This window comes from Callorhinchus milii, unplaced genomic scaffold (genome assembly GCF_018977255.1).
Source record: "Callorhinchus milii isolate IMCB2004 unplaced genomic scaffold, IMCB_Cmil_1.0 Scaffold18, whole genome shotgun sequence".
NCBI classification, from domain to species: Eukaryota; Metazoa; Chordata; class Chondrichthyes; order Chimaeriformes; family Callorhinchidae; genus Callorhinchus; species Callorhinchus milii.
This window is the reverse complement of record NW_024704759.1, coordinates 11,297,131-11,414,846: the sequence shown is the minus strand read 5'-3', so window position 1 is coordinate 11,414,846 and position 117,716 is coordinate 11,297,131. Positions and strand designations below refer to the sequence as shown.

General features: G+C 40.2%; 4 protein-coding genes across 9 annotated transcripts; 3 read left to right on the top strand and 1 right to left on the bottom strand.

Annotated features, from left to right (window-relative positions):
* The first annotated feature begins 6,732 nt into the window (after nt 1-6,732).
* On the top strand, nt 6,733-23,591 carry LOC103190759 (glucocorticoid modulatory element-binding protein 2). 5 transcript variants are annotated; one of them, XM_042341805.1, is made up of 13 exons: nt 6,733-6,830; nt 8,777-8,883; nt 9,395-9,568; nt 11,743-11,834; nt 12,328-12,458; nt 13,183-13,286; nt 14,962-15,119; nt 17,067-17,138; nt 17,722-17,793; nt 18,752-18,889; nt 19,349-19,471; nt 19,825-20,115; nt 22,652-23,591. In XM_042341805.1, the coding sequence occupies exons 3-13, from the start codon at nt 9,438-9,440 to the stop codon at nt 22,693-22,695; spliced, it is 1,356 nt and encodes a 451-aa protein (XP_042197739.1). In that variant the 5' UTR covers nt 6,733-6,830; nt 8,777-8,883; nt 9,395-9,437; the 3' UTR covers nt 22,696-23,591. The 5 variants fall into 5 exon arrangements, with proteins under 5 accessions (XP_042197739.1, XP_042197735.1, XP_042197737.1 ...); XM_042341801.1 differs by lacking the exon at nt 22,652-23,591 and having other exon boundaries at nt 19,825-21,142; XM_042341802.1 differs by lacking the exons at nt 6,733-6,830; nt 22,652-23,591 and adding an exon at nt 8,239-8,534 and having other exon boundaries at nt 19,825-21,142.
* Nucleotides 23,592-25,642: 2,051 nt separating this feature from the next.
* helz2a (helicase with zinc finger 2a) lies at nt 25,643-58,287 on the top strand. Of its 2 annotated transcripts, XM_007911670.2 has the most exons (20): nt 25,643-25,695; nt 32,478-33,593; nt 34,405-34,588; nt 34,981-35,088; nt 36,693-37,201; nt 37,548-38,180; nt 38,508-39,294; nt 40,071-40,146; nt 42,248-45,806; nt 46,284-46,369; nt 46,795-46,935; nt 47,172-47,327; nt 47,860-48,004; nt 48,459-48,575; nt 50,628-50,820; nt 51,468-51,602; nt 51,875-52,096; nt 52,793-52,946; nt 53,116-53,283; nt 54,730-58,287. In XM_007911670.2, exons 2-20 carry the CDS (start codon nt 32,593-32,595, stop codon nt 54,837-54,839), a joined length of 8,484 nt encoding a protein of 2,827 aa, XP_007909861.2. In that variant the 5' UTR covers nt 25,643-25,695; nt 32,478-32,592; the 3' UTR covers nt 54,840-58,287. The 2 variants fall into 2 exon arrangements, with proteins under 2 accessions (XP_007909861.2, XP_007909865.2); XM_007911674.2 differs by lacking the exons at nt 25,643-25,695; nt 32,478-33,593; nt 34,405-34,588; nt 34,981-35,088 and adding an exon at nt 35,118-35,366.
* Nucleotides 58,288-59,010: 723 nt separating this feature from the next.
* On the bottom strand, nt 59,011-62,145 carry pdyn (prodynorphin). Its single transcript, XM_007911718.2, has 3 exons — nt 62,007-62,145; nt 60,399-60,556; nt 59,011-59,904 (listed from the first exon to the last, which is right to left on the bottom strand). The coding sequence occupies exons 2-3, from the start codon at nt 60,519-60,521 to the stop codon at nt 59,245-59,247; spliced, it is 783 nt and encodes a 260-aa protein (XP_007909909.1). The 5' UTR covers nt 60,522-60,556; nt 62,007-62,145; the 3' UTR covers nt 59,011-59,244.
* A 17,975-nt stretch (nt 62,146-80,120) lies between these two features.
* LOC103172818 (serine/threonine-protein kinase 35) lies at nt 80,121-92,281 on the top strand. Its single transcript, XM_042341950.1, has 5 exons — nt 80,121-80,138; nt 81,432-81,542; nt 83,221-83,965; nt 84,014-84,498; nt 88,825-92,281. Exons 1-4 carry the CDS (start codon nt 80,121-80,123, stop codon nt 84,460-84,462), a joined length of 1,323 nt encoding a protein of 440 aa, XP_042197884.1. The 3' UTR covers nt 84,463-84,498; nt 88,825-92,281.
* Nucleotides 92,282-117,716: the final 25,435 nt, after the last annotated feature.

Here is a 117,716-nt window from a genome sequence, read left to right as displayed (position 1 = left end):
AATACAGTTTTAAGCTTGTGTGATGGAATGACATTTTGCCAAATATAGAAACTTTTTTTTTCAAAACACAAAGCAAACAGCATCTTAGAATAGGTTGACAGTGATGTCGATGCAGAAACAAACAAGAGCAGATCTGGTGAGAGAAGATAGGCAACAAAAGAAGCTCATGACGTAGAATCTTATCTGAACCAGTTTGATAAAGCGAGTGATTCTGATGTTCATAAAGCCAACAATTTCCTCCCTGAGATAGATGAGGATTATTGGATGAGAAGCAGTAAAAAAAAGATGAAAAGAAAAGATCTCTGAGCAGTAAAAAAAAGATAAAAGTGTGCCAGACTGTTACAAAGGGAACTTGGCACAAATACACCATGCTCTGGCTATTTAATATTATTATTATCACCTCAGTTTTAAAACAGTAAACATTATTCTAGAATAATTCCAAGCGTCTCACATTAGGTTATGGCAACAACTTGCATTTATATAGCGCCCTTCATGCTGAGGAATATCTCTAATGGCTTTACAGAGATACTGCTGGACACGAAACACTGGAAGGGGACATTGGAGGGAGGAGGTGATGGTAGACAGAGGTAAAAATGTAGGATTTTAGAAAGGCAGCAAGATGGGAGGGAATTTTAGAGGGTTGGAATTTTAGTGGCTGAAAGCTTGGTTCCTCAAAGTGGGTGGATGATTCGCATAAATGTAGAAAAGTAATCTTGGACAGAGACCGGATATGAGGAAAGAGAGCTAAGTGTTTAAGCAAATGCCAAGGTTGCAAATTGGTTCAGGTAGTTGGAGAGAGAGACCAGGAAGGTTGAGGAAGTTGGAGCCAGAAGCAAGGAAGCATTCACAGGAAGGATGGCTTCATCTTGTCCATGTTTAGCTGAAGAAACTAAGGCTCATCTGCGACTTGATGTCTGACAGGTAGGTGGGCAAACAACTACTTTTGAGAAGTTCCAGCAGTTCTCCAAACTAATTGGTTCTGTGTTTCCAATGAAATTGGCATTAATACTCTATGCAATACAATTCAGCATTTGTTTGCTGAGAGTAACAGATTCCACCCCCTCACCCCACCAAGCAGAACACATGATTTATGGAACTGTACATTGCACAGAATTGTACATAACAATGTTGATGTAGATATGTGGCTGTGCTGCAATGACAGGTTTTCAGAAAAACGGGAATTTAATAGTCTATGTGCAACTTTTCAACATTAATGAGATTTCATTGGGATACGAGCCCACCTGCAAAGCGTCATTTTGGATATTTTTCCGTTTTTGCCGTCATGACTTCTTTTCCAGGAGCTGATACAGTGTTCAAGTTTGATGCAGTTTCCCAGATTGGTTGCTTAATGCAAGGAGATTGCAAGGAACCTGAAATCCATGTTTAATGAGGCTATTAATTTGAATTGTTACAGAGAGAGAAAGCTATCCAGAGAAAATTAATCTATTCAGAAATCTTAAATCACATCAACAAAGTTTCCATTTGGCTCCACCTAGCCACACAGCAGATTAACATAAAAGCTAAAGGATTATTATTATTATTATTATTTGCAGTTTAGCAATTAGCAACACAGCCTGAATGAGGTAAGAAAACTAACACTGGTGTGGACACATCATGCTCCGGTTTAGGAAAAGATCTGGCAGATGATGTTTCTGTATTTCACAGTTTCTGGTTGGAGCAGAATGGCTAATTATGTTTCGTTCTTAAGCAAATATTAGCAATATTTCTAGAAGAGGACACATTTCTTTCCTGACAAGGAGAGATATATTTCAGGGAAGTCAGCCTACAAGGCCACAAGTTCCAATTACGGTTCATAAAGTGGAAGTGAAGACAGGAGACAAATTTGTGACATAAAAACAGAAGTCGCTGGGCAACGTGTAGCAGGTCAGGCAACGCCTTTGGAGGGAGCAAAATGTGACAAATAAAATGTGACGTCCTTGGAAGGAAAGGTCCCAACACAAACTGGTACCATTCTGCTGAACAGTTATTTCTGAGAAGACCATATTTTCTCTCCACATATTACACCTTTTAACATTTGAAATGAAACATTTAAAATAACGTTATGGGATATAGTACATAGGGAGTTTGGGACATATGTGCATGTGACCACCAGGAAGGTGGAAGACGAACTAGATGGAGCTTAGTCTTTTTTCGTTCAGCATTTCTTATGTTCTTATGTAAAAGTTCACCAGGAAAAGAGAAATTTGAAATCATTTAGGTTATATCTTATTGTGAGTGTACACATGCCCGTCTTTTCACCATGTATGTAAGAAACTTTATTGAAACGTAATAATCATTTGGATTGGCACTAACTCAGAAACAAAACCAAGTAGAAAACTATGAGATAGAAACCTTTTCAAACACAGAATCTTCAGATTAACAGATTTGGTGCCAGTTAGTTGCTGGTTTCAGCTACTTTAACAGGCAGTGTGAATTGGATATACATTATTTACTGTTGAGCTCCTAAGCAAATACTAGCATCATAGCTCCAATATTAAATTTGAATGTCTCAGTGTTGGCACCGTTGAGCAAAAATATAATATATGAATCATATTTGTCTGTTTCTGTCATCAAGCTAACTGCAATTCAAATATATTTTGCTTCTATAAAGCTAACACTTGAATGAATTTATCGGTTTATGTGAGATAGTGCAGCTCTTATCTGACAAAAGTTGTAGACACTTGTAAACCTAGTCAATGGCAGTTTAATAGCGAGCCCTTCCATCTCTCACTGAAATATATAATTCATTATGAGTTGGTTAAACATTCACCAGAAAGCAAAGATCTGTCATACTGTTAAATATAATAATAGCTCAAAAAATCTTGAATAAATCTGTGAAAAAAATGCTGAAATACTCATAAACTAACCAGGCCAAATGTGCTGTTCTGATACTATGCGATGGGTAGAAAAGTAAATGTTGATATGTGCTTATTTTATTCTATGTGAAGGGCTCTAAATAAATTCAGTCGGGAGTGGTGCTTTGCTTCCTGAGGATGGGAGAGAGTATAACTTCTAAGACATTTTGTCTCCAATTCTCTTTTTAAAATAGCTTTGCTGTGGTATTCCACTGCAAGATAGAATGAAACAAAATCCCCAAACGACTACGGGTTATATTAAATGGTTCAGTTATCTGTATTGGTTAATTCCTGTGTTTCAATGTAACTTTTCTAATTTCTCAATCTGCTTTTCAGTGCTGTTCTCCCATTGATCCCATCTGCAACAAATAAAAACTTACATTTACAAATTGTGTTGTTCTTCAACAAAACCCCACAAAATATTCTCCGCCCTGGCCAGGATTATTTATCAAAACTTGATTATTTATTTACACTTGGCTACAATTTATACCGATCCTGTTCCTTATCATTTGTCCCTTCAATATCCTGGCACTATCCCAATGAACTGTAGATCTCAGTGAAGTTCACTAACACAGAAGCCACTGCCGTACTAAGAAACAAAACAGCAATTTATCCACATCCAACAATTTCCCGTAGATCTTAAACTTCACTCTTTACTTCGGTCATTTCAAGAAATGAACAGGATCAAGAACTCAATATTCTTGAACCAGGACTTTAGTCAAATAATCAACCAGAAACCAACCCAATAATCAACCGAGCTTCCCATCAAGCAACGAGACTCATCTTAAATGAAAATGTAAGATGAAGCACTCCGGGACGTTACCCCATGTGAAGGGCGCTATATAAATGCAAGAGGTGGTTGTTGTTGTTGAAAATATTGTATTCACCCTATGTTCATTATTATACATTCAGTATCAGATATTTGAGACAGAATCAGTTCTCAGAACAATTTAAAATAAAACTGTGCCTAATTGGCCACTTGGGGGAGGTTTGTATGCTCAGTCCAAATCGTTTCCTCAGGAAACCTTTAACTTGTCCATTACATTAGAGCAAACTGGGCAGAATTTACTCCATAAATGTTGTTCTTGTCTCTATTCCCAAGAGCTTGGCTCAGTGAGTAGCAGAGGTTCATCTCAGAAATGTTTAATGTTTGCTTCGTGCAAATTGAATTTGTGCTGTTGCAGCACGTGGGTTTTTACCAATATTGCTAGAACAGTTCTACAATGCCTGTTCCCACGTTTTGTTAAAAATGTGGGTTTCTAAAAATGACAAAGCACTGAAATTTTACGGTTTTTCAAATCAGCTTCAAATCCAAACCGGTCTGAGTCAGCTATGAGTGGGTTAAAGAAATGTGGCTTCGAACACGCTCGGCTGCAAATGTTCCTGTGTGCCTTGTATCAGGGTGTGCTGCGTGATACAAGGCACACAGTAACATTTGTGCGCTGAAATACTGAATGCTGTTGCGGGTTTTTTTTTAAAAGGGCGACAGCAGAAGGTGGAGGGTTGGAAAGCATCAACTTTTCCTGTGTCCATGTCATAACAAGTTTAACAAAACCTGCACACGTACATTTTCTACTTGATTTACTGTTAATTCATCTACTCTACATACATACTGAAGATATCCTTATCGCTCTCTCTCAGTCACCCTTTGTTACATTTTATTTGGTAAATGTTCTGGTTAAGGGAGGCTAGGAACCGCAAATTTGCACCAATGTGACAACTTGAATGTCAACCGTGGGTTGTGGGCCTCAAGTTTTATTGAAAAAAACATGTTTTGGGGTTTCTGCTTTCTCGTCAGTACATCATCAATATTGCACTGGTCGCAGTTATTTCAAGATTGTGCACTGCCAACCTTACGTATCAAAGGAGAGACGCAGCAACTGGTCAAATGGTGACATGTGAGCAGTGTCCACCAGGGACATTTGTAAAGCGCCTTTCACGTCGGGAGGATTCAACCAAATTTCTTTGTACTTTTTTTTGCAATGTAAATCTTAAACTTTGCAACCTATTCTGCAAGGTGACCAGGTTCTTAATAGAAGAATTGGTGCCATTTAAACGTCATGCCTGTGAATTCACCTGCTGCAGGGCTCGAACCAATTTGTAAAGGTCAGACGAGCTTTACAATATATATTTGAAAAGAGCCTGATCAACAAATTTAGTTCAAACTGCTTAGTTTGCAGATAAAGAGGGCGAGGAAGGATAACTCCACAATTTACAAAGGAAACTTCACGACTGGAAGAGTTACCAGAAATGTTAGCATCTGCTGAGGCTCAGTTTCATTCAAAAGGTTTATAAATAATATTATTATTATTATTATAAAGTAAAAGAGACCCAGTTTGAAGCACAGGAAAGCCATGTTTCTTTCTTAGCTGAAACTAAAGTAACTAACAGAGTACTTTGAAACTGTTACAAATACTGCCTCAGCACCCAACTTATCCTTCACATTTGCAGTTGACTTTGGGTGAATTAAAAGTATTTTGAAATTCATGTCCTCATATAAACATTGGCAATCCTATCATCTTTACAGAAAAGTAAAAAGTGTCCAGGGAGCAAAGGAACCATCGGCAGAAGGTACCTGAAGCAAGTTTTCTTTTATAATAAAATTCTGCTGATGAAGCGACAGACAGGCTCTTATCAAAAGATAGTGAAGTCCTGTAGCTCAGTGGTTAGAGCACTCGCTTTGCAAGTGAGAGACCTGAGTTCAATTCCAGGCAGAGGGCGAAACCTTGGGCAAGTTTCCTTACTCCACACAGAGCCTAATAATAATCCCTCCAAACCCAAAAACAATAATAAATTGGTCATTTTCAATCCATGACTGTTTGTGGGACATTGCTGTGCGCAATTGGCTGCCGCGTTCGCCCACAAATATACAGTCAATTCACTTTACAGTGTGTTCTGTGAAGCGCTTTGGGACGTCCTCCCGACGTGAAAAGCGCTCTATCAAATGCAAGGATTATTATTATTATTGTTTGTAGACCTTGGCCCTGAAGACACTTTGCCTCCCAGGAAATATTAGTATGAAATGTATGGGTTCTGCACAATCAAGGTTAGGAACTGGTCTACGTGAAACCATGCCACGAACCCAGAAAATATTATTAGTACTTTTACTTCCGTATGAATGTTATTCAAACTGTTTTTTCTTAAAAAAAAGACAATGCAACTTTGCTTTCGAGACGTCTCGCAGTCGCCACGAGACGCCGCGTCAAACGCGAGGAGTGTTATTATTACTCGCCGCGACGACGACGACGGCGACGGTGGGTGCCGTGAGCTCGCTGCCCCCGCTCCACTGGGAACCGGCCCTACCCCCCCCTCCGCGTCCCGTCCCCCCCGCCCCCACCCCCGAATCCTCCCCTCCGCCATCGCCGGCCGTGCCTTCAGCCGCTTGGCCCCGAAACTCCCTCCCTCAACCCCTTCGCTTCGCCCCCCCCCCCCCCACACACACACACACACCCCCGACCTCGCGCCCCTCCTTCCCCATCTTCAGGTCGCGCCCGAGGGACCTTCCTTGCCGACCGCGCCCTACGGTCACCTTCGCCCCCTCCCCCCCATTCCCCCCTCCCCGCCCTCGGGCCCCGCCTTCGCTAAGCGTTTGAGACGAGAGAAAGAGGGAGCGATAGAGAGAGAGAGAAAGAGAGAGAGAAAGAGAAGGAAGAAGGGTGAGGGAGGGAGGAGGCTCCTCTGGTCTGGTCCTTGGCCATTCCTCAGCACGTTCCAGTGACGCAGTCACGTTGGCTCCCAGCCAGCGGCGCACGTCGCCCGCCGGCCCGACGCGCCCGCGTGCGCACGTCACGTCACGCACGTCACCGGGCCGCCGACGTGCGCCGCGCTGTGTCCCCCCCCCCACCACCACCCCCACCGCGCGCGCCTCTACGAAAGAGTTTACGTCGCCGCCCGTTGACCCGGTTGATGCTCGGGATTCGGGGTTTTTCCTAAAGACGTGGGGGGTGGGGGTCCGGCCTCCCGCCCGGTACCCAGGTAAGGGGAGGGGGCGGTGCGGGGCGGGGGACGGGGCGGACAGAGAGCGAGCGGAGGAGGAGGCCGCCGGTGGCCCGCGGTTTGCAGATCGGTTCAACGTCGGCCATTTGCCGTCGCTTCCCGCCGCCGTAGAGGAAGAGGCAGAGCCCGTGTGAGGGCGGGAGGGCGGGAGGGCGCCGTGCCGTACCGCGCCGCGGCTTTGCCTTGCGGGACGTCAGGACGCCGCCGTGCCACAACTTGGACGGACGGACGGACGGACGGCGGCGGCGGCGTCAGGGCTGCGCTGCGTAGCGTCGCGGCCGCCGCCCCGTCTCCCTCTCGCTCGCTGGGGTTGGGTGGGGATTGGGTTGTGTGTGTGTGTGTGTGTGTCTGTGGGTGGGTGTGTGGGTGGGGGGGGAGGGGGTTGGGTTGTGTGTGGGTGGGGGGGGGGGGGAGGGGTTGGGTTGTGTGTGGGTGTGTGTGTGGGGGTGTGGGTGGGGGGGGTTGACCAGCCTCGCCGGCTCAACCGAACGTGATAGGCGAGCCCGCTCGGTGCCGATTGGCTGCCTGCCCGCACCCGCCTGGGTTTTCCGTGCCGCCCATTGGTCGCGCGCGGTGTCAATCAGTCGCGGTCCCGCCCCCCCCCCCTCTCCCGCCTTTAAAGTTAGGTTGAGGCGGAGTGAGAGGGGGCAGTTGGCGCCTTGTGAGGCGGATGGATTTGCGGGTTAAACCCCCTCCACACCTCCCCCCCCCATACCCCCCCCCACACCCCCCACCGGCCCCGCAGCTCACAGCGGCTTCATAACTCGCACGAAGCGGTTCAAACGCGACCCTCGGGGCTATGTTTTTATATATATATCCTTCAGGGTGGGGGGAGGGAGGGAGGGAGAGAGAGGATGGGGGGGGAGGGTATGGTGGGGGCCGCCCGGCTCTGGGCACACGTGCTGATCACTTTTTATTTATTTTTATTTTCTTTTGCCCCCCCCCCCCCCAAAAAAAATAATTAAGATGGCGCTGACGGGGCTGCGGTGTCTTGAGACCCTTAGGGAGGAACTGGCCTGAACTGGAGACTTTCTAATACAACTCTTCTCCCTCCCTCCCCCTCCCCTTCCCATCCCCCCTCCCCTTCGCATCCCCCCTCCCTCCCTCCCACCCCCACACAAAGAATCCTCCCCCCCACAAAGATTGCCAATCTCACATCTGCTTTCATTTTATTTTATCCGCCCCCCCCCCCCCACACACACACCCACACAGAGACACACACACACAGATGGGTGCCCCACATTTTGCCAAACTTGTGAACTCCTTTTTTTTTACCCACTCACTCTGGTGTGATGTTGGTTTTAGAACCGGATTCACCCGGAAAATTGTCCCGATGGAAGTGACAGTGCCTTTTAAAGAATCTTGTACCCCCCCCCCCCACCGACTCTTATTTTTTTCTCTAGTCGGACATCTATTTCTTTACACACCGACCGCACAGTCTGGGCAGTAAAGGTTTCCTTTTCGGTATGTTTTAAAAGAGCGAGTGTTGGCACGAGCAACTTCCCACTAATTCTGCTTTAAATTAGTTTGGAATTGAAAGCGTTTCCTCCTCGAGGACATTGCCCAATCAGCATCACAAATCAATCGGAAGAGATGTGGGATTTCACAGATTTTTTTTTTAAGCGCATTTGTTGATACAGATTTGCCTAAATGCAGGTGGGGAGACTTCCAAATGTTACAACAGTAAGAAACCTTTTTTTATATAAGTGGATGATTCTGCCTAGTAAACTATTTGGGTTAGAATAGGGAGGAAATAAATTCATACCATCATAAGCTTTGTTTACATTAACTTCTGAAGTTGCAGTGGATGGCATACTTGCCTGAGACAAATAGTAAGATTGGAAATCCACTGAAATAAATAGAATCAACTGTATCTTTCATAGAGACACGATTAAATTAAATGGGCTATGCTTTTTTTTTACCAGAATCAGCAAGTACTACTGAAATCATGGAAGACTTCGACATGGCTTGTAGAAAAATAAACCGTATCGGCTGAGTGCATACCCAAAGACAAAATAAATTGACTCCAGAAGTATGTCTTAATGCTGTTTGATTTTTGTTCTTTTAAAATGGCAGCTTTATTGTGTGCTGTTTAGATGCAAATCCAAGCTCAGCAGAGGCTCTGGCCTTACACTCAACATGTTGCAACAGAATAGTTGAGCAGTTTTTTCACAAATGACTGGAAATCTGCCTCAAGGAGTATAGCGAGAGATTTTGTGCAGCTCAAGCAAATCCAGTTCTGTGTTTCACTCCTTTGCAGCGGTTTTCCAGAAAAAGTGTCTGCTGTGCAGCAGTCTCACTACTGGCTTTAACATGAAAAAATTACAAATTTGATTTTAAACTTGAGCAAGGTGAACAGGAAATCTATTGTTAATTTCTACACGGGGTGTGCAAAACATATTGGCCTCAAATTGAGCAGAGGAGAATAAGAATAGCCTTGTTTTTATGTTTCACCTGAATACAGATATTTTAAAACGTAAGAAATTGTGAACATTTTGAAAGCTTAGAGCTTTTAATTTGTTGAAATTTATGTTTGTCTTTAGCTGGGAAGACCACTGACATCGACTCGCTTTCAAGCCCATAGCCATGGCTACTCCAGACGTCAGTGTTCATGTGGAGGAGGTGGTTGTCGTCACAACACCTGACAACCCGTCAGATGGAAACTCAGTCGAAGAGGTTAAGACAGTTTTAGTAGACTTCAAATCAACACAGCCTAGGTAGGGAGTGGTACTCCAGTATTGTCTCATACGTGATGTGCTTCTGAATTCTGATAATTGATCCAAGTAACTGGGCAAACTGGCAACCGACTTAGTTGATATCATTGGAGTAGTTGAGGAAGGGAGACCCAGAAATAGCAGGCAGGCATGAACTTCCTTCAAATTGTTAACAATTCAGTAAAGATAATAAACGTATTTGGAAATGGGAGGAAATACTTTGTTCCCTTTCTTCTTAACTGAGTTTCTACGAGCTTGAATGTTAAAAATTTGAAACAACTGATGTAAGCTTTCAGGAGTCTACCCCACTAATGACTGGATACAAATATTTTTGAAGTTAGATTCATGTGAGATTTAATTTGCCCTTACCTTATGCTTGATGAGTATCTGATCCTGACGCTATGGTGTCCAAAATAGAAGAATGGTTTCATTTCAGAGTTGGTTTCATTTCATTTTCCCATCAAATATTCACCACAGTAAACAAATTCAAATTGTAACTACCATTTGCAAACTCTGTTCAAACCTTATCAGATCCAAGAAATAAATAATCCTTGCATTTGATTTGAAGTGGCGCTCATCAAGGTTACAATAACTCTCTTTTTATTAAGCTTGATAATTTTAGTAAGGGGTTATTGAAAGATTCCATAATAATCGAGCCCTACATTGAATAGCTTCTGAAATTCACTTTTTTAAAAAAAGTGTGGGCTCTTAAAATCTCATTTGATTTATGATTTTAGTGGAATTCCTTAGAAACTCTTCATGGTTTACGTGGTTACTCAGTAGAACCGTAGAAACTCAGTTAAAGAGAAAGAAAGGGAACAAAGTATTTCCTCCCATTTCCAAATATGTTTATCCTGCAGACCGAATAAACAACGGATGTATCAAGGAATGGAGTTGTGCATTTTCAGGATTCTTTATCTTTTTGTAACCTAATACCAGTTTGATACAGTTTACAGGATGTCTGCTTTTATAATGCTCAGAAGAGTTTGAGAGAAAGGGGGAATTACACCTCGCTGATTATAAAGCCCAACACATTTTGAAAACTTTTAAAGTGGTCTTGTGCACATGACAAACCACGATAAAATTGTGATATCAATAGTTACAATCTTAATTTGTATTTATAGATAATTTCCAAGAAAAAAGGCGATGTTCATGTGATTTATTCAAGTGTGTAAGCTACTTAAATTATGCTTATTGCTGAAACACAACTAACAGCAGTGTGCCAATTCAAAGTGTTGACTGGTATACATAGGTTCCTGCAATTAGGAGTAAATATAATATAAATTGTACTTCCGCAAAAATGTATTAGTGAATACCTGTAATAAAGCATCCTAAATTACTTGATCAGCAATATACTGTATCTAGTCTTTAGCAGCAAGTAATAACAGAATACATTACCTAGTATACAGCTGCTCAACAAGAACCATAACGCTTTTGAAAGAGTTATTTCCATGATGTCTAGGATATTCATGAGAAGGGGAAAAACTCATTATAATCTCAACGCATAAAACGCTGTGGGCCCGTGTATTCATCACATAGAGTTTTTTTTTAAAAAAATCATACATTTATAATAGCTCATTTGACATATTGCATTTGTGCAATTCGGTCAATAATTGTTTTTTTTGTATGGCATGTGAAGGGACTGCAAAGTTTTGTATAAGTTTGAAATGATTTGCCTTACAAAGTTTACGGGCTTCATTATCGTGGCTTAACATTTCTGTTGAAAGTACTGTAAATCTATGGGACACAAGAAGCAAGAGGTAACCAGTGATAATTGGGTGGCAATTAACATTCTTTTGAATACTGTGGCATGGATGCATTTAATTTTCAGGTTTATATTAAGTATTGAACTGAAATAACTGAAAATATTGAATCATCCAGTGCAAAAGAATCCAGAGAAACAATATCACTAATCATACTTATTTTTAATCGTTCGTAAAGCAATATTAATGCCAAAAAAAAACATTTATACAGGGCTACTAAACTACTAAATTTCAATGAAGCGCTTATTAATAAAGACAATTTAACAAACTAGGAATATTTTGTAACAAAGTACTGACATTTGTTTATTATATCATGCAGCTGGAAATGCTGTTCTGTGTTATATCTGATAGTTCTGATAGTGAAATAGATATTTGCATTCAACTTACAAGTTATTTCTCTCCTTGACTAAGCAGTGGAGGATTAAGTGATGATAGTATGGACTCTGTCAATACTCCTGGAACCTTTACATCCTCTTCCACATTGATCCAGAAAGGAGATATTATTGGTAAGGGTCGCAACAACATTCATGTGCTCACGTTTCGTTGTGTTAAATTCAGGAATAGATTTTGTTCTCCAAATTGAACTCAGGTCTCTCACTTGCAAAGCGAGTGCTCTAACCACTGAGCTACAGGACTCCAGTAGTGTTTACAGCTTGCAGTTAAAATGATCCTGTGCATTATGGAGCCTTATGTTGAGTTAAACATCCTTTTGACTGTCACCCCTGGTTAGTCTTGAAACTGTAGCAGAAGTCTCCACTGCTGTGCGCAATTGGCTGCTGCGTTTCATCCACAAAATATACAGTCCATTCACTTTACAGTATAATCTGTAGTGTTTTGAGATGTCTCAGACATGAAAAGCGCCATATCAAATGGAAGGATTATTATTATAATAAGTCCAGTAAAGTGATGCACAATGGAATTTCAAGGACTAAAATCTTCTATTAGATTAGATTTTCTATTATTAAAAGACAGTTTTAATTGTTAGCATTTTCTTTACAGAGGTGAAAATTGGTGATGATGAAGATAACATGGTGGCAGAGATGATCTACCCTATAACTTGTGGAGAAAGTAAAGCTAATCTTGTTTGGAAGAAATTTGTTTGTCCTGGCATCAATGTAAAATGTGTGCAGGTGTGTGGTCTGTATAGTTGCTTATCAGAACTTTTTTTAATCCAGTGAGCAATTATGTAAAGGGGAAAGGGCATCCCTTACTGACCTTGGAATAATGTGAATATGAACCAGGACATCGTGGTTCTTTAAGGCTTCAGAACATCAAATAAATTGAAAATGGAACAAGAACCCACCACACTATTTATTATATATTATTTATTATATATATTTATTTATATTAATCCCACCATTGGCGGGAGAGCCTTCAGCCACTCTGCCTCAATCTCTAGAATTCCATCCTCCAGTCACTCCGCCTCGCCCCCTCCTCAGCCTCCTTCAATTCCCGCCTCAAGACCCTCCTCTTTGACCATGCCATCGGCCACCCCACTTCCCCACCCCCGACCCCAGCTCGGGTCTGAAATGCTGTACTCTGTCCAGCGCCCTCCCGACGTGAAAGGCGCTATACAAATATAATCTTGTTGTTTAGATAATATAATTGTCCGTTACAGCAATCTTGATAACCGAAAATACATAATGTGCGTAATATTCTTTTTACAATGATGACAAATCTTGGATAATAAAATTAATTGACGCTGCTTTTCAAAGAAAAATGCTGTAAATTTTTGGTTAATTGACTAATCTTGCAATATTGCTTTAGAGATAAAACTGATAATGGAAGTGACAACATGTGATGTTTTTGAGTGACTACCTTTGACTATTACATTTGTTTTCATTTTACTTCTAGTTTGACTATCAGCTTATAAGCCCCAAAGAGTTTGTGAATCTAGCTGGAAAATCTACACTGAAGGACTGGAAGAGAGCAATCCGTTTGAATGGAGTCATGCTGAGGTTTGTGTTCTGCAGGCCACATTTTTAAAAAATGTTTTCGTAAAGATATGTGAGTTCCATTTCAGATTGGTGGCCATTTTTGGCTGTGTGAGGCTTTTGAGACTTTGCATTGTGTAGTTAGATGTTGTTGTCAAACAAATGATGTGAACGAATTACCAAAATCTAAAGAGAACAAGGAAGCTTTTAATGAACAGAAATATTATACTATTGTGAACAGCCTCCAGAAGCTAGGAGTACGCGAATCTCTGCTAAGGTCAGTGACAGCTGAACGGAGATGGACTTCTTGGATGCATCACTGAAGTGTTTTTTTCCCCCCCGGATCCCAGCTGTGAGGCTTCACATATAAGCCTCTGCGTGGCTGCTTCTGCACATGGTAAACAGAGAATTTCTGCTCTCAGAAAGGGGAAAGGGCGTTTATCTTTCATTGTAGAACAGTGCTGTAGATTAAAGGCACATCTGCATGGTAATGTTCCCCTTTTAATGTTATCAGCCACTATCGTAGTATAGAATGCAAAATGGTCAAAGCACTGATATTACCTTGTTTAGTTTATAAATGAGAAATCAGAATCGGGCAGGTATTGCTTTGTGAATCTATGCCGATGCTTTGAACTGTTCCTTTAGATAAGGATTAGGTATCAGGCGTTCAGCCAATAAAACATTTGGAGCATTCCTTGCAGACTTTTTGGCAGCTCAGCCTCAGGCACTGGCACTGTGTGCAGGCAGCTATTTGAGCATTTCTGGGGATACAGCATTCTGTCTATGCTGCATTGGTAGAAGATCACACTCTCTTGCCCTTTCTGATTAGTTTTTACAGATACACTCTCATGCAGTTATCACATAATCCATGAGAGGTCATCTGTTTGCTGTGAATACTGAAATGCACGACCCCGATATTGGTTGCTAAATATGTTGAGGCTTCAAAAGTACCTTGCTTTGTGTTCGTAAATCGGCCACCTTGCATCTGTTTCAGCCAATATGGGTAACTGAGTACAGCTCTCTGCCCTGTGATGACTGAAATGAACAGCAAGGGAAGCTACAGACCCAGGTGACGCATCAGTGTGCGTTTTGATTTCAGAGCTCTGGTCATCAATTTCTCTCATGCAAAAACAAAAATTTGCTCACTCAATTCACGACCGACTGTTTGCGGGACACTGCTGTGCACAATTGGCAATTGGCTGCTACGTTTCGCTCACAAAATACGGTCAATCCAATATACAATATATTCTGTGAAGCACTTTGAGACTTCTCAACGACGTGATAAGGTGCTATATCAAATGCAAGGATTATTATGCAATTACAGTCAATACCTTCTAGATCTTGCTGGAGTTCTATGTGAAAAGTAGTTTTGTAAGTTTGGGTCGGAATGATCTGATCATTCGAAAAGAGATTGACCTTTGTATTGGATTTGGAACACTGTACTTTATTGCTGGGACATCAGATCATATCCAGCTCTCATAACAGGCCTTTTCTGCTGGCTGTTAGAACTATAAATAAATTTTACCGGTACAAGCTGCTCTGTCGGTTCATGGTTTACAATTGCCGAAGAACTTCATTGGAATGTGCATGTATGTGTCCTCGGTACTGTCATATAATGATGTTCCGCTCTGCATGGCACGCGGATCTGGGTAATAATCAACTTTATCTGTTCTATTTTATTTATCATGCCCAACTTCAGGAAAATCATGGATTCAGGAGAACTGGATTTCTACCAGCATAGTCTAGTGTGCTCCAATACCTGTCGTAGTACAAAGATCGACCTTTCCAGTGCCAGATCATCTTTGAGCAGCCAACAATCAACAGATTACATCCCAGTGACTCCTGTTACAGCAGATGGTAATATATTTGGTATCTGAATACTGAGTCAAATTTGAGGGAAGAACATTTTTGTTAGAAATAGATACATTTCATAAGACTTAAATGACCCAGTCTCACTACTGGGATTATATATTTTTTATTCATATCTAATTATCTTGATCATTTATATCATACTAAAAATAAATTGGTTTCAATAATAATGCTGTCATTTGAACTTGTAGCCCAAGAATGCTACATATTTAGGCTTGCTGATATCCTTGCATTTGATATTTTGGCGAACCACCTTTCCTGTTGGGAGCACATCTCAAAGCACTTCAAAGGAATTACAGTAAACTCTGTATAACTCATCACTCTAAGGTTATACTCTTATAGCTACGAGATTCTCTCAAAACCACGTTGATAGTTGAGAGCAAAATGTGTTCACCTGTTTTGATGGTAAACATTGGACAACTCCTCAGACTGTAAGACAAAATGGAGAATTGCTAATTGTCCAAGCCCAGATTTGACAAATGTATTATTTTTAAAAAAACTAGCACTGTCTTATTCCTGAGGATCAGTCTCAGAGAGTATCCACAAGGATAGGTTTATCATTGAGCGTCAGAAAGATGACAGAGAGCTTGCATTTATTTACCGGTATTTGTGCTTCCTTGATGTCATCACAGCAAAATAACAGCAGATTTTTATGGTGTAAATGCATCTAAATTAACAACCCTGTTTCAAATTTGGGGGTTGGGGTGGTCAAGAGTATATCCTCCAAAAATAAACCACCTAGAGGAAATTCGTAGGAGACTTTTCATTGTTGGGTTGCTTCAAGCTGCATCCTGTTCTACTTTTAAAAATGTTTTAATTAATTTAAGCAAAATAATTGTTTTTATTTTTTGAATGGTTTAGTATATATATGATATTGTAACCAGCATTTAACAAGTATTGAACTTATTCAGTACTCTGAGACGCAACATTGTGTGAAAGGTGCTATATAAATGCAAGTTGTGATTGTTGAACTGTTCATTTTAACTATATTAAAATTCTTAGTTTTGCACAGAGATTATGTGCATAAGACCACATGCTGTTTTAATTCTAATACAATCCAGAAACATAGTTTACCTACAATTGTTGTTATACTTATACATTTGGGGATTATGTATAAAATATTCAGTGTAAAAAGAAACTTAAAGGGCTAGTAATATATTTACACTGTTAACAGTCAAATCCCTCTGTAGGGAAGACATTAATTACTCTCCTATTTCACTTTGAACACATATTAAATCAGCTTCATAAAAATATTGGTTTCATAAAACTGAAGCATGTTGAACTAGTAGATACTACTTCTATGGAAAAGCCATCTGTTTCCTCTCTTTAGACAGCTATCTTTGTAGTTTTCCTGTTGTATTCATAATTCATTCACATCTTAATTTGATTTGCAAAGCTGCATTTTACTATTTAACTGAAGTCTTTGCCAACTTTAAATATCATATTTATTTAAAATGCCTGGGCTCTCACAAGAAATGCTTATCCTTTGTGAGTAATGTTTAATGCCCTATTAGTCCCGCTGAAAGTGAAATTATACAACTGAAAACAGTAAAGCAATTAGGAACGAGAAATTTGATTTTATAGTTCCTGCTCTTGATCATATCGACCAGGGGCTGAAAAACATTCACATGCAAGCAACATATTTGTAATGTAAAGGAACCAAACATTCAGCTTCTGTGTGTACATGTAAAAGAGTTGAATCCATAAAGCAGTGCGTGTAGTTTCAATTGGAGCAAAATGAAACCTGCAAATACTACAAGCCCTCACCACATCTAAAAATGGAAATCAGAAGTTGTGGGGAGCTGCTGGTGAAATTATGGACATCTCGTAGCCCAACTATTCGGCTTTACCATTACAAAGAAGGAAAAGGATTATCCAGTGATCTGATAAAAAAATTCCTTTATGGTAATTTCTAAGGCTTTCTCCATGTTGTAGTCAGGCAACTGCAGTGGCGTATGTACTGTGCTGATGGGACGAAACATGCCACGCAACTAATGGGGTATCAAGGTACTGTACAAAATATTCCAATCCAAACTCATTGACTGAATTCAGAATTTGGCCCCCCTTCCTGGACGACTGCCAATACTAAATAACTGGAGTAGTAAGATTCCAATACACACAACAGGGCAGAAAGACATCTGGCAAGTCATCCAATTGAAACAGAACCACAAGGACTTTGCAAAAAAAAATAAAGGCTTAAACAATCTACACATCATATCTTTTTGATTATTCCCACCCACGCAAAACAATACATTGTAAAATCTACCAGTGGCTCAGAAGACTATAAGACCTGCTACCAAATCTAATATATTTCAGCGGTGCTGGGCGTGTGGTGTGTATGATGTACCATAATATTGTAACTAAATTGAAATGAAATACTGGATCTAAAAATGTAGTTCAGTTGAAAAGTTAACATTAAAAATAGACGAGCAGCACAGTGGCTTAGTATATTTTCTTTCATTGATGGCAGTTTCTCCTTCCCTCCCTAAAAAAAATTACAGCGAGTTGCTTTGAGCTAAAGAGAAACCTGTCTTGATCATTCCATAACCAAGGGTTTCTTGTTCTAAATTCACAAATGTGTCTTTTTCAGTTAATGGTTCAACAGCCACATCTGCAGCCGAGAATTGTGAGGAAAGCAGTGAATGGATTACTGCAATTGGAGGTAATATGATGTTGTGCTTCTGTACACAGCTTCTTAGAGACGAATGTAAGCCTAATGTAAGCTTGTACACTAAATGCAAACTGGTTTGGTTCATGAGCCAGGTCAGCTTCGCCACTGCTTAAGGGTTTGTGAGATGGAATGAAAATTATTCTTGCAAATTATTTTGCAAACATTTTGGGTCCTTTATAATGTTTGGGTGCAATAGTAAAATGATTTTTCTTTTCTAAGTTTTAATCATGCTTTAATAAAGACCAAATATTAGCTGTTAAATTTTACAATTCGTATGGGCCTTTGTGGAGTCAAAGCCCTCCAGGGTCTTGCTCCCCCCCCACCCACCTCTCCAACCTCCTAACCCCCTACCACCCTGTTTGCTCCCTCCGCTCAGCGGGCTCCAGCCTGCTTCACGTCCCCCGCCTCGCTCACCCCACTATTGGCGGGCAGGCCTTCCGCCACTCTGCACCCACCCTCTGGAACTCCATCCCGCAGTCCCTCCATCTCACCCCCTCCCTCACCACCTTCAAGACCCTCTTTGACCGTGCTTTTGATCTCTGTGCTTTTCCCCACTGCCCTCCACCCTCCCCCACCCCCAGCTCGGGTCCGTAACTCTTGTCTGTCCAGTGCCTTGGGGTGTCCTCCTGATGTGAAAGGCGCTATACAAATGTAATTTTGTTGTTCAAAAAAACCTTAGGGTTTCCCCATTTCTATATATGGGCTGAATACAGTACATCGATTAAATAACCCCTTGTTATTTTTATGAATAGGGGTAAATTTCAAAGGCTGCGGTGATAACATTTTCACTGAAATCCCATATAATCTGACATTGTTTTTGTAGCTAAATACGAATATTAATTCTGTCAATAATATCCGATCTTTGGTCATTTATCTGTATAATTGTGGCAGGAATATTTACAACCTCACGAGTCATTTCTACATCTTGCCATATTTTGTTATACCACAGAGGACGCCTTCTCACTTTGGCGTGGGTTGAAAGAAGCTGGTTTGATGGATGAAATCGTACAGGAGCTTCAACAAGAGTTGCAAAATACCTTGAAAGTTCTTCACCAGAGACTCCAGCAGCCTCCTCTTCAAGTCAGCGGTGAGCACGACATATCCATCCTTTTAAACCTTTTCATTTGAAAACCCGAGGAGCGTGGAAATCGCTCTGCATTTCTGAGATTATTTTTGGTCAGCCATATTTTTCCATGACACATGGAATCCCATCAACACACTTATGGGTATCCAAACCAGACTTAAGCATGCTACCGACATGTGTAAATTTTCCCTGTGTCTGGAATTAAATATCCACATTCTCCCTGGAAAGGTACACCCTGCTTACTCTATTCATGTGTGTTCATTTTTGAGTGACATTGTGAGTTAATGCCAAATTGGAATCCTTTGTTTGTATTGACTACTCACCAATGTTTGTTTTGTGCTCACCGTTGATGCCATCGATTATGTTTAGTAAGATCTAAGATGTCCTATTATTCGCTGATGCTAAACTCTTAAAAAAAAAAAAATCTGGACACATTTTTCTAACCTGTTTTTATTTTTTCAGATGTGGTCATTCTGAACAATATTGTACAAAATTTTGGTCTATTGGACCTTGTTAAAAAGGTTTTGACGGGTCATAAAAGTCAAATGGATCGTTCTCGAGAGCAGTACACACGAGATTTAGCAGGTTAGTACCGCTGCTGCTAATGTAAAACATTTTATTATATTTCACTCTAAACTCAGAGAATCTGAATTCACTTTTGTTATTTGAAAGGAATGTAGAATTGTGCTCTACCAATAACAACAACTTGCATTTATATAGCGCCTCTCACCCCGGGCAGCATCCCAGAGCACTCAGCTCCAGCTCTAACCAAAGTTTGACGTTACGTGATACAAACGTTAGTTAGTGCAAAGTAAATTGTAATGCAGTCAATTTTAGAATGTCTTAGTGTGTTTTATTTCAAATGCAAATATCCGTTTCAAACAGCAAAAAAGCTCGAGGCCCATCTCTTATGCGTTTTGGGTTATGTTTCTTTGTAGCTTTGGAACAACAATGCGATGAGCATCGGAAACGAGCCAAAGAGTTAAAGCACAAATCCCAGCATCTGAACAACGTCCTCATGAACCTGACGCCGATCGCTGCGGCACCTCCTTCCAAACGGCCTCGTCTGACGAGAGCGACGTCGGGACCAGCCACAGTGGCCGCTCACATGGTCACATCGTCACAACCAACCCAGATCACCCTGACCTCTGGAGTACCCGTCTCTCAACTTACCACGATACCTATAGGGAAACTGACAACAGTATCTGCCATTCAAGCCTCCGCATTAGGTAAAGGTTCACACACAACTACATTTACGACTGCAGGCTCACCGTTGATTGGAGGGTACAATGTTCTGGCATCGGCAAGTTCTGGGATCCCAAATACAGTTGAAATGCACCCAGATGCATCCAACCTGGCAGTGCTTAGCAGAGCTGCCATCCAGGATGGTAACACACTGGTGAAAGTAGTCAGCCCAATCCAGCTATATGCTGCAGTTCCTGGGCTCAGCGCTGCTCTCCAAAATGCTACGCAGATGGCATCTCTCGGAAGCACAATTGTGGCTGTGCCATCTAACGTCATGGAAACCACCACATCAGGTGAAGGACATGCCACGATCCAGGTGACATCAGTATGCGAAGAGCATGAACAGAAACCATAGCCTTGAAATATAATGCTTCACGATCTGGTTAGAAATGCCACTGAATGTACCTCGAATAAGAATAGTATGATCACAATGTCAGTCATACTAAGGTTGATTTTTTTTAAAAAAACCTAAACAGTGCCGCCAAGTGGTAGCAATTGGTTACAAAATGGAAACGGGAATCATGTCTCCGCTCTTTTTCAGACTTTGTCTTAATGACATTTATCAGACGTGCTTGGTAGAATTGTTTATAATGCATTTTACAAAGCTTCTTTGCACTGTACTTTGTGTGCTTTATTATACCTAATTACACTCAAACCTGTTATCGTCTCGTGGTTGCTTTAAAAGAGATCTGTAATTGACTGTATTATGGCAGTTTTCCTTTACAATAGGTGCTCTCACTGTTTTCTAACAATTATTTGACTGTATTGTGCTGTTTTGGTAATCACATGATTAATATTGGAGAATTTGTAAATATCAGGCTGTTGTAATTTAGTGACAGCATCAAGAAACCAACTTCTGTTGTACATTTGTTAATGTATTTAGGCTGAAAAAAGCGCAGAGATTTAGGCTTTAGTTATGTATGAAAAGCAAACCAGGCAAATCCAGACAAATGGGTACTATGAGTAAACTCGATTTTTAATAAACAGTTTTAAATACTATGTGCAAGAGAATTGTTGTGTTTTCCATTTTGTGGCAACCACAACACGAGGTACCTTTTTTATACGACAGTGAAAATGTGGCTATATAAAATGTGCAGGCCGTAAAAATAACTGATGCAACAATGTTTTTCTTTGCAAAACTGATTCCATGGGAAGATAAGAAATTTCCGAGGTGTTTTTTTACACTCAAAATGTTTGTTACGAAAATAATTGATAGACTTACAAACAAACGTTGTGCAAACAAGTGGAACAGAAGTTTCTTAAGTTTCTATTTTTTTTCTCCTTTTTACCTTGAAGCGTGCGACTGTCTGCATCTTAGGTTTGAAGGTAGACTGTGCCTAAATTCTCCAGTAAAGTTCACCAAAAATTATTTGTGGATATTTGATCACAATTGAAAGCCATGATTGTGTGTTAAAGTTCTAAACAAAAGTTATTTGTGTTGCATTACACTTGATCGCGTTGGTATGCATATGTTATAACTTGGGTTATATTTAAAATATTCTACAGGCCTAATGTCATGACCCTTAACTTTAAGTTAATTGTACTTTTTGAACACCCAAATTCAAGAGTTTTTTTCCTGATCTGATTTCCTTCATCACTGAAAATAAAGAAGCTTTCAGTTAAGTAATTTAACTACCGTACTGAGAAATAGCAACAACTTGCATTTATTTAGCGCCCTTCACGCCATACGGCGTCTCGGAGCGCATGAAATACAATAGTTTGAGTGAGGAAGGAGGCTATCTGGACCTTTGATTTGAAGGTAAACTAATAAATTCCCTAGTACAATGTGTAAAGGAGACTTTATGCATATTTGATCACGATTGAGAGTTAAACTTTTTTTTGTCTTATTCAAGTCTTCCCAGGGAATGCACCAAGATGGTGAGTGAATGGCCTGCCATCAGGACACCAGTGATATTGCTGATCAGGCTGTTGCAAACGGGGTGGGGGGGGGGGTGGGGGTGGGTAGGTGAGACGAAATGGGGCAACTCAGCCTCATGGATTCTCTCAACCCTCCCCTGTGGGGAAGTGCCTGATCTGCACTCAGCACTCACCATCTTGGTGTTTCTGGCATACTCTGTCAACCATCTTTGAGTTTACTGGTACCTTTGTAGATTACTTTGCGTATCAGAGAAGTTGAAAGTTAATTTCCAGTCTATTGTCTAGGCCAATAAGCAGGAAATACTCCATTAGAAGTCTGATAGAGCTGATTCTACACCCGCGTGTGAGATGGGCCTTGACCTGGTTACATCAGAATACTGTATTTTAAGTCTGGAAACGAGTGATGGGTTGATGTGATGGTCATGGTTTAGAAACCTCACCTGAACTTTGGAATCGGGTTACAGGCTTTCTTTCGTCCATTCCCTGTAGCTATTAGTTAATATATTTTTATATATACGAAGAATATGGGTAAATTTCTAATCCTAGTTAAAGTATAACATTTCTCGTGTGCTTTATCAGGATTCAATTGCACTGCATTTTTACCATTTTGTGAGAGTACCTTTGTTTGTTACTATTTTTCAGGAGTGTTCCAGTTTCTCCTTGCAGTGCCAAGTGACATTCATTAGAGGATATTGAGTTTCTTGATGATGCCATTTATTGCAAGTATACGAGAAAAGACAAAGCAATAGATTACAGTGAAATGCCAGGCATACTTATATTCACAGTATTCTTTCGGCATTTATTTATTGTCTGCTTAGAATATTTCCACTTTTTAAATTGATCACTTTTAAGATGGGATTTAAAAAAAAAAAACACCTAAGACACAGGGCGCAATAAATGTTTTCTTTTGATTATACACTTACAAAAGATGCGGGAAAGGGACACTGCAAGCGAGTGGCAAATTCCATCCAAAGGACAGCATTCTGCAAGGCAATCAAAGGGACGATCGCAGGCACCGCAGCATTGGTTCATTCTGTAGATGTTAGAAAATTCCCATGTAAATGGGAGTGGAAATGGAGTTAAATGTTACTGAATGATATAAATGTAGCAAATGTGAACACACTAGAACTGGATAAATATGTGAAATCACAACGGCATTGGAAGTGTTTCAGATGAAATGTATTGGGAGAGAAAAGCTTTTAAGGTTTTGTAAATAAAAAAAAATCTATAACATTGGGGCTTTTTGCTAAACAACATTGCATTAACAGTGTTTGTTCTATATTTGTGCCTGCCGGTTGATTATTTTTGTGCAGTTGGTGTATTGTAGCATTTTGTCTCTGGCAAAATGCCATTTTTCCCATTTTGTAAAAAAAAGAAACTTACTGGCAAAACATTGGGCATCTTGAAGTGTTGAAATAATAAAAAGTTTAGGCCTTGCTTTGAAAGAAACGATGCCTTTTTTAAAAGAGTGGTTGGGCAAGGGAAGCTGCTTGATATTGATACTTACCTACTCTAAATGTTCCATATACACATCTGTCATTAACAATTAAAATTCCATTAAATACCTATTTTGGTTAATTTTCTTCCCACATGAGGGGACTAATTCTTGTTGGAGTTTGATTCTGTTTGCCTAGCAGTAAGTAGGAACCCGGTTGTTAGTCGATCGGTGGATCGTTTTTCTAGGGGTAATAATTCCTTATATAAAAAAAAATTGGTCACTCAATCCACGACTGTTTGTGGGACGCTGCTGTGCAAAATTGGCTGCCGCGTTTCACCCACAACATACAGTCAATTCACTTTAACAGTACATTCTGTCAAGAACTTTGAGACCTCTAGAAGACGTGATCAAATGCAAGAATTACTATGAGTGCTCGTATCCCACTGGTATTTTGCTTATATGGGCATTCTTAATGTGATACCTTGCAACAACAACCACCACCATCACTTGCATTTGTACAGCACTCTTCACGTGGGGCAGCATCTTGGAGCGCTTAACCTTAGACGAGAGACCGTGATTAACTGCAGGCTATTTCAGGATGGCAGGTATCGGAGGCAAGCCCGATCCTTGACTCACTCAACATCCACACACACTCTCAGCAATGGGTCCATCGGACTGCTATCAGGAGCGATCAGACTTGCTAATTTAATCTTCAACTTCATAGTCGATTTTCTGTAGTTCTTGAAAGAATTTACAGAAAAGAACTTAATTTCAAAATGAAGGCTGTCTTTTTTTAAGAATTTACCAAATTGTGGGAGCTCTACATAAATAAGAATAAATCTAGATCCTGGTGGAATTTCTCTCCGAAATGAGTTTTTCTGTTAAAAAGTATGCCAGAGCTTGCCTTCATTTTGCACATGTGCAAATTTCCCTTGTTTTTGAAGTGTATCCACGAGACACACTAAAAGTGCCAGCAATTTACCGCAAAAAAAACCCCCCAATAAGTATTGAAAACGACTATTCAGCCCAAGATTGTTCATTTATTGACGAGGTGTGGAAAGTAGGCTTTTATCCATACTGCTGATCTCAGTGAATATTACATTTTGTGAGTTTTTAAAAAAAAGCTCACCCTCCAACGGTATTCTTTCGTACAAGTACAAGTTTGTACAAGCAAAAGGGGATTTTGTTTGGTCAGCCGGGCGGGCGTCTGACCGAAGCGGAAATCCATCACCGCGTTTAAAAGAGTATCCAAACTAAACTAAAAAAGGAAACCGATCGTCGTGATGAGCTCGGGCTGGATGCGTTCAGCCACGCTTTTTTTAAATAAGCGCTTTGTTCCGCATCGAGATGGCGTAATTCACCGTCAATTAGCCTGTGGAGTCCTGTAGCTCAGTGGTTAGAGCACTCGCTTCGCAAGTGAGAGACCTGAGTTCAATTCCAGGCAGAGGGCGAAACCTTGGGCAAGTTTCCTTACTCCACACAGAGCCTAATAATAATCCCTCCAAAAAACCCAAAACAATAATAAATTGGTAATTTTCAATCCACGACTGTTTGTGGGACATTGCTGTGCGCAATTGGCTGCCGCGTTCGCCCACAAAAAAAATAATAGTCAATTCACTTTACAGTGTGTTCTGTGAGGACGTCCTCCCGGCGTGAAAAGCGCTGTATCAAACGCAAGGATTATTATTCTTATTATCCACCCAAGTGCGCAGTCAAGTCAAGTCAAGTCAATGCACGGCTGTTAACTTGCTCTGAGGTCAAACGCAACCCTGCATCCAAAGCGAACCAGCCCGTGGGTCTTGTCTTGTGTGGTTTGTCTGGCTCACATGGGTCTTTTGAGGCTGTGATTCTTTTTTTTGTGTGTGTGTGTGTGTGTGTGTGTGTTGCCTTGTGTTTGGGTGTGACGATGAGGTAATTTCCGAGAAAAATTTTTTTTTTTTTTTTAACAATCCAGAATGAGATGAAGGGTTAGTCACAAACTGGGTATGTGAAACTGAAACTGACACACACAGAGCTTTGGAGGTGAGCTGTGACCCTCTGTGTCTCTCTCCCCCCCAGTGTGCAGCAGGGAGACGAATGCACAGCACAAGACTCAGCTGAACGTATTCACAGGGAATAAAACCTACATTTCTTCACCCCCCNACCCACCAAAAAAAAAGCAACCCACAAAAAAAAACACACACACCAGAGTCTCTCCTCCTGGGTCTGATCTTCGATGTGCATTTATTTTGAATCGAAAAAAAATCAGGTAAGAGGCCAGATCGTGTCATTTGCTTCTTAAATATTGCTGTCCTGCCTTGTTTTGCTGTTACTAACAAAAAAAATATTATTTATATAACCACCAACATCGTACAGGAAGTTTGCTGAGCCATTGTGCCACCCAGACATGTCAAGTCCTTTTTTTTTTGCATCTCTTTTTTTTTTGTGTCTCTCTCCTCTCTCTGCACTGCACGTTCGAGCTTTCATTTCATTTCATTGCATTGCATTTTTTTTAACTGTAATAAATATTTCTCCTTTTTTTTTTGGCATTTTTTTTAAAAAAAAAGAAGAGGTATTTTATGTTTTATCTTAAAACGTCCTTTTCTTTCTTTGGAAAGGAGCTGATGGGCACAGACTGAATAAACTGTGGGTTTAGGAAGCGATTGGAAATGGACGCATCAGCTGTGCCAGATTTCTCTGCTGGAAGTTTAAAGGGACATGAGCAAAAATGCAAGTTAAAACAGATCTTTTTTTTGTGTGTGTGTGTGTGTGTTTTTTTCGAACTCCTTTTTCTTTGCAAGCCCCCCAGAAACCCTGTGGGAAATACAGGGTGACCCCCCCCCACACACACAAAAAAAGTCCTGATACCATTACAATCGTTTAATAAGTCTTAAAAGAAATTAATAGCAAATTACATATGCTATCATGCTATTAATAGCATAGTGATCAGGACTCTTTGGTCACTCTGGATGAACCCCTAGGACTCTACCCTGTGGGAGGGGTGCGATATAAATGCAAGTTGTTGTTTGTTGTTGCTGTGAATTTGATTCACTAAAGGCAACAAAGGCGAGTAATTAACATCTGACCAAATATCTGATCAGATCGATCAGATGTATAACAACATTGAAGCATTGTTGCTGTGAATGACTAAATGTTTACCTGGAAAGGATGCCAGGGGAAGAGAGATCTCTGCGTGATGATAATAGTAATAATAATAATAATAATAATCCTCGCATTTGATATAGCGCCTTATCGGGGCGGTGAGATGTCTCAAAACGCTTCGCAGAATATATTGTAAAGCGGATTTTGTGGGCAAAACGTGCGATTGTAGATTTGCCGATTTGGACGGTGGAATGTGCGTTAATATGTGAGTTGTTCTCCATAATAGTTGTGGAATTTACAAACCTTGGTATGAGAGCATAAACTTAGACCACCGGGCTCAGAACAGCAGGAAACTGACTTCAAAGTTGAACCTGTATTCGATAATTTGCCGAATTCTGGGCACTGTGAAATGCTGCATAAAATAGAGTAAATCTAGACCCAGGTGGGAATTTTTATCCAATAACAACAGCAAAAAAAATAAGCATAACCAGATAGTGCGTGTGGACTGACAAATAAGAAAACAGACTCCACAGTGTGTTAAGTAACAGTAGCACTTCAGGGTAAACACAAGAGAGCAGCTTCAGTGACGTGTATTGTATTAACAACAGACCTTACTGCCCTAGAGCACAGTCCAAAGGTTATCCCAAACATACAGTATGTAGAAATGCCTCATTTAAAAAATAAATCGCACCTCACCTTACCCGGTTGTCTACCTGACGCTGCCTTTGCTCAGTTGGCACGGGTCTGCTTCACAATCGGCAGCTGTGCTTTCAACTGCTAATGCCCCAAATCTCTAGAACTCCTCGCCTCAATCCCACCATCTTTCCCCTGCCCTGTCTATCTGTAAATCACGAATAGACTTTCTTCTTCGGTCGTGCTTTCGGTCACCTTTCCTTCCCCCCTACTTTCCAGTTTGGCCTCAAACCACAGAGCTGTTAAGCGCCCCTTGGTGAGGTCCGTGGCACTGTATAAATCCAAGTCGTTGTTGAATCAGTTTCCTTGTTTGGTTCATTTTTTCTGATGGCGAGGAGGGTGGGGGAAGGGAAGTGAGAGAGAGAGATAAACAGAGAGAGTGATATCGTGGCAAATTTTGACAGGCTGCTGATTCCACCCTGTGCAATGTGATAAGATCAGCAGTAATGATACTTGTTCACTACTTTCCGTGCAGGAAACTTCATAACTTCCGCAATTTGAAAACTTCTCTTTCCACTTGAGGGGTTTTGACGTAAAATAGTGTGTCACAGGTCCAATAGCAAGCAGTCGTTTAATCCACTGTTTTGTAGAGTTTACAGATGAGTTTGCATATTGCCTAATCAAGGAGAAAATATCCTGTCACATTTGCATTCTTTCTTTGAATAAGGTCACATTGATGTTGTTCTTCCTTGTGTATGGATAGATTTCAAGTTCCTCTTCCTGGTTGTCATCGGTCTATACCCCTGCTCCCATCTTATCTACGCAGCTATCTCCAACCAGGCAACCTCCCCTTCCCACCCCCACCACACACCTTCTGATCCCCACTCTGTTTGCTGCACCATTAGAGGCTGATTCTTCAACCATCCTGATCTCTGGAAATCTGATCTCTTCTTGAAATAGTGGCAGGTGAACTAATGGGGTAAACAAAATGCAGTTTTACTATTCGAGTACATAGGTCTGAAATGCCGCTTAGTCTCAGCCTGTAAGATTATTTTATCTTAAAGTTTAAGATTGTGGGCAACTGTGTAAAATTCTTAAAGTCACTCGTAACTTTATTGCAGTTCTTAAAAAGAACCAGCTTCCAAATTAAGACTCAATTAAAGAATTTTCTGCAATTCTGTGCAGTCTTATATTTTAAGACAAAATAGTCGTGTTATGCTAATACTGCGTGGAATTTCAAGCTTTATATTGTTTACACAACTATTTAATGTCATTTCTTTATCCACACAAATATTTTGTTTTGGTTTCTTCGTTGCTATGGAATTAAATAATTTCTTTTGTAGTTATTCAGGCCTTGAACTGATATCAATTACAGCTCTAACTCCATTACCTTTGATCTTTAGTCAGCCTGGCGATTGAACACCAGTATAAACACAAGCACAAGTTAGTTGGACTGAATGGTCTGTTTCCATAATGTTCTCCTTAACTTTATGTAAGTAGGCTGCATAATTTAATGTAATCACCTATATTACATGTTGACAGCCAGTTGTTAGAAAAAACTAATATTAGTTCCTGGAAGTGGTTGCTAATTCAGCACAAACCAATATAACAGGAAATGATGCAAAAGCAGTAGTTGCATTAAATATTCTGGTGATCAGATCTTTCGAAATAACAACTGCTGTAACATCGTCGACACAAAGGTGAGTCCGCTTAGAAATATGTGATGCAGCAAAAGAAATGATTTGTCAAGTTGGTACTTGAAATGACCTGCAACTTTACCGCAAAAGAACCAGAACGTTTGCCTCTTAAGAATTTCGGCTGAATCAAAGCACCGTAATATCTTGATTATTTGCCCTATAGAAGTGTCCACGTTATCGCAAATTAGGAAGCTGTGTAATTGAGACGATTCTTTAGATCATCGGTTTAGGTGTTTTATGTGCTTTACCGTGTAATTTCTTATTAATACACTTTGTTCCTATAATCCATTGAGGATTTGTTGTTTCATTTTAAAAAAAAGTTAGCATTCCTGTAGCTGGAGATTGGATTATGTTTTTTTGTTCTTGTTGAATATCCATGTTTTGAAATCAAGTTTGTACTGAGTCTGCCAGTCAATGTCAAATCACTTTAGTGAATTATGTACTGTCCGACCAACACAACCTTTGTACTGTGGCATAACCTCCAATCAACTGGAGGGTTCTGCAAACATTTCCATATTAGAGAACCGCAAGTAATACTTTTTTTTTACAGTATATACAATGAAATTAACTTCATGACCAACATTGTCTGTGAGCAGGAACTTTCTGACTGGGTTATGCAGTTGAATCATAACTTGCAAGTCAAACTTGACATGTCGTCAGACTGACATTTTCGTCCGCTTAATTTTCTATCTACTTTAGAGAAACATTAACTTCCTGTGTAGGGTTACCCGCGCAACACATCAGGGTATGATTGAGATCATAGGCACAGCATTTCCAGAACTCTGGGAGTCTTGCTGTATAACTGGCAACTTGCTAAAGATCTCATAGCGTTATAGTACTCAAAAAAGAGCAAGGGTTTTTCTGGTTTCCTGGCCAATGCTCCTCCCTTGTCTCAAATCACTTAACAATCTCATCCTCCTGATTAATAGACCATTAACGTCTACTTGAACTTGACCTTGCTTTAACGTCTCCGCTAAATCATCCACACAAAAAAGCACTCCCTGCACTTTACAGTGGAACCCGAGGTGTACTTTTGGGATGTCCTTCTGACGTGAAGGGCGTTATACAAAATGAAAGGATTAGTATTAAATGACGCCACTTCAAACCATGCAAGCCCTTCCTTATCATAGCGCTGCAGGCACCGAGACCTTGATTTAACTATGGTAATTTCCCAATGGCTGGTTTCATAATCATTTAATTCAAGCAAACAGAGGGGAACGGGCTGAGCAGGAAACTGAGAGAACTGAGAAAATGTTTCCATAAACAATCTCTTCAAATGTTGCAAAAACAGCCTGTATGGAGAAGTGGTTCTAAAATGTAAGTGACAGAAGAGATTTTTTTTTAATAAAAGTAAAAGACAATGCATTGGCTGCATTTGCATTTATATTAAAACAGCAAAAAAATGTGACAATGCAGTATTTTAGACCCCATTGCTCTATATGCCAATTATTTTTGAAAACTAACTGAAAACAAGCGGGGTCAATATAATCATTTGTTTATAGCCATTTAATAAAAGTAAGAATTGATTCTTAAAAAAATAGCCTGTTATCAGTTTGTGTAACTATTTGTCTGTAAACAAAACATTCTCTGGTAGCCACATTGGCTCAGCTGGTAAAGTTATTGCTGCTTGTGACATTATGACTCAGTAATAACTTAAGCACTGCTTACTCACTTACAACAACAGCTTGTATTTATATAGTACCCGTCGCATGAGGCAGTCTCGGAGTGCTTACATCCATGTAGTTTTACTGCTTGCAGCAGTAGAACTTTCTTTCAAGCTCAGTCTACTCAAAGTTAACAATATTTTTTCATCTTGGAATATACTTGTTGATCTAGTCACCTCTGTGAGTCTCCCTGAATGAAGAATGTCAGAATTATAGCAATAAGTGGTTAGACGAGTTCTTGTAGTGTTCTGGTAGCAACAACAACAAGATTACGTTTGTATAGCGCCTTTCACGTCGGGAGGATGTCCCAAGGCGCTGAAACTATCAACTAGCACATGATGGTTTTGGGTGGAAGTGGGTATATTGTTAGACTGCTTATTCCAGATGGAATACAAAAAGATTCTCTCACCTTCTGGCATGGATTTGTCATGTAACGCCTAGTTTGTTATTCTTAAGTGGCACGAAAGATCGCAGGTGCTCTGGTCAGGCCATCTAGAGTACTGCAAACAATTCTGGTCTCCATGGCTTAAAAGAGCGACTCAGACCCCCAGAGACAATGAAGAAGAGAGCAATGAGGATGATCCCCAGTGTTAGAGGAATGAGTTGTGAGCAACAATTAGACACGCTGGAACTCTTCAGTCTTAAAAGCAGATGCCTCATAGAGGTGGATTAAATTTTAAATGGTATTGAGGAAGTAAACCTCGAACAATACAGCGGATAAAGTGGGCAGTGACTCAGGTTTGTAAAGTGCAGTTTCAGGGCTGACACTATGGAGTGTATTTATTTACTCAGACGATAATTCATGACTGGAACAGGTTGCTAGGCATGGTGTGTAACCGGAATGGTGGATTCCTTTTTTTAAAAAGAAAACAGCATAATTCTGTGACGGAAAAATTGTAGAGTGAAAATTCTGGAAGGATGAGATGGGCCCACAGGGCTTTCTTCATCTAAACCTCGCGTGCTATTAGACAAACTCAGCCTGTTGTGTTGAAAAGCTGCTTTTCCTGTTGCTGATGCTGTGTTTATTTCGCACATTTCACAGCTAAAACACGCAGCCCAAAGAAAGGGCAAAGAAATATGAATCACCCTGGAGGCCGGCTTATGACACTACCTCTTAGGAGCAAAGCAGCTTTGCTTCTGGCAGTAAACACAGCATTAGAGAGGAAACAGCAGGGGTGGGGGGGAGGGGGGGGTGAATATGAGTCAGAGGAAAGATCAAGAAAGGTGCTAAATAAGAAGCTAAAGAGAAAAGCAATTCATTGTGGTTTGCAAGTTCATTCATCAAATGGCACATCGATTATATCACCTTTAATCTAGGAAAGAGTGGTAATCAAGACGAGCATTCAATCTAAAACGTGTTAAAAAATTCAATGTGTTCTTTTAGAATTCATTGTTGATGGCTCACCATCTCTCCAAAACCAGTTAGAAAATGCACAAAATCTAAAAGTTCACTCCACAAAGGAAAACATAAAGTCGTCTGACTCTTACAAAAAAAAGCAGAGAGAAAGATTTACATGCAGTCAACCGAGCAAATAAGAGATCCCCTATTCGTTTCAAATGCCGATTGCTCCATAAGCAGGAAGAAAGGCCTGGCTTGAAGAGACCCCTCTTTGTTGAGTAATTTATTTATCCTTCTTTCCCAACACATCAGCCCATGCAGTCTCACTGATTTACATTTGTCGACATTAAGCAAGCACGCCTTGACTCCCCTCCCGATCTATTCTCTTCCTTCTGTATTATATTTCCTTTTTATGAGCAACACGCCCAGTCTGTGGTGGTAAGCAAACGTGATAGGTTTTCTTCTTGTTCCCTTTTCCAAATCATTACTGTACAGTGCAAAAAGCAGAGGCATTGTACCTTCAGAAATATGCATGTGTAACTAATTCCAAAATAGTATTTTCTCCGTGTGTGAGTATTATAATAATAAATGTGTCTGTGTTCTGTATTGTTTACAGGAGCTGTGAAATGCCTCCATTATAACTCAGGAACGGCAGCACGGTTGCTGGGAACAAGCCAATGGAAACCAAACATTAGAGAAGTCTTTCGTTCACTGAGTCATCCTATCTCAGAATGAAGAAACTGGAGGAACTGTGTAAGATGGTGGACCTGCGGCTCATTTGCCCGCAGTGCTCCAAGAAGTCAAATGAGAGCACTTTTATTCTTAAAGACGTGAAACACAGCTGTCAACACCACCTATTGGTTGCCAGGAAGCAACTGAAGAGAAATGGCAGCTGGAGATTAATTCGGCGACGACCAGAATTAGTGAACCCCTCACATTACGACGTGTGTAGGTATTACCTGGAAGGCTTCGGCTGCAGGAGGCACAAGAACCGTTGCACCTTTGCCTGGAGTGAAGAAGAAGCCTTCGTCTGGACCTATGCAAGAAACCATAACATCCAACAAAATGACCTTAAGTCCGCGGTGGCCAAAGCAACACGTGGCGAGAGATCATTTTCGAGTAAAACCATTGAGAAACAGCAGAGTGCAGAAGAAGGAATCGTCAACGAATTCGAGGGGCAATTTGTGGAGTTGTGTGCAATTTGTTTTTACAGTGTACCTCAGCAGATCGCCTTCAAGAGCGTCAGTGGATTTTGTGCTTCCTCGCACAAACATGGCTGGAGTCCATTGTTGGTGCATATCCTCACAGATGGCAACGGCATGAAACAGTGCAATGAAATTAGACCAGCTAAACCTTCGGTTCACAGGTACTACTGCAAATATGTACTGAAGGGGGTGTTATGCCGCCATGGCTACAATCGCTGCAATTTTGCCCACAGTGCTGTTGAACTGGCAGTATGGGAAGCAGAGAAGTTTAATAGTTTGAATCGTTCCGTTATGTTAGAGGTTTCCCAGCAGCGAAGCCGGAGTGTTCAACCAGAAGCGAAGGTGGTAGCAGAAAGCGGTGTTCAGTTCTATTGCAGGATCTGCCTGGTAACCTTCTTTTCCCAAGATGGGTTTCAAAATCATTGTTCATCAGTGGAACACGCTCAGATGATCTTGGAGGACAGTACAGTTGAGTGGAAGCATCGGAAGCCACCTCTTCAAGCCAAAAAATACGAGCTATGTTCAAGGTAAATATCATTCACGAGCTTGTCAAGATTCAGTGACATAGAGGATGAGTGGACAAGGGACCGTAGTAATGATTATGCAGCGTAAATTATGCAGGGTAAGAAGTCGTACAATTTTTCCTCAATTTGTAAGGATTGTACTGGTAATGTGTTTCTGTACCAAACTCAGCTAGAAACCTAGTCAGTGTGAATCGATTGTTCTTAACTCTTAATCAGTTTTCCATGGATGTTTATTCTGGAATTTTGCCCATGAACCCTGTTTACATTTATCCAGCTTAGAGAGAAAATCAGGAGATTCCTGTGATAGACATTTCCACGACTGACACCCATGAAGTGGAGTGCTTCATTTCCTGAGGCAAGCCATCAACTGGGCTATCTGAGTATCAATGACACACACCTCAACTCTTCAGCTTTCTGTAGGACTCTCCTCAGCACTGTGCCCTGAACACTATGATAAGTAAATGATCTGTTCTCAGACCTCCGCTGAAAGCTCTTTGAAACAAACCCTATGTAGGTGCGATCAGTGCAGCCTGACCAGCCTCCCTTTCCCTTCCTGTGGTGGAAAGGCAACTTTCGTCTAGTCATTGCCTCCTCCTGCTTGTTAGCTGCCCCAAATGCATGTGTACGGCTGTGCACCTTGTTATTGCGGCACTCACTCCAGCATTACGTAGACTCGGAGACAAATTAACGCAGTGAAATTCCACAGAATGAGAAATGATGAATAAAATCCCAAATAAGTTGTCAAACAATACAGGGTTAGGATTTGATGTGTTATTCCAGGTTTGATTGAATATTTTAATGGTTTATTTTAAAGGAGAGATACCTGTGAATTTGGTGACAACTGTGTATCCGCGCATTCTCACGATGAGCTTGAAGAGTGGATAATGCGATTCAAGGCTACCCGGAAGCGGAGGAGAGCAGCAAAGCAACAAGGTCTGATATCCTATCAGGACAAATTGCTGGAGGACTACAAGAACTGCAGGAATGAAGTATTGATTGTAAGCTATTTTAATTGGCTAAGACGTTGTCTTAAATCCCCGTTGAATTTATTGTCTTTCTTCCTCCAAAATATGGGATTTGTGGTGGGATTTAGAATGAGTTGGTTCCTTAACACACCAATGTTGTGGATTGAGAATAATTGCAATTGCCATGTGATAGAACATAATCCTATTCTGATCCACTATTCTTTCCGTGCACTTTCCATTAAAAACTTACCAGATAGTGATTAGGAGCAGGAATTCACCCAATCCCCATCCATTGATGATGAGACTGACTGAGTTGTTTGAATCAATTGATTTACCACCTGGGCCGTACAGAGAGTCTCTGCTTCCCGTTTCCGAGATAAACAAATTCTCATTTACAGATGTTTTAACTGTTGATTCCTTTTCAGATTTCAGAGCAGATTGATGGAGTAGCTATGTCATGTGACAATGATTTAAGAATCCTTCATCTCAGTAGAAGATCTAAGTTAAAGTGGAACTTCCAGATACAATCACAGGTACGCATTTCTTTATTCAAGAAATGTTTTTTTTACAACAACTTACACGTCTCGCAACACTTTACAGGGACCTGGACGGGCGGAGGGGAGGGGAAGGTGGCAGAAGGCGCATTCGAAGAGGGAGGATTTGAGCTGGGACTCAAAGACAGAAAGAGGGACAAGACAGAATGGTAAACGGAGGGAGGGAGTTCCAACATTCCAGGTGTAAGCACTGAAGGCTCAGCCACCAAGAGTGGCACGAAGAGGGCAGAGGACACACACCTGAGTGAGTGGAGGAGGTGAGTGGAAGAGTAGGGTAAGGAGGAGATCAGACAGATAAATAGGTGCCAGGGAGTGGTTGGATTTATAGGTAAATGTTTAGATTTATAGGATTTTTAAGCCTAGGATAGATGATTTATAGGCTCTTAAGACTAGGATTGTAACACAAACCGGTTTGATTGTATATTCCCAGATTTATATTACAGCTAGACTATGAGTATATAATTTGTACTTTGTAGGACATTCAATGTTATATCCTTTCACTAGTATTGTGTGATAAATGATTGAATGCCCTGGTACATGTGTGGAATAACAATTGGTGCAATGCTGAATGATCGTATTCAGTTGGTTTGCAATGATGCTTTACAATTCAGTCAGACAGCCATCTGTCAGATATTTATTTATTCATGCCATGATACTATATTGATTCAGCTATTGTCTGAACGATTCAAAACTAATTGAGCGCAAATGGAGTATACTGCAATGAAGCAATCGTATTGTCATCCTGCTTGATTGCGGGCAACATAAAGCTGCAGTTACCCATTTCTTTAAACTGGCATTTGAATGAACTCAGACGGAACATGGGTTCTGCAAAGCATTGCACTTAAATGGACACTGGAGTCTTATGCTTAAATGTCGCTTTCTTTCTCGCTATTGTTGGTGAGAGGCAAGGCTTCAGGACACCAGAGTGTGAGTTGGGATATGGCAGGAGTTTAACCAACATAAACAGCATAACTTGCCATTGAGAGCATTGTCTTACATGCTTCCCCCTTCTTATACAGTTAGGGCTTTGGCTTGCAAAGTTAATAGAGTGTTATTCATGACCACAGTGAACTTGTTTAAATTTATTGGATCTACTTCACTGAGCACTTAGAAGAAATATTACAGATGGTCTTCAAGCGCTCCAAGACTCTACACTGCGTGAAGGGTGCTATATAAATGCAAGTTGTTGGTAAAGTGAGGGAACATATGCCAAATCAGTCTGAGCTACATTAACTAAGAGCACAGAGCTAAAAGGATGTTAAGCCTCCCGTCCAGTCCCTCTGTCCATTTAAGGCTAGTCACTAATTGTGTTTAATGTAAATGACATTGTTCTATTGAGCAGCAGCTGTAACGTTTTCTGTTCATTCTCTTCAGGTTATCATACAAGTACAATCACCTTTGGAGGGTTAAATCATTTTAGAAACTCAGTCGGGAGATGTGGATCTACATGGATTTTGTATACCTTCTTATGAATGTTTTAAATTCTAAGATACAGTGCTTATCTTGCATCCAATTGAACAACTGTGTGAAACTGCCTTTATTGTTGATAGCGTGATATTCAAGTGAAACTGTTTTGTGCACAGAAACCATTGAAGTGCGTTGCATTGCTGAAGAGAGAGCCTGGGGCGATGTTTTGCCTGGAAGGAGAAGGCTTACCAAAGAATTGTACTTGTGCTGAAGGCACGCATTTCCTGACCGGGGAAACCTCCTATCATGTCGGCCTCTCATTTAAAGCCACAAACTTCGGAATCTACGACCAGTGGGTAGTGTTCGATTTTGGTAGAAGGCCTGTGCTCGTCAGGAAGATTTACATCAGCATAGAGAACATTACCCAAACGCTTCAAAATCCCTGCAGTGAATTCCGGGTCGCCAATCTGGACAAGTGGCACAGCGGCAATCGAAGAATAGTGCCTTGCATGGAGAAATCCGAATATGAGCTCCTGGTGCTACAGAAGTACAAACCGCCTTCGGTGTCACTCGAGTACAAAGTTAAAGATGTGGCAAAGATCCCCATGACCTGCATGAATTACAGGGAACGAATGCACAACTTCCTCTTCCAGGAGGAACAAGCGGAAACCAATATTCTCTCAAGGTACGGTCTCCAACAAGAAAGTTGATCAGAAGGTTTAGCTGGTCTAATCCTATTCTGGTAGGATGTGATGTGCAGGCAAAGAGGAATTTAGGCTTTGGTTGTGGATGAAAACACTCCTATACAATACCTTCTGAATGTGTGTGTGTGTATATATATTTATATTATATATATTTTATATATATATTTCATTTCACGTACGTATTTAGGGATTGCTGGGAACATGTTTCACAGAATGATGAGGGGAATGTGCGAGTTTGGTGGTGGGGGCTATAAAAAAAGAACAATAACACAGAAAGGTCTAGTGCGTTACTATATTGAACATCATTTGTTGATTCCTTTTTGACAGACTCAGTCAACGGGTGATCATTACTGTCACTGAGAAGTTGGAGGACACACGCGAAGGACTGATGATTGCACAAAGTGGGGACCTCTTTGCAGTCGTGCCGCTATCTTTCGCTCTGACCCCTGATACGAACGAAGGCTTCCTTTTCAAGAGAGTAGTTAAGACTGCCCTCCTAGCACTGAACCCTTCCTCAAACAATGTGGTTTATGAAGTTGCCATCATTCACGAGGCAACGACAGAAAATCGCATCGCTCTGAAGCTCTCGTCACGATGCCACACTGATCTCGCTTTCCAGAAAGGAAACAGCCACGCCGTAGAGATTCAGTTCCAATTAGATCGGCTCTTATTCTGCTTCAGGCATCAAGCAGTAGACCTGCTTCCAACCGAGAAGATTGTTTTTCCAGATGTTGTCGCCTGTTTCATTCCTCGTTATACTGGATTCATTCCAATCTGTAACCAAAAGCAACGTGCCGCTATGAGCTACATCGCTGGACAAACCTTTGGAGAGAAACCTGCCGCACCTCTACTAATCTACGGTCCTTTTGGAACTGGTAAAACCTTTACCTTGGCAACGTCAGCCATGGAAATCTTGAAGAAACCAGGCACCAGAGTGTTGCTATGTACAGACACAAACAGGTGGGCAAATGTGTTAATGCATCAATAAATAATAATTCTTGCATTTGAAATAGCGCATTATCATGTTGTTGATCATCTAAGAGCGCTTCACAGGTATTACTGCTTGGATGATCATAGCCTTAGGAGGTGATATTTGACAGCAGTAAATAAAATTAAGCTGGTGTGAAAACACATCATGTTCTGCTATAGTCAGATTAATAACGGTCCTTGCTTTATATTGTGAAATGCCTATTTAAATTATCCAAAGTACTAAAGTAACCAAAATGGTATTCTGAAAGAAATTGAATGTAATTGGGCAATTTATCGTTTCTTACTTTGTCATTTCAGTGCTGCCGACCTGTACGTTAAGGAATATTTTGATCAATATGTGTGTTCAGGGCATCCTGAAGGAAGACCGCTGAGAATTAAATACATCAAGCAAAACCCCAGCCACACTGACCCCAAAACGAAACAGTACTGCTTGATCTCTGACAATGCCTTCTATTACCCTGACCGAAGTCTTCTGGACAAGTACCAGATAGTCATCACAACTTGTACAGAGGCCAAGCTGTTTCAGGAGCTTAAGCTGCCGCTTGGGTATTTCACACACATTCTGATTGACGAAGCAGCTCAGATGTTGGAATGCGATGCACTGATCCCCTTGGCTTTAGCGGACGCCACCACACGCATTGTCTTGGCAGGAGATCACATGCAGGCCACGCCGAAGCTTTTTTCCGTTGAAAGCAGCCAGGTGGCCGACCACACTCTGTTGAATCGCCTCTTCCAATACTACCAGAAGGAGAAGCACGAGAAGGCAACCAAAAGCCGCATCATCTTCAGGGAGAACTACAGATCGGTGAAGGAGATCATCGACTTTGTGTCGAAGCATTTTTACGTGGGGAAGACCGACGCCATTCAGGCAAGCGGAAACGTTGCCAGACACCCGACCTTCTATCCATTGATGTTTTGCCACGTTCACGGGAAATGCACTTTTGACTCCTCTAATAGGTCCTGGTACAATGACATGGAATCACCTCAAGTCGTTGAACAGGTACAGGCTGTACTAAAAGACTGGCCCGTGGAGTGGGGAGTGATGGATCCACAGACAGTGTGCGTACTGTCTGAGGGGACACAGGTAATTGTGTGGTCATTTACATAAATTGTTAGAGCGCAGTAACAGGTCATTCGCCCACCTCGTACGTGCCGATATTTATACACCACGTACTCCCTCCCCTACCCTCCTATTTCCCTTCTCCTTTATGTAGTCATGATTTCTTTTGAAAGGAAAGAGAAGGGATGATTCAGGGTACATTAAGGTCCTTCGACAGCCAAGAAACAGCAGTAGCAATATTAAGCCGCTATGTTTCTGCCGCAAAAATGGTTTGCACTACAGTAAGCAGAATCGTTCTGCATCAGGAGGCACCATCTGCAGTGGTACAAGTGTCCCGCAGGCTTCACTACGATATGTTTTCTGATGAATTTTGTGTCCATGGGGATGATGAGGGAAAAAAATGCTCCTGAATCAGGTGTAGGGCACGTTACATGCTGAGTAAAGCTCCCTCTTCTTTGCCCCAGCAAATGTTCCTTAATCCTAATTTCAGTAGTAGTGTTTGACATGTCTGTTCTGCGCGCCAGACAGATACCCTTTGAGGGGATTTGTCAGTTAAGGGCCAATTTGTGCCAAGTTCTGTGATTTTCATCCCACGAATCTGGATTAGATTCAAACCTGGGTCCCTATGGTGCTATGGAAATGTGCTAACTCACAGCATTATTCAATAGACTACTTTTTTCCGTTTTGACAATCCTCACAGATTCTAATCAGGTGCAAATTCACATCCAGCGTTCAAAAATAAGTAAGACTGCGACTTGCAATCCTGAATTTAATTGTTGTTTTTAATATTTTATTTCCAGGTCCAATTGGTGAGACAGGAACTCCGGAAATGTGGGCTGAGATCAGTTGCTGTAGAGAATGTGTCAAATATTCAAGGTAAGTACATTGATAGCCTGTTGAGCTGCATTGATTTGCATTTAATGTGAGAGTTGCCTCTTACAACCTTTGCTCAGGGGCTGAGAGAAGGATATGATAACAGTGTGGTTCTAAAATGAACTACATGTCATTCACTCCCATATACAATTGAGCTTTCACAAGATCACTGGGTCACAAGATTGGTTTGGATGAAGAAAGTCCTTTGGCTCATCCCTCCAGAACACCCTCCCTACTGTCCCCCATCACGGTATCAAGCTGTTTTTTTTTAAAAAAATCATCTAGCAAGTTTCCCAGGTTACCTTTTCCAATCATTGATTATCCTCAGAGTAAAGAAAAACGTCCTGGTATCTGTCCTGCAATTTCCCTTTACAGCTCTAAACCTATGTCTTCTTGTTCTGCTGCCTTGTTGCATTGATCTGGGTTTACTTTTTCGATCCCCTTTAAAATTGTATGGACCTCTGTGAAGTCCCTTCTCCGTCTCCTATCACAACTGAAGAGCCCTCGCTTGACTAATCATTGCTCGTAGCTCATTCCTCGAATATTGGGGATCATAGCATAACATGTAGGAGCAGGAGTAGGCCATTCAGCCCTTTGAGCCTGTCCCGCCATTCAATCATGGCTAATCTTCTAATCTAACTTCAGCTAATAACCTAACCCTGCTTTATCCTCATATCCCTTAATCCCTTTAGCAATAAGAAATCTATCTATCTCAGTCTTGAATATGTTCAAGGACTGAGCGTCAACAGCCCTTTGGGGTAGCGAGTTCCATGCATTCACCACCCTTTGAGTGAAGAAGTTCTTCCTTAACTCAGTGCGAAAGGGCTGGCCTCTGATTTTAAGGCTGTGGCCCCTGGTTTTAGTTTCTCCAACCAGGGGAAACAATCTCCCACTATCTACTCTATCATGCCCTTTGATGGTCTTATAGGTTTCTATAAGATCCCCTCTAATTCTTCTATATTCTAGAGAATATAGGCCCAAATTGGTCAGCCTATCCTCGTAACTCATCCCCTTCATCCCTGATACTAACCAAGTAAATCTACATCCTTCCTCAAATGAGGAGACCAACACTGCATACAGTATTCCAGGTGTGGTCTCACCAGGGCCCTATACAGTTGCAGCAAGTCTTCCCTACTCTTATACTCTAATCCTTTCATAATGAATGCTAACATACCGTTCGCCTTCCTAAGGATCGTCTTTGTTTACTCTCCTCTGTACCACCTCTAGGATCTGGTCAATCCCTTATATCGTGATGACCTGGCATATATGCAATATTATGCAATAGTCCATTGTACAATCTAGCATCCTGTTTACTTTACTTATACAGACACTGTGTCCCCACTCTTTCAAAATTACTTCCATATTTTGCTCACACCCTCTTCCTGGTTTCAAACTTGTCTACTAAACCATCGCTTTGTGTCACTTTCGCTCATCTCCCTCCTACCCCTCCCTTCCCATAGTGATCCACACCTGTGTATGCTTTGAGACATTCTCTTATGTGGCATTCAACAGGTTCATTGATTTCTGCAAATATTAAATCGACCACGTTCCAGTTATTGTACATTTTGAAAGTTCCCTGAACGTTTAATCCAATTGTCAGCTGCCTCAGTTGGTAGCGCGCTCACCTCTGACTCAGATGGATGTAGGTTAAAGCCCCATGTTGAGATTTTGAACTCACCTTGTCCAGATTGATGCTCCAATGCAGTTCTGGGGTTGCGTTGTATTGTTGGAGGTGTCGTTTTTCTGATCAGATGTTAATTAGGCGCTATATGAAAAACAAAGATTACAATAATTGTTATTATATAATAACAGATAGCAAATCTGCTCCAGTTTCTTACTTTCAGTCACTGATCAATCTGGGTTGAGTACGAGCATTCTCTCTATCTCTCTCTCTCGCTCTTATCAAGATGTATAACCTTTTCTTATTGCTCAATCTGAAGTGAAATCTCCGAAATTGGCTCAAGGCCTACACTTTAGTGGCACTATTTGTGAGCACATTTCCTTAAAAAGGGGTACACTTGTGAATTTGATAAATTGTGTATAAGAATAACTAAATTCACGAAGACTTGTTTTCTTTTCTTTCTGTGTCTCTTTCTCTCATCAGGAAGGCAGTTCAGAGTGATAATTATTTCTACAGTTCACACTCGTGAAAGTAGTGTTTCTTTAGACACCTGCATTGAGTTTTTCAATGACTCAAGGGTTTTGAACACAGCCATGACACGGGCCCAGTCTTTAGTGATAGTTGTGGGTGATGCTGTGGCTCTCTGCTCTGTTGGAAAGTGCAGCAAAATATGGAAGAGATATATTCAGGAGTGCATTGACAAAAGCGGCATTTACCCAGAGGATCTGTCAATGGAGCATGTTAAACAGGCCATCGCTGATACTGAGAACTGGGCTTCCATGGAGGAAGACGAAAGTGACAGTGATTCATGCGATTCAGATGTAGATGTTGATCCAATACTTCAGGAACTCTTAGATGAGAGCAAGCACGTGACAGTAACAGTGACCGAGGAAGGGATGTTGGACATTGTTAAAGAAGAGGAAACTGTTCAACAGAGAAGGACCGGAGGAACACCAGGGGTCTTCGTTCGCTCTTTGAAGAAAAGCACAAACGTACATTACACAGATTACCCGCTACACATACTGGAGACGCTGCTGACATCCCAGCCCGAAACATATAGGCATTGTGAGATCGTCATGGAGCAGTTCTACAAGGGCTGGGCCATCTCCCTGGATGACAATCATTCACAGCGCATTAAAATCGAAGGCCGTGTTAATTGCGGGAGGTCTTTCCCCGGCGATCAGGTTCTAGTTGAGATTCAGAATTCAGACCATTGTGACAACACCGCTCTAAGTGGAAAGGTTGTGGGCGTGCTGAAGGAAGGTGACTTGCCGAGAATCTTTGTCTGCACAGTTGACGAGTTTGATTCACAGGTAATGGTGCCTGTCAACAAGTGTATTACAAAGATATACACGCCAGGCCATGAAAAATCTCGCAAAATAATTGCCATTCGCAAGCGCAGAAAAGGAAAAATTGTGACAACCGGAACGCTGCACCTGACAGAAGAAATAAGGAGATCTAATCTCTTTGTTGTCGAAATACTGACTTGGCGTGAGGAATTTTATTTTCCGCTGGGAATGGTAACCAAAGTCCTGCCCGCAGCGGTGACGATGGATCAAGGGTTGAAGATACTGAATTTGGAATATCAAGTTCCCGACAGCTACCCGAAGGAAGTAGCCAAGGAATTGGCCAAATGCAGCCAGGAATCTCGGAAAACGTTTGGAGACAATCGAAACGACTGCCGGAATTACCCAACGTTCACTGTCGATCCCAGAGATTCGAAGGATCTTGACGATGCTATCAGCGTGAGAGATGTGGGTGAATATTATGAGATTGGAGTCCACATCACAGACGTGGCAAGCTTTGTGCCCAGAGGCAGTGCCATCGATGTCGAGGCACTGAAGCGGGGACTGACTTACTATCCCCCTTGCAGCGAACCGATCCACATGTTGCCACCAAAACTCAGCCAGGACCTGTGCAGCCTCCTGCCTGGGAAAGACTGCAGGGTCATCTCTCTGTTTGTCCTGGTGCAGAAAGATGCAGACGCATATGTTGATGTTAGCTTCTCACGCTCTGTTATTCGGTCGGATAGAAAACTTTCGTACGAAGAGGCTGAAGATATCATCCGGGATTTCAGTGGGAGCGAACTCAGATTTGATACGCTGGAAGATTCCATTGCCACCGCCTTCCACTTTTCCCGAGTTCACAGAAAGATTCGCCTTCAAGAGGATTGCTACTACGAAAAGCCCGATGAGCACAGACACCCAGGGAAGAGACAGTCACATCAGATGATCGAAGAACTTATGATCATGATGAATAACTACGTTGCTAATTTCCTGATCAACAAATTGCACACCCAGAATGTGACCCCGTTGAGATGCCAGGGGTCTCCTGTTCATCAACAAGTGGCCAATCTGGAAAGTAAACATAGAAACATGATTCAGCTTTCCCTTCACCTCTCTCATCACATCGACAGTAGTCAAACTTTTCCACTTCCACCTGGTCAGAATTTCCAAATCCTGACTGCTTCGTGGAACTGCCTGAAAGAAGCAGCTCTTAACAACGACTTTCACAAGCTGATAGATTTCATCGCAACAGATGATATCCATCCACAGCTTGCACCAGTGGCATTAGAGCTCAGAAAACTTATGCTCAGATCCTTCTTCATACGCTCCAACTCAACCACTCTGTCCAAGCAAGGCCATTACTCTTTAAACCTTGATTCGTATACATGGGCAACATCACCAATTCGCCGATATTTGGATATTATGAACCAGCGCCTCCTTACTGCAGCCATATGCCACGAGAACCAAGAGTACACTCCTCAGGAAACTGATAAATTATGTCATGATTTCAATCGAAAGAACACAAAGGCTTCGGCTTATGAAAAGAAAGCTCAAAGTCTCTACTTAGCAATGCAGCTCAACAATCAGGTGATGCAAAAGCTAGCTTTTGCTGTTAACGTTGAACCACAAAGCAGATTCTTCAAGATTATATTTCCTTTGAACAGCGAGGGCATGCTAGACCTGCATCCCATCCACTACAGATCTCTGCAGCTCGTGGAGCAACCTATATTTGACGAGAAGAAACAGTCAATGAGCTTGGTATGGAAGAAAAGAGTCTATTGCCTGGAAACTAAGAGAAATACTATTCTGCCACCAAAGGAGTTCTCCAATCCACATGTTACGACCATCAGTGGTAACGCGTGGCAGAAATTTGTTGAAGGAGTCAAATCTGAGCAGTTTACCAGAGTGGTTGCTCTTCTCCTGGAAGAAAGCCGGAATGTACAATCCAGGAACAAGGAAAAGTGTTTTGGTAAGATAGTCGTAAGCAAAGGAAGTAACTCAACCATTTCACATTACGTACAGATTTGCCTGGACCTGAAAAATGGGGATGCGTTGCAGTTACAGCTGGCCACAGAGATAAAGTCTGGTTTCTTGGTGCCAGTGATTCAGTTATTAAATATAACGCCAACATTTGAGATTTGTGTCCAGCACGCAGAGAATCCCATCACGTGCTTCGCCAAATATGCCTCCGAATCACCCAGAAGGAAGTACAAAAATGCAAAGGATTACCAAACGGTCTGGCAACCGCTGTGTGAAATGGAAACTGCCTCAAGTGCTGCAGCAGAGAACGAAGCGATTGTCATTTACGATGTGAAGATAACCTGGGCAGGGGACAATGCTGAAGGAAGAAAGCCACGAGGCTCATTTATCATTTCCAAAAAGAATCGCAAAGATTGGCAAATTCATGTTGATTTGAATAAATGCTTTCTGTGCATACGGTGCAGGGATTTGAAAAGAAACCTGCAAGAGAATTCGACCAAAGATGTGGGGCTTCTTTGTCAAGGTTTCAGGGGCCTTCACGTATCAGAAGAATCTCTGAACTCCTCAGAACTGAACATCAATCCCAACAGCTATGTCTGGGTGGCACATGCTGTGACCTCAAACTTCCAAGAAGACCCATCCAAACTGAGTAGATCGACTGAGGATATAGTAGAGTTTACAGTCCACCAAATGTCCATGGACACTATCCCAAAGGAAGTATTCCAGAAGGGCAGAAGTTTCGTGGTGGAGATCATTTCCAAACTTCTTCCGGATATGTAAGTACTGACATTGAACTGACTGAATGTGAATCTTTTCTATCCCATTTACAACATTTTGGAGCCTGATTGTTGAAGCCATGGACAAATGCATATCTACTTTTAAGCTTGGTTGAAACGGGATAACAATGCTAACAGTACGATTTGATATAAAACTATGTGTGCCCCATACAGACCAGGATTTTTGCTTCTTTTTGGTTTGGTTTCTGTACTGAAGGATGTTTCCACAGCACAGCTCAACGAAATAGGCATGTATTCAGCCCTAGATGTTGGAGACGACAGGTCAGGTTGTTATCCCGTTCCAATCAAGCTTAAAAAGAATCTTCAGAAATGCGTAGCAGCAGCAACAAATTACATGTGTATAGCGCCCTTCACGTTGGGAGGTTGTCCCAAGGAGCTGAAAGGTAGAAGCTATTTGCTTAACCCAGTATTAATGCCAGGCCCAACAATGCTTATGATTTCCTTTTGAATTTTCAGACGTAAAGAAGAAGCTGTTTTGGATCTTGCTTATTCTTCTCGACTTGTTCAGTGTATAGCACTGGGCCAGAAGATCCCTTTCAAACGTAAGAATGTTTCTGTTCTCGTATTAAAAATGCAGAACTCCCAGGAAACCCATTTCTGTTGGTGAGAAATTTGGCAATATTAATTTGCTTTAGTTTGATGCATTCTCAGAGGTTCTGCGTTTCAAATATAACGTTAAACCAAAGTCCAGTCCACCTGTTCAGGATGTTAAAGATTCCGTGGCATTATTCAAGGAGTTTCTCCTGGGATCTTGGCTAAACGTTCTCTGGATAAGTTACTCATTTACTTCATGGCTGTTTGCTGTGCTTAAATAGGCAGTGCACATTTGCCAACAAGTACACAGTTATTACACTTGTTATCAGTGAAGCGCTTTGAGATATATTGGTGTTATAAGCACTATGTCAAATGCAAGGATTGCTACTTTTATGATTATTGTTTAATAACTTTTTTTCCTCAAATGCCACAGAACTGAAATCAACAATATTCAACCGGGACAATTATGACATCCCAGGAGTCAACAAATTATTTTCACCACTTAATATGAGTCAAACGCTGGCAATAAGAGAAGCTCTTCAGAATCCATTCACTCTCATTCAAGGTCCACCAGGTTAGAAGATATAATGTAGCTACAGAACATACAGTGAATTATTTTATTAGAATTTGCAACTTATTCTGAATCCAGTAGCTAAGGCTGTGTTTTGCTCATGTAATTCCAGTGTATCAGCCTCTGTCTGTGTATCTGTCTGTCTGTTTATCTGTCTGTGTCTGACTGTGTCTGTCTCTCTCTCTTTATGTTTATATTTAATAGTACTGTACATTCACAACGGTGGTCCTATTTTGCAGGAACAGGAAAAACCGTGGTTGGTGTTCACCTTGTGTATTGGTTCTTTAAGATGAATGAAGAAAATGTCAGCAAGAATAAGTTGGCTTCAGGTGACAGTCCTGAAAAGTGCATTCTTTACTGTGGACCTTCCAACAAGTCTGTCGATGTTGTTGCTGGTAATAGTTTTACTTTTTGCGAATATTCATTGGCACATTTTGGCATTGTGCAACTCCAGATCCGGTTTAGCTGCACAGTTTAGCTGTTTTGTCAAAACTCCCTCTACTCTGCTCCCAAGATGTGACTCAAACCACAATATCAGCAGCTTTCCGTTCTGTCTGAATGTGATTGGCAATTTAATGCCAGAAAATGCCCAGTGAAGTGGTTTATGTCCCTTTGATGGTTGAGATCGTCCCAACTCATTTCACACGAGCGCAACCTTCTTTGAGAGGAAGAGGTATTCCACCCAGTCAATCTGAGCTACACTCAAATTTGAGAGGACAGTATTGCTATTTCATTATGACATCCAGTATTCTAAATATGCAGGGACACACCATTTTATTAAAATACTATTTAACGCAGTATGCGTACGTGACCTTAATGTGCCCAATAAACCTCAGTGCAGTGATACAGCAAACGTTCTCTTGTACATTTGAATATGATTCTTTCTCGTCGGATCGATTGTTAATGAAATCGCATTCTTCCGTACAGAGTATTTGCTGAAATTCAGAACACTCCTGAAGCCACTTCGTATTTACAGTCAGCAGATGGAGAACGTAGATTTTCCATATCCCGGAAGCAACCTAATAGTTTCCAGGAAGTCGCTCAGGGAAGGAAAGCCCAAATCTAACATCAGGTGGGTGCTTCAAAACAAATTTGGTAATGTTTGTTGGTGCATAATTCACTACAGATGCAGCATCACTGCATTTTACACTAAATCTCGTAAAGCTCTTTGAGATGATTCAACAGCGTGATAAAGATTATTATTAATTACATGATCAATAGTGGTCCATTTTGCCTCATTTTGTGATTAGAAATATACTTCAGCGTAATTGATGTTTTTAGAAATGCAGATATGAATGTCCCGTGAAAAAAAAATTGCTATTGATTTTATAACAACAATCCTTGAGTTTGTATTTGACACAGCGCCTTTTCACGTCTTCGAAAAATCTCAAGCCACTTAATAGGATTGACTATAAGTGTAACTGTATATTTTGAATGCAATACCTTTGTGAATTGTCCGGTACATAGTGTATATTGCTTAAGTAGATGTTGCTGATCTACTGACTCCATTTTTTTTTGGGTTTCAGCACAATTACTCTACATCGCAAAATCCGAGAACCAACAAATCCTTTCTCGGCAAAGTTAAAAGTTTTCGATGCACAGATTCAAAGCAATGAAGAAATGACGGAAGATGAAGTTAAACAGTAAGTCAGAATATGTGAATATATTCGCCCACAAATATACAGTCAATTCACTTTACAGCATATTCTGTGAAGCGCTTTGAGACACCTAGAAAACGTGAAAAGCGCTATATCAAATGCAAGAATTACATTATATTTATTATTATTATGATATTATATTATTATATTTATTATTTTAGTGGCAAATTGATTTTAATTAAATGGAATAATCCGTCACCTGCTGAGGTTGCAATGATGCCTTACGGATGCCGCAATTTAAATAAAAAGAGAGAAATTTTGCCCCCAAAAATCCTGACTGGCAGGGTGCTCCTAGCTGGACAAGCAGCGGGAAAGCTTGCCAGACAGTGGTATCAATGACACGCTACGCGTGTTTAACTGGTTAGACTCCAGCAGTTACCCCAATGCATACTCTGGGGTCCCCAAGCTTTGGCTCTTGCCAACCTGCGCCTAACTCTTTAACAGTGAAGATTGAACAGTGAAGTGAAGCAATTGGACATCAAAAACCAGAACACAGTTGGTGAGTTCATGATTCTAGGTTCAGTGGAGAGTCTGAAATATTGACTGTACCTTAGGATTGGAGCAAGTCCTAAAACTTCATCAATGGGTACTAATAAGCAAACAAACAGATTAAGAAGAAACATTGTTATACATTGTAATACGCTGCCACTAACCTAAATAGGCAATATTATGCTATGCGTTGCCTAAATATTGCAGTTAACATATCACATTGTTATTCTCCCAACTAAAACATAGGAATTGATAAGAATGTAACAACAACAACGACAACAACAACAGCAAAATTACATTTATAGAGCGCCTTTCACGACGGGAGGACGTCCCAAAGCGTTGAACAGTCAGGTGTCGGGGCCCGAGCATGTGGGAGGGGTGGGGTTGGGGTGAGGGAAGGCAGAGAGGTGGGAGGGAGTCCAAAGGCACGGTCGAAGAGAAGGGTCTTGAGACCGGCCTTGAAGGAGGTGAGGGAGGAAGCGAGGCAAAGGGACTGTGGGATGGAGTTCCAGAGTGTGGGGGCAGAGGCTGAAAGCCCGGCCACCGATGGTAGGACGGGTCGGGCGGGAGACATGGAGCAGCCGGAGCCTGATGAGCGGAGGGACGGGGGCAGGTTGGTAGGGAGTGAGCAGGTCAGAGAAGGTAAGGCCAGAGATGGCCTTAAAGGTGAGGACGAGGATCTTGAACTCGATCCTCTGGCGGATGGGGAGCCGGGCGAGGGGGGGGAGTGATGGGGTCACGGAGCCTGGTGCGCGAGAGTACACGAGCTGCAGAGTTTTGGATGATCTGCAGCTTGTGAAGGGAAGAGTTGGGAAGGCCGATGAGGAGGGAGCTTCCATAATTGAGACTTGATGTGACGAATGCATGGATGAGGGTTTGGGCAGCCTGAGGGGTGAGGCAATGGCCGAGTCTGGCAATGTTGCGGAGGTGATGGTAGGCAGTGCCGGTAATGGCGCATATGTGGGTGAGAAACGACAGTTCAGGGTTAAACAAGACACCCAGGTTCCTGACTGGCCTAGTGAGGTTGAGTGTGCAGCCGTGGAGGCTGATACTGCCAGCGCCTGAGGTGCAGAGGTGCTGGCGCGAGCATCAGGAGGGCCTCGTTCTTGCTGACATTGTGTTGGAGAAAGTTGGCCTTCGTCCAGGACTAAGTCAATTTATAAGCATTGCTTTTGACATCAGTGGGCTACGGTGTCAAGTTGGAACAAATCTTTATTCAATGGACATTTTCCTCACTGTCAAAGGAGTCTAGTCTTCTCATGGAGCAAATTAACTGCTGGAATTTACCAGACTAGGAATAATAATAATAATAATCCTTGCATTTGATATCGCGCCTTATTACATCTTCGAGTTGCTCAAAGCACTTCACAGAATATACTGTAAAGTGAATTGACTGTATATTTTGCGGGCGAAATGCAGCAGCCAATTGCACAACGGCAGCGTCCCACAAACAGTCCTGGATTGAGTGACCACATTTTTTTTTATTCTGTGAGTGCATAGGTTTAAAGTTCTGCTTCGTCTGGTCTGACACGTGGCATTATTTTTCAGATACAAAAATTTACTCAGTCAAGCACGGAAGTATGAACTTAAGCGGCACAATGTGATCCTCTGCACGTGCAGCTTTTCTTCCAGCCACATGCTGTCGGAGTTGAGTGTGCAACAAATCCTGGTGGATGAGAGTGGCATGTGCACTGAGCCCGAGTGTCTCATTCCCCTTGTTTCACACAAACATGCAGAACAGGTCAGTTACTCTGATAAAGATGTATTTTTTCAATAATAATAATATTAATTGCATTTGATAGAGCGCCACATCATGTCGTCAAGACGTCTCAAAGTGCAATTGATTTCTATCCATAACTTTCCAATTCTGAGACCTTACACCATGGTTCCTTTTTCCAGTCTGGTTGCTATGATAGTCTCTATGACTTGCAGGTCTCTCTCTATCCATCTGCACCAATGGCACTTTACTTTGCAATCAGTGCAGCTTCTGTATGCCCACGACTGGCAACAGCAGGTTTTACAGTTCAAAGAAGCTGCATTTAATCTAATTTATGAACACATTCATTGCGTTTTTTAGAGATTTTCCATCGGTAAGATGCTTAGGACACCAGCAAGCTAATGTTTCTGTGGAGCATTAGGAGTTACGGCACGTTAGTTTGTGTTGTAAGTATCGGGTATTATAGTACACTCTGTTTTAAAAGCTCAGCAGAGCAGAAAATAGCTTTCAAACCCTTGAATGTAAGAATGTACCATGATTATGAAACAGTTAAAACATTGAGGATTGGTTTCATTTCTAACCAATTCCATTCTACAAAGTGAGTTGACTCGTGTCGTTTTACATGGAAGGCACTGTCTAAGTACCAATTACGATGCTTTTTTCCCCTTCAGATTGTTCTACTCGGAGACCATAAGCAGTTGCAACCTATTGTCACCAATGATTTCTGCAGGCGCCTGGGTATGGAGGTATCGCTGTTTGAGCGCCATGTTTTACAAGCTCGAATGCTTGATGTGCAGTATCGGATGGTGAGTATGCATGTTGCTTGCATGCTTAGGGTGATCAAGGTTTCACAGTAATTTAACAGGCAGAATATTGGGGGAGAAATTCCATCTGAATCTATATATTTTTTTATTCCATCTTGAAATAGATTTTCTTTTGAGAACTTTTGAGAATACCCAGCTTCGGAGCTAAGACTGAATTCAACAACTCGATAAATTCTGGATGCTCTGAAATGCTACATAAATATAATAAATCCAGTGCTTTGTGAAAATAATGTGGTTATTTCGTCATTCTCCAGCACAGAGAAATCTGCCAGTTCCCCTCTGAGAAGTTTTATGAAGGAAAACTGAAAACTGGTAGCCAGGTTGATCGCAGACCGCCAAGCATCTTCTGTCACCGTGGGAGCAGGAATTGTCCCACGCTCTTTGGGCACTTGGTGGGGACTGAAATGAGTTTGGTGGTGTCAACTGAAGAAGGAAACGAGAATTCCAGAGCAAACAAATTGGAGGCTGAAAAGGCTGTAAGTAACTTAGGTGGAGCTCTGCAGCTCAGTGGTTAGAGCAATCGCCTCGCAAGCGAGAGACCTGGGTTCTATTCCCAGCAGGGCAAAATATTGGGCAAGTTTCCTTACTCCACATGTCTCTGTTTACCTAGCAGTAAGTAGGAACCCGGATGTTAGTCGATGGGTGGCTCGCTTTTCCGAGGATAATAATAATCCCTCAAAAAACAATAATAATTTGTCGCTTCAATCCACGACTGTTTGTGGGACACTGCTGTGCGCAATTGGCTGCCGCGTTCGCCCACAAATATGCAGTCAATTCACTTTACAGTGTATTCTGCGAAGCGCTTTGAGACATCTCGAAGACATGATAAGGCGCTGTATCAAATGCAAGGATTATTATACATAAACAAAAGGCAAAATACTGCAGCTGCTGGAAATCAGAAACAAAAACAGAAGTCGCTGGGAACACTCAGCAGGTCAGGCAGCATCTATGGAGAAAGGAAAGTGAGTTAACGTTTCGGGTCCACGACCCTTCGTCAGAACTCAAAGGGTCGTGGACCCAAAATGTTGCCTCACCTTCCTTTCTCCATAAATGCTGCCTGACCTGCTGAGTGTTCCCAGCGACTTCTGTTTTTGTTGCAAGGAATATTATTATTGTTCTCAGTTTCATTTCTCTGTCCTGAGCGGATGTTTTGTTCTCTTTCCGACTAATAGGTTCATATCGTGAGACAGCTAATCTGTGCTAGAGTCAAACCAGAAAGTATTGCAATTTTAACACCATACAATGCACAGGTGCAGGAGATAAATAAGTTACTCAACGTTGGGCGAATTACAGGGGTCACTGTGTGTACCATCATCAAAAGTCAAGGTAACTAATGTTTTTTGATTAAAATTGTGTGGATAACCATCACCAACCTGGGCTTGAGATGCCAAATAACCTCCTTCTTTAAAACAAGCATAATTTCTATGATTGATTGATTGATTGATTGAATGAATGATAAGGTACACCCAGAACATTTGTTTATATTTTCTTAAAGGAAGCGAGTGGCGATATGTCATTCTTTCTGCAGTTCGCTCTCTTCCACGCAAAGACGTTGACATTAATCCTTCCAAATCCTGGCTGAAGAAACATCTGGGTTTTATCACTGATCCGAACCAAGTGAATGTTGCACTAACAAGAGCACAAGAAGGTCTCTGCATTCTAGGTGAGTAAAACGGCTCACGTTTAAAGTTTGTAGAAAAACGCTTGGCATGAATTGTACGGTACATTACAATTTACACTTATAAATAGCGTCTATCGGGTGATAATGAAGCAGTTTCCACCTCCCACATTTTTCTGCCTTCACCACTTCCCATTTGACTGCTTTTATTATTATTATTATTATTTTCGCCAATGCTTCACCCTGTCTCACTTCGCCACAAGACACTCTCATAATCCTCTAAATTCTCTTCGTGTTTGGCGTTAATAGGTTTAGCACTTTTGCTAAATTAAAAAAAAGAAGGTTCGAAAATGGTCGGTCAATTGGCAGCATCTACTTAGAAACTGATTGACCTAAATAGTTGTTTGTTTTAACCGTACAAATAGTAATTTCCATAGCAACCATCTGTGAGCGAGGGTGCATGGCTTTTGTTACGGGAACCCAATGCAGGCCCACAACCCTGGCCATTGGATGGAATCCAGACTTATGTTGAGCTTTCCGTCTTGGATGCTCAATTCACAAGTGGGATCCTTGTGAAATAAAAAAAAAGTCATGCTAAATGTGTCTTTTAAAATACCCCAATTCCATTTAGAATGTGCTGGCCATCTCAAAAAAACGTTCTATAAAGTATTGGCTTCATTGGGGCGTTAATAATAATAATAATAATCCTTGCATTTGATATAGCGTCTTATCATGTCTTCGAGACGTCTCAAAGTCCTTCACAGAATATATTGCAAAGTGAATTGACCGTAATTTGCGGGCAAAATGTCATAGTCAGGCCTTCTCTCTGCTCCTTTGCCATGTGGCTGCGGAACACATGCATTGTGATTAATCGATGAATCCCTTTCTTTGATAAAATGCTCTGGTTCCCCAAAAGGCAATGCAAATAGAGATACAGTTTGTGAAATGCAGTGTTAAATCATTCTGTGGATGCTTACTGACACCTACAGGAAGAGCAGGGTTGGTGTGTTATGTGCTGATTGCCATGGAGGATGCAGGGCTGCACATATTTAAAGTTAAAATGGTTCTGAAATTTGCAATGTTTCTATTATGATATGCTGCAAGCTTCACCTCTATACCTGCTCTGCATAATCTTTCCAGGTTGTTTGAAATGATGCTAGAATGTTTTATTCTGTATTTGGAGAGCACAGCATTTTTACAATACAAGGTGCCCACAAAATTCGCAGTCCATCCACTGAGTGTATCCTGTGAAGTGCTTTGAGACGTTTCAATGGCGTGATAAGGTGCTATGATGCTCCTCACACCTTCGTTAAGTATATAGAATATTTCAGAGCTGGTGATGTGGTTTTCTCTGGTAGTTTTTAAAAAGAAAAATACATGTACCTGGGTCCATCAAAGGTGGCACTTGCGTGCACATAGAATTGTTGTGGACAGTGAAAGAAAATAGATGAACTAAGTGAGCATTTTTCTTAGCATTTTATCTGTTTTTAGGAAACGAGCACTTACTGAGGTGCAGTAATCTTTGGAGGGACCTGCTGGCGCATTACAGGGCGAGGAACCGCCTGGTGAAGGGTGAAGAAATTTCCGTTTTGACAACATAGTCAAAACTCAGTAAATCCAAACTGCATTCCCACTGCTGTCTAGAAGTGTCTGTATTTTAATATCTGTGAAAAACATGCAAAGACCCTAATTAGGACGCAGGCCTATACGTATAGCAGACCTTAATTCCAGTTTGGCTAACTTTTACACCTCTACTTTTAACACGAAAGCACACAAATACAAAGCCATTTTACCAGAACAATTACCAAAGTGAAATGCATCCATTTATCCAATCTTTGATTAACGCAGATACGGAAAAATGTTAGATTTTTGTACTCAGTTACACCAATCGGAAAGGGATATCTTCAATCCAGTCATGTACAGTACTTTAACACCCAAATCCACACTGGAGCAGCTTTTAAATATAAGTACTGTTTTCGAAAACAAGTCAAAGGATTTGTTTTTCTAAAGTAACGTGCACATGTAAAATTGATGCTTATTTTTTGAAATGCACTTGCAGAGTGTAAGATAATGCGTTTGAGGTTAACTAATGTCAGCATTCCTATTTTTGTAGTAATTTTAGAGTTTATAATGTTTCAAATGTTTTGTGGACCAAAAAACAAAGAAAATATTTGCACTTGCCACTGGATAGAGAGGACAATACTTTATTTACGTCGTACTCAAAATTGTACTTTTTATTGATACTTTTAAAGAACCAATTTTACTACTACAGCCTAACTGTTTTTAGAACTTTTTTAAAAGAACGATTGGCTTCATCGGTTTTGGCTTCATGCATTCCATGTCTCCTGCTAACAAAGAGAACGTTTGGATGATTCCATCGAGTCTTTGGCAGCGACAACTGAATAGATTTCATTCAATATGAAGTTCTGGTGACTGTCAGAGGTGGCCAAGTATTTAGTAAGCATTGCTGAACTAGAACCCAAATCTCAGCATTTTGACATTGTCGGTGAGTTTGAGTGCCTCTACGCTACAAAGGGTTTCTACCACTTGAGGGCCTTAGTGAGCTAGTCATACGAAAATATTGGAGATGGTTCCAATCATAGGAAGCTATTGTACTTGCAAACCAGCTTCATTTTACACAGCCCCCAAATTAACCCCTAGACTTTTAACTCCTTTAGAATTTACCTCCAATGACTATCCATGAAGTAAACTTTTTTTTCTTTCTTAAGTGTGTTCTTTTTCCATTTTATTGCCTGGTCTGTTTAATCTCTCAGGTCTTTCTCTGCTTTTGAGAGGATGAGACTTCTTTTTTGCAAGATTAGTTACTCCTGTTCTTACCGAATTGACATACCAGGTTGAATTTTTTTATGAAGTAATTTCTTTGATCCAGACATTCCCACTGTTGCATTAATTGGAGCCTGAGCAAGTATTCCAGTGAATGAATATTACCAAACTTCCAGTGTGGAGAAAGTGGTACAAAGCAATGATAGCTTCCTGTCGGTCTTCAGGGAGAATTTATATTTTGCTAAGACAATCAAATTCACTGAATAAATAATTACACAGTTGTGAAATTAAGATTACTTGATGGTTCCTGTTATGTTCATTGAAACAACTGTTAGACAGAAATAAAAACAATCAATGCAAAATAGAAAGTGCTATTTGGGATTGGACTTTTATAGGTAAATTTGTTTTCGAAAGCTACACACTGTAGTTATGCACAGGCTCTAACACTGTTTGTGAACGCCAGAGAGTTTTGTAAACTACAATGCAATTTCCTTATGCTGTTATGAAACTAAATTGTCATAATATTTTAATGAAGTGACTTTTTCAGTGAATTAATCTTTTGTTTGATTTTTGCTGCGTGCCAAATGTTTAGATTTAGGCTGCTTTGCAACACGCAAGAATTTTAAGCAAAGTCTTATTTTTATATACATGTTCTTTAAACTAAGTTTTTTTTCCCCCAATAGTGAGCACTTTCCACCATTGATCCTTTTGCAGAGTCTGCTGACTCTGGCGTCTCTGTGTTGGGCAGATTTGCCATGCTAGATCTTTCTAGAGGCAGATATTCAAGATTTCTCTTGAAACGGGTGAAATTCTCAGCCACAACCCTCAGGTTTGAGGGAGAGACAATTTTGAGGCAGGACTTAATTCGGAGTTTCATCCTCACTTTTCAGCGCTGACAGTCCACTTGCATTTAATATCATTTCCTGATGCACAATTGACATCAAGCAGCAATAATTAGAAAAATAAATCAAACCGTTCATTTTACAGATACTTTGTAATCAGCACACTAATTAGCACTGCACTAATTTATAATTACAAACTTCTTTTAAAAAAAATGAGATTTAAATAAGAGGAAACGTGATGTGGACATGAGCTAGAAGAGAATAGAGGGATTTGGGAAAGAGGATTAGGAGGGTTGGAGGCTCATGTGGAGTATAAACACCGGCATAGACTACTCGGGTTGAATAGGCTGTTTCGGTGCTCCAAGTGATTCTAAATTGAAGAAGTAGTTTCTAGCTATCTTAGCTATCAGCAGATTTTATTGCCATGATTTCCAGTTAATATATGTCCCATTCCATCTGCCTTCTGATTTTGTTTTCTAGGAAGGGACAAATATGTTTCGGTCTGTCATGCCACCTGAGCTGGAAATGCAAGAGAGAGAGAGAGGGGGTGGGGGCTACGAGGTTAAGGATATGCAAGCATATCAATGCATTCATATCATTTTCAAACTATACTCCTTGAAGGAATTGAATTTATAGCAAATTATATTTTTGGAGGCTCTCTTAAGTTGTGATGAATAGATTCTGAATGTTCTGATTTTACCTGCAAAACACAGGTTAGCAAGTTTCTTTGTGTCTCTAGTCTGAACATTTTTACCAACATGTTTAGTAGAGGTGTGTGGTGTCTGTGTTTTACATTCCCTTATTCTAAAGTATCAGGTTACAATATTGTGCTTGATATAGATGTCAACAAATCAAAGTACAGTGTTAAGTGCCATTATAATAATTTGAGACTTTTTTAAATAAATTATTTGTATGGTAGGTTATTCTTTCTCTGGATTATATTTTATCAATTTATGTTTCTTAAAGGTGCCATCTTTATTTTGCTCAGTGTCATGTGGAAACGTTAATGAAGTTGTGCTGATGTATGTTTTGTATTTGAAAGTAGATGCAGTGCATGTACTGGTTAAAATACGTAATCTCACATCAGATTCATGTAAATTGTTGAATGCTTAGCTATCAAGTGCGAAACGCATTGAATAGCAATCTTGAACCCCTCCTCTCTGCACTGGAAGTTGATAGTCATGTTTTAATAGGAATAGAATCAAAATATCTCAATGTTCTTAAAAATATATATGGTTAGCATATTCCTACTATGAAAATGTGAATTTTCTTTATTGGGTAATAAAAAGACTACTTTTTACAATTTTGTAAGCGATTGAAGAATAAATGTAATGTAGGGAATTTCCGATTTAAGATTTATTTTGTGGGTTAGTTCAGTCTTGGACTGGGCAGCAATATCATCAAATAAACTGTCTGAAGACCATATGAGTTTGGCACAATTGTTGTATTTACCTTCCCTCCGTAAGCTGATGAAGATCTCCCTTCAAAGAGATCTCATTGCCTTGTGACACCCTCTTGCAATGTTCCCGCATGCAAAGGACATGGCCAATGATGTGGTTATCCTATAACAGCATTGCCCACATTTGGTCCTAGTTGTGTTTTAATTGAATATGTTCTAAATACAACGCAAAAGTTCACACTGACACGAAGTGTAACTTCTAGCGCTTCGTGAATTTACAAACATTTCAATCATCCTGGCTGTTTGTGGGACGTTGCTGTGTACAAATTAACTACAGTTTTTGACTGCAAAAGACACAGTCACTGCACTTCACAGTCAAATCCAAACGTAATTTTGTATTGTATTGTAAGTGTTTTGAGACATCCTCCCATGTGAAATGCGCTGTATCAAGTGCAAGGATTATTTTATTCACATTATTCAGAGCTGTCGCCACAATGAGATGCTGTGACACTGTACGTGTAAAGCAGAATGCTGTCAAGTTTGTTTAGATAAACGACTATTTTGTTGAAAAGAACTACTTGACAAGGTTGAAATATCATAACGTTTTATGTCCAGGTTGCAAAACACAAAGAACAAGCTGTATGCTTACCAGATTTACTTTGCATGTTACACACAGAAAGTGCTTGCTTTATTTGGATAAATTAAACATAAACTTAATGTAACGGGAGATAAATGAAATGGTTTGCGGCTGAACCGTTCATAGTTTAGAGACGATTCTTTTTTTTTAAATCGGATTCACAAATGTTACGACACAACAGAATGCATTGACCAATCGATTCAGTTGCCCTTTTCGACTCCTGTTGTAAACTTAATAGCAAAAATATCTGTACATTCAAAAAACAACACAGTTACAGTTTAAATGGTACTATCCATCTTGGCAGTTTGTACTTTCACGTGTAGTCTTCAATCCCTTTGGCTTTTCTATAGGTCTGAAACCTCTTCCGAGTAAGCATCGGCATCATCATCTGATCTGACTGAAACTCGGAAATGACGTCTCAGAAAGCCACCGTACCTCTTTTGGTTGTCCCATTTAAACCGTGGTCTGCCGACTCTTCGCATGAATCCTCCATATCTCTTTTGAAGATCCGCTACGTCTTGATTTTCCCCATCGCCCGGCTCTGCCCTTCTCTTGTAGCCGAAGCCTTTCGTGAATCCTCCGTAGCGCTCTTGGGGCTCAGGGCCGTCGCCGTTTTCTTCGGACAGATCCTCGGTTGCGTCAGTAAGTTCCCGCGAGCCTTTTTCCAATACAGGGACACTTCTTTCTCCAAACTTTTTCAGATACTCTCTGTACTTTTTAGGGACTCTCCCTTTGTCGTTCGTATCGTGTTGCGCCAGTGCTTTAGCATAAAGGCGATTCTTGTCCAGCTTCCTCAGGAAGCTCCCGTAGGGCTTCAGAAGATTTCCGTACTGTTTTCCAAGCAGCGCCTCTTCACTCTCCCCTTCCTTTTCTTCAGCATTTGGGATGGTGAAAGCCTCGTTATCGTTGCCCAAGATGTCGAGCTTGTATGTATGAAGAGCTTTCTCACATCTCTCCCACTCTCTGGCGGACAGTTCCACCCCCTCGCACTCTAAAGTGCAGATCTGAGAGACAGTAGAGAAAGGCAAAGATGATTTCAGGACAACTACAATGTCAACCAATTGAGTACTGATGTGCAGTGGATTATGTAGAATATAACATACACCCAGTTGTTAAAAAAAAACAACAAATTGGTCACTCAATCCACGACTGTTTGTGGGACACTGCTGTGCACCATTGGCTGCCGCGTTTCGCCCACAAAATATACAGTCAATTCATTTTACAGTATATTCTGTGAAGCGCTTTGAGATGTGATAATGTGCTGGATCAAATGCAAGGATTATTATTATTGCACATTCTCTTACCAGCGGTAGATCTGTATGGCTATGGGAAGAAGTCTGATGCATTCGTATTACATCTCATTTCTCTTATCAAATGAGGGTTGGATACGAACAGATGTAAATGCGAAATGCCCAATTTGTCTGGTCGCTGCAGTGATCTAGACGAGGATGTGCTTGAGAATAAATATGTTACTGTATATCAGGTGCAATTATCTTACCAGAGGGTCGATGGAGCTGTCCAGCACGGAGCTACAGACTGAACACTGACTGGTACAATCAGCCCGAGCAGTGTGCAAGGAAGTCAGTGTGAACACCAGCACAAGCACATTCCACTGCATCATCGCCAGAAACAAAGGGCGACGAGTCTCCTGAATATCTGAGACACAACAAATAATAGCAATGATAAGTCTCCTCATCGCAACCTGTGGATCGGGTTCCCGACAGCTACAAATACAAGTACAGGGTGTCCACAAAGTCCTGTTACCCTCATGTGTTTTTTAAATTCTTTACAATGCGCTGACCAACAACAACAACAACTTGCATTTATGTCGCGCCCTCCAGACAGGGTAACGTCTCAGAGCGCTTAACAGTGGCGGAGCCTGACTCCGAGACCGGGGGTGGGGGTGGGTGGGGGGAGGTAAACGTAAGCACGGTCGAAAAGGAAGGTTTTCAGGCGGGTCTTGAAAAAGGGGGAGAGAGAGAGAGAGCGGAGGGGTTGAGGGAAAGTGTTCCAGAGCTTCGGGACGTAGTGACTGAAAGCGCGACCTCCGATGGTGGGTTGCGACCAACAATTGAAACATGTGGAAGAATAAAGATGATTGTATTTAGAAGTACTTAGTTGTATTCAGTGCGGTGGGGGGGGGGGGGGGGGAGGGGAGGGAGGGGTAACAGGACTTTGTGGACACCTTGTGGGTTCCATAGCATTCCAATTAGAGTTTGTCGTCTCCTTTCACCTGTGTTTTTGTCTGTTTCTTAGCTTTGCATCACACTGTCTGAAGTGCAGTTTAACTATGAAAGATTTAGCTGAAGTTACTTAAATGTGTAAATCTAAATGAATTGTAAGATGGGACTATATCCTCAGGGTCTACAAACCTTATTGGACATAATGTATGTAAACTCCACACACACACACACACACACCTGTATGTGCACATGAATGAACTAACACACGTTGTACAGAAAGTGAAGAATTACTCCACACCAAAAAAAAAATTCTCCACTGTTCCTGATTTGGATCGGTTACATCTTATACGTCCCAACTACCATTGATCTCATTTCCAAAAGGGAAGTGTAAGCCTATGATCGTATAACTTCAGAGATGGAATTAATGAAGGGATCATTCTATGAGAGCAATTCCCTGTGGAAAAAAAAAACTTGTTCAGTGTTACTGTCAGAAGAACTCACAGTCGATGCAAACCCAATGCGAATTAAACTCTTGAAATCAACAAATAGTGTTTTTTTTCTATTTTTTCTCTTGTATACCATCTTATTTTATCCAAGGGACATATTGAGTGCAGCAGGATTCTGAATTATCCTGGCATTATTATAACTGAAAGGGTTTTACAAAGATCAGTTATGACAATAAAACCTCATATACACCTAAATAAATGCAGATATATCTCTTAATCATTAATACACGGTTGAGACTGACATATATGGCCATGGAAGACAAGTGAAGATATAAATATGAAGGCAGTTTTAGTGTAGTATCTGATTTTAATAATAGCAGTTCTATTCGAATATCTACAGCATAATACCAAACACACACACACACACACACACACACAGAGAAAACATGAGTTGATCAGAGGTAAATGTTAACTTACCTGGATGGCACTGGATACCCAAATCAAAAAAAAAAAGTATCTGTGGGGTTTTTTTTTCTGAAAGGGTTGCAGTTGTATGGTGCTGACTTCCCTTGCAAAACGTAGAGAGCAATTTCTTTTTTTTTTTAAAAAAAACTGAGCACAGAGTTTCTTGCTATTTCATTAACACCTTCGGATTTGCCAAGTGGTGCTGAGCTGCAGGATTGCCAATCTGATGGGTGCTCAGCCCTGGTCGCTATTTATTTGCCAGCAGTGGGGGCTGCTGTGAATCATGCGACGTGGACTATACATTTGCTGGGAGCCAATGGAAGTACAGTCATACACTGATCATATTAATTATATCTCAAGCAGCTCCTACAATACACAGACATTTCACAGCCATCCTCTCAGGCACAACCCAAACCATTCTCCTGTGACAAAATGCAGAAAGCAAACACGTTGAAAATGTGATCCAGCAATCAGTTAAAGGGTGTCCCATTTACCTGGTGGGTTCACATTTATCTAACGTTGTAAAACGATTGATGACCTTTTCATATCTGTCTTTTAAGCTTTACTTTTTATTTATTCTGAGAGAGCAGCAGTTACCTGTACACGTAATGCACAGAAGGCAATTGCAGTTTCCAGGTAACTGTCCTCTGGTTGAAAAGTTGTTTGCTTTGATTTTATTTTAGGCTATAAAAGGGGAGGGGGGGGAAAAAAAGATTATTTTCAGGTCACACTGGATTGATTTTCTTCCTCTCCCTTTGTGTGTGTGTGTTTTTTCTATGTAACACAAGCGTGCAAGTCATTTCAGTCAAACCAAAGAGAAGATTAATTGTTAAGGTGAGAGAGAGAGAGAAAAAAACACCCTAATATCTTTCATTGAGACATTGCATCAAAGCAGGTAGGCTTGTTTTATACCCTTTGCTGATTTATTGACATAAATAGCCATGATATGAACAAAGCTGATTGTTGCTACATGAACAAACACATCATCTGTAGTCTGTACTGAATCAGTCAGTGGTGTTTTAATGCACAGAAATAAAAGAGATGTGGGCAGAATAAACACAAAAATAATTGTGTGCTGAGGTGTATTTTAATTCCAGCTAAAGTTTGCTCTCCTCTTCAAAGACATTTGTGTTTTATTTTTATTGGTGCTTCGCTTTGCATTCAGGTAGCTGTTAATTCTATATTCCGAGGTGAATCTGTGGAAGGATTTTTTTTTTGCAATCAGGTTGCAGTTACATGGTCAGGCGTTGCTTCATCGATTATGTCTGGGTGGGAACACTGTATTGTCAGGGTTAATGGATAATACAGTCCCTAATGGCTGAGTAGAAGGGCAGTTATTTCACCTCTTAAACTGAAGACACCTGGAATATCCTTTGCCTATCATCACAAAACCAGGAGACCACAAGATCATGACAGAGGTTTTGGAGAAAGACAACCTTTTCATCCCATTTAATTTCTTCCTCTTTGAATACCAGCCCTACTAACTTCCATTAGACATCAAATTGGTTCTTAAATGGATCTCAAATGTTGGCGTCCAACCACCATTCCAGATTACCAGATAACCCACAACATATAGTAGTCCCACTTTATAATATACCCTGTGAAATGCTTGGAGACATCGCCCTGACACGAGAGGCGCTATATCAACTGCAAATTATTATTAATAATAATAATCATTCCCAGCTGTTGCTTGTCCTGTATGCTTGCTAGAGTCTGTCCTAAACTTGCTTTTCATAAGTAAACCTGTGCCCTCATGTTCTGCTGTCCAAGTGTAAGAGACCACTTAAAATAGTAAGTAACATTGCGTTAGTAAGACATATACAATGCAATAAATAGGCTCTGTCATTTTAAGATTCTTTTCATTACTTTGCTACCCATTAAATATATAGTTACTGTAAACAAAGCAATGAGTAAAACCTTAAAAATGGTAGTGTGCTTTAATTAGGGTTGTGGCTCATCATAGCTGTACTTCTTTTGAATGAGGAATGAATTTTTGAAGTCATATAACAGTACAGAGAGTACAGAATAATTCAAGCTTCTAACCATAAGTCTTCCAGAGTTATTCCTATTTACAGGCTAAATACGAGGAGATCATAACGTTTCTTAATCCAAGAGAACCCCTGAATGAATAACCAATATCACTTTTTGAGTCATTTGTAACTGTTATCTAAAAGCCACCAAGACTGTGTTACTTGAATTATTTCTAATTGCTATGTTGCAGTCTGTGTTTGTATAAAGTACATATATGAGAGAGAAGGGAATTGAGGGTTAGAGGGAGACTATGGAGGGGGAAGGTTGGCATGGAATATAAACTAACCAACACAGACTAGAGGGTCTGAATGGCCTGTTTCAGTGTTTAGAGTCTGAGTAATTTTATGTGTAATTTGATTTCTCAGTAACAGTTTTCAGGAATACATTAAGCTCTTACATTAATTGAATCCATCTTAGTCTTTTCCTGAGAGACCACAAGGATGACTAATGCGGGAGATAAGATGGATTATTATTAAGGTACAGTGGAGATAACTTTACATTGTATCTACCAATGCTATGCCTGAAGTGGGAATACTGTACTTGATGCTGACTTTGGGTGCAGAAGTGGAACGTCGTTCCATTCGCAGCAACGATATCCTTCACTTCGACAAGTACAATGAGCAAAAACATAGTTACTATGAATCCCTTCTGTCCCGAGAGTGCTTTAAAGATATCCAAAAGATATCTCCTATTTTAATCTGTAAGTAAGATTTATAACTGTGTTCGGCTGCTGACATCATTCTATAATCTCTATTATGCTGTTTTAGCTACAATAATGTATTTGTCATTCATTCAGAAACTTTCCTGCGTGGTTAGTTACATTTCAGCTCAAGCTCTTCTGAAGGCCAGCACCTCAGTCAATGCAGCACACCTCCAGCACTGCTCTGGATTATCACCGGCCTCCCGAGGCAATGTGAGTCCAATGACCCGACATGCAGCTTGAACTGACAACCTTCTGACTCAAGGAGAGGCGTCTGATTAGAAAAAACACGCGCACTAAAAATCCTAGTTTCCTGGAATTTTAAGACAGTGAGGTAGTAAAAGATTTAAAGGCTAAAATAGTGACTCACAGCCCTAAACAAAGAGCAACCGTTCCAAGCAGCACATCATAAAGGATTTGTTTAAAAGCTGTCAAATGGATGAAAAGACAACGTTTCAGACGAGAGCTTTGAAATCATCAGAAAATAGTAAATGGCTGACAGACTACTGTGTCAATCAGGAGATTGAAGACGCATTGAGTTGAAGGTGGCTTATGGCTTCCAGTAAAAAAAAACATACAGGTGCCACATCTTGTATCTCTCTTACTTCACCTAATTTTAAATAGTTTGCAAACGTCAAGTTAGATTATAAATGAAGCTTTGTACTGAAGCTAGATGATATACAATATATCTATGTATATATGGGATAACATTTCCCCAAAATTAAACAAATTGCTTATTGCTTATTAAAAATAATATATTCAAAGTATTCAAAATACTAATTATGAAAAAAAATAAAAAAGTTATTTTTGACACACGTGTATCCTTATGAACAAGTGCTTCGTGGAGCAAGATGATTGGGAATATGGAACTGCAATCAGCAAATGGAAGACACCTGCTTATAAATATAAATTAACATCCTGACGTGTTGGCATGATTTCCTCTGGGAGTCAAGGAAGATTGTTAGTCTTTCTTTCTCTTTTATTTATTTTCCTCGGGAGATTAATTAAGTGAGGGGGAGATATCACAATGCAGATTGAATACGATCCTACAGCATTATTGGGTTTGCTGAACCACATGTTTTTCTTTCATTTATGGTGTCTTATGTTTTTTGTTCCTCCAAATCCCACTGTGGAGACTTTCTATTTAAACCTTCACAAAGAATTCCAGCTCATTGAGCACAGCATCAATAGACAGGCACATAGAGGACCAATACTGGTTGGAAGAAATGTCTTTCACAATTTGTATTAACTTTCACCTTATGGCTATTTGTATTAACTATGTGTCCTGTTAAAATTAACAATCAAGCATTCATTTAATGTTACCAAAATGCAATAATTTCACTGATCGCTGACTGCTGATCACCTCTACTGATCGTTTTATTATGATAAACTCATAAAACAAAAAAAGGAAACCAATAACTAGTCTTTGTAATCAATATTGTACATATCTATGCACAACAACAACAACAAGATGACATTTGTATAGCGCCTTTCAGGTCGGGAGGACGTCCCAAGGCACTAAGTTGTTTTATTTTATCTTTCTGAACCATTCACCTGTCTGAACATTGAAGGCACGAAATCCTTTGAATCAGCTGTGTAAAAATAACAGTTTATAATAATAGTGTTTCTTTACTGGTATCTTTATCTATCGTAGGTAGGTGATTGGATTCTCATTTCAATCTCTGCATCATCTATTATGTACTCCTATTTATGATCCTTAAAGACAGATTGATGTTTGCCAAGTCTCGGTTCCACAAATACAAGTGATTGTTTCTTCAATTTGTTTCATAGATGTTCAGAAGGAGTATATTCTAGTATACAGTGATACTCAACGTATCAACAATTATAACAAGTTTAAAAACAGTGAAATGTTCATTAAATCTTGTAGAATTACCAGGCTTTTTAAATATGTAGTTCACATACACTGGATCTTGTAATATCAATTCATGGTTGCACCTTCTGTTTCTTGGATCTGTAAAAATAATATGATTTAACATAAATTAACAAATAATATGTTTAGAAGCTTTTTTTGAATACAAATAATCCAGCTCTTTTGGTTCCTATGGATATTGTGATCTAAATGAAGGGTAATGAACATTAATGAAAATGTCTATTATTTCCTTGTGCCAAAGCTGCAGTACTCCAACTGTCTTGCCAAGGTTACTGCAACTATTTTTTTTAACAAGGTTTTCACTCGTGGTACCCTTGCTCTGGTAACCTTGAGAGATTTCAATTGAAAGGAGACGCATGGAACTATTCAGAAAATTCAGAGATTAAAAATGGAAACCTGACATTGAAATATCACAATAGACTGAAAGATCTTCACTTGTTACAATTATCTGTTATTTGAGACTCCTTGCAGGGAAGATAAGTTGTGGACTTGAGCTAATAGGGCATTATTTTTAATTTACATTTAATGCAGGCATAGTGCATACTCATACGCAGCTTGCCCCCAAAGCTCTGTATGTAAATGGAGAAACGAAATGGATTGAATTGACTTCAATTTTAATCAGGAACTTCAACACCAAGCAGTCACCCGAAGAATAAGTGTGAGCAGTGCAAATTCACACAAATCGCAATTTGATTTATTCTTCAGACTGTTTCACTGTACTTACCTTAACATCCGTTACCTTAACATCTGCTTTGGGAGTCTGCTGGGAAACTTTAATCATCTACCTCTTTCACTTTGCAGTGTCTTTGCACTAAATTCTTGAATTAACGCCTACGAAAAGTAAATTAGTTCTGACTGATGATTACGACTGTTGCTAAGTGATGTTTACAATATAAACCTTAGCCGAGTCGTGGATTACTGGATTCTAAAACAGAACAGCCTTGTACATAATTTATTTAAATAACACAAACTATCAGGTTATTATTGTAGGATTAAGCATGAAAATAGCTTTTTTAATTTACATGGTTTATAGTAAAGGTTTGCCTCACCTTGGAGTACAATTAAATGGGTTATATATTAATATTAGTACAATATAGAAAGCCTACTACTTGAACAGTTTCGAAAGAACTGAACCTTGTATATTGGCATGAAGAGCTGTGATTTTAGCCACTCAAATATACGTTTTGATTAATTGAACACCAGAGACTTTTGTTCTAGCTCATAAACCCTTACTGTAAGTTAAATCCTACATGGAGTTTTATTTCTATGAAATAGTTTCCCGATCATGATATAAACCTGTGGATTTTGAATACCATGCTTAAACATCGGCTGTTCGTACATACACAAGTACGGAAAGCTCCACCACAGGTTAAATTGAACATGGTGGAGAAGTGTATGTGGAGGTACATATCCAGGAGGTTATGTTTAACTACCTTTGAACCTTTCTTGGGAATTTCCAACCATACTTGAAAAACTTCAGTGGTTTTCTATATGAAGGTGATTCAGCATGATAATGGGTTTCTGTGTGTGTCATGTGTTAGTCACTTGGCTGACAAAACAAAAGCTTTTTTATTGTGCTTACATGAAAGTTGGTGTGGAAGGTTGTTCAGAACTATCATCTTGCATTAATGCAAACTAACATCAGGGGGCACCAATGAATGATTCAGCAACAGATCAAAATTCCTGCAGAATCTGAAGAGTAGAAATTGCCGAAAACAAACTTAGTGGTGTTAAGAAACAACTACAGACTGTTCCTGTATTTTCTATGTAACGTTTGCATAATTGCTTTTCATAGTGCCTTCAAAAAGCTGCTCCGGATTCGTCGTTTGTCAGTAATTCCAATGTAAGATGCTCTTCCGTAGCAAACAAATTGAACCAGATAAATTGAAAAGACATATAACAGGGAATGTGACAACATGTTTATAACGGTTTCAAAGCAGTAAGCAGATATTCCTCTGTGGATTTATTTTCACAGAAGACGTCAGCCTTTCATGTGTTCATAGGAACAGATTTACCTCTAAAACATGCCCTAGAAGAGAAGTCGGCAAGGGTTATTTCATGTAAACGTCTGAATTAGGCTGACACTCAATGCAGAGCTGGGGCTTGCTGCATTGTTAAAGTTTGCGACGTTAAATATCCTGTCAGCGTGTTCAGATGGACATTAATTCCATGGCATTATTTGAAAAGAGAAAGGTGTTTCTTCTGGTAATCCTGGTTAACAATTCTCCCAAATAAAATTGGTCACTCATTTCATGGCTGTTTGTAGGACATTGCTGGGCATAAATTGGCTGCTGTTTTGGCCTACAAATCGTTACGCTTTATGATATATCATGTGAAGTGCTTTGAGATGGCCTCCCAGTGTAACGGGTGCTATATCAAATGGAAGAATTATTGGTTAATTGCTTCAATTACAGCTCAGACTAGATTCCATGCTCCAGAGTACTAAGATAAACAACATACTGTGTATCTTCTTAACAGTATACAAACCTATTTTCTTAGGCGTCATATTAGTCAAGTAGTTTACTGCAGATAAATACTTCCATTCTGGCAACTCACTGATCCCCTGTACAATTAATCTCTAAATAAGACTTAATCCATCGTGTTGCCACATCCAACTATAATTGAGCAAGTAGGCAGGTTAAAAATACATTAATAATAAGCCTTCCATTTCAAAAACCTAAGTGTGTTTGAAGGAAGGATACATCACAAAAATATACAGTAAATATCCTGTGAAGCACTTTGAGTTGTCTCATTGATGAGATAAAGCACTATATCAAATGCAAGGATTATTATTATCATTAATTCTCTGTGCAACGTGCACTGTGAGCAGTTCAGATACATCGGTGGGGAGGAGATAAACAATTTAAAATGTACAGAGGCATTAAAAGGCCGATGGGGGAGAGAAAAACAACCTTTTATTGACAAGGAAATAAATAAACCGGATATAAATTGCCTGGACAGAGGGAAACAGCTAACTAAGAGGGACAATCCTTTCCAAAGATCTGAAATGAGAGGATTTTCCTCCCTGATTGACTGTTATCCTTCATCCTGGATAATCTGCTGAAAATCCTCAGGAATTTGAAAAATATCTTGGAAGGCAGCTCATTATTCTTGCCAGGACCCAACTTTTAGCAACCTACATAAATTGTAAACAATAACATGATAAGAATTTGTATTTTAAAAATAAATGTTAAGGAGTGTTTGAATTGGCCTCTATTTGCCACTTACAGATATCTCCTGTGTGTTCCCAAAGAGTCTTTTGGATGATGGCATCTGCATAATGATGTCTGAGTGGAGACAGGGCCTACAAAATGCCCTCCTCTTCTCCTGAGTTGGTTGAGTTAGAGTTGCAATTATTACAGGCCAGACACCAAGAAATATTCCCTTACCCAGAGGGTAATTAATGAAACCAGGTCACTGAACTCACAAAAAACTGGTTGATGCTGTCATGGGAGGATGGTGGGGTCGGATGAGAAGTATGAGATCAAATGGACGGAAGGGCTTTCTTCATCCAAACTAATCCAATGATACCAAATCGTACTGCGTTAAGATGGAGATTTTACCAATAATATGTTAACAATCAATAGCTTGTATCAGTTCACATATTTTGTTCCTAAACTGCTCGCACAACTATATTCTGATGAGATAAAAGGCAGTACCAGGAGCAGTAACTGATCTCTGAAACCTGGTGTATCTTTACTTTCATAGAATCATAGAATTAGAAGGAGGCCATTCAGCCCATCGTGTCTATGCCGACTCTATCCAAATCAATCCCACTCTCCCGCGCTCTCCCCATAGCCCTGCAAACTTATGCTCCCAAAATAATTATCTATGAGTTTACAAGAATTAACTATTCTTAATCATTGTAGCTTTGGAAACTGATGGAGAGATGTCATTTAAACTGTGCTCTCTAGGTTTAAAATAAATAATGGACAGGTTTCTTCTTATTAATGAAATGCACGCATAAATAGGCACGTCACGGCAAACTAGAGTTCCCATAACATACATTTTTTTTTCAGTCTGAAATAAAAATTGCGATTCTGTGCCCAGTATGTGACAAAGAGCTAACAATATTTTTCGAGCAGATGGTTAAAAAATAAATTAGGGCAATTAATTGATACTGGAATCCAAATAAGACTTCTAAGCCCTTCTAAGGCTTAATGAATCTTGGTTAGAGTAGGTGTAAAATCAATGGATGGCAACAACAGTAACTTGCATTTCTATAGCACTATTCATGTAAAAGAATGTCACAAATCCTTGGCAATCAGAACAGTGGCCACTGAGAAAAAGTGGAATATAGAGGTTGTGGGCATAGCTGAAAAGACTCTGTCAAAATCACCTCAGAGTTAGCTGAATACTTCAAAAGCTTCCCCAAGAATATATATATATAATATGTATCGCATAAATCTGATCTGTATAAACCGTATAATCGCCTGTGTCGTACTTCTGCCCAAGTCCTGTTCAATAGTTTATATTCTATGAAAGTTTGACATAACCCATACTTTGCCAACGTCATATTAAATGTATGGTTCCAACCGATACGACTTACGTGAGATTTACTGTAATGCTTATAAAATGGATTATGCATAATTATCTCTGCATATCTGTTGTTTTAACAAGTTACCACATTTGTATTAACTTAAAAATATAATATTTTGAAAGAAAATCTTTTATTCAATGTATTCAAGGAAAATTAAGTTGCACTATACAAACCTTTACATTTTGCACTCAATTCCTGATAGCTGAATATTCCTGATGAATGATTACATACATTTAAAAAAGAATGATTTATTCTTATTGTGCCAAACGGATTGGGATGTGAAAAGATTAGAAAAGATTTCATCAGGAAATATTTTCTCCAGGCTTTATTGCAGCCAAGGAATGCAATACAATGTACAATTCAATATAAGTTAGAGTGAAGCAAATTTTCAGGAGCGTGTTCAGAAAGCAAAAAAAAAAAAAATTCGATGAGCTTCTAGCCTTCAATTCAATTCTTTTTTTCAATTAGTCATGTTTTCATGAAAACAGATTTTCAGAGACCTTGGAAAACGGACTTTAAAATGTACTTTTTGCTACAATACTGATGACGCATGATCTCAAGTGTTAGCAAGAGATGAACCGGATAAAACAGGAGTGTGATACAATATACATATGAAGCTGTTATTAATTTGAACATGGTGTACTCAGCTTTTATTTCTTGTTTTACCCATTTTAAAAGGGTAACATTGCCTCTGCACCAAGGGCACCGTAGCAAAAGGTTTGCTTTGGAAAACGAACAAGAAAATTATTATTTGGGTTCCGTTGACTAATCCTGAAAACTGGTGAAGTGTTCGTCGTCAGAAGCTGTCAGATCATTCTTTTTGTAGAAGTACAGGAAAATAAAAATGTTCTTTGAAAGTTGTCACGACCGTTATAAAAAATTATTGCTCCAGGATTGACCGACATGAAAGTGTGTATCCCAGTGTCAACAGCAACAACAATAATAACTTGCATTTATAGAGCCCCCACATGTGGGGTAGCGTATCGGAGCACTTAACAGTGGCGGAGCCTAACACTGAACAACAACAACAACAAGATTCCATTTATAGAGCGCCTTTCACGTCGGGAGGACGTCCCAAGGCGCTGTACAGTTGGGTCAGGACCCAAGCAGGGGGGAAATGGTCAGGGTGAAGGGAGGGAAGGGAGGGAGCGAGGAGGGGGTAGAGAGTCGAGAGGGGAGCTGAAGGCACAGTCAAAGAGAAAGGTCTTGAGACCGGCCTTGAAGGAGGAAAGGGAGGAGGCGGCGTAGGCACTGGGGGATGGATTTCCAGAGCGTGGGGGCTGAGCGGCTGAAGGCCCGGCCACCGATGGTAGGGCGGTTGGGGCGGGGGACGTGGAGCAGACCGGAGCCAGAGGAACGGAGGGTACGGGCAGGTAGGTAGGGGGATAGTAGGTTGGAGAGGTAGGAGGGAGCAAGGCCGTGAATGGCCTTGTAGGTGAGGATGAGGATCTTGAATTCGATCCTCTGGGGGATGGGGAGCCAGTGGAGGCGAGCGAGGGTGGGAGTGATGTGGTCGCGGTGTCTGGTGCGGGACAGTACACGAGCTGCAGAGTTCTGAATGACCTGCAGTGTGGAGGGAGGGCCGGGAAGGCCGGCGAGGAGAGAGTTCCCATTGTCCAGCCTTGAGGTGATAAAGGCGTGGACCAGGGTTTCAGCAGCGTGAGGGGTGAGGTAGTGATATTTCTCCGGACTTTCCGGAGAAATATCGCCAGACTGACACTGAGCCAGGGGAAGGGGGGGAGGTGTCCATAGATGACTCCTTACTTTCTTAGGCTTTTTATGCAATATCTACCTATAAATGTGGTTAATGTGTTTCTTCATTTGGAGTGCAAACTTGTGGTACCTCTTCTGAGGAATCCTTATAGAGTTCCTCCTCCAGTAATTTGTGAAATCTAAATGTACTGTATAGCTTCTGCATTCTCGTTCAAACGACAGGCAGACATACACCCGAGGCTTCTATCAGTGCAACTCCTTGCTTGAGGGAGGAGACGAGATAGGTTGTTGGTTCATCCAAACCCATCTTGTGATCTTGTGACTCGTTAGCAAACAAGCTTGAACTTTACGAAAAAGGAACCCCTTTTCTCGCTTGAGAAATACAAATGCTGTAATCAGCGAAGAGAGATCAATGCTCTGACCAAGCATGGTTACCAGATCTGTGCGCACGATTCACTTTTGTCAAGCTGCATTGTCGGAACAGTACAAAATGTTCTTTCAAAATACATTTCGATCTCTGCACAATCAGACCTCTGGAGGGCAGAGGTGCTGCAGCACAATACACATCAGCCATTCAGCCTAGTATTTGATTCCCAGTTTTGAAAAANGTATTAAGATGGTATAGTAATCCTTGTACTTGATACAGCACATGTAACGTTGAAATGACTTAATGACTCCACAGTAATTGCTGTTAAGTGTAGTGACTGTGTAATTGTAGGCAAACAGCAGTACCGGGAAAGTCCCGGTGCAGATATGAGAACATGATCAAAGTTGATGAGTTTATCATAGCACTACACAAAACAAGAGGTGCTTGGTCTCTTTGTAAGAAAAATTCTACTGATGTAATTTTCAATTTCTAATTTATCTGCTGTACCTTTCCTAATGTTTCTGATGGTATTGCTTTGCAACCAGTTGGTGTGTGAAAGTGACTTGTGTGCCAATTTTTCTCCTTCCCTGTGGGGCAATGCCTGCTCCAGATGGCTTTTCAACAACTGGAAACTTGCCATATGTAGATTGCGTGTGAATCTGTATTCTTGCTATCCATGGAACAGGGTGTTGGTAGACTGCTTGTCAACCTACAAGAGAATTTATTTGATTTCCAGCATGGTGCTACTAGATGTTGCATCGAAATTACTACTGGTACACTACTAAGAACTGCTGTGACTTTCAGTGTTGGGTATCATGAAACAATTCCGAGTGCAATAGTTTTCTTATTATTCACATGTGACGTTGACATGTGAATCAAGTGATAGAGGCTGCCACTGCACAGTGAAAATACTGGGATCAGCCTTCATCAGCTTTTCTTCATCTCCCTTTACATCCTGCGCAGACCACTTGCATTCTACCTAGCACTCCAGGCGCAGCCTTACCATAGCGCTGTGTCAGCGCCTTGGGATGTCCTCCTGACGTGAAAGCCACTACACAAATCTTTTGTTGTTGTTGTACAGTTTGAGCGTAAGCTTTAGCATGACCTTTAGGGATCTGAACTCGGCTGATCTGGCAATGCAGTCCAGCAACCTTTTTTGACTTGTTCATTGCCGCCTCGCACTATACAGTCATCTTAGTCAACTGATATTTCTAGGTCCTTTCTGCTTTCCCCTTGGTAAGTTCTTGTTCACTCGCTGAATGCATCAACTTGCTATATGCAAAACTTTCCGATCATCTATGTTGAGCTTTATTTGGCAGTGTTGCTGATTGAACTAGCTTTGTTGCATTTGCCTGGCTTTACCAGAAGCACAGTGCCTCCTCCACTGCCTTTATGTTTCACTGCCATTGCTGCCATTTGCCCTCCGATCATTCACATCATGACTGTTTGTGGGGACGTTGCTGTGCACAAACTGGCTGCTGAGTTTCCCTACAAAATAAAGTCATCACGCTTGCACTTTGAGATGTCTTCCTGTTATGAAAGGCACGACACTAAATGTAAGCACTATTAGAGATAGGCAGTCATATTTAGAACCTACACCCAGAACTGAACTCGTAGCAACTCATATCTTTTATACAGTTATTTAGCTAATAAATGTAATGTTATATAACCTATGTGTATCATCTGATTACATTCATCCAATAGAACATCAGGTCCACTCATTACACAGATTACTAGAATTTTCTTAACAATTTCAGCTCAATTTGTACTGGCAGTAGCTGAAGCAGAACCATAGGCATAAGTCGTGTTTCAAGGAGTTGTAATTTCAACAACAATAACAAGATTCCATTTATAGAGCGCCTTTCACATCAGGAGGACGTCCCAAGACGCTGGACAGTTGGGTTGGAAACCGAGCAGGGGGGAAATGGTCAGGGTGAGGGGAGGGAAGGGAGGGAGGGAGCGAGGAGGGTGTAGAGAGTCGAGAGGGGAGCTGAAGGCACAGTCAAAGAGAAAGGTCTTGAGACCGGCCTTGAAGGAGGAAAGGGAGGAGGCGGCGAAGGCACTGGGGGATGGAGTTCCAGAGCCTCGGGGCTGAGAGGCTGAAGGCCCGGCCACCGATGGTAGGGTGGTTGGGGCGGGGGATGTGGAGCAGACCGGAGCCGGAGGAACGGAGGGTACGGGCAGGTAGGGGGATAGTAGGTCAGAGAGGTAGGAGGGAGCGAGGCCGTGAATGGCCTTGTAGGTGAGGATGAGGATCTTGAAATCGATCCTCTGGGGGAGAGGGAGCCAGTGGAGGCTGGCGAGGGCGAGGGTGAGGGCGAGGGTGAGGGCGAGGGTGGGAGTGATGTGGTCCCGAAGCCTGGACAGTACACGAGCTGCAGAGTTCTGAATGACCTGCAGTGTGGAGGGAGGTGCCGGGAAGGCCGGCGAGGAGAGAGTTCCCATAGTCCAGCCTTGAGGTGATAACGGCGTGGACCAGAGTTTCAGCCGCGTGAGGGGTGAGGTAGTGCCGTAATCTGGCGATGTTTCGGAGGTGATGGAAGGCAGTGCCAGTTGTGGCGCGGATATGAGGAAGAAAGGACAGCTCAGGGTCGAACATTTCCTATTTTAGTGAAATAATGTATTCAAAAGGAAGCTGGTATTCTTTGGTTTGAAAAAAAATACAGTTTCATCCTCAAATGTTTGAAGATCTTGTGAGCTGCAATTTGCAAGAGTTTCTATGTGCTTTGATCCCTCTTGCATGTGGCTGATTGATATGTCAAGTTTACCTACGCCTTTCTCTTTGCTGTAAGCATTACTCTAGCCACATATCCTGCTCTGTCATTGAAAGAGAGGAAGATTATTTACCCAAATCATAATTACCTATTGTTTCCCGATACCCTTTCTTATTCTTTCTCTTCAAATGTCTTTCAAATTCCTTGTGGTCTCAGCCTTAACACCGCAGCTACTTTACTGCGAATGTGAATTTCTTCTAATGGCGATCCGTCAAAGTAAGAAACAAACTGAGCCTTGGAAAAGTTCTGGAGCTTGCTTATATCAACTTAAATAGATGAGACGAGTTGTTAACGTTTGCCCAAGATCTGCAGGACTCGGACGAGAAATGCCCACTTGTGAATTTCTTGCTTGCAAGATAGAAGTTCTTAAATTTAAAAACGTCACCTGCTTGGCAAAGGCTCTACTTAACGCATAGTTGTTTTTTTTAAAAAATATATATATATTTCAGCATTCAGTTGTGCCTTTCAGCATGTTTGGTGGCACCACATTTTAGTTCAAGCCTCTGGCTGTTCTAAGCTGTTATAATAAATTACTCATCTCCTTGACTCCCCCGAGCAGAGTTTATTGTGGCTTAGAACCTGTTCTTCTTGTGATAGAATGCCCCAAAATTATTTTTTTCACAAATTCTCCAAGGTTAATAAGAATAAATAAGAATTTATTTAGACGTTTATACCACAGGGATGAGATGCCTAATCGTTCAAAATAAGACAGGCTTATTTATATACAGTGTTTCTACTAGAGAAACTGTTTTGCTTAAAACCTGATGTTAGTTGACGCATGTAATGATTAGTCAATTTTATTTTGAGTCAAATCCAATTTCCATCTGGTTTGGTCAGTTCTATCAAACATCTAGACAGGTCCAATTTGATCTTGTTTACTCTGTTCCTAGAATAGGTATTTGTAGTTGCTAAAACATGTTCAAAAACCTGATCATATTGATACTACATTGCAGAATTGTAGAAGTTACAGCACAGAGATACTCAATTTGTACCCTAGATTCTAATAATATATGAGTTCCACTGTTGGAGCTATCTACTTTAATCCCTACTCCCTGCTTTTTCATTTTATTCTATAATGTTCCTTTTCAAATATTTAACAAGTTCCCTTTAACAGCCACTTGTAGCAAAACATAATGTCCTTCGCACAAAAAATGTGATGTCCTCTTAATCTTATGTAACTCAATCCTTCTGTAATTCAACACGTGGAGAACAAATACATCAAAAATGATTTCAGTTAAATATTAATAAATGATCCTTCTGGACTTTTGGGGATGCCTTTATTTATGACCGGATGAAATATTGTTTTCATTAATTACTGTGAAATAATTACATATTGCACAAGTGAGATCCTCCACGAAACCTTTAAAAGGGCACCATCTTCATAAAGAAATGTTTGGTAATCCCACACTGTGATGCAAAATCTGTATCAAAATACAGTATTTGCAAAGGCTATTTCGGACAACTGTGGATGCGATCTGGATGCTGAACGTAATGGATTAGTGATCAATTGCTATATAAGAGGATAACATGGGAGGATGGGGCTGGAGTCTGAGGTGCTCTTGTGTTTATTTGCACGTTGTGAAAACAGGCAAGTTTGCCGAAGGCTGGAGGTGTACAGTTCCCTGCAGCTAACACCCAGTAATCACAAGTCATGCAAAATTTGTTCCTGAAAGTAACCGAGGGCAAATTTTACTATTTGCCAAACAGAATTAGAGCCTAAAATATTTTGTGCACTAAGCCAGTTGAAACTCATTTTAGTTACAGAAAGTTGATTTTCCTGGAACATCTATATAAATAAAATTGGCAAAGTAGTACAATTATAATGATACCTTTAAGTTTGTGAAGTCTTTTTTTTCCCTGGTGGTCAATGGAAAATGGATATTTACATTTCTGAATTGTATTTCGCCACATGTGCAACTGCAAATATTTTTTTCTGGTACTTCTCTATTACAAATAATTTTCAACATGTGTATTTTTACATGTCTTTTTGCGCCTAATGAATACATTAAACAGAGTCACTAATATTAACCACGCATTTCATTCAATTTTCCATTCTAATTTCTTAGGCAAAGTGCTGACAATGTGAAATACGGCAAAAGATAGCAGAACCTTATTTAATAAAAAGTAGTATCAATGCTGGTTAAATAAAATGTTCAGGCAACGTCTTCTTGTGCTGGCAAAGTAGAATTAATAATGTCTTCTTGGCTTCGCAAAAGGCAGTGTAGTTGGGCGACTGTTGGGCTTGGGTGATGGGTAAACAGTTTACTTATTAAGGCAAACAATAATTGACTTCTGAAAGGTCTAGTGCTTTATTTTTGCCAATTCTCTCACCCATGTGAAGGCACTGACTCTCTCCAGATAGGTGCCAATCATCCTCTGCTACTCTGCCACATGTACTATCTTCATGTGTGAGCGAGTGTTGACAGGCTATTTGCCTGTGGAAGTGAATCCTCACACACATTCTCACATGGCTCCTGTGGCTCCCCATTCCTTAGTTGATCAATTATAATATCCTTGATCTCACTTTCAAATGCTTCCACAGCCTTTTGCCCACCCTATCTCTCCGATCCATCTCTTTGTGTCAGCCTGGTTCAGTTGGTAGCACTCTCGTCTCTGAGTCAGAAGCCCATGCTAGGACTTTGTATTCTAGAGTACATTGACAATCTAATGCAGTGTTGGGGGTGAGAGGTGTTGTCAGATGTGTCATCCTTCAGAGTTAAAGATCTTGTGTCATGATTCAATTAGAATTTTCACTTCATGGCTGAGGTAGAACATTGTTGTGTGCAAATCGATTGCCACATTTGCCTACAAATACAGTCACTACACTTACACTACACTATAAATCATTTGAAGCTCTTTGAGATGTTGCGACGATATCAAATACAAGGATTCGTGTTGCATAACAGCACATGATTCATGTGCCATTTGTCAAATAATTTAATCTGTTGACTTTCATTTATCACTTTCAATGATCCTAATTCTAAGTGTCTGAATGATCCTTTTCTTAGAGAAAAGAAAATCTATGTATTAATTCATTTGAACTGACGAGGTAGATAATCTTTTCCTGCGGCAAATGTGCTTCTGCTGCCAAACCAGCTTGCCTGTGTTAATCACTTCTCTGAGCATGTTTAAACAGCTTTAACCTGACTTGATTTATCATGACAAAATAATCTGAATGTGCTGCTTTCTTGACTTTTTCATTCCACTAGCTGTCTTTTGGAAATGTAAGTTGTGTAAAATGTACGTGTATTTTGTCAGCAGAAGTACTTGTGATGGACACAATTCTAAAACCTAAAAAGGCACAACTGATCTCTTATCACAGAAGGTGGAAGCATTACAAATTTACATTCATTATAGCTCCAACCGACCGCATAAAGATTATAATATGAGTATCCATAGATCAGTGTTAACATGTCAGAAAGCAAGATCTATGCTTAATAGAACACGAAATAAAAATGTGTGAATTTAAATGCATGTCACACAATGAAGATTGCAGAATTCAGGAGTGAATGTTAGCAAATACATTTGGCTAGGAAGATAATTATGGATTAGAGTTTTTTTTGAGGGGATGTGGGGGAATAAATCGTGCATCCATTTGCAGGCAATTAAATTAGCTGGAGTCTTGAGAACAGGACTACAGGTATTGAGAAAAGATAATCTTAGAATTATTTGGGGGCCAGAGTGGTGTTAACAACGTTTCTATGTTGTTCTCCAATAATAATCCTTGCATTTGATGTAGCACCTTATCACATCGTTGAGACGTCTCAAAGCGCTCCACAGAATATACTGTAAAGTGTAGTGACTGTGTATCTTGTGGGCGAAATGCTGAACTAATACTAATGCTGAAAAACAGTGCAGGTGAATTCCTGGCACCCTTGCTCTCCAGGAACACAAACAACCAGACGTAAATGGACTCAGCAGCTACTGCTACTGAGGATAACCATCAGAAAATACTATTTTGGATGGAGGCCAGTACAATTGGCAAAAGAAAACTGACGACTAGAAGATTTTCCCGTGGTGATGCTAACATAATCTTAAAGTTACGACTTTGTTAACAGTTCCCTCATGTTGTTAGGCTGAATAAATCCTCCAAGTGTGTTCCCCACGACAATGGACAATGATGGCAGCGTGCGTTGCTTGTTCACAAGCAGCAAAAGGAGGAAAGAGTAAATCTTCCAAAGGATGGGAAATGATTTGCAATGTTTTTTTTATTTTTTAAACAGTTGTACCGATTGTGATACTCTTTCAACGGTAATGTATTGGACTGGTTCCTCTACACAGAGCTCAAAGTGGGAAAAAGTGATAGAAAGATCAATACATGGCAACATTACATTGCTGCTTTTTTAAAATTTATTTACATTTCAACATATTTTCTGTATTACAACATATGAGCAACCTCCCACTTTCTTTTTGTGAGGTGTCTGGTTGGTGATGGATTGTTTTTGACTGCCTGAGGCTATTTTTCCATCAGGATCATAAAAATGATTTCATGATTCGCTCTGACACGCTACACTGCGTGGAGGGTGCTATATAAGTGCAAGTTGTTGTTGTTGATTTAGAAGTACTGCATTTTAAACAATAGCGCTATGTGACTAACCGAAAATATTGAACTTTCTGCTATTATACTTCTAATATTAGAAATGAAGCAAATGTTTAATCTACAAGACAGCTAATCAGCATTTTATTGAAACCTTCAGACTTATACCTTTAACTTTTCCGAGAAGAATTATGTTGCTGCCCCTTTAAATGTACTTAAATACTTTCACTTTAAGATACCTGAAAATTGTAGATTATAGAGTGACGTCCATTCACCTTGTTAACGCTGTTACAACTCCTATAAGTCCCAATTGTTTCTTTTGATCTCTTCCTTTGAGCCAGTGCTGTTTTAGTATGCATGCAATGTATTTTGTTCATCTCATCTGTTGCTCATTTCGGTATTTTTGTTTTCTCTGTAAATGTTCATCTTTGTGACATGCTGCAGAATGTCAAAACCTTCTGGGTATTTTATTGTTGCAATATTCTGTGTAGGCTAGACATATATTGAAAGGTATGAATAAATATTCTACGCTTTCAAGTTCAACGAGAATTTCATCTAGAAAGGATTGTTACAGAAATATTACCATCTACTAAGGCAACATGCAAAATACTTAACTAGAATTGACTTGATGTGCCAATTGCATTGAAGGAACTGGTGAGATGATGTTCCATTCCGTCATTTTCCATCATTTATGCCTGCTCATTTTTTTTAAAAAAAGTTTATTTTAAAAGGAACAAATAAGTGTCATGCAGTGATAATACGCACTTGTCCCAGTGGGCAAGTGCCCAGTATTCCAAAAGTCTGAATCCAGTATTTCAAAAGTTGACAAAATTATTGTAAAACATTGAGGAAATGAATGTAATATCTGACTTTTGACTTTTCAGTTTTTCTTTGCACCTCTCGTGGATTTATTTAACTGCGACTACTTCAACACATTGCAAAAAACAGGATCCAATGCAGATTTCAATGAGAAACAATCCGATCCAGAATGCAATGTACACAAGGGTCCAATTTACAATCTCGCCCACAAAATATACACAGTATATACACTGTGAAGCGCTTTGAGATGTCTCAAAGATGTGATAAGGCGCTATATCCTACAAGTAAGAACCCAGTTGTTAGTCGATTGGCGGGTCGCTTTTCCGGGGGTAATAATTCCTTCAAAATAAATGGAAATAATTTGGTCACTCTAATCCACGACTGTTTGGCGCAATGAATTGGCTGCCGCCTTTCGCCCATCAAAACGTACAGTCAGTACACTTTACGGCATACTCTGCGAAGCGCTTCCAGGCGTCTCGACGACGGCGATATCCCAATGCCAGGGTGATGGCGATTATTATTACCGTCATTATTATCAGCAGGTACCGTCCAAAAAGCCAGGATTACTATTACCACGGAAAAAAATTCCCGTGCGAATTGCAAAGGATCCGATGCGAATTACCGCAGCGCGAAATGCCTCCCTCCCACCCCCAACCCCCCCCCCACCCCCACCCAAAAAAAAAATGTGCAAAAAAAAGGGTCTTTGGCAAAATCCTCAAACTGCAAACAACGACCCAAATGCAATGTACAATGTGCAGAGGATGGGGGGGAGGGGGAGGGGCAGGAAGGGGGCGTGGTCCCAGGCTCCCAGGTCCCGCCCCCTTGCTCGCCCCGCCTCCTCCTCCTCCCAAGCCCCACCCACCCACCCCCGCGAGCTGAGCGCGCGAGGGGGGTGGGGGGGAGGAGGAGGAGGAGGCGTGGTCCAGAGAGGGCTTCGCTTCCGATGTGGGCGGGCGACCACGTGAGGCGGGCGCCGGGCTCGGATTGGTCGAGGGGGTGGAGGGGGCGGGGTTGCGGGGGGGGGGGGGCGGGGGCTCAGCCCTGCGATCGAAGCCGAATGAATGAACCAACGGCGGCGGCGCGCGCACGTGCGCGCGGAGCAGCTCGAGGTGGGGGGGGCGGAGGCGGCGTCGGCGCGCGTGAGTGAGTGAGTGAGGGAAGGAAGGAAAGGGAGACGAGGAGAGGAAGGTGTGTGTGTACAGAGCCCGAGAGGGAGATGCAGAGCCTTGAGTTGAGGGGCACGACCTGGTGAAGCAGCAGCAGCGGCGGGAAACAGTAGGAGCGACGGACTGAGGCAGTGAGTGAGGCCGTGAGGGAGGCAGTGAGGGAGGGAAGCGAGGCCCTGAGAGCGAGGCCCCTCCGGGGAGGGTTTCCCACTCCCCGCCCCCCTTCCCCCGTCCTGGAATGAGCCCGAGTCCAGGGTTCGGCGTCTCTCTCTCTCTCTCTCTCAACACACACACACACAGACACACACTCACTCGCACTCCAGTCACAGTCACTTTACTTTCTGCCCCCGCCCGGAGGGGCAGCGGGAGCGGGAGCGCGAGGCGGGCGTCAGTCAGTCAGTCAGTTAGTCAGTCAGTCAGTGAGGGAGCGCGTGAGGGAGTGAGAGGGAGTGAGTGAGGAGCGAGCGGCCTCCCTCTCCTTTCTCTCTATCCCCCCCCTCCCTCCCTCTCTCTCTCCCCTCTCTCTCCCATCCCCTCCCCAATCCCTCTCCCCTTTCCCTTTCCCCGGGCAGAGTGATGTGGAGAGCGGCGGTGCATCGACACCGACGTGCGGCCGACCATGGAGCCCCGGGACCCCCCCCGCCGCGGCTGTGAGAGGAAGAGGAGGAGGTGGCGGCGGCGGCGGCAGCAGCAGCAGCAGCAGCAGGAGCGGCAGCTCGAGCTCGAGGAGGAGGAGGGAGGAGGAGGAGGAGGAGGAGGCGTCGGCGCTAACGGCGGCGGCCGAGGCCCAACCGCCGAACCGCCGCCCCCACCGCCCCCACCGCCGCCGCCGCCGGCGTGGGAGCCCAAGTACAGCCTGGTGCAGGAGGTCGGGCGCGGCAGCTACGGCGTGGTGTACGAGGCGGCGGTCCGGCGGAGCGGGGCCCGGGTGGCGGTCAAGAAGATCCGCTGCGACGCGCCCGAGAACGTGGAGCTGGCCCTGTCCGAGTTCTGGGCCCTGACCAGCCTGCGGCGCCGGCACCGCAACGTCATCCGCTTCGAGGAGTGCGTGCTGCAGCGCGACGGCCTGGCCCAGCGGATGAGCCACGGCAACAAGCGCTCCGAGCTCTACCTGCGGCTGGTCGAGACGTCGCTGAAGGGCGAGCGGATCCTCGGCGGGGCGGCGGCCGGCCAGCCCTGCTACCTGTGGTTCGTCATGGAGTTCTGCAACGGCGGCGACCTGAACCACTACGTGCTGTCGCGCCGGCCCGACGCGGCCGTCAACACCAGCTTCATGCTGCAGCTGACCAGCGCCGTGGCCTTCCTGCACAAGAACCGCATCGTGCACCGCGACCTGAAGCCCGACAACATCCTCGTGTCGCACGACTCGCCCGCCGGCCTGCCCGTGCTCAAGGTGGCCGACTTCGGCCTCAGTAAGGTGTGCGTGGTGGGGGGTGGAGGTGGAGGAGGTGGTGGTGGTGGAGGAGGTGGTGGAGGAGGAGGAGGTGGTGGTGGTGGAGGTGGCGGTGGTGGTGGCGGTGGGATCAGCCACAAGAACGTGAACGTCAACAAGTGTTGGCTGTCCTCGGCCTGCGGCTCGGATTTCTACATGGCCCCCGAGGTCTGGGAAGGACACTACACGGCCAAGGCGGACATCTTCGCCCTGGGCATCATCATCTGGGCCATGATCGAGCGGATCACCTTCATCGACGCCGAGACCAAGAAGGAGCTGCTCGGCACCTATGTCAGACAGGGCGGCGAGATCGTGCCCGTCGGGGAGGCGTTGCTAGAGAATCCAAAGATGGAGCTGCACATCCCCCAGAAAAGGAGGACTTTCATGTCTGAAGGGATCAAGCAACTTATTAAAGACATGTTGGCTGCTAATCCACAGGATCGCCCCGACGCCTTTGAATTGGAAACGAGGATGGACCAGGTTACCTGTGCTGCATAAATTATCTAGTGTACAAGTGTGGATGCCACCCTGAAGGTATATACTGAGTGAGCAAAGATGCTGGTTTTTGTGGAGAAGTCTTCGGTTACTTTGCACGCGAACGCTCCCTGGCCCCAGTTTGCTTCCTGCTCCTGCACTTAATTTTGATCTCCCGGCAAAGTTTGGGCAAAGTTACGCAATGTGGCGGAGTGCCTTACTGTGTTCCTGACAAGTTTTTGAAAGATTTCCGCGTTTACTCCTTTTTTTTTCTCTCCCCCCCCCCCCACCTCTCTGTCTGAATTTCCGGCTACCAGCAACTTTTTGCATATAAACCTGAACAAATACAATGAAGTGAATTATCGTATTTGGGATCATCAGATAATTACCTTGTGGCAATTATTCAATGATCCCAATGTGTTTTACATATATTGCGCCTCTCACTTGAAGTTTGAGCCTGAACCCAAGCTCGGAGGGAAAAGGTAGGGGAAAGTGCCCAAAAGTCCAGAAAGCGAGCGACTTTTAGATGCGTTTGAAAGGCCGGGGTGTGGGTTGTGAGTTGGATGGATTTGGGAAAAGTTGGGTTAATTTACAGTTAAATCTGCCTTTTCTATAAGACCTAAAATGTCACCCTTTTTTTGGTGAACACTTTATACCTTCTACAAGTGTAGCAAAGTGCTTTTTCTCCCCCCCCCACCCTCAAAGTAGGAAGCAATAGTCTGTCTTGAATTGAAACTTCCTGCTCACCAATCCCACATACTGCATCCTAAAATTCTACTGTATCCAACCATATCAGCTGCTAGACTGTCATTTGAGGTTTTTCCCTATTGTACTGGCATTCAGGTCAGCCTACATCTGATGTTTGTGCAATATTATCCTCTCGAGTTGATGTTGGTGTAATTGAGACCTATTATTAGGATTGGATTTGTGCTACTATTTATGTAGTTACCTGCTATTTATAATCCAATAGGGACTTAACCTCAAATCAATTCCATTGTATCTGATGCTCCTCACCTGTTGACAGGTGTTACTACAAATGCATGTTTGCCTACAGACAGTCACTAGACTTCATAGTAAAATCCTGTGAAGTGCTTTGAGGCATCTTGACAATGTGATAAGATACTAAGTATATCAAATGCAAGTATTAATATTTATTACTGCTTGACCACTTGATTTTTTTAAAAAAAAGTTCAGTGTTCTACCTGGAAAACTGTATGTATTCCTGCTTATATATATTCCATGTAATGGATATGTATTCCAATTAGTGAATGCAGTTTCTCGGTTTAATTCAGTGATAAGTAAAATCACTCTAGATTAACTTGTTTTGCTTTAATTACAACCTCAGTCACCCAGTGCACAGAAAAACAAGGCAGTTGACATTTATCTTGGTGCATCTACTTTTATTAAATCAACATTCAACTGCTTAGTAGAAAAGGTAACATGAATTGTATTTTCCTGATCTTGCCCATTCAAATGTATGTAAATAAGTTGATATCTTAAACCTATTAGTTAGTAGCCCATTAGAAGTATTTTTTTTACAATGAATTGTTCATTTATTCTTCCCTATTTCCTGAAATAAACAATCATGTTAGCAGTTTAGTATTTGATCAAAAGGCAGTCCCTTGGCTTTAAGAACTTGCATATTCAAAATGTATCCTACAGGAATGCCTTGGGGGTGGCACTAATATATAATGCCTGCCATGCACTTTAGCTAATGTCAGAATAATTGTAGGATTTTGTTTGTTACGACATGTATTGTTCTAAAGTTTCATAGTGAAAATTAAATTTTTCATTAGCTTTGGGAGAGGGAAGGAAAGAAGAAGGTCATGTTTACAAACTATCCCGATCTGCCCAAATAGCTAATAATGACTGATCACATGAAACGTGGAGATTTTCAGCTTGATGATCCACTATTTAATGCGTCCATTACATTATCAATGAAATGAAGTGGTTATGCATTGCAGTTTCAGTTTAATTATTTTACAACATTTGGTCATGGTGCTATCTGGTATGTACACCTGTAGATTTAGTTGCATGGAATATGTAGACCAACCTCATGAGCTGGAGAAATTGAGGTTTAAAAATGTGCACCCTTTCTGCATGAGTTGAGCACTTGACCTCATGAGCCATTTTTCTGACCAAAAATAGCTTTTCTTACTGAAAAAGCAAAGTAAGTATTTAGTAGAGTACAAAATGGAAAAGAATGGGAGAGAAAATAAATTGAGCATTAGTGGTTCAATGATTCCAAATTTGAATCTTAAGTATGAACCATAAGAGGAAGAAAGACTGTCACTAGGAAGCAGATGTTACCAATTTCCTACAATGGTTGAGCGGACAGAGCATGTTCCCCATTTGGAATAGATTCTGGACTTGCCTATAAAATAGTCACTACACTTTATAGGATATTTCCTGTGTGGCACTTTGAGATGTCCTCCTGATGTGACAGATGCTTTATCAAATGTAAAGATTATTTTGATTCCTATATATATACTCCTAAATCTGACATATTTGCATACATGTCAAAGTTAATACACAAACCCCCACGAGCTAGTGGGACCAATGAGAGGGAGATCTGGTCTGGCGAGCTGGAATTTCCGTCCAAGTGCAATTTCGATTGCCTTTATTGGTAATAGTGAAAACTATTGGTAAATGCTGGCAAAGGCATTGCAATGAGTCCTACAAGCAGAAGATTGAGAATAAGATGTTTTTTGCTGGCTGGCTTCAAACCAAGTCGTAGTCGATATCCCTGGCCGCTGAAGGCCAGTTGAGGTGGGGGCCATTCTTGGGAGAGGTGGACGTTTGGGAGTCCTCATGTGCGCGGACCACAGAACTTTTAAAACATTCTGTTTCGGGCCTGGTCTGGCTGTATTCGAAAATATGCAAACCTGGAGCCGAGGGGAGGAGGTTACTGGATGTGCATTCGCACTATCCTCCGTAATTTTTTTAAAAAAGCTACTACATGATTGTAATAGGGAAGTGAAAACGTACAACACCATTGCCTGTAATATCATACCTAAAACCTCAGTTAGGCCCCGGGTTCACTCCTTTGTAGATTGACTCTCACCATCTCAAGCTTAGTTGCATTTTTCTACAGTATTATGATAAATTTGATCCAGGTCATGGATAGATTTAATTTGTAGTTGGTCTGTGTTTTGTTTCCCCTCTTTGATGCCTCAGAAATCAGGGCATGCTGGCAGGAAGAGAAAAAAAAGTTCATACAGCTAGATGATTGCAACTGATGGTTTTATTCTGAATTTTTTTTGTCTAGCTCTCAACTACTTTCTTTTTAACACAACCCAGCTGACAAAAAGATGAATACAAAATTACTTCTGTATGACCTAACCTGACTGCCATTTATTTCTAGAGGGCATTTCCTTCAAACAAAATCCTGGACAGAAATTGATTCAGTGGATGTTACTTGCACTGCAATCTATTCTATACTTGCAGAGTTTCCTGCAGCTAACAGTTGCCAGATCAAACAACTGAATTAGATCTTGTGTATCCAGGAATAAAAAAACTAGATGAAGTGTATATGTGTGCTGAATGCATTTTAATAATCTAGCTCCTTAGTCTTCAGATTAATCAACTGCTTTGGTAAATCTTAGGTTAAAAATATGCTACGTACCAATGTGCAGTAATGGGTCTGAATTTCTAAAGGAATGCAACATCTGCCTGGATTTTGTGCCAATATTTTGTCTGCTTTTATTGTGAGAAAATTATACCAATCTGCAGTCAGCAGAAGGTATTCCCTTCCAATTAAAAGCATTAGAATGGACATTTTTTACCTTTTTGTACGAGCACACACAGCCTTCATTTTTTGAGACATTTTCTTTTAAATCTTTATTGCACTGTGCCTGCTTTTGAATTTGATCTGCAACATTTCATCCAGTGGTTTTGAATTTTTCAGAAATGAGGAAATCTAATCTAAGTTTCACTTTTCATTTGAGTTGCTCGTGTATGTGCCAGTGTATACAGTTGAATACATGCCTTACTTCATCCGGGCCTTTTTTTAAAAAAACATGAAACCCCCTTAAAAATAAACCACTTGCTATAAGTGGTGTGTGTGCATTTTTTTTAAAAAGGTACAATTAAAGGGTGACTTTTGTAGATATAATAGAACACTAACTTATTGCTAGACATAATCTTATTTAGAGCCAGTTATATCAGTTTAAGTTGTATTTAATTTTTGTGACCTACAAACCTAAACCATCAATTCCATTTGTTTGCTCAGGTACTATGATTAGAAATCTATGTGATTATGTGTTCCACAGCTTTAGTTTACACAGGATGGTAAAATCTGTCATGTTTCGTGGTCGGTCAGTTGTTGAATATTGTCTAGTGTTTCCTCTTGACACTTTTTTAAAAAAAAAACCCTTCTCATTTCAGGTGGATGAATTGAAACGTGAGCTTGCTTTCTTTGAAGAATGGATGGAGCAGATTAATGGAAATTAAACTGAACGCCTTCCTTCGAATGTACTGAGATGGTGACTTTGCTGCATTTAAGCTTCAGCAGTAGCTGAAGATGTCAGGACTGGGAAGCTATGCAATTAAATTGCTAGGTTTTTATTTGAAGGGGGAGAATTTGTCATGCAAGAAACCTGTATTATTTACACTGTTTGTACTTTCACTTTATCTGATTAAATTATCTGTGACCTCACAGAATTAATTGGGTGGATTGAATTGTTGAAACTGAGTATTTACAATCTGCATGGTTAACTTATTGTTTTGTGTAATGCATTAGATTCAACTGGCAAGAAAGGTGACCTGCTCTTCTTGGTGAAGACCACCGGTGTGGATGATTAGGATGAGTGACCAGAGTGCCTTAAATTTATTTGTCAAGCTTATTGATGCAAAGCAACATTTGAAACCTACGAGATTTTAAGATCTATTTTTTTGCTTGAGCTATGAACGCATTTGGAGAGCCAATTTCCCTGCCCTGTTTTTATTAAAAAGCAGGGTTCAACTAGCTTAAAATAGTTCAATTGTAGTTCTATAAAGAAACCTTGACAGTTTGAAAGATTGAATTAGTTAAGTTTTGATTGTTTCTTGAGTAGTATTATACAAATGACAGGTGAAACCTGGTCTAGTATATTTCAAAGGGGTCTTGAGCTTTAGATGCCCTACAACTAAAACATATTCAGTACTGTTTCGCAAGTCTAATCGCCCCTTCCATCAAAAACTATTCAGTAGCTTCAGGTATTCTGCAAAGGAGTAAGACTAGGTCACCTTTTGGGATTCGGGTCCATAGTAACGGCAACATTTTGACTGCAAGAGTCGTAAGTGAAATGCAATAGATTAAATTAAGATGGATGTGTACAGTACAGGTTATGGTTTTTGTATTCTGTTGCTCGTTTCAGTAGTAAATATATATGGAGCTGACTAAAGCTGCATTTGGGAATCTGCACTAAAGTTGCCACAGAAGTGGAAGGCTCTGAGTATTCGAAGACCTAATAAACCAAGATATTAGGATGAAAACTCCCATCTGCTTGAATTCTGGTGTCAGATTATGTCAACCTGCATATGATCACTTGGGTTTACTGGGAACATTCTATAACTTTCATTTTCACTCAAATGAAAAGTATTTTCAAGACATTACTTTTCAGACTTTAGCAGTGGAGGGGTAAGATCAATTTCGTCTATTTCTAAAACCACTAGAGATTTGAGTATTGGATTTTTGATAAGATGGTGTAGAGAAACCTATTTGAAAACCTTTTAAATCGAGAAACTGTAAATAGGGTAGGATTATATGGTTCTCATGAGTGCCATTAACCTTTCATCATGTAATGCTGAATCATCTGTTTTTGATCAACATTTTAAGGCCATTTGCAAAGTAAATAAGTCATCTGCATTTTTCATTTAGGTTTTCAAAAAGAGAAGGTAGTTTCATTTTCAATATTTGTTGTTGCATTGCAGAGTTGAGATCAAGCTCTGATATCAAACAAAATAGAAGATCCAATATACTAGATGTACAGTTTTCACTTGATCAGCTTGTAAATAATTTCTCTGAAAACATTACAGCAGAATTGAAGTCTTGGAATTTTTTTTAAGTCAAACTACAAAGCATTCACAGAAATTCTTGAGATAATATAGTCCAATTTGCTGCTGAATCTTTATTGCTTCTAATGATGAGAGCAATTTTTTTAATTTAAAAAAAATTTGAACACTGCTTCTAGATATGGACCAAAACCTAGTGAACTAAACTCAGTTGTTCACCACATTACATTCTAAATAATGACTGGAGTGATTGCAAGACTTTCATTTTGAGATTCAGAAGTATAAACTATTTATAGGTTTCCTCTCACAGCTTAACATTCTGTATCTTTTTGACTTTAATCTTGTGAACTACTGTAGTTACTACCATCACTTATTCGTGCATAACATTCAGAATGCTTTTCAGAAAATGCCCCAGTGTGTTGGAATTAAGAGATGTATAAACTTTTTGTCGCTGCTGTTGGAGCTCTCTTTATTTTAAAATCTTCATTTCACTATAGGAGCTGACTGGAGCCATTCTTTGTGTTTCAAAGCAGAGGAAAAAGCCATGAACTGACAAATGTGGGCACCTCATTGTGTTATATGGACTGATGTCTTTTCCGTTCTTGTGTGCTGATCCTGTAACCATCAATACAACTTACTGATCGGTTATTATATTCTCAGCTAATATGGAATTTGCAGGACTAGGAAGGAAGCTTTCTGAGTTATTGAGTAACAACCACATGTTGACAGACCAGATTTTTTCCCATCAGTGAGAGGTGGGGTGGTTGTTCTCCAGTGTGTTGGTAAGAGAAGTAATTCTGTTATTTTTTTTAAAAAAAGTAAATTCCTCTCCTTTCTCCTCCCTTTCCAACCATGTGGAGTACGTTTACATGAAGTTGTAAATGCCCTCGGTCACTGTAATCTTTCCCTTCAACATTATAATTTCTGATGGGCATTTAATGTTAACTGGTGGAAGTGGTGAGGAGGAATTTGAAAATCGTCAAACCCATTTATTTCTACGTATACCTGAAAAGGGATTTCTTTATCATTGAGATGACTACAAAGCAGCAAAGCTCTTGTAACTGAAATGTTGTGCTCATTAATTGATGAACCAATTCAGATTATAGCAGTTATGTGCTGTTCTTTTTACTAGTTCACTTACATAACCACATGAATAGCAAGTGATTGCATTTTTTCAGCCTCAGCAGTTGAAGATACAAAATAGTTTATGCATTTAGTAGATAAGCTGCTTCCCTTTTGTTCAAAATTACTTGGCATGTCATTCTACGTGGATATTATAATGTGGTGGGGTGGAGGGGAGGGTGATGAAACGGATTCTGGGAGCAGTAACTGAATGCCAGTTGTGTGATGTGATCATTTGGGACATGTTTACTGATGTGTTAAAATATGTGGTTTACAGAAGGATTTGTTTCAAGAGAATCCTCGATTGTCTCTACCTCGTATTCAGGGTGTCTGTCACCTGAGTTATGCCGGATGTTGAAACACTGCTCGCTCTGTCTGTATAGTTTAGATGTTTGCCCTCTTCTGTTTTTTAAATGCAAATTCATTCTGTTAGGTTAACTGTCTTATGGAGAAACTTTACACTTCTATGCAAATTTTATGTATTTTATTCCGATTTTGAAACACTGTAACAGTACCACAATCACAATATTTATGTGGTCCTTGTGTGTGGAATGCAAGACATTGTTGTGGACCAATGTTTGAGATGCAGTTTTGTGATTTTGTACTTTACCATTGATTTGTAGTTTTGGACTGGAGCTTTTTGAGCAATAGTTCAAATGATGTGTTCACAAAGAAAAACATTTGACATTCATTTGCATTTGTGTTGAGCAATAAAGGGTTGAAACCATTTTGTTGTTTTTTCTTTGGATTTGGGGGTGTAATGGGGAAAGAACAGTTCTGTTGCACCAATTATCCAGTCAGTATGTCTGACTCAATCCAGCTGACCTAATGAATCTACTTGAGCAGCCACTATTAAAACACCAGCCTCTGGTGAACACAATAAAGAGCTGTCAATTGCTCACAAGAATTATGCTTAAGGCAAAGCAAAGGGATGTTTTATCAATGAAAATGCATCTATAACTTCTACCCACGTGTGTTCCAACAGTTTTTAAGAAAGGCGATAGTTGCTTAACCACGATCCTGGTCAAGATAACAAGTTTGAAATTTCCCTATCCACTGGACTGTTGAGTGCCAATCTTGAAAATTCTGCTATTGCTGAAACTTTCTATTCTGGAGATGATTAGAATCCCAAGAGAGTGGGCGATAGTTCTTCGGTTTTGTTGAACAGCTTCCATTTCAAATTGAAAAGCTTCCAGTTGAAAAGAGGAAGGCTTCTTTTAGTGTTGACATTGAGCCAAGTGTAATATTTAAAAGGCTGCAGGCTGTCTTGGCTCGTAAAAGCTCTTGGTATTAGCACTTGGACTTAATCTGAGTAATTTATTGGTAAAGTTTAGTTAGGCACTAAAAGATTTATGTAACTCAAAAGCCCCATCCTCCCCCGGATACTGCAGTCGCATGAATAGAGCTGCCATATCTATAGTCAATTTGCACCTCAATTTTAAATTGGATATGTAATTGTATAGTGTGTTGATTCATACATTGGGAGGGAATTTTTTATTTTATTCTGTCAATCTGTCCCACTAACTAGTTTAACTTCCCAAGATTGTACATAAGTTTCACACCTTGTATTAGAAGCCAAGGCAACGAGGCAATTTCAGGTCCGCAAGATTTCAGGAATAAACTCCCAAATTATACCCCTATTGAATCTGACCACTTGCTTTTCTCTTCACAAACTAATACAGGAAGCAAGTTCTTAGCTCCTCATAGCCATGCATCCAGCACGAGCATTAAAATCAAAAGTGAATACCTCTGTACCTCTTATCCAACTGAAAGACCTGATACTGTTAACATTCCAGATACTTAGTCCTGTAGCTCAGTAGTTAGAGCACTCGCCTCGCAACTAAGAAACCTGGGTGCTATTCCCTGTAGGGTGAAATGTTGGCCAAGTTTCCTTACACCACACACCTCTGTTTACCTAGCAGTAAGTAGAAACTTAGTCGTTAGTCGATTGGCAGATTGCTTTTCTGGGAATAATAATCCTTAAAAAAAAATAATTTGGTCACTCAATCAATGACCATTTGTAGGACAGTGCTGTGCGCAATTGGCTGCAAATTTCACCCACAAATATAGTCAATTCACTTTCAATATATTCCGTGAAGCGCTTTGAGACATCTTGAAGACATGAAAAGCTCTATATCAAATGCAAGGATTATTATTCTTATAAATCTGTTATTAATCAATGCCAAAGTGAGAAGAAAGATACTGTCTCCCTGTATTGTATCACTCTTTCCGATGGCAGAGTCATTCTCAATCTACCTTGTCAATTATTTTTATTACATTAAGCACCTCAAACAGCCCATCACTTCACGTCCTCAGCCCAAGGGAATATAACTCCTATTAACCCAGCTTCTCGCCATTGATAAACTGTTTCACCCCAGGTATTGATCTGCTGATTATTTGCTGAGTGTTCTTCAGGACAAATACAGTATATTCTTGGAAGTTTCTTCATCTCGGGGGGGATTGAATTCCACAGAGGGTGGATTTTGGGGCTGATGGACATGATCATCTTTGTTGTTCTGAATACCAAGATGTTTCTATAACTCAACCAGTGAGCTCCAAATTGACGTGAAAAGTGCTATATCAAATGCAAGGATTATGATTATTATTATTATCTGCATTGTCATGGAGTGGAAAATGGCCAAAAGCCAATAATGGGTTCAATCAAGCCCTGTTTTGACACAGCAGCATAGGTAAATGCTAAGTCTGAGTCCATATGAGCCCATAAGTGCTAAGGTCATTTTGCTTATTTTTATATAAACACCTAGAAACGTCCCCTTTTTTTCCTGAAGGAAAGCATCTACTGTATAAACACAACTAACCTAGTTCTTTCTGAAATATTAAGGACCCCACTGAGTGATACAAGTTATTGCCAGTAGCAGAGGTAACATATTTCCAAGTCATTTCCCTTTTTCTAGCCTTTAATGCTGATGAGATATTAAATATTTCAAAGCACATACTTGTCAGCGCTTTGGGATGTCCTCCTGATGTAAAAGGCTATACAAATTAATTTGTTGCATAGGTATGAATTGAGGATGCAATTATGTGTCATAGGATGATTCCATACGCTTTTTGTCCCCCCCTCTGTACGATGTAATTTGTACATACAGTAAATAGAATGGGAAAGTTAAATTCTGGAGAGGTATATACGGAATGGAGAGATGATTGAACCTTTTTGTAATTATTGCATTGCGCAAGTGCTAATGGTTGGAATCACAAATTGACATAATCAGTTTCTGACAGTTGTACGCGATACCAGTAAATAGGATCTGACAATTATCTCACATCATTTTTTTCATTCGCTAGTGGGTTGTGTGTGAACCGCCATCATGCTCGGATTTCACAAAAGGAGGCTATACGCTCCACATTCCTAATGAATGGAGTCACTCAGCCAAATGTCAACAAGTTATGTAATCAGGAGAAGGAAAAAAAAGGTTTGCATAATGGCATTTGATTTATGCTATAGATTTATATAACCTACCAAAATAAAGCCATTGCCACAACTTGTATCAGGTGACTGTGAATAGTTATCTAACATGAGAACCTAATTGTCGCCGTTAAATGGAACATATCTATGTTTTGGAAGCCAAATACACTAATCTGGCTTGAACTTCAGAAATTGTTACGTCATCTCTTTACAATTTCTGAAAATCAAGGCAGATGTGTATACTGTACTTGACGGTGTGCAGGTGTTTGTCTACAAAATACAGTCACTATACATTACAGTAAATCCTGTTAAGGGCTTTGAGATGATGTAAAAAGTGCTGCAGCAAATGCAAGGTTTATTATTTATTTCAGACTGGCTGATAATAAAGCCTGTATTAAGGTATCAGATAGTCACAATGGTTCAACTCCGGTTTCACACCAGATTACTGAATAAATTTTTTTTTTAAGAGCTGATTCCTGGAGGAGACCATGCAGATATTTATGGAAAATATGTGATAGCAAGCAACAGAAAATAATCCTTGTCATGGGGGAAGATAAAGTGTACAAGTGGGTTTGTAGATTAGAAATGTGAGAGAGGGCATAATATCCATGTGTGATTCTGTACGAGTTTTAAGCTCATTACTTTGCAATGTCAAAATAAATGCATTAGACTGCAATCATAGTGGTTATTTAATGTTACATAAATGCCTTGGATTTTCAAGGTTTTAAATTGCTAAATCATGACTAGCAGAAGGGATTTTCTTTTAAAAAAAAGAGTGTCGTTGCTAAGCAATAAAAATCTCCAATCACAAGGGTGTCTGTTCAGCAGAGAATTGCAGAAATGATGCAACCAAGTCTTTGGAATTCGACAGTAAAGAGTTCCCAGCAGCAAATAAATTCTACAGGGAGCCTGGCACTGCTGTTTGCAACATGGCTTCGCAGAACATTACAGCAACACATTTAATGTTGTTTACATCTTAATTTCCTTATTATCCTTGGATTCATAATGCACCAAAATTGCATGTACAAGTGGAAAAAGTTAGAGATGAGATGAGAGAATTGCATATTTATAGTATTTAAATTGGTAAGAACTCAGAAAATGACTATATCACAGACGATTTCTGATACGGGTTAATACGGGAGGTTCATGAGTTTCAGGATGATGTTGGAAAGGATAAGTGAAGCATCAAGATGGAAATGGTGGAATGGAAACTTTCAGGAGAATGTGTCAGGAAATACTGCCACAGTGGTCCAGTTCAATTTTTATAGAATCATAGAATATTGCAGCGCAGAATGAGGCCATTCGGCCCATCGTGCCTGTGCCTGCTTTTTGGAAGAGCTACCCAATCAATCCCACTCCCCCGCTTTTTCCCCATATCTTTGCATTTCGCAATTTTTTAAAATTCATTCAGATCCCAGACACTTCAATACAAATACAAAATGATCTGTAAAACGCCTTTCACGTCGGGAGGACATCCCAAGGCACTGAACAGTCAGGGATTAGGATATCCAATAACACAAATCCACTTGACTTGACCCTTTGGGAAATAACAAACTATTTGTATCTCTTGATTGAGGAAGGCAACATAAGTGACTAGTGATCCAGTCTTGAGTGAGTCCTAAAATTCTTGCTGAAGAATAGAATAGATACATTTTGGTTATACAATACATGTTTAGATGATAATAAATATTTAATATATCCGGAGACATTTTTAGTGGTGTTATTGTGTACTTTCTCAACTTCCCCAGTCGCGAGTAGCTTTAACCACTCTTTATGTTTAGCCATCGTATTGAAAGTTGTTCTGAATAACACAATGCAAGTTCTGTTTGTGATAATACTCAAATCCCTCAATATATTACAGTCTTATACTTGTAACGTGCTCTTAAGTATGCTACTTGTCATTTTGAACTCCTTTTTCTCTCAAATCTACTACATTCCCAGCATGTCTACTGTATTAGTAAAGTTTATAAAATATATAAGTGCTGAATGTATGACTGATTTAAATACTGGAGCTGTATAAATCTCAAGCTTACATTACATACATATCACTCGCATTCAACTCCATTATTTCAGTAACTTGCTGAAAATGTTCATTTTTTAAAAAAAAAGCTCCACGTTAAAATCGCAATTGTGCCACCGGTGGGCACATGCCAGAAGAGAAGGGAAGAATAGAAAGGACAAATTTGGCTGTAAAACAACAGAAAATGTGGAACCACAAAAATGGGTTGATGTAACCATTAAAACATGCGAAAAGAGCCTCAGCACTTATTTGAAGGTACTTAAGTGCTGTTCATTTCCTTTTTGACTAAGCTTAAGGTGAAAAAAATCGCTCGACTTAATTTACACCGCCGTTCCATTTTCCTATATGTAGGCATTTCACCTACGTAGTCATAATTTTTAGATTCAAAATTAGTAACGTGCATGGTTCCGAGAACTAAATCTAATTGCAAAGCTAAAAAGTGTTTAACTAGAAAAATGACAACTTAAATCATGGTTGTGTGGTTACAAACATAGATAGCATCTCCCAGTGGAAGGACCTTGGCTGTTTCATGCAAACTTGTCGTTTTCTCTTGCCGGGTTGACATTGTTGTCCCTATGTTACCCAATGTAGCCTTCCTGTAAATCTGCGAGAGTTTATTTCTATTATCTATAATGAGTATCAGTTTAAGACTAACACAGTGTCACTTTATACCCAGGAAAAGCTGCTATATAATTCCAGTTTATTCAGGCCATAAAAATACACAGAACAAAGCTTTGTCGACCTTCTTGCAACGAATGAAGAGCCAAATCAAAATGTTTGCTGCCTGTCACACAGATTGAAATCATCACTGCTGAAGAGTGATGCGGGTACACCTCATAAATTGTTGGCATTCATTTAACTAAGAGTCTTATTCAAAGCTTTACATGTTTGGCTAAATAGTTGCACTGACACATTCGAGTCTTTGCTTGTAATTGTTTTGTATTCTTAGAAAAAAATGAATTTTGTGGCAGTGGTTTAGTCAGCTGAGAAGGCTGTTAATCTCCACTAATTGTTTGCCCAATGTTTAGCCAAACTAAAAGTAAGAAACCATTTGAAAATGTTCCCTTCTGCTTATTCCAAATCAGTTGAGAGGCACAATATAAAATGCAACTATCATCTATTTATTCCATCAGTCAAGGATAGATTTTAACCTAAATCCCAGAGGCGAAAGAACAATTTACTAATCCATAGTGCTATTCAGTCCAACAAACATGCCCTCAGTTGGTCCAATTCAGCAAAAAAAAGCAATTCAATATAACAATAATAATAATATAAAAGTTTTAAAGCAATTTGACAACACTCCATGGTATATTAATCAGAGTGATAATTGCATTTCTCAGTGCTGTAAACTGAACAGATTTTAAACCTGGAATACAATGAATATTGTATTGCTTTCTATGGCGGTGCCTTTCATTCCACTAATACAATTTTGTGTGTACAATCTAATTTTTGGATCATTATAACTAGTTATTTCAAAAANCATTACCTTTTACAGAAGACAATTTGCTGGCTTTGACATTGCAGGAAAATTACTTTCAGTAAATCTCGTTTATGCATTCAGTTATAATTCCTCCTTTAACATTTCAGTTCCATTCTAAGTGTATTACACACAGTGGAGCTAATTGTCTTTCGTTCCGCTGAAAAAATCTGATACATAAATAATTTACCAGAGACACTTTCTCTTAAGCTTCATAAAACACATATTAGTTTTCAGTAAAAATACTGCGGCATAAATGCCTTGATCAATATATCAAATTACCTTGGAAAAGAACATTATGTAATGTGATTCATACAGAGCACAGCTGGATTCCCATCGGGACAGCATGCTAAGCAGGCTTGAGAAAGTCAGAAGCAGTTTATTAAGGCAAAGCTCCAACTTTCCGTACAGCAGCAAAGTAAGACTGAATTCAAAGCAACTACGGTATCAAGCAGTAACTGCAATGAACATCACAACATGTTCAGTTCATGTGATGTTTTTAATATAGTGCCACAAACAATACACACATACACGTCTCATACACATACACTCATAAGCGCTCTGAGATGCTATCCTGTGTGGAGGGAGCTGTATAAGTTTTTGAAATGATGAGGGGATTCGATAGGGTGAACAAGGAGAAACTATTTCCACTGGCGGGCGGGTTGGTAACCCGAGGACACCGATTTAAAATAGTTGTTAAAAGAAACAGAGGGGAGGTGAGGAGAAATGTTTTCATACAGCGAGTTATTGGGATCCGGAATGCATTGCCTGAAAGGGTGGCAGAAACCGATTCAATAACAACTTTTAAGAGAGAAGTCGATAATTATTTGGGGAGAACAAGTTTGCAGGGCTATGGGGAGAGAGGGATTAATTTGTACAGCTCTTTTCAAAGAACCGGCACAGACACGATGGGCCGAATGGCCTCCGTCTGTGCTGTGTAATTCTATGGAGTGCAAATTGTTGTCTCTATTCTCCGGATGCTGGAATGAAGAGTGACTCAGCATTTACCGAAGGGAAGAAATAATGGAGGAGCACTCATATTTCATGTGATGTTATACCCGTGGGCTGTTAATTAAAATGTACCAGAGCTGGTGAGCAGATGGATGTGTGCTTCCCCTTCCCTGCACCAAATAATAGTTGTCTGTTTTGTGCGTGCATTGCTGAACTCGAGAAGCATGCGATTGTTTGAGCCGTTTGGCTGTTCTCTAAGAATGTACAAGCGTAAAATTGATTGCTCTTTTCAAAATAGCAGTGTGTAAAAGTTATAGAAAAGTCAGAGCAGTATCACCATGCGATAATTTTCTTGCAAACTTTTAGATGAATAATTTACAGTCGATGAACATTTGTTCAGTGATGTTGTTCGTAACTCACTGAGTGTTACATAATCCCTCCAATGAATAGTGCCAACAGACCCTGCTAGACCTCCGCCTCTGGGCACATTTACACCTTTTAGTATTTACAGTGGGGGAGGAAAGAACCACTGACACATGAGCAGCCTGAACATAAAAAAATCGTTTGGCACTCTTAAACATAAAGTACTTTAAATCAACAATGTTAAAAATAATTCCAGGGCCTTTCAAATCGAATTCAATCGTACTCATTAACTGGGTTAAACAAAGTCAATTCTCTGCCCAGTGTTCTGAACTGGGTTATCATTTGCAGGAGATATTTTCTGCTTTCTGGCGGATTCACTGTAGTCAGATTTCACAGCAAATATGACGTGGTCCCAGATAAAAGTATTTAAAATATGGTCAAACCTTCTTGTGAGCAACTTATTCAATATTCTTTTAAAATTCGTGTATATCTGTAACTGATTGTGTCAGACAAAAGAGTAACAGAACTTACCCACTCTTCCTAGCACAACTATAACCCACACAACCTTTTCACCTACTCGGAACAACAGAGCTAAGCACCACTGATGTACTAATAGAGCTTTTGTTTTTCTCTCTCTCTCATAATCCGAGCTGCCACCTAATCAAAAAATGACATTGTTACAGAACCACGAGTGCAGAGCTGGAGTCTTTTGTTTTTTGCACACTGATGGATTATTTTGCTGTCATCGCTCCCACCCACCATTACGTTTTCCATTGTTGCCTTTCCAGGCCCAGTTATGCTCTTCTAACTTGAATATTGTATGCTGTGCTTGTCAAAATGGTGGCAGAACGTACTCATAACAATAATAATAATCCTTGCATTTGGTAAAGCGCCTTATCATGTCTTCAATATTTTGTTGGTGAAACGTGGCAGCCAATTGCAAACAACAGTGTCCCATAAACAGACCAATTTATTATTATTATTTCTTTTGGGCAAGTGGATGGATAAGTGGGGTTTTGTATAATGAATTGTTTGCTAGCCTATCTGGCTTGGACAGTCAGCTGGGTTTCTGCATACGTCAGACACCAGGCTGAACCCCCCCAAAAAATTGGCTAGCTACTTTTAACAGAAGCACGTACATTACTCCTCTCCCATTTCACTCTCGCAGCATAATTCTAACAGGCATTTCCTTATCTCAGTGTATATCTGGAATTTCTAATCCCATTCACTGCCACGTATTTACCTAGTCCTGTTTTTGAAAGAGATAATCCACAGATGTACTGCTTTCTCTGGAAGTCTGATCAACATGGCACAATAATAAGGATGACTGGAAATGCAAGAAGGATCATTACTAACTCTTAGGCAGTTTAGTGGAACTGTGAAAAAACTGAGGATTGCTAGATATCAGATTAGCGAATTTCTGAATTGTTTTTCTGTTGGTAAAGTGCTCCCTTGGAGGCCAGCCAAGTTTTCACTGTACCAATTATCTAGAGGAAAGAATAGCGGCTTAATACAGTTGTAGGATTTGGCTGCATTTAGCTTTTTCTTTCATTGGTTTCCTCTAAAACTAGTCCTAATTCAAATACATGTTTCTCCAAATCGAACATGCACATAATAATAATAATAATCGTTGCATTTGACATCGTGCCTTATCACGTCGTTGAGACATCTTAAAGCCCTTCACAGAATATATTGTAAAGTGGATTGACTGTGGATTTTGTGGGCAAAACCTGACAGCCAATTTCGCAGAACAGTGTCACAAACAGTCATGGATTGGTACTAATTGTGTGAAGGTAGTCAGTGTCTCCTAGCTTGCAATCCTAACCTGTCAAAAAAAATGATAGACCTTGGATACAGTGAAATAAAAATCATCACTATCATCACTAAAGATGATAAACTGGCGTATTTAACATTTTAAACAAGAGCTTTCGGAATATAGAAAAATAAAGGACTATAACAGCCTGTAATAGTCCATCTGGATTAATCCCAAAGGATTCCAATGTAGCACTGTTCCCTGACCTGATTAAAAAACCTGTGCGTGAAAAATCTTATGCATTTTAGTCATACATTATTGACTAATAATTAAACGTACGTGATGGTCTTTCACGACCAATATTTTGATTGACTGTTTTTTTAAAATACATATCATTGGAAGGCATGGCAGTGATATCACTTGCACAGCACGAAGAATTCTGATGTGACCTTCAATGCTGAATGAGGAAAAAGAAAACAGTCAATCAAAAAATTAATTGTTCAGGAACGACTGTGAGAGACTGCTAATTATTTCACAGTCACTGACCCGTGCATAAATAGCTCGATTCTCCAGATGCTACTTCCAGTAAGAAAAACACAGCCCACTCAGATTTAGGTTGTGCGTATTGGAGTTGCACACAAAAAAGAAACATTAATGTAATTTAAGGGAACCGTTTGCACAGAAAAAGCTGGCAAAAAAACTCAGGATTGTCAGACATCCAAAGAGAGATCATAACATCATAGAATTATACAGCAAGAAGGAGGCCATTCGGCCCATTGTGTCTGTGCCGGCTCTTTGAAAAGAGCTTCCAAATCAATCCCACTCCCCCGCTCTCTCCCCATAGCCCTGCAAACATGTCCTCACAAATAATTATCTACGTTTCTCATTAAAGTTCTTATCGAATTGGCTTCCACCAGCCTTTCAGGCAACACATTCCAGATCCCAAAAACTGTGTGAAAAGTGGATGAAGTGGATTCACTGGATTCATATTTGGTTGATCAGTTTTGGTCAATTTGGTTGAAACTCTGGCCTATTTCCTTTAGTCCTCACATCTTATATAATAATAATTGTCAACAATACGTGTATACTAATGCGTTAAGTATGAAAATGTGAACAGTTTGTATTACATATGAGAATCTGCTCTACTATGTCTTTTCAATTCTAGAGTTGTCTTACATTTTCGTTTTTGCAACACAGATTATAATATTTTGATATACAGTTAAACCTGTCTTCAACGACCTCTCAGGGGACTGGGCAAATGTTGCCTATGTATAAGAGTGTCCTCTGAGTAAGTGTTTGTTGGTGTGTGAAGGGGATGTTCTTGATGGTTGTTAACACGGGTGGTTGCTGACTGGAGGTGGTTGCTTGAACAGGTTTGACTGTATATGGAAAAAAAATCCTCTCATAAAACAACAACAACAACAAGATTGCATTTATAGAGCGCCTTTCACGTCGGGAGGACGTCTCAAGGCGCTGGACAGTTAGGTTGGGACCTGAGCAGGGGGAAATGGTCAGGGTGAGGGGAGGGAAGGGAGGGAGCGAGGAGGGGGTAGAGAGTCGAGAGGGGAGCTGAAGGCACGGTTGAAGAGAAAGGTCTTGAGACCGGCCTTGAAGGAGGAAAGGGATGAGGCGGCGAAGGCACTGGGGGATGGAGTTCCAGAGCCTATGGGCTGAGAGGCTGAAAGCCCGACCACCGATGGTAGGGCGGTTGGGGCAGGTGATGTGGAGCAGACCGGAGCCAGAGGAACGGAGGGTACGGGCAGGTAGGGGGATAGTAGGTCGGAGAGGTAGGAGGGAGCAAGGCCGTGAATGGCCTTGTAGGTGAGGATGAGGATCTTGAATTCGATCCTCTGGGGATGGGGAGCCAGTGGAGGCGAGCGAGGGTGGGAGTGATGTGGTCACGAAGCCTGGTGCGGGACAGTACACGAGCTGCAGAGTTCTGAGAAAGAAATGCTTGTATCACGCAAGTTTATCTGGAATTTCATAAGAAATAATTTATTTCAGGAGCGGAAATAACTTCACAAATAACAGAAACCAGATTTGTGAAAATTGCCAGCAGTGCCGGGTGACTTTCAAATATAAAAATATAAGAGCAACAAAAGACTTGCTCTTGCTCTGCGAAAGGATATTAAGGACTGGGATGATACACATTCTGAGTTTAAACGTTCTGCGTTGCGGTTTGGATGACCGTTTCCAAGATTTCTGTGGTGTTTTCTAAAGAAAAGTTGGAATACGGCTCTTTTGACCTTCCTCTAGGTGCAGGGTTTGAATCAGGGCTAAAATTTCACTTATTCAGAATAAATGTTGACAGATAAATATACAGATTGGAATTTTGAATACTCCTCTTCAAAAGTATTTTCTTTTTGGGGGGGGATTCACTAACCTTACACTTCCCACTAAAGCGTTCCCATATAAAGAAATATAAAGAGCAAAAAAAAAAGCTGTGAAAGTTGTTATTCTGCGGGAAAATTGGTGGAACAAATGTACCTGGTGCTGTATTACATAGAGAAGAATAACTGGGGCATAAATTCCAGATATTGCTATATTTATAGAAAAGTACCTTTCTCTAAATTTAGTTAATAGTGAAGTACATTGAAGCTGTACAATATCTACTATAGAGAAACACTTTTTTTTGAAAGAAATGTCTAAGAACTATGCGTTCTCTTGAGTGTTGACAATAACCTCTTAAAGTTCACAACCTTACTTTATAAAGATGAGACTGATGGTTCAGTTCATTGCTAATAGGAACATAAGTAATGGTTTGCCAACAAAACACATCCATTCAAAAGCGTCTGAGGGGACATGAACTTATGATTTGGTGAATGTGACATGTACATGTCATATTGTCAATTTAGTGATAATATTAGCACAAAGAAATTGGTCACATCTAATGCCATTAACTTCTCCTATTGCTATGTTAACCAGTAGCTAACAATTGGACTAGTAAGACTTGTTTGAATTCAATTTGGATTCCAGCCTTTCCAAGTTCGCAATAAATAGCAAACATTTTATCAGCTTTGTTAAAAACTGATGCTGGGTTTACTTGCGTGCAGAAAAATCACTTTCCCTTTTAAATTTGTCTTCAAAAGGGGAAAATATGGACCCCTGATGGCTTCAGTGAGTAAATATTAGGATGATGTGCCAGTGAGCGACTCAAGAGTAGGAAGATGCCAGGTTTTATCCCTCAACCATATTTGTTGCAAAACTGGGGGAAGGAAATTAGAATTAACTTCAGTGCTTGCTTTGGAAAGAAAAAGAGGGACATAGTTGCTACCTCTGATCATTCAGCAGTGACGGTTACTGGAAGTACACTTACATCAAGACAAGGGCAGGCTTGATTGCGACGGTGCCAATGTTGTAATAACTTTCTGACACTCACTGTCTGGGTTCCTACAGGAAGAATGACAACTTGTTAATTTTGAGTTAGTTCTGTTTTCACAGTATGAATCAAATGCCAAGTCAAATCAAACACTGTTATGGCTGCATCACCCATACCATTTAAAAATGATGCATTGGATGATGTCAGAACTTTTTCCCCAAACACATACCTTAGAGTTTGAAGATCCAGAGTTATCCTTGCTGCTATTAACATTTACGCTTGTTAATGTCCAAGATAGGATTCCCCCCAAACTGCACAATTTCACAATGACTCTAACCTTTTAATGAATGATCAATATTCACACTCATATCTTTTTTCCTTCCAGTGCTAATGGACACCATTTATAATTGTGGCATTCTCCCGACATAAAAGGCCCTGTACAAATGTAATTTTGTTGTTGTTGTTGTTGCATAAAACATGTTACTGTGTGGTAAGATCTGTAGAGGCCAATGATATGCAAATTGCATAGCTAAACTGTAAGGCAAGCTGAGGATTTAACCTACCTCAGGGCCAGAAAATAATGGCAGCAATTGTAGACAGCAGCAGGCATATTTTAGCTTGCTGGGTTTACACTGCGCTCTCCAGACGTGGAAAGACAGCCCATTTCTCAATATGGGAGTCAGTGCCTCTGGAATCAATGCCAGTGTCTTATTTATCTGGCTCTATTAGCAACAAGGGACAACTCAGCAACACAAACCGAGCATAAATGAAGAGAAGCAGTATGTATGTACGGAAAACGAGTCCATGGAGTGACTTTGGGTTATGCTCTTGTGGGTTTTTATGTCATCTGCTGTGAGGTATCATTTATTCTATGTCCAATAGAAGGCTCTCATGGGAGCACTGCTCTGACTGCTCTGATAAATAGTCCTTCATCAAATTTACTTTACTCAGTAAAAAATTAGCCATATTTTTAATGATCAAGGTTGGAACTAATGCAGTATGTAAGTTCCCTAAGAATGAAAGCCATTTTTGTATCCTTAAGAGCAGATCATGCATCCTATGGAGTTTAGGCCTGGATATGTCTATGAAAACATCAGTAGGAGGTTATTTACAAAATGTACTCAATCATTCTAATTGCATTTTCTTCATCCACGCATGAAAAAGAGCATCAGTACACATAATAAGTTCCACTTTACCTTATTAGCTATATTCTAAATAAGGTTTTGATTATAACCTTCACACTTGTTCTTCATCCTATAATGAACCCCTTGCAGTGTTGAACGTACGTGTCAGAGTAACTCCATTCTGTATTGTTCCCATAAACTAGGGTTGTTTGCCATTGCAATCTGTTAGTGCCCCTGATACCCTGATATATCCATATCACTACTCGTTCTGTTAACTGGTGTTTGTGGCACATCTAAAGTTTATCGATTTTGAATTATTATTGAGAGGAAAATTAAAGTTCGTACCATTTACTCCTTAGTCATTCATTCAAATGAGCAAGGAGTATTCAAAAGTGTGTTTATACAAACCCTGACCATCCGGTAAAATCAGCTTATATAAACTTTGATTGAAGCATTCAGGGTCATTTTTTAAAGGCAATCCTTAATTATAGTTGTGGTTTTGCAAAGCTGCACAGTCCATAAAACCCACAGTCACTGCACTTCAGAGTGTATTCTTATATAAGGATTAAGGATTACGACTAGTCTTTATAATCCCTGAAATTGAAAGTTGTAGAGCAGGTTCTTCCTCACTTTGCTAAGTAATTCAGACTCAGAATTCAACAGAATTCAAACAAACGCAATATTTCTTTGAGTTTTATATTACAGAAGTCTTCTTAAATCTTTATGAGTTTTGAACATTGGGTTAATCTAAGAATAAAGTCATGACAAGACTTCCTGATGGACTAAAAAACTGATCTGAGACATTCTTAGAATAGGAGGGAGACACTTCAGAATTTCCTTTACAAACTTTACAACAATTTTATTAAACATTCCCCCATTTTGAAAAGGGAGAGCTCTCTGTCTGTCTCTCCTTCTCTGCAGAGCAATTCATTTAAGCATTTTTAAAACACTTCCTATTCTCACAGATTGGGTTTTAAAAAAGCACGTTTTTAAACTTGCAGTGAGTGAAACCAGTCTGTGGATTGTCTTTGTCAGACTTTTGGGGCAAGAAATAGTCTAAAAGCAAAATGCAGGCCACAATCACAAGTTATAGTTTTCACCTTTTATTTCTTCGCTTCTAGCTTGTCTATTGCTGGGGATATTTTACCAGTGTTTAAGAATGGAAACTCTCACCTGTTCAGTTATAAACTGTGGAGTGACATCTCCTGGTGAACGAGGGCAGTTACACAACTTCAATCAGGCATCATACTCATCTAAGATTGATATTGAAGAACAGCTAAGAGAGGCTCTCCGTAGGAATTAAACTAAAGAATATGTGATGGTATTAGGTGCCCTCCTCTTTGTTGTCTGTTATTGCAGAACGGCAGACTGTCAAAAAATATCCAAATAGAGCCATCAGTACAGTGTCTTCTATTTATCTGATGTAATATGCTGTAAGAATGATTCATGTTAGTAAGCGTGCTATCAAAGGACAAAAAGAGCATTTATTGAAAGCACGTTAGAGGATATCATTTGATATACTGCCTGAACATGATATATCCTGAACATAACTAAAGAAACGGAAACATAATCCTAATCCCTGAAGCCAGTTAACCTTGTGATGGAATACCATTTACATTTATATAGCGTCTTTTTTGACTGGAGGACACCTCAAAGTGCATTACACATGTTGGTCAACACAGTCATTGGGTCATTACTGATATGTCTCTTCAACTATGTTAAATTTACATACGGTTGCAGGTAGTCCCCTCACCAATTCTCGTTTGCAGAGAACTCAACCTTGAATGGAAAGAAATGGAATGAAGAGAAATGGAACGAAAAAACAGCTTTCAATTTAACTGGAAACTGTTCAGTGTTCTCACAGCTTCTCACCAATCTCAAGAGAGGAGGGCTGGAAGGAGGTGAATAACTTTATTGTGTTCATTGTTTTGTGTCATGGGTTAATTAATTTTCAATGTAATGGTAAATGTTGGTATGCATTTCCTTATAATGAATCCAATAATGGGTAGGTGGAGAATTATCAGGCAAGAATGATTATTGAACTTGCTTGGAGTGCCATATAAAATTCTAACTGTTTGTATTATGTTTGTCCTTCAGTCCAGTCCTCATCAGATTGCACTGAATATGAAACCCTGCATTTTTTTTTGCAATGATCCTTATTGTTTCAAAGTTTATCAGATTTCGTAGGGCATTTTTGCAAAGTGTGTAGTAGTTACATGGTTTACATCTAGGGCCTTTCATTATGGTCCTTATTTATTGATTAAAGGTTTCTTTAGTCATGTGTTTCCATCAACGGTTTAAGTATCCTTATCACACTTCTGCAGCTACAACTGCAAATGTGTTTCTTACAATGGAGCAATTGAGTAAGTTTTAAAAAAAATTCTCTTCCTGGAATCCAGTTAAAATGTAGTAGGTTATATTGGGCTTCTCGCACTGATTTGCTGTAAAATTGAGGAGAGTCAGTGCATAAAGGTGTAGAATGAATTGGATGTGAGACACACAATTAAGGTGCGCTATAAATGTAGGTGTTGTGAGCGGTCTAATCGATCATTCAAAAGGGTCATTTAATTAATACATTAAAGAGTTGCTCACATTCCAAACTTTGATAACACTGAAAAGCAATATTTGCCGGCACCTACGTACTTAACATTAGGCTTAACTGCATTCAGATAAATAGAATAATCAAAGTGAGTTACAGGGCAGAGTTTAACACTTTGCAAAAAAAAACACATTAAAACATTTACTGCCAGAATGAAGGTCTGCTACAATTTTTTGTGCAGAAAGGTTAATGTAGAGTATGGAACCCTCAAAGCAGGGTTGCAGTCTGCTCCATTGTACATTTCAACAGAGGTTTGTCACCATTTTAGTAACAGTGTGAGTGAGAAGTGTGGCGACATGCAACCTGCTCGCGATGATAAACAAATTACTTCCAGCGCTAGATGAGTACAGTACAGGCACCACCATCATAATCTCAATTTGCGAGGAGTGATTCTTTCCACTCAGATCCTGTTAATCCTGCAAAACAAAGCCCTAATGGATAGGGTAGGGTGGTCACATGGACACCTGGGTGCTCTCGTTGACAAGTTATGCTTTTTTTCCGTTGGGTTAAACTCCATCAGTGCTGCAACACACATTATGGGGCCCCCAACTCTTTGTTCTCAGCGACCTGCACCGATTACTTTCTGGAATCAGGTAAAAACAGGGTCCGTCCCTCCAGGGAGAGTGCAAGTTTCATTGCAGAACAAGGAACATGTCCACGGGTGGAGCACTCAGTCAGGTTCGGATTCTTTTAAGCACGGTGATGGGTTTCTGCATGTGTCAGACACCCGGCTGACCAAGAAAATAACTGATCTGAATATAAGCAAACACTGTGGAACCTATTAGAGCAAGAGAGGTTAAAAATCCAAGCCAGGCAATGAGTAATGCATAAGGGAGATTTTAAAATCTTGATCGTGGCATCATTTCACACCTGAGCAGAAGTAATTCTGTACATCTATACCTTTTAAATATGCCTTTCAAATAAGAGTTGCTGCTTCATCAAGCCAAACTATTTAACTCGGGATATTGTTCAAAAAAAAACGTTTCTGAATAGTTAACGACTGATTTACTCTTTAAAAGAAATTCGGCACTGGACTAAAAACTTTCTGCCGAACTGCGAAGAATAGAGGCAGCGTTCTGCACAATGTGACATTCCTCCTCCTGAAGGAGCACAATGTAAAAGCTGTCAAAGATGAAAAATAAAGCTGGCTGGCAATACACGCTGCTGTGGGAAGAATAATGAATCCTATCAAACGTCTACTGTGAGCTTTGGATGCAGCTCATCTGAGTGGGACAATTGATAGACGGGATAGTAATAGAAAGCAATCCGAAACAATAGGCTCCTCTTAAGGCTAAACGGTGAGAAATGATCATTTTTATCCATTGGGAGTGCAGTTAATCCTGATATTCTGTCAGTACAAAATGACCATCCAGATCAACCCATACATGAGCACTTGTTACACAGGAAGCTGTTAGTATTAAGAACAATCATAGTCCTTGCATTTGATAAAGAACCTTTCACATCAGAGGCAGGTCACGTCCCAAAGTGCTTCAAGGCATATATCGTAAAGTGGAGTGACTGTGTCTGTCGGCGAACGGGTTTAATAATGTTTTTTTTTGGAGAGTCAAGTATCTATTGATTCAATTAAATTCCCTTAGATGATTCAATGCCTATTCAGGTTCATGTTAAATATCCCATTGCACTGTTCGAGAAGAGAAGGGAGTTTCTGTCCTGGTCAATTATCCCACAACTAAAATTCGGCACTCACTTCGTGGCTGTTTGTGGGACGTCGCTGTGCGCAATTGTGCTGCCGTGTTCGTCTACAAATCCGCAGTCACTCCATTTCACAGTATAATCTGTGAAGCGCTTTGAGCAGTCGGGGCATTAGACATCTAGCATTCCTAAAGAGAGACTATTTTCACGGTCAGAGGAATAACAGCAAAACAGTCATTATGTATTTTTGTCACAAACATGTTCTACTTTGTTACAAAATATATTGTGGAGAGTGTGTTTCTATGGTTTTTGGCTTCTGAGCCGTCATTCCAATTACAGACTAATATCTCTTTCTTTCTGGAGATTTAGTTCTCATCAGCAGAGTATTTACGTCAGTGCAAAAATAGTAACGGCAAATGTGGAACTGCTGTGTCCAAAGATAATAGCAATCAAGATTAATAAATTATTCCAGAGTTCAAGAACTAATGGTAACAATAACAATGATTTACATTTATATAGCGTCTTTCATGTTCAGAGGATTTCATACTAATCTCGCCCCAATACGATACCAATGTCAATCAGCACAGCATTGATCACACTAACTTTGCCATCAAATTTTAAATGGTGCTAGCCTCACATTTGCACTTGCAAATTTACGGGCGTCTCAAACATATCTATCCTGTTGATAAATTGCACGTGAAACTGATCAAAGAAAGGGTAAATTGTTAGACCCTTTGAATTCTATTCTTTGCGAACCATTTCTGCCAGACAGGCCGTGTCCGATTGAAAGATAGGGAGGCCAATTTGTAAAACATTTGCAGCTCCGAATTTTTAAAAAAAAATGTATGGATTCTGCAGCGGTCCACTAATCATGCTGAGATTTCAAAGACGTTCTAAATACAGGCAATAACAAAGTGTTCATGTTTTCTGCAAATAGATTTGAAAGCTCCATTACCTCTTTTGCAGCTCCAGCTAACCTTCCTAAAGTATCTTAACGTATCTCAAACTGCTCCAAAACCTAGGTGCAAAACTCCACTTGGCAGCGCGCAAAGTTATTTTTTAATCCTTGATTGAGTTTCGCTTCTAACCACGCAGAAAAGTGTACACCTGTGTTTGTTTGAAAGACAATAATGTTTAGTGCAGTTCACTTTAAGTGACAACACATCTCGACTTTAAGTGATCGAAGGTCCTTCAATTTCTCCAGGACAATGTTGCTTTCACTTCACACTGTCACATTCCTTGTGGAATTGTCTGTTGTGCTTTATTTATCATGGTGGCCATAGCAACAATTTTGTATGACCAAGGCTATTTTTTAAATAAAACAAACAATAGACAAGAATTGGAGTATTTTATCTCCTATTTTCTGCATATACTTGTGTTTTCCTTAAACCCTACCAACATTTATGACATTATAGACGCTACATGCAAGAATTTATATGATAGTTGCTTCAACAAATCATTATTGTATTGCCTTCAATCATGTTACTTTGTTTATTTGTCCACAAAATACAGTGATTGCACTTTATTATATATTCTTGAAGCACCTGAATGCATTCTCCTGACTTGAAATGTGCTATACCAGATGCAAGGATTATTATTTTATTTTTTGGAATTTTCATTTATCCTTTTAGATTTACTATTGGTAACTGTATCTCATTGCAAATTGCACCCCAATGTTTTATAATTTTGGAATCTTCTGGGGACTTTTATAATTAAAATCTTTATTAAATGGCCTTAGATCTCATAAACTATTCGAGGTTTGGGGAAAAGAGGGAGGTAAGTGGGATTGAAAGGCTTGCAATTAAAAGACACGATGGGCTGAATGACCATCTTCTTCGATGCTGTGAATTTCTATGATTCTGTAGTTCTAAGGCAACAAGAAAAATTTAGATTTATAAAGTGCCTTTCACTTAATGAGGAGATCTAAAAGCTTGCGTTCACACAAAGAGTGCATTTCTCAGGCACTTATACTTATAGAATATGTTAATGCCAGTCACACACACAATATAATGGTGTTTGCTAAACAAGAAAAATTGGAGAAACAGCTCTTTAAATGGTTGCCACTACATTTGCTTCACACTTTTGCATTCTGCTATTTGGTTGCCAATCCAGGCTGCCTGTCAATAAGTGTGTCATTAGTTCTTGTACTTTTCATCTGTGGAACCTTGTAAACATCTTTTAGAAGAAAATTGTAGTGAGTCATTTAGAACGCGCTAGAAATTAGTCATATAGTTACCAAAGGAACCTTTTTTAGTTTTGGTCCTGATTATAAATTAACTTGAAAGGTGTTAGTTATCACCACGCACTTGTCATTGGGGAAGAAAAATTGATCAGTGACGTCCGTAGTTTAGCAGACATCTGTTTTCATCTAGTTTATTTTGTTTGTGAAGAGATAGGAACTCAATTAAAAAGTGTGCAAGTTGTTGCTATCTTGGTGTCACATCCAATGCCAGTTTAGTTCAATTGCTTTGGATCAGTTGGTTGGAATCTTGCCTCTGGATCAAACATTCGTGGATTCAAAACAAAGTTTGATAGGCGCTATATCAGATGCAAGGATTATTATTATTATCTTTGCAAGGATTCTAAGAAGCCAAAAATATATTGAACACCGCATGGCATGATTCTTTTCTTTAATTGAGCCAAGCAGCAATTAATATTGAAAACCATCATAACTCTCAAAATGTGAGTTTTATGTCTCAAAATTTGCAATTTTTTTGATGTTTGAAAAGCAAGTGGATGGGGACAGGACAGGGAAGGTTATATAATCAGGATTTTTTTTAAAAAAAAATGTGTTGGATAGCACACTTAGCAGGAGAATTGAAATGGTAAGGGTGCATAGAATCAAGGACAAAGTACTAAAGCGAGTTTAAAACTGACTAGACGAAAGAAAACTTCTGTCACAGTGAGTAGCAATAGGAATCCTTTAATTCATTTTGATTCTTTGACCCTGTTCTGTTCTGTTCGTCATTGTTATTAGTAACCTTGATGAGGATTGATGGAAGCTTTTAAAACTTGCTGGCCTCTACTGACCACGCAAATTGTTCTCTTAAGAGAAATCTTTTGTGCAGGTGATGTGTTCCAATGATGATACAGAAGTAAGAAAAAAANTGTTGATGCACAAGTTGCACAACTAGTCTTGATTCCTTGCAGTACTATATCACTCTATGTAACTGTAAGCTTTGTCTATCTGTTTCAAGACCATCAGTTTATTAAAAATACACGTGGCACTAAATCTACATTTGGAACTAATAAAAAAATACTGGCAGTAAATGTAGCAGTAAACCTAAAATAGACGCATTTTATTTTACTTTAAAAAACGGTTCCTTGAGCATCCCCAGCCTTTATCAACTTCTTTTAATACATTGCCCAAATTATTTTCCCTCTCATATTAACCATTGTATTTCCCAGTTAAAATAATGTTAAAACAGTTTTAGTTAATTAAACGTTATTAATTGTTGGACAAGTAAGAATTATTTGAAGAGGGCAACATTTCAGCACTTTAATTTTTGATTTAAGTCTTTTTGTGTGTTATTCCTGATAGAACTGCAAACTCTTTTTACCTCTGTCCATGAATTGATTCCTTCCAGTATTTAAGAATAGTAATATTTATGGTAAGGAACATAATTTAATCGCTTAATGATAAAGAATTCCTATTTATAATCCTGGCCAAAGGTGGCGACCATACTTACAATCATGACGCACGTTTTTTTTCTCATTTTGCCACTGCAGTGAAATACTGTACAATAGGAAGGGACTGATTTCTCAGAACAGATAAAGAACTGAAGAAGATGAAACAGTAGATCATTTTCTAGTAAAAAATGTTTTAATATTAAGTGCCACTATACTGTCCAATCTTTACGCATCACTGGAAAACAAAGGTAGCATTGATTTGTTTGCAGTCTGTCTTGTCATGGACATGAATCACTGAGTGAATGATGTTTACCCCTGTGCACATATCTGCTCAGCCGTGCATGCCTGCAGTAGACTTTCAATACCTTTGTGCTTTGTTTATTGAGTATTTAGAGACTGCTGTATACAGAAGCGCAATTTTATGCAACAACTCGTCTAATAATAAGAGACTGACTCATTACATCACCAGTCATTTTCCAGCAATTCATTCATTCCCTTGAATATAAACAACGGATGAATTATATATGACAGAAATTCATGCTTAAATCCAAGAGGCGAAATAAAAGAAGTTTTAAAAAAATGAAAGTTTAAGGGTATAGAATCTTACTACAGATTTTCTTTAAATGAGGGATGAAATTCCAAAGGTCGAAAAAGTTACCTACCTTTACCATGATGAAAAAAGTGCTGCATCAATTCACAAACACCTACTACAGTCTGTACTCAAGGCGTCTCTTGTTTCACATCAATACTTCACACAAGGCTTGGCTAAACATGTAATTAATGTTTCTGTAATTTTACACTTTGAAGGTTCGAAACTACTTAGGGTAACGTTTAGATCATTAAATTGCCATTTGCTTTGCTCACACAGGCCTGTGTCTCATTTAGTGGAAATACAATTTCAAATGTGATTTTTATGGGTTTTGAGTCATATCCTGAAAAAAACATTTCGAAGAACTCTTAAAAGCCGTTCTCTTAAAAACAGTGTTAAAAACAGTATGTTCTCTCCCTTCTTAAATGTTCTTTGTGCACAGGGAAAAGTACAAGGAATGGCATGTGTATGATGTTTTAGTACACCATGTTGAATAGAAGGCTGGTTTTATCCCTTGAGAAGTACCTTATGTGAAGTTAATCTGCTCTGAATGAATCAACTCTAATTGAATTCAGCCTGGAATTCAGCACTTAGCAAGGTGTGCCTTTGTGAAATACATAATTTCAATTATAGCAATCCAAAGTCTGCATTGATCAGGAACTTGTTTTAATTTGATCAATTTCATGACTTTCTAGTAAAAATTGTGAATGTCCAAATACTAAATATAGTATTTATACAAAATACGCATAATCTTGGGGATTTTATCACTGTGTTTAATTAAAAATCAATCTACCTGGAAATAAATTACCATTAAAACAAATCAATTTAGATGATTACAAAACGGGAAGTTATTCATTTTTTGCAGTAGTTTCATTTCGCATTGTAATTAAATTGGCTATACATAAAACGTGATGGTCTGCTCACAAAATTCAACTCAACACAAATGTTGGAGGACATCTCATACGATGTCACGCACAAGAATTGTACATTATAATTATATACAATTTAAAAGATAAATTAAATATTTAGCTAAACTTTGGAACACCTGTTCCCGAATGAAAAGTCTTTGCAAATGGTGCAGATGTGTGTTATAACAAGGAAACATCTTGGTTCTTTGATGGACCTATAAATAATGTTTTTTATATGAGAAAATAGAACATTGAGAAGCTTATCTATTTTTTTATTAACCTATTCCTTTCTCTTTTTCCAGCCTCGACAGAACGTTGGAAGTTTACTGGAATTCATGTGACTGATGAACAGAGCTAGAAAAGTTGCTGAAAAATCTTGCTCTTTTAAAGGCCTTTTTTATTTTTCATGTAGAGCAAATGGCTGTAGCAATTCAACTTTTCAATGGAAACTCTTTCGATTTGATAGTAAAAAAAGGTGCTTTTTCTCTTTTAAGGCAAAGGCTGTGCTTTCCTCAGAAGAACCTGAAGATGGAAAACAGAATATTGTATCCGCTATTCATCACATTTCATCCCTTTTGCTGCTGGGAATGCTTGTGGGATGAAAAGTTTGTACGTAATGTACTTAAGTGGCAAGGAAACCATGTGACAAATAACAAATGGCCCTCTTCTTTGCTGAAAGGTTCTATGTATAAACATTGTGAAGCAAGAAAGTGGATCAGCTTTGGGGAGAGTAGACAAAGATTGCAACTCCGGCTAATAAATTATGATAAACGCTTGTGTTTGAACCTTCTGCACTTGTTCTTGAATGATCAGGGGTAAAGAAGAATGGCAATTGGCATCTAACCAAGTAATGGTAACGTCACCGTCTTGTTCAGCTACACAACACAGAGGTTAGAAGAGTAATAGAATGCATTGAATTTGCCTTGCGTTATCTATGGAAGAAAAAGGGAAGAATCAATCTTAGTGTCAGCAGTTTTATTTAGCACAATAAACACTACAGTAAACTGCAATGTGCTTGTGACTGAATATATGTTACAGAAGCACCACAAGTAATTACCTTATTCAACAGTGGCTTTATCTTATCAGAAGTGCAGCTCTTTGATGTGATAACAGAACAGTCAGTTTCATTATTATCCCTCATTTGATATAGTGCCTTATCACATGTTCGAGACATCTCAAAATGCTTCATAGGATTTACTGTAAAGTGTTCATATTTGTTTAGTTAACTCCAGGAAAATGCATAACTAATTTTAGTACAGTTAAAAGTTGATAATGAGCTAAATAAAGTGATTAAGATTTTTTAAAAGGATTGAGAAAAATATAGTCTATGCCTCTCAAAAAATTGGCGAAAAAGCAATAAATACCAAGATTTAAGTCGCTTCAGTTTTGTTTTTCCCATTTAAGGGCAAGACTATTGAATTCTGGTGTTATCGTGGTATGTCATGAACCCATTGCTTCTATAGTGGCTCCATTGTCAACACAATTATTATAATAATAATCCTTGCATTTGATCCAGCGCCTTATCACGTCTTCAAGACATCTCAAAGCGCTTCACAGGATATACTGCAAAGCGAATTGACTGTATAATTTGTGGGCGAAACGCGGCAGCCAATTGCGCACAGTAGTGTCCCACAGTCGTGGATTGAAGTGACCAATTTATTATTATTATTATTTATTTACTTTTTTTAAATCATTGCTCTCTGACAATGTCTTTCACTGGTCTCTGGGCTGATTGGTAAATGCCTTTGGTGGCGTTACTAGGTCTGTGGACACGGAGTTGAGTTTGAACGGTGACATTCTGATTCATTCCAAACTGTTGGGTGTCATAAATTTAGTCTGAAATGACTGCTGCACATACTTCAAACCAGGGCTTGATGGTTCCCAATTATTTTCTAAAAGACAATTTAAACCTGCACCCTTCTACGTACACAATCCATTGTCTTTACTTGTCACAAATCAATCACATTTGACGTCCAGCATGTCCTTTGAAACTCTCAATCAAACAACGGCTCATCGCACTGCACTTGGTTTGAATTTCCAGAAAGATGTGTCATGAAGCAATAAGTGTCTCATTGCAATATCCGAAAGTTAGGATCATTCTTACACAGAGTTCAAGACTAATCATTTATGTGACTAAGAGCTCTGATTTCAATGGACTGAATAAACTATCCAGACTCATATACAAGTGAGACAATGTCTGCAGGAGAGACTGCCTGGTTAGCAGTAGCTATGTCAGTAAGAGATAAACATTATTACCATATTTCATAAAGATAAAACAACTGATGATTAAACCAGGCCTTGTATGAAAATAGTTGTGGTTTGCAATTTGCTCCAATCTTTTCACAAAGCTGT

What these genes read in the sequence shown, in the direction of transcription:
- pdyn (XM_007911718.2), bottom strand. Translation starts at nt 60,521, where the DNA reads ATGATGCAGTGGAATGTGCTTGTGCTGGTGTTCACACTGACTTCCTTG. An exon ending in ACAGCTCCATCGACCCTCTG is followed by an intron (nt 59,905 to 60,398) that starts GTAAGATAATTG and finishes ACTGTCTCTCAG; the next exon opens with ATCTGCACTTTAGAGTGCGA.
- helz2a (XM_007911670.2), top strand. Translation starts at nt 32,593, where the DNA reads ATGAAGAAACTGGAGGAACTGTGTAAGATGGTGGACCTGCGGCTCATT. An exon ending in TACTGTCTGAGGGGACACAG is followed by an intron (nt 39,295 to 40,070) that starts GTAATTGTGTGG and finishes TTTTATTTCCAG; the next exon opens with GTCCAATTGGTGAGACAGGA. An exon ending in GAATGTGTCAAATATTCAAG is followed by an intron (nt 40,147 to 42,247) that starts GTAAGTACATTG and finishes TTCTCTCATCAG; the next exon opens with GAAGGCAGTTCAGAGTGATA.
- LOC103190759 (XM_042341801.1), top strand. Translation starts at nt 9,438, where the DNA reads ATGGCTACTCCAGACGTCAGTGTTCATGTGGAGGAGGTGGTTGTCGTC. An exon ending in CCAGAAAGGAGATATTATTG is followed by an intron (nt 11,835 to 12,327) that starts GTAAGGGTCGCA and finishes TTTTCTTTACAG; the next exon opens with AGGTGAAAATTGGTGATGAT. An exon ending in GACTCCTGTTACAGCAGATG is followed by an intron (nt 15,120 to 17,066) that starts GTAATATATTTG and finishes TCCATGTTGTAG; the next exon opens with TCAGGCAACTGCAGTGGCGT.
- LOC103172818 (XM_042341950.1), top strand. An exon ending in AATCCGATCCAGAATGCAAT is followed by an intron (nt 81,543 to 83,220) that starts GTACACAAGGGT and finishes CGGCGGCGGCAG; the next exon opens with CAGCAGCAGCAGCAGCAGGA. An exon ending in TAAGGTGTGCGTGGTGGGGG is followed by an intron (nt 83,966 to 84,013) that starts GTGGAGGTGGAG and finishes GTGGAGGAGGAG; the next exon opens with GAGGTGGTGGTGGTGGAGGT.